This window comes from Peromyscus californicus, unplaced genomic scaffold (genome assembly GCF_007827085.1).
Source record: "Peromyscus californicus insignis strain IS unplaced genomic scaffold, ASM782708v3 Scaffold_12__1_contigs__length_115047231, whole genome shotgun sequence".
Classification (NCBI taxonomy): Eukaryota; Metazoa; Chordata; class Mammalia; order Rodentia; family Cricetidae; genus Peromyscus; species Peromyscus californicus.
In genome coordinates this window covers 19,175,328-19,319,506 of record NW_026294413.1, presented here as the reverse complement: position 1 = coordinate 19,319,506, position 144,179 = coordinate 19,175,328, and the positions used below count along the sequence as shown (strand labels likewise).

Sequence of the window (144,179 nt, the reverse complement as noted above, 5' to 3'; positions counted from 1 at the left end):
CATGGTTCATTGCAGAAAACTTAATCACTTTAAATGTCATATGCAGCAGATCTCAAAGAGGTTAAAGAATCAATATTTGTTATGTACATCCAGAGTACAAAAATTTAATTCCTAGTTACCTGGTAGAGACTCAAACCTGAAATCATGTACAGGAACCTAGATGAAGCCTTTTTCTAGAATTAGATAATACTCTATATGACCATTAAAATCATGACAAAAAGTTTAAAATATGTATTAATCTTATAAATTTTGAGATAATATTCATACCTTATGAAAAAGTTTTAAAGAGTCAAAATAAAACCAAAGGATTATGAAATTAGTGGTAATAGAATAGTCCCTACTTTCAGTTTTTCTTCTGTCTCATATCATGTGGCTCTTCTGACATGAGAGAAAGATTTTGGATTTTACTTTAACAAGTATGCTTGGGTTTGAAGAAGGAGAGGGTCACACTCCAACTTCAAAGCCAGCTTTAATTTTCAGTTGGACTGGGCCTTCAGAAGACCATTTGCATTATGTGTCTGTAGAAACAGTAGAAACAAACATTTAGGAAGATTTATGAAATTTTATCCTGTTGGAGGCCAATTTACTCTTTTTCTTGGGACATGTTTTCTGAATGATTTGTCCTTTTTCTTCACTTGCCTCATTTGTCCAGTGGTCTTCAGATTCCTTAGCTGGATGCCTTCATTTCCTGAAAAGACAACCCTAATTTTGGGGAGGTTCCATTTTGGCAAGTTATATATGATCAAATGAAAAGCATTTGTGAGTCATGTAAGTTAGTTTAGATTGAATGGCCACACTGTTTGATGAACTATCAACTCTTCTAATTAAGGGGCCTCTCTTCAATTCGAACCTTTATTAATTTTGATTTATGATTTCTCCTGGAATTTTTGTTTTATTTTCTAAAGCTTTTCTATCATCTAGAGCAGTATGCTTTCTTACAATAGGCATTAGGTTTTTTAATTGCACTGGAAAGGAGTTTCCTCCACGGCGATAGGAAACAACTGAACCGAATTTGACATGGGGGCCGTGAGAGGTCCCCCAAGGCATTTCCTAATGGCAAAGGGTTACCTTGTCTGTCCCTTGCTGATCCACATTCATTTGTCCAATGCCTGCCTTTGCCGCACCTTCTGCATAATCCAGAAGGGAGGGGAATTCTGTTTAGATTATTTTTAGAAAAAAATATTGTTTCTAGGAACACCTTGTTTACAATTTCTTTTTAGGTGACCTTGTTTACTGTAATTGAAACACTTGACATTTAGATTTTTCTTCAAACCTCTGGAAATCATCTGTCCTATCCAAGTATCATCATGGTTATGAGATTCAGTATTGACTGTATCTTGGATCCATTCCTCTAAGGGTGCTGATCTTGCCTTTAACGGCCTAATTATCCTTTTGCACTGTGCATTAACATTTTCAAAGGTCAGAGATTCAGTTATTACTTGTCTAGCTTCTGAATTTGGTATCATTCTATTTACTCTTGAAGTCAATCTTTGTAAGAAATCAGTGAAGGTATTTTTGAGGCCCTGCAAAACTTTAGCAAATGACTCAGTTTTCTTTCCTACATTTTCAATTCTGTCCCAAGCATTCAAGGCTGCTGCATGGCATAAAGCCACAGTGTGGTCATCATATAGAGATTGCCTTTGTATATTAGCATAATCTCCCTCTCCAAGAAGTTGGTCTTGGGAGATTTCCATACCTCTAGCCCTACTTCATTGTTCAATGGTCTTAGCCTCATTTTTCCACCTCACTGTAACTGAGAACCAGGCTCCAAGACTGCTGTAACCAAGTCTCTCCAGTAGTGAGGGATAATTCTGTTACAAGCTGACCACAAGTTTAACACTTGCTTCACAGTAGGTGAATAAATGCCATATGAGACTATCACTTCCTTGAATCTTTTCAGATCTAATATTTGCACAGGTGTCCATTTAGCTCTTACACAGCCTTGGGGATATCTATCATTTAGTTACTGTAAGGTAAGGTGACTGGATAAATTAAGGCTGGCTGTTTGAAAACTTAAGGCTGATCCTCTCTAACCTTATAATGCAATGCTGAGATTGGTTCTTCTTTAAATTCCTTTGCCTGGGTCTGAATATCTCTATGATGTGTTTAAAGAAGTTTTTCTAAAACTTTTATCTTGGCATTCATGTTAACCAACTATTTTAATGATAAAACAAAAATGATCAAATAGATAATGTTTATAATTAACATTACATAAATTCCAACTAAATTAATCATCCTCTCATCTAATTTTTCCATTTTCAAACTGTGCATTGTGTAATCATACAGAGACCTAACTCTATCCATCATAATAGTGTTTCCCATTTTTTAATGTGGGGAAAAAAGCTCTCTCTTTTAACTAATTCCTTCCTTTAAGAACTCCCAATTGTCTCACCAAATCTGTCGATGATGATGATGATGAAGATGTGAAGCTGACTGCTTCTGTGTAGAACAGGAGAAGCCTGAGCAGGTTTTCAAGGCAGCTACTTAGTTTGGTAACAGCCCAAGGAGGAGGTTCAGGGAGAGCCCATAACCCACTGGGAGAAGAGAAGCCAAGGAGCCAGCCGTCTGCCTGGGGGAATGTTCAAAAGTGGCTAAGTCCTGTGCGTTTGGAGTCCAAACGCCTACGGACTTTGCCGCAGAAAGGCCGCAACAGAAAAATCCCCAAAGAAAGGAAAACCAAGTGAGCCCAGCTGCATGCAGCTCTGGCCGGTGCAGGTGGCTGCAAAGCCACAGACAAGTGGCTTTTTTGTAAATTCGTGCCCCAAAGGTTGAGTGCCAGATGTAGTGCAAATTTTAATTGGTCTTAATAAAAACCCGGAGTCAGATACCAGGGTAAAAGCTGAAAGATCAGAGAAGCAGAGCAGCCAGGCACTAGAAAGACTTCTTACCTCTAGGAATCCTCAGACTGAAAGGGCCAAGCTCTTGTTTCCACCCTGCCTTATCACTTCCTCTTTATGCTCAGCCATATCACTTCCTATTTCCTCCTCCCAAGCACTGCGATTAAAGGTGTATGCCACCACTGCCTGGCCTCAGTGACTAGCTTCACTCTCTGATCTCTAGGTAAGCTTTTTGTGTTAGAGTATAAACAAAGTATCACCACACAATGCAGTGGGAGTCTTCAGTATTTTCAACAGCAGTGCAGTACGAGCCTTCAGTGTGCTCAACAGGGGTAACTTAGTCATTAGACACTAAAATCCAAGAAAACCATTCCATTTGCTTGTATAAAAGCAAAACAAAGCAAAAGTCCCAAGAGCTTTTAGGTTCAGAAAATTGTTTTGATATATGACGTTAATTTCCATGTCTTTTTATCAATATAGTTTTGTGGTATGATCCTACATGCTTTTAAACTTACACATGTATGCATAGATAGAGAAAAGTCAAAGTAGTCAGAGCCTGGGGAGACACTAATTCAGCTGATCAGTAGGCCCTGAAGTTGGTAGAAGGGAGGTAGCAGGAGGAAGACTTGGCTTTAACAGTATGGGAAAGTGGAAGAAAATGCTAATGAATGTAAGAAGTTACATGACAATATAATACTTTCTTCTGACAGTCTAGAGCCCATAGGCTTATGGGAGGCTTGGTAGCAAAGGTGGGGGGCTGTCTCTACAACACAGTAATGAGTTGGAGGTGATGGTCTCATTTCACCAAGAGGGACAGCCAGCTCACCAGACTTTTTGCCTTTTATCCTTGTAATTGATACAGATGATAATCCAAGTATGCTATGGATAGCTATTAAAGTCAACCACTGGTAGAGAGTTAATTTTGATACTGGCTGCTTTGAAATGTAAGCATGTCATCTGAAAGCGTTCTTAAAATAATTTTGAAATGTGTAATAACGTATTTGTGATTTGCAAACTGGCTCCATGTCCATGATTACTTCCAGGTTCTTTAAATGATCCAGATCAGTGGTGATCCTTGCATACTGCAGTTGAGCTTCGAGGACTGGAATAGACATTTTCAAGTGAGGCTTTTAAAATGTTTCCCAGGGTCATGATCCCATCATCCTTCAGCCAATTCCACCAAGGACAACTCTCTCTCTCTCTCTCTCTCTCTCTCTCTCTCTCTCTCTCTCTCTCTCTCTGTCTTCTTACTTTTAAAAAATAATAATAGAGGCTTGGAGATGGCTCAGTGAATAAGAATGTTTGCTATACAAACAAATGAGGACCTGTGTTCAAATCACAATACCCCAATATAAAGCCAGGCCTAGGTGCATGTGCCTGTAACCTAAGCACAGAGGTGTGAGGAAGAGTGTAGACATGGCTTTTCAGGGTCTTGCTGGCTACCAGCCTAGTTCACAGTTTAGTGACATATCCTGTCTCCAGAGAATAAGATGGAGAATGATAGGATAGGGCATTTGATGTGTTCTTGGGGCCTCACCATGTGTGTACAACTATGTACTCACACACATGTGAGCAGACAACATGTGTGTGTGCATGCGCACGCACACACACACACACACACACACACACACACACACACACACTAATTAAAAAGAAAAAACTTAAGAAAGGCAAGAACCTCTGTATATTTGCCTACCCTAGTAGGCACTGATAGTAATATACATGCCTCATTTATTTGAGTTGCATTTGATAAAACCCAAATTTTCTTCAAACCATGAAAGCTTATTTACATTTTACTTAATGAAAGCAGGAACTCAGTTTAAGATATGTATTACATCCAACAAGCAAGCCTTTTTCTAAACACTTACTATAGTGCCAGACCCTCATAATTTAGGAGAGACATAAGGAAGAGAATCAATGCCATAATTATTGCTATAGTGACCTTTGATAGGAAATGGACCCTTGGCCGCAAAGCTTGGTTTGAATGTTGAGACTTCTGACCTCACACCTACACTGACAAGTTGTGAAGAGACTCATTACTTCCATAATCTAGACCTTGGAGGTAAAAGGAACAGGCTTCTCAGGAAGGTTTGAAATATGTTAATCAGGCATGGAGAGCACCTGGAGTTTGCACTGTGGTTACAGAGTAACGTTCCTGTAAGTGGACTCTGGAGTACACTGAATTTGGTCAAAAGAAGAAACATCTAGGCATTCTTATCAGCTTGTCTTGATCCATGGCAGAAGGGACAAGGAAAGACTGAGTTTTAATAGCTCAGTTATTGTGCACACGCTGCCTAAACATACTCACAAGAAAATAAAAGGGAAGCCAGTGAGTGCTCTGTGAGATTTGCAAAATGTGCTTGTCAACTGGTGCATGGAAAGGTTCTTGAACTATTGCTCATCTCAAGGGGGTTGGAAGTTTTCTTGGAGAAAAAGGCCCCTCATGAGGCCCAGGAAAGGGCATTTAAGTTAACAGGTATGTGACAGAGTGTGTAGTACCTAAGTAGACCCTCATGGTAGGGAATGTATATGGTGCAGGCAGCAGGGGACTTTGGGGTGTGATGTCAGAACTTTGCTGTGAGTGTGAAGGAGAATCGTTGCTGATTATTTAGATTTACATTTCAGAAGGTGACAATTCAGAATGATACCCAAAGTTTAATGAGAAAGAAAACAAGCAAGCCCCTGAAAAGTGATGGCTTTGTTTAGTTAACGTCTTGCTAACTACAATTTTAGGGTTAAACTTTAAAGCAATAATTTATTTTCAGTAGTATTTTAATGTGTTTCTAAGGGTGTGTACTAATAGCCAGGGAAGGACACAGGACAGGAAAGGAGAGAGAAAATGGTGTGTGTAGTTAGAGTTTTCCTGCCTGGCCCACAGTCAGGACAAATCTCTGTCACCCACAAGTCCCACAGCCGCTCAGACCCGACCAAGTAAACACAGAGACTTATATTGCTTACAAACTGTATGGCCGTGGCAGGCTTCTTGCTTACTGTTCTTACAGCTTAAAATTAATCCATTTCTATAAATCTATACCTTGCCACATGGCTTGTGGCTTACCAGCATCTTCACATGCTGTTTCTCATCATGGCGGCTGGCAGTGTCGCTCTGACTCAGCCTTCCACTTCCCAGCTTTATTCTCCTCCTTGTCCCGCCTATACTTCCTGCCTGGCCAATGGCCAATCAGTGATTTATTTATTGACCAATCAGCAACACACTTGACATTCAGACCATCCCACAGCTGTGTGTGTGTGTGTGTGTGTGTGTGTGTGTGTGTGTGTGTGTGTGTGTGAGAGAGAGAGAGAGAGAGAGAGAGAGAGAGAGAGAGAGAGAGAGAGAGAGAGAGAGAGAGAGAGAGAGAGAGAGAGAGCGAGAGCGAGCTGGAAAATCAGGAGGTGGAAAATCAGGAAGAACACAAACAAAAGGTCTGAGTGTTTGAAGTATTTGTTACCCTTCTCATAGAATTTCTGAGCCAAGAACCTAAAGCTCCCAGAGTAAATATCCTCCTTGGGTGGAGCAGGGAGGGATTTGGTGTGGAGTTAAAATCAGGGAAGCAGCACAGAGCAGTAGGGGTACAGGGGGACCACAGGAAGTCCTGCTCTCTTTGGGGAGGAAGAGACATAGACTTAGTCTAAGTTGTTAAGAATTGTTCAGTTTAGCAAGGACAGACAAAATACATAACCATAATGTACAGAGAGTGTCATGGAAAGAGAACTGACATTCTCAAGAGAGGCTGGCCCCAAAGGGAAGCTGAGGAAAGCCAAGCCCTCCCCTGCCAGTCATGCTGGACTCCCTTTCTCTTACTCTGACGTGAGAACTAAGAACTCAACACTTGAGAAAAGGAGACCAGCACTAATCAGATATTTGTAATCTGTAGCCACTCTTTCCTAACCAGGTTCCTCGGCAGCTTGCTCAGTCAGGGGGCTTTGTCTGTTCCTCCACCATTGCAGGTAGCTCTCCTGGAAGTCCCAGTGTGACATTGGAATCAGCTGCCATCCAACCATGGCCTCGGCTGCTGGAGGCAAGAGAAAAGATCGATAGAAGTTGGAACTGGTCTGCTGAGCAAAGGCTCCTTTCTCAAAGCGGGAGGTTAGAGTCGGGGGAGGGGGATTTGATTAAAGGGAGCAAACCTTCCGTGACCAAGGCAACCAGAAGGCCCCCAGAAGCCTGTGGGAGTTTGAGGGAAGAGACATGAAGAAGTCCTGTAGATTTGTTACATCAAGATGTTAATGTTTTTAATCAAGGTTCCTAGGTGACCCTTACGCAATTAACTCACGGTCCAGTTATCCTATTATGTATCTTCAGCTGATTCTCTTTGTGGCTTTTCCCCTCTTTCCCTGACTAGCACTTCTAAATTTGAGAAGTGTTTATGAGCCGCTACATTCAGCATTAATTTAATCCAAGTGCTTAATTCATTTCTTTCTCTTTTGTAGCTGATTGAAAAAAAGAAGGGAGGCAGCTATTTCAATCAAGGTTTTATCCTCTCTAGAGAAAGGGGATAATTTAAATATGTGGGGCACAGTATTTCTAAAACCTGGGCAAATAGCCTAATAAAATAATTCTGAGCATATGAATGCATTCACGTTTCGTTCCCCTTGCCAGGTGCAGCCCGTGGGAGCTGCTGAATAGCTTCTTGGATCAGTGTTCATTCAAGTGATGATAGGAAAATGATTATGAAGGCACCATTTTAGGAAATTAGAATTTCAAGAGCATAATTCTGAATATAGCTCTTAATAATTTTCAGAACCATAGCCAGAATTGTACAAACTTAAAAGTGAAGTAAATGCATTTTAATTAACCACACAGGTCAATATCAGACAATCTTTGCATTGAACATAGAAGTAGAGAGGAAATTGATAAGAAAGTATTTAATAGTGAGGCACTAACTACAGATTAAAGGACTCATTTTAAGATTCACCTTGCTGTTTAACATTGTTCTTATATTGTGGTCTCATGCTCTCAGCTAATACTAGTCAGAAAGTGTGTGCTATCATAGTTCACTGGCAGATATGGCCAATAACATGTCATCAATGATTCATCCAGGAAAGCATGCTTCATTTATAGAGTGAGGGATTCTAACATGGCCAACACACATGACACTCAAGTATTCACAGAAAACTAGTAACTATTTACCAGAGAGGACTGCTGAGAGCACCAAGGTGCCCTGCCAGTTTGAATTTACAAGACCAGGACCTTCGGCCAAATTTCTACAGGCTATGTTTTTTAGAGGAGAAAAATACTCAGTCACAGTGACAGTGTGCTTAAAATGAGAAGAAATCTGTGGAAGTCTGCAGTCCTCCATCTAGCAGGTCTAGGGTGACACGGTGGTGGATGAGGGTTTCCAGATAAATTTCTTTAGATTCTCATCTTATAGCGATTTGATTTTGTCCACTACAGAACAAAATAGGAAGCAGAGATTTAAGAGTATGGAATAATAAAAATGGAAAAGTTTGATAGATAATGAAATGACATAGTTGCAATTGGCTGTCTTCTGAGTCTTCCACAGGAGCAGAAAGAGAAAGGTATCGAGAAACATTGGAATTGGTTTGTACAAAGAAGATCAGGAATTCAGACAGGGGCTGGAGAGGTGGCTCAGTGGTTAAGGGCACCTGCTAATCTTGCAGAGGTTCGGGGTGTGGTTCCCAGTACCCATATGGTGGCTCACAACCATCTGTAACCCGAGTTCCAGAGGATCTGATATCCTCTTCTGTCCCCTGTGGGCACCAGGCACACACATACTACACATACATACATGCAGACAAACACACACACACACACACACACACACACACACACACACACACACACACACAAACAAAAACAAATAAAAAAGACAAAAAAATACCCTGTCAAAAATGTACAGTCTTGGTGGAAACAGGTAAAACCATGCATGGCAAGTAGCACATAATCAGGTATACTCATTCTTGAAGCTGCCGAGGATGTAGGAATGGCTAGAACCAGGAAGCATTAAGTGAGAAATTTTCAGTGACTTACAGTCTCTAAATGGAGCGGCTCCATGGCGATATGGCAGAAGAGAAGTCCAGAGTCTCTCTAGGCTTCAGAGGGGTTAAAAACACCTTGAGGCCCACTTTCAAAGGCATGCTTTTCTGATTAAATTCACCTGTTGAGTCTAACTCTACCGGTCTAGAACTACTTACTACCGACTGTGTTCTTTTGTATTGTGTTTCTCCTCCAACTGATAGTTGTGGGATCAGAAATTTCATCAAAGCAAGCTGCCTTGTTCACCCACCTTAGTGCTTTCTGCCATGCAGAACAAGTTGACCTAAAGTGAGCCAAGTGCTAGGTCTCGGTCTCTCATGCCTAGCTCGTGCCTTTTTCTGACGTTCCCAGGACCTCCATGGAGTTATTCTCAGATCTATTTTATAATTTAGAACTTTTTTCCATAAATAACACTATTCATTTTGGAAACCAACACAACTGATTTTATCAGGCAGTTACATTATGCTAGTTAAGCTCTATTATTGTGGCCTATATCAACCCTTGTTAAGTAAGCCCTGGGCTCAAACCAAACACAAGACACAGATGCACATATATGTACACACATGTGTACACACACACACATACACACACACACACACACACACCACTTTAAAAATATTCTTTAAAGTGAGAAAGAAAACATATCTAATTTCATCATTCTTTTCTCTCTCTTCCCACTCAACACATTTTTTTAAACCTTTTTTCATTTCCTGCGGAAACAGTTCTAGACTTCAAAGCTTGCTCCTTCTTGTGCACATGCATGTCATACATTTCTAATCCAAAAGTTTCCATATTCTCAGAGGCACAAAAAGGCAGAACCAGTGCAAAGAAGCTCCAGTGTCTGGCCAAAGCTGGCCAAGACTCTTTCTCGCCATGATTCTGCTGTAACCAATGCCCTGTTGTCTTCTTGGGGCAAAGCCAAGAAGGGACAGGTTCACTTGGGATGAACCCCCAGGGTTATCAGAAAAACCCAACAGCAAAGACTCTAAATCTGACACTCGCAGTCCTTACAGAGGAGTCAAAACAGAACACAACGTGATCCTGTTCTGGAAATCTTAGCCTTGCCCAGGTCACTAGCTTGCCTGGCTGGTTTTGTGGATGCCAGTATAACATGACACAGATTTAAAGGATCTCCAGAACTGGGGCTGAGGTGTGGTGGGTTATATAAGCTAAGTAGGGTGGTGTTTGGCTTGTCAAAGGCTGATAACCAGCACGTCAGAGTTTCACTTTCTTCTTTCTAAAATGTCTGGGGACAGAATAAAATGGCTTGAAATCTTAGATTTCGGGGGGATGAAATCTATAATTCATTATGTAATCTGTTTCTTACAGTTTATAGTCTACTAGGTGTTCACCTCATCTTTGTCAAGGCTTGTGAATGGAGCAGGAAACATTTCTGCAACAATACTCCTAGAAGGGAGGGAATAGGCAAGCAGACACAAGAGCCAACAACTTGTGAATTAGTAAGCTCACTTTTAATTCTAAATTATGTAACACTACATATAAACAGCAGAAGACAAAAAGCCAAATATATTAGCAGAAAATAGTAAACATTACATTTTAGTTAGTAACAGAATCATTTATTTGAGACATAGATGCACTTGATATAAAAACATAAATGTAGGCAAAACATTCATACACATAAAATAAAATTAAAATTAGAGATTTTTGCCTAAATATAGTTGGATTTGCATTTTCCCTGGGGAATTTTACTGATTCAAAAGAATCTGGAAAGTCCTAATACAGACGGTGGCTCCAGTGAGAGTATATAATGACTAAAGTCAGAGCCTGCGCCCTCAGTGGTTATTCCCACACACCCTCCCTCAGGCAACGGGGCCGAAGTACTATAATAGGTAGGAAATGAGGGAAACACAAATTCTGGGAATTTTTCCAACCTAAAAGACTCTAGTATGCCAGTTACTACTAATGATGATAATAATGTAGGGAGTCTCATCTCCTTTTAAGATACTGTTTCTCCATTTCCCCTGCTTGCACACCTATGGGGCCTGAAGCCGACATCTCATGTCTTTCTTAGCCTCTCTCTGTCTTACTTTTTGAGACACGGTCTCTCCTTGGTCTGGACCTCACCAGTGAGACGAGGTTGGCTGAAAAGTGAGACCCAGAGATCTGCCTATCTGCCTCTGCCTCACAAATGCTGGGATTCTGGGAGCATCACCACACTCAGCATCTTTATGTTGGCTGTAGGGATCTAACACAGGGCCTCGTGTATATGTAGCAAGGACTTTACCAGTTGAGTGTAGCTGAAGTCTTCCTGTGTCCCACCCAGTCCACAGACACTCAGACCCAAGTAAACATACAGAGGCTTATATTAATTAAAACTGCTCGGCCATTAGCTCAGGCCTACCACTGACTAGCTCTTACACTTAGACTCAGCCTATTTCTGTTAATCTATATGTCGCCACGTGTTTCGTGGCTTTACCTGTATGCCATTACATGCTGCTGCTTGGACGGTGGGTTAGCATCTCCTGACTCAGCCTTTCTCTTCCCAGAATTCTCCTGGTCTGGTTATCCCACCTATATTTCTTGCCTAGCTACTAGCCAATCAGTGTTTTATTAAACCAGTGTACAAAAGCATTATTCCATAGCAACTGAGCTGTCTTCCCAAACTTAGTTTTGCCTATTGACTTAATTGATCAAACAACAACAACAACAACACCTTAGTAGTGTTGACAAAGACAAGATAAATAACTCACAAAAGGTAAATTAGGAAGCACGTAGCCTGTTACCTTCTGTGAAAGAATGTTTGTGATTCTCCCGAAAATTACTCTTTGTAACACAAGTTGGAGGAGTAGGTAGAATAATGGCCCCTGTAAGGTTTTTGCATCTTGATCCCTGTGTCCTGTGACTGCAGAAATTCACATTGCAAATGGCAGCAGTGACTTCATCTGGCCTTAATGGGCTCACTTGAAAATAAAGAGATTATTTTAGATTACCTGGGTAGACTTGATATAATCAGAAAGTATGAGTAGATACGGGAGATAGAAGAGATGTGACCTCCTGCTGTTGACTTTGAAGACAGAGGAAGGGACCATGAACCAAGGGATGTGCAGGACACCGGAAGCTGAAATGAGCTCTACCTCAGAGTGTCAGAAAAGAATATTGATACCCGAAGGTTTAGCCTGTGAAGTGAATGTCAGACATTTACCTGTGGAATGGTAGCATTTTTGTATTACTTTAAGTCATAAAGTTTGTGGTCATTTGTTTCAACAGCAGCACAATACTGGTGCTGTAAGAAGTTTCAGTAAGGGATTTCTAAGTTGATGATGATTACAATAAAGTGATTAAGAACAAACTGTCCAGAAAACAAATAATAAATAATAAAAAACAGTGGCTTTTGCCCATTCACCTTATGTGAATATTTCTATTATGGCCAATTTCAAATGACCATGAAGTGATCACTGAACTCTGAGTTAGGAAGAGATGTGCATGCTCTCTCTGGAAGGAGAACTTGCCAGCATAGCACTGGAATAAGTTTGGTAAATTGAGGGCTTAGCCCTTTAGAATTTCTTGGCACACATTAGTAGAGGCAGCTCTTTAAGTAAGAACCCTACATACCTAACTCAACATTCCAAATTCTCTTGATGGCATTTTCTCTTTGAATAATATACACTGTGGAAGCCAGTAACAAAACAGCAGTCACTGTTTCCTGTCACCCAACCTAGACTTTTTCTCATGCTGGAAAACATTGAACCTATTTGTAAATAGAATTTCCTTTTAACCTTATTGTCGATCTCCTAACAGAGAAGGAAAATGAGACCAGGAAAGATCACATGGGAGAAACTGAGCTTGGGAGAAGAGATGCGCAGAGTTTCTTCTTTTCAATACTGACAATATTCATTGTGCAGGACAAGGCACATGACGACAAGCAGCTGATTAAAGAATGATCTTTATTGATGTCTAGATCGACTGATGTCAGTACTGAGAAGTCCTCTCCTTCCACAATTAATCCAAATTGTCAATACAGTGACTTACCTTGCTCCCAAGGGACCCACTTCTGAGTGTGAGGTGTTAGTTAGAATGGGATAAACAAAATTGTCTTGTGACTACTGCTCTGTAAAATCAGTGCTCTGGACTTGTTAGAAGCTTGGGGAGTCTCTTCTGAGCTGGGTACCTCCACTGTTGGGGTCATCAATTTGAGGGGGAGGAACTTTCATCTTACTAATGAACTATATTTCCATCACTTCCTGTTTAGATCATGTATTCTGGATGACAGCTTCTCCAGGGTAAACCGTTCCTTTTGTCTGATTCTCTTTGCTCTTCCTTGCGATGGTGTCTTATACTGGGGGTTTTGGTGGCAGGGGACCCCTTATAATTCTGCAGCACAGAGTTGGGCTTCTGTGAACATAGGCCCTTGCTCTACGTGTTCTTCATAGAGCCTGTGGGGAGGAAGTTAGCATTTACGGGGACCTAGTGACATAACCTGGGCTCCATGTGACCTTTAGAAAAGAATGTGTTGGCTGCTACACCTGAGGCTTTCAGCTTCATCCATTTGCTTCCACTCTCAGGTCTCCCTTGATCTTGACACAGACTTCTTCTAGAATTCCCCCCCCCCCCCCACACACACACATTTACATGCTCTCCTTGGAGCTTACAGGATCTGTGGATGTTCCATATAGAAAAGTGGAGCTTCTAACTCTCACCAGCATCCCTTGTGGTGCTATATTCTCACATTGGCTGCATGTTGGACACAAATGAAGAGCTTCTTGGTCCCTGGAATTATACTGGAGGAACTGAGTCTGGAGCTCGATCAGTCTATGGGCTCCAAGATGTTACGCGCAGTAGGTTCAAGAAACTAGTTCTGCTGCTATTGCAGGGTACTTCTTCCTTGTAAACTTCACTGCCCTTAAGGAGGTAGCTCCCTGTGGCTGATTTTTACCTTTCTCATAGGCCACATCCATCTCAGTAAGGCTCAGTGGTCAGCTTTCACAGGTGGCAGAGATAGACTTTCAGCACAAAGAAAGGAACTCTTTACATGTGAAGTGGCTTTCTTTTTTCTTCAAGAATCATAGAAAAGCTGTGAAGTAGGGATTAGCTAAAACGAAAATGTATTGACTTGGGTTAAACATGTAGCTTGGGGTTGGACCTTCTGTTTACTTTGTACATTAGTTATTTTTTGTTATTGTGATAAAATACCATGACCAAAAGTGATTTGTGGAAGGAGGATTTGTTGTGGCTTACGGCTGCAGAGCGGGCGTCCACAATGGCAAAAGCAGTGTGGAAGCAGCTGTCTGGAGGAGGAAGCTGAGAGATTACATCTTCAACCACAAACGTGAAGCAGAGAGTGGGAACCGGACATGGGCCGAGACTATGGGTTCTCAAAGCCCATCCCCCGTGACAGTTTTTCCAGCAGGCATCCACCACCTAAACGTTCCATAACTTTCCCAAACAGTGCCAACAAGAAACCAAATGTTTAGCTATATGACCCTGAGGGGCACATTTCTCACTCAAATCATCACACGATGCATAAGGCCTTGGGCTCAGTCACCACCAGTGTGAAAAACCAAAGCCAAAAATAACAAAAGGCATTGACCTAATGTCTTAGCTAGTCCCATTTTTATCTGTTAAAGGCTTGTGCTGATGAAGACGTCAAATCCACTTATTTTCTGAACCGAATCATTTAAGAATTTAAAATAAGGCGGATGAGGTGGTACATGTCTATAATCTCAGCACTCTGGGGCTGAGGCAGGAAGATTGTGAGTTCTAGGCAGTAAGACCCAATCTCAAAATAAAGGCAACTACCATGACAACAAAGATAAAGAAAGAAAAAGTAATTGAATCCCGTTGAGCTTTGTGCCTAATGTGCTCCTATATTAATTTGGTGGTTTCACCGCCATTAAAGTAGTTTGATCTTAGTGAACTAGCATTCATAATTTGCTTTCAACAGCAGAGGAGCATCTTTACATTTCAGAGGCGTTTTTCTCTGTTCTGTAGTAATTTGTGTTGTGTTTGATCAGTATGTATTCCATCATTTTGTAAGTAGCCGTTTCCACATTTTCCTACTTTCCTTTTAGCATTACTCCATGTCTACACTGAGCATACATTCCATAAAATGGAGAATCCTGTGGTAGTTATTTTTTTTTCAGGTACTGTACCTCATGCCTAGTAATGACTTAGCTACTGAATGATTGCAGCAGCCTTTCAGTAAATAGGCAATGAAGAAGCAAATCTTGTTTACCTATCATGGGGGCATTGTGACTCAGCAGTGGGGCTGACTCATGACAAGTGAGTCACAGCTGACTGAAAATTTCAATTGCAAAAATGGAACATTCTCATCCAAGCTGACAATGTGAGTGATCCCTGTAAGAACTACTCAACCAATTATGATTATTAAATGAGGTTCTGGATCAATAACTTAATAAACTAAGAATGATTGAAATGGGCAAAGCATGCCCTTTTCTTACATCTGAATGGACATTTTAGCACCTGCAATCCAAGATAAAAGCTGGTATGATTCTTCTACTGTGAACAGAGACAAGTATTTGGGAACCTTCTCTTTCTTGAAATACTCCGCCACTTTGCTGTCCATGTACCTGGAATGAAGGGCTGGTAAACATAGACATAGTCTTGTAACCAGGCCATTCCAGGAACCTGCTAATGATGCTGGTTGGTATACAAAGCTAGAGAGAGACCCCCATGTTGTGTGTCGGCAAAGGAAGACGCCACCGCAGGCTCCCATCGTCCATCTCTGCCTTGCTTCCCAGAGGTCAAGGGAACCATCAAGCAGTAGACATCAACTCCACTTTGTTGTTGTGCCTGAACTACTCAACAGCAGAAGTTGAGAGAGACAAATTAGTTCCAGAGGGGAAAACTCCTCTGCAAACAAGGTGTGCCGATGACCAAGAATTAAGTGGAGGCCTTAGAATTCTACAAACGTTAGATGAATACACCCATTAAAACAGAACAGTCACGGGTACGTGATGAACAGTATTCATCTGCTATCACAGTTACCAACATTTGCATTGCTGGAATTACCACAGTGTGTGGCTCCCAGGTTCAGGCAGTTCTTCTACTAAATGATGTAAACCATTCTATTTTCCCAATCCCCTTCACTCTCAGCCCTTGCTAGCCAGAAGTCTATGCTCTACTTCTTTGAGATTGCCGTTTTCAGATTGTGTATTTAAATGGGATTGGCCTCTATTTGTCTTTCTGTGTCTGGCTCATTTCAGCTGATATAATGTCCTTCAAATTCACCTGTTTTTACAAATGACAGAATCTCCTGCTTTTGAAAGGATAAGTGGTATTCCACTGTGTATAGACGCCACACTGTCTTCATGTGTTCTTCCATGGATGGCCACTTAGGTTGATTCCTCATCTTAGCTACTATGAACAGTGAGTGAAACAAGCAGCATGAGTACAGACACCATTTGGATACCCTGATATCAATTCCACTGGATATAGACTCAGGATGGGATCTTTAGATCTATGCTCTTAAAAAAGTACTTATTTCATTTTATTTTGTGGATGTGAGTGTTTTGCCTGCATGCATGTGTGCTTGTAGAGGTCAGAGGAGGGCATCAGATTCCTTGAAACTGGAATTACAGGTGGTTGTGAGCTGCCTTGTGGGTGCTGGGCACTGAACAGAAGTCCCTTGTGAAGAGCAGCAAGTGCTCTTAACCACAGAGCCATCTCTCTGGCTCCATCTTCACTGGTCTACATGTGTTAATTAATACCCATGTACTGTAGGAAAGCAATCTAAGCAGCGGGGGAAAGGAAAGGCTAGCCTACGCATTTCCGAAGAGTGTCATCATCAACAGTTTGCTTTACATACTTGTTTGTCAACATTACATTATGCTGTTTGCTATTTTAAATTTAAATTTTAATTTCTAATTGACCAAATCTTGATCCATTATACCCTGGGCCAGGGACTGGCATCGAACCTGAGACTCAGCCGTAACTCACTTTCAAGAGAGCAATGTTCCGTCTTCAGAGTGTCTTCAACATTACCGAAACAGACTCAAGAGCTAATGGCTGTTGTCTTAAAAACAGCATCAGCAAATTTGTTTCAATAGGAACATCTCTGGCTTGCAGCCTTCAGGCTAGGAGCACGGTGTTTGGAAAAACTGACTAATTCACAATCTAGAACAGTTTTCCATCAACCTGTGCGACTCTAACAACCTTTGGCCCTTCTGTGACATTGGTAACTTACCTGTTATAAAGATGGAGGTCTTGCCGGGCGGTGGTGGCACATGCCTTTAATCCCAGCACTTGGGAGGCAGAGCCAGGCGGATCTCTGTGAGTTAGAGGCCAGCCTGGGCTACCAAGTGAGTTCCAGGAAAGGCGCAAAGCTACACAGAGAAACCCTGTCTTGAAAAACCAAAAAAAAAAAAATAAATAAAAGATGGAGGTCTTTACCAAGTATGACGTATTTATGTCTCAGAGTGGGCTGATTTTTATGGAGGCTAAATTGAGAATTTACAAAACGATTATTTAAAATATTCTTAGTACACTGTAATATTACAAACAAACTGTTGCCACTTACTGGAAGTGGAAGAGATTTCAATAATTGATTGGGGCACAGGGCATCCACGTACTTTGTGTACAAGGAGGATTCGAACATATCCATAGGGAAAAACAGAAGTTAATAAAAAGAGAATTTAAAAGTACAAACTTTTTTCAGGTCACCTTTTACCCAGAACATTAACATTATGCTTTATTCTAACCTATTCCATGAAGTACTGAGTAACCTCTATCTATCTGGCAAAATATTCTTGCACTATACTGGGGCTTAGTTTGGGCTAACTGTGTGAACTCTATGTTGAGGCCACTGTATTGATTTAAGTAAGCTAAATGATTCATCTGGCAATTCAGAATCTCTCTTCATAGTTCATTAGTTACAACCACAGGAATTGTCAGTTAACAGAGAATATATTTTAGTACTACCATCTTGGAAGCAGGTTTAGATTATTTTTGATAAGAAAATTGGGAATTTGTGGATCAGGATACTCATCGTCTAGCATAATGGACCCCATAACTTGTATAACTAGAAATCAACGATTATATAGAAAGTGAAAAGCAACACACAAAATGACTAGTGTTCTGCCTAAATGTTCTGACTTTTATTAGAAAGAGTGTCTATTGGACAACGCAAACTTTAGTTGAAAAACCTTCTGTTATGTTTTTTCACTACAAAATACTTAATCGCACGTGATTCCTGAGTTCTCATATGTACATGTACATATGTGTTAAGTCACTGCATTGCAACACTAAATGTCTCTGAAGAATGAGGAACTAATGAGGAGTAGGGCCAAATTCTGGAATGAATTATTCATGGAAAGTGACATCTGCAGAGCTCGACGTCTAATAAAAACACAGGGCAAATAAGTAAATGTTTCCTTTTCGTACAGACATTGAAGTTTTTGTATGAGACAGCTGTTATTACATTACCTGACTCGAAATGACTACTAGAAAGTGAAGAATAAAAGTTGCATTTTACTTTTTATGGTCATAAAGTTAAGCGATCTAATTTAATGTGCTCATTTAAATAAAAGACATTTTAATAGTCCTATAACCCAGGAGTCTGCTCATTAATGGAGAGTTCTGCAGAAATGGGGTACACTTCTGTTTATCTTTGCTGTCAGGATGCTTGGAGCTTTGTGAGAACAATTCCAAATGACCACAGTTATATGTGTTGAGTGTAAAACAAGCTTACTGGACCCCTCAAAGCCTAAGGTGATTTTTCACTTGGACATTCTCTTCTGTTATTTCTCAATGGAACTCAGCATTTTCCAAGTTGTTTGAGAAGAAGAATCCTCTATTTTTCTTCAATATTGCAAAAAAAAGATAATGTACATTTTAAAACTCCTTAAATTGAAAGGCACTGTTGTACCATCTGTGCAAATAAACACATAAGAAGACGTGAAGTCATTTGCTGTAAATAAAAACCATTTTATGTTTTTAAACCTGGGATTAGCTATGTTTTAACTGTAAGAAATTGAAAGTTAGACTTTTACTATATTTAAATAGCAAAAAAAAAGTGATCCAAAGTCATAAGAGAATTTCTTTTTTTAAATTTATTTATTTATTTATTGTTTTTTGAGACGGGGCTTCTCTGTGTAACAGTCATGGCTGTCCTGGAACTCATTTTGTAGATCAAGCTGGCCTCGAACTCACAGAGATCCACCTACCTCTGCCTCCCAAGTGCTGGGATTAAAGACGTGCACCACCACAGCCCATCAAGAATTTCTGTAAAGCTAAGTGTAGACATTTTAAAACACACAGACCTTGACTTGCTGGCTTTTGAAAGTTGAGAAGAGCTTGAAGAAACACACAGGTTCTTCTCCAATGCCCAGATGCTGCCATGTTTAGCTCTCACTTGACAATGGTAAACAGGTTGTGAAAGTTACCCTACCTGTTGGCAAGGGCACCAATATGCTTTGAGAGTTTGAAATAGTCAAGGCAGAACTGCCTATCGGAAGGGGCAATTAGACACAGGAATGAAGTAGAATGAGTTTTCTATTATTTATTTACTTATTAATTATTATTATTGTGTGTGTGTGTGTGTGTGTGTGTGTGTGTGTGTGTGTGTGTGTGCCATGTGTGGGAATACGTGTGCCATGTGTGTGAATACGTGTGCCATGGCACTGTATAAAGAGGTTAGAGAATAACTTTGTGGAGTCGGTTTTCTCCTTTAACCTTCACGTGCGATCCAGGCATCAAATTCAGGTCAGCACTTATTTATTTACTTACTTCAGCCCACTTGAGCCATTATTCCGACTTTTAAAAGGGAACTTCATCGATTTCCTTCATCAGACAGTTGTTGAATGGCTGTAAAATAGAAGACACAGTTTTTTGTTTTGTTGTGTTGTGTTGTTTTGTTTTTGGTGCTATAGAAGGTCAGGCTAAGTATTTCACTATGTAGCTACTACTCACCTGCAGTTAAATATACACTTTAATGAATTAAAACCCATAAACTGAAATATTCAGTTTCTCAGTCACACTGGCCATGTTTCAAGTGTTCAGTGTAACTAGTAACTACCCCATTGGACTTGGCACTGAAAGCTATTTAAAGATCAGCCTAGTATATTCTCTGTGGCCATGGCAGTCAAGGATGTGGTCCTGAAGCCTTTCGTGCTGTGCTGTAGTTCGGGGGATGATGAATGAACAATTTGAGAGCCTCAGAGAGGACCCCCAAATAAGCTCAGAGAGTACAAGATGGAATCACACAGGATGCTTGGGACAGAGTGACAGGGAGAAGTGGCATGTTGGGTCAAGACAGGTGTTTTTGTCCCAACAATGAAAAGAGACTAATTGATAATGTATAACTGAAGACAGAATGAGAACTTCTCCTCACAAAGGTAGGCATGAATCTGGGCTGAGGAAGGAAGGCAAGGAGACTAAGGTGATGACTTGGGAACACTGAGTGCCGAAGTTATTGGAATTCTGTGCACTGCTCAAAGGCAGAGTTAGAACTTTTTTTTTCTTCTAAAGGAATTGGTAAACCATGAGGATTTTTAAGTAGGAAATGTGATCCAAATGTTATTTTGGGAAGATATATCTGGCAGAAGCGTGCTGACTGGATTGGGTGGAGAGAGAACAAGTTGATAGACCATATTAAAGTGTGTTGAAAATAGACCATATGTGCAATTGTAAGAGTCTCAACTTACTTTGGACATAAGCAGTTGTCAATTTTGAAAAAAAATGAGATTATCTTATAGTAGGATTATTAGAACCTCAGGTCCCCACAGGATCCTAAATGCCTGATTTCTTTGCCTCTTTCATTATCCCAAAAATCTGAAGGATGCCAGTTGCCCACACGTGGAAGCAGAGCCAAAGGAAGGGCTCTGGGATAAGGAAATGAGAACTGTGGAAAAATAAGCAACTAGAAAGAATCAGTCTAAAGAGAAGAAACAGAATCCACAGACTTCAGAGTGGAAGTCACCTGGGAGACATTGGGAGGTGGAGGCACTCATTGGAATGGCCTCTGCCCCTGGTGCTAATCCTCCTGACAGAGGTGTGCCAGAGCCAGAGTGTGTAGGCTCAGGAGATGATGAGATTCTGCTCTGCGATGCTGCCTTCGTGTAGGACTATTTCCACCACAGAAACTGGCAAATATGGACAGCCAATTTAACGATGGTTTGGCTTAAAAATTTGTCTCACTTAATCATGGTATGGAAGTGATACTTATTTGGTAGAGGTTGTAACTTGGGTTTTAATCTTCTCTTGGGCAAGTGATGTGCTATTTGATAGTCTTTGCTGATGCTGGGCAGTGGCATCTAGCCATAACTTGCAGTCAGCCTTGGGATCAGAAGGGAACTAACTAACAGTGTGCAGTATTGTTGAGCTTAGATGATGTGCAACAAACACATTGTCCATCCACTGCATTTTCAACTTAGGGTGGGTTGTCAGACTTAACTCTTTTGAAAATTGAGGAGCATTACTGTACATCAGGACTGCTTCTCCTCACATCTATGCCCACAGAGTGGTGTCAATATCTTGCCCTCAGAAACTACAGAAACATAGATTCATCTTACTGCTTTTTGAAAAGACAAAACTAGAAAGTAATGACCCTATGATGTATGCACAGTCATGCCAGGATCAGACAGACCAATTCTTCCAAACTGGAGCTTATAATTCTTGGTGTGCATATGGACAGACAGTGTTTGCATGCTACCTGTGCCTTAAGCTACACACATTAATGCTTGTGTATACTAAGTATTTTTGGATTAATTCTTCCATTCTTGCTCTGCCATGGAGTTCAAGTCACCCAAGAGACGGGTGATTCCCTCTTCCTGAATTTCTCCTACAGATTTCATGTAGCCTGACCTGTGATTTATGGACAGGAAAGTTGTCTTCATAGTTGCATTCTTACTAATTGAAGTGGATAGTATGTCTGCCTTTAAGTTCAGACAATAGAAGCCTTCCTGCATCTTAGGTTCCTCCATCACTGTCTACTCTTCCTCCTGCAACAATCCTGAGCAGCTACTGTGAGAACCACTGTCATGACCAGCTACCACTGGCTGAATGTTTGAAACATACCTGGTAGTATTCTGAGGACTTTCCATGATCTTATTTGATCTACCACCAAATATGATCTACCACTTATGGTTAGAAGCTATCATGATCCGTTCCTCAGATGAAGAAATGATATCAGAGAAATTAAGAAACATACCCAGTCATTTAAGGAATTAAAATTGATGTCAATGTAGCTGAAGTTTTCCTGGTCCTGCCCGGGTCCCATGGTCCCAAGGCCCTGCAGTCGCACAGACCCAAGTAAATACACAGAGACTTATATTACTTATAAACTGTTTTGCTGTGGCAGGCTTCTTGTTATCTAGTTCTTATATCTTAAATTAACCCATTTCTATTAATCTGTAAGTTGCCACATGGCTTGTGGCTTACAGATACTTTTACATCTCGTTTGCTCTGTGTCTGGCTGGTGACTTCTGACTCAGCCTTCCTCTTTCCAGAATTCTCCTCTCTGCTTGTCCTGACTATACTTCCTGCCTGGCTACTGGTCAATTGGCATTTTATTTATCAACCATTCAGAGCAACACATTCACAACATACAGAACATATCCACAGCATGTCAATTGAAATGATCAACCTTACAATGCCAACCTGTAACCATTAACTCAGGTTGTTAGTCTCTCCTAGAATAACAAAGGCTCCCAGGGCTTTGTAAGTAAAATTTGGCAGCCCTTGAGGCTATCAGTGATGAGAAATGAAACTTTTTCATCATTTCCCTAGCTGAGTGTTTTTGGTACTACATTTTTGAGTGATGGAGAGAATAAAGGCCAAGGTTCATATATATACACAGAGCACTGCTTATAGATTGCTTCGGACCCCTGAAACCACAGCCATTGAATGAATTTTTAGTAAAATGCCACCTGAGAATCCCCAGGTTGAATCAGAGTCCCAAGATTGAGACAAATCTATGACCAATTTTTCCCAAGTCTTTCATAATTAAAAGCTCTGATGCTAAACAAAGAAGCAAGCAAACCTCAACCCAAACAACAGTAAAATATCAAATCATTTGGGAATTTCTAAGTTTAGCAAGTAGTAAAATAATTATTTGAGACATAACCTAGCAATATGGTGGGTGGGGAAAATATTCATTTTATGGCTATCTTGTGTACTATACTGTGGGTAAATGGCTGTGAGGTCAAAACGGCTCAAAGCATGTACCAAGGACTGAAAGACCGCAGTAAGTGAAGACCGTGGAACTGATGCCATCCCAAGAGCTGGGTGTGGAACACGGTAAAGAAATCTGTTGTTATAATGTCATGTTTGTATATATTCACACTTAGGCTTGGACATGCATCTATTATAGTAACACGGTAAAATAACCAGAGGGGATGGAAATTCCTGCCTAGACTTGGGTTTTTAGACATGCTTCCTTTATTCTCAACACCCATCACGTGAGAAACGGCAGCTCGAGCATAGACTTGGCAGGCAGAGCCTGTTCGTGTTTCCTTAAACACTCTTCCTTTCTCTGCAGTAGTACCTATTTTGAGTGAACTAAGTAGCCTACACTTGCTGCCCAGACTTCCGAAGGGCATTGAAGCCTTGTTTGGAGCACATAATTTATGCTCTGCTGAAAAATAGCTGAGACTGTAATGGTGCCCAGAGAATCTACACTCTCTGCAGACCAGGGTCCCATTAATATGCAGTATTTCATTGACAATCTTTTCTAAGTAGGTTTGAGAGGACAATGCCTTGTTTGAATAATAATATGGCACATTTTACTATTCAAAGTGCTTTACCGTAAATCACCCATCTCATTTCATTTTTTTTTTTAAATAATGAGGGAGATAAGACCGGGATTATTATCTGTGGGGACTCTTGGAAGCCCAGAAAAGTCACGTAAGTCACAAGGCAGGCTCTCAACAGAGCAGCGATTACCAACTTCGACTCTCCGTTCCCAGCTCCTTTGAGTCTTTTAAAAAGAATGTGCAGACAACAGTGTCACAGGCTGAATACTGAATTTCCAAGCACAGCCTCTGCCTCTTCCATTCTCATAGCTTGCTTTTAGCATCATTTTAGACTTGTGGCCATGTAGGGAATTATAAACAAAAGCTTATAATTCAACTTATTCTCTTAGTAATTTTTAAAATCCAAGCAGAAAAGTACTTGAACTACTTCTTTTTTTCTTAAAGTATGTTGTTTGCTTGCTTGCTTATTCATTCATAGACAGGATCTTATCATGTAGCCCAGGCTGGACTGGAACTTACTGTATGCACAGGCTGGCCTCGATCTTATAATTCTGTGTGTCAGCCTCCAAAGTGCTGGAAATACAGATGTACACCTGTACATTTGGTTAGTAGATTGATTTTGAGGCTCTCTTTTAGTAATTTTACCATAAAATTTCTTTGAATATATACATACTAGTATCATAATATATAATGGTGCCATGTGTGTATGCATTTGTGTATATGCTAGAGGTTTAACAGGGTCTTCTGCTTTAATGTCCATTGCTGGAATAGATGCCATGACCAAAAACAACTTGGGAGAGAAAAGGGTTTATTCCAGCTTACAGGTCACAGTCCATCGTCAAAGGAAGCTGAGGTAGAAGCCCGATGCAGGAACTAGGAGGCAGGACCTGAAGCAGAGACCGTGTAGAAATGCTGCTGACTGGCACTGGCTTGTTGTTCCCCAGCCTGAAGATGGGATTGCCCACTGTGGACTGGACATGCCTACGTCAATCAGCAGTCATGGGGATGCCCCAAGAGACATTCTCACAGGCCAATCTGATGGATGCAATTCTTCAGTTGAGATTCTGTCTTCCCAGGTGTGTCAAGTTGACAACCAAGATTAGCCACCACACTGGGAATTACTATTTTCTTCTATTAAACAAACAAACAAACAAACAAAAACACCTACAAATACTTCTGCTCTGCTCAAAATCCTTTTATTCTCCACATTAACATATATTCATCAACCTTTACATTTTTACCTTGCTCCTATATTGCAAATGAAAATGTATACAATGTACATATACTCTCACACTTGTGCTTATGCATACTAGAGATATAGTTTTGGTCACTGCTTGTAAATATGAGATTATATCATAAGACTTTTCTGAAACTTAGTTAACTGCTCGTGAAAATACTTTAATCATATCACATAGCCTAGTTATATTTTGTGGCCTGTAGTGGCTGATTGAAATTCCATACTAAGGAAAAACATTACGCAAATAACCATTTGCTAATCAACAAACATTTATTTGTTCTAGATCTTGTTTTTCTTTTTATTTTTACCAATTGAAAAATTTCTACATGAAATATATTCAAACAATGTGGCACAAAATATCCTCATATAACTTTATTTTTATTCATGTAGGAGAGAGTATTTTCATTTTAGTGGATCTGACACATTGCCCTCTAAAAGAGATAGCAATGCTTCATATCTTTGTCAATGTTTTATTTGAGTCCCTACTTTATTTTATTCAAGCTGTACTCTTTCCTTTTATCCAGGTTAATACTAGTGTTCTAATTTCTATTTCCTTTCCAGTTTCAGGGCAATCTGATAAGGCAATCATGATTTTGCCTGTAATCCCTCAGTTCCTACTGCTGACCAAATTATGATTCTTTGGACACAATTGCTAGTCATTTGGACTTCTGTGTTTGTTTAGAGACTAGATGTCGTTACATAGACTCAGCTTCCTGACTACTAGGATTACAACTCTGCACCACCAGGTTAGGCTTAGCCATTTGGATTCATTCTTCTGTGAACTTACACAACCACCCCATGTCTCTAAGTCAGGGGTTCTCCCCACCCTGCTCTTCTTCCTTCCCTCTCTTCCTCTTTGTGTGTCATTATTTTTTAACGCTCTATTACTTCCTTGCCCAATGGTTTTCCTCTTCGGAATTAATACTTTGGCTCTATATGTTGTCTTTGTGTTGTTGTTGAGTGGTGCAGTAATCCATGAGTCACTGTGAGTGATTAATCCACCCTTTTCCAATGAATGAAATTATTACCTTGTTTCATATATACTGGAATTCTGTCATTTAAACACATGGTGTTTCCTTGAAAAACAATTTTTGAATCTGAGAGAAAATAAATCAATTAATTTTCTAGTGTGACAATTGCCAGACAACTTGCCAAGTAACTTCAAAGGGCTGCTTTCAAAATCTAAATGCTATTTTAAATGAAAGGGATTTGTGCCAATTATTTACATTTTAGAGAGAAAGAGGAAGACATTGCAGCGCAAAAACAGGAAGTGTGGAGTGCTGTGGGATGGTCTGTATGTTAAATGTGTTGCTCTGATTGGTTAATAAGTAAAACACTGATTGGCCAGTAGCCAGGCAGGAAGGATAGGCGGGACTAACAGAGAGGAGAATTCTGGGAAGTGGAAGGCTGAGGCAGAGAGACGCTGCCAGCCACCGCCATGAGAAGATGTTAAGATACCGGTAAGCCATGAGCCACATGGCAACGTATAGATTTATAGAAATGGGTTAATTTAAGATGTAAGAACTAGAGAGCTAGAAGCCTGAGCCATTAGGCCAAACAGTTTAAATAATATAAGCATCTGTGTGTTTATTTTATAAGTGGGCTGCAGGACTGCTGGGGTTTGGCGGGAGCTGGAGAGAAACTCTCCAGCTACAGTGGAGTTCACATTACAGATAGGTCAAAGGTGTGTGAGTCTGATAGCTAAGTCGCTGGGCATGTGTGTAACCAAATGTAACATGATGGCTGTGGCCACATTAATAATGTCAGCAAAACAAAAGCATGTAAGCCTGCTCCCCGGTATTTACACTGTTGGTATTTGTTCTGTGTGGATGCATCCACAGCCTCCTCCCCAAAAAGCACCTATACCATCCTAGACTTATGATCGTTTTAACTCTAGTATGTGAAAGGTAGGTAGCAGCTCTAAAATTGCTTCCATGGTAATAGTAGATTCACAGATACAAGAGAATCAAAATACATCTTTGTCAGCAAAGAATTTGACGAAGTTTTGTCATAACCTTGCATCTGGAAGAGCCAGGCCAGGCCAGGTTCAAGATAACTGGAGGTCAAAGCCCATATCCTAAAGCAACTAGTTAATTAAGTGAAGTTCTGGATTTTGAAGCACTGGATTCTTTCTTTGGCCATCAGTTTAATATTTCATCAGAGCCTTGGGTGGTAATGGTGAGGAAAGAGTTCTCACGGTTCTAGAGAGTGCAAACACTGGGGCCAAGTTCATGACAGGTAGACGGCACAAGGTGCAAAACCACCTCGATAGATTATAAGCTGCTGGTGAAATTTGCCTAGAAGTTTAGGAACTCTCATTCTTTATATTGGTTCAAAGAAAATAAATCATGTAAACATTACATTTGAACAAGAGCAATATGACAAAGGAATTTATGCTTTTGTGGTGTGTTTTTCCATCACAAATGAGCTGTATATCCTGGCCAGAAGTACTTAGGCAGATATGGATATGGTACCAGAGACTATACGTTTATACATAGTTTTTGTTCCAAATCACTTTATAACAGTTCACATCAGTGCTAACTATATCTCAGGCACTACTGGAACGTTCCAGAAGGAAGGAAGAAAGAAGATGCCATATCTGACATGAGGAAACTTCGAGTTGATGGGGAAGACAAACTCAGAAAACATACCATGTTGAGATGTTCATGAAGGTGGGGGTGCTGGGTATGTGTGCTTATGCACCGCGCATAAAGCCCCGAGTTCAAAGCTGAGTGTTACGGTGCATGTCTGTAGTCCCAGAACTCAGGAGATCAAGGCAGAAGAATCAGAAGTTCAAGGTCATCGCAGACTACACAGGGAGTTCAAGGGCAGATATATGAGAACCTATCCCCAAACAAATAAATAATAAAAACAGTAAAAGAAGGCTCTGAAATACGTCAATGGATTTTCATCTTCCTTTACAGTACCTTCCCCTGCAAGGTGTTTCTTGTTGCCTTTGGACTTAGACATGTAAGAGTCCACCCTGCTCTGGGGTCTAAGGCCACAAGTTTCTGACTAATAGTAACCAAGCTGCAAGCGGTTCCTAACAAGCACAGTAAGGGTTATTTAAGCAAAATCTGCTTACTTACTATGAGTTTGGTTTATTTGATGGTAATTAGCACAGATCTATAATAGAAAGAGCCAGGCTACCTCAGATACTATGTTCTTATTCCTCCAGGAAGGAGACAAAACAAAGAGGTGAGCAATGGCAACATGTTTTCTTTTTTGTGGAAACAGTAGCTCAGACAAATCTCCCTCCTGTCATCTGCTTTACTCTCTGTTAGAAGGCAAAGCTTGTTCATTTGGGCTTGGGAATAAGCGCCCCAATATTGATGAGGCCTCTCCTGTGCTCACCTTTGCTTAGTGCGTTTTGGGTCTTTTTTTTAAAAAAATAACTTATTTATTTTTAGTACATTGGTATTTTGCCTGCAGGTATGTCTGTGTGAGGGTGTCAGATCTTAGAGTGACGCACAGTTGTGAGCTGCCGTGTCGGTGCTGGAGATTGAACCTGGGTCCTCTGGAAGAGCAGTCAGTGCTCTTGACCACTGAGCCATCTCTCCAGCCCCATTTTATATGACCCCAAACTGTTTTTCACATTTTCTAAAAAACACCAAACCTGAAAAAAAATTTCAGGGGTGAAGGGACACCAAATAGTTAAACTCTTTCATATTTTCCCTTCCTCTGGAATCTCACAATCCATGTTATTGTACTAGAGGGATATCTCTCTGTTTAAGAAACCGTGGTCTGTAATTATAAGAACAAAGCACCTTTCATATAAAACACTTATGAACATCACTGGATACTTTGAAAATATTACTTTAGACAATGTAATGTATACATCTTGACAGATATTCATAACATAAGTGCTCGGAAGTTTGCTTGTGGTATTAAGTATTTAGTTTTATTTCACTGCCACTGTTATTATTATTGATTCAGGGCCTCACTATATAGCTCTGGCTGCTCTGGAACACCCTATGTAGACCAGGCTAGCCTTGAACTCACGGAGATGCAGCGGCCTTTGTCTCCTGTCTTTATTATTATTTTTGAAAGGTTTATTTTTATTTTATGAGGCTATTTGTGCCCATGTGCATGTATGCTATATGTACGCAAGTACCTTCAGAGGCCAGAGGAAGACATCAGATCTTAAGAGCTGTAGTCTTCCTGAACTGGGTGCTGTGGTCTGAAGTTAATTCCTCTGAAAAGCAGCTAGCGATCTTAGCTGCTGAGCCATCATCTCTCCAGCCCCTAGTTTTCTTTCTCTTAAAAGCTTGACATCACTGCATTGACAACCTGTGTCTTACCAGAGGAAAAGGTACATAGTGGAGAAAAGGACCTCAAAATATGGAATGAGAAGAAGTGCATTTACACATGCGCACGCGCGCACAGGAGCGCATGCACGTGTTGCGAGAAACTGGATGAGATGTGTGAACACACGCAGTTTTTTCTTCTCAGCATTTAGGTTCATTAAGTAAATAAATGTCAGTGTTCATAGGATTTAAAGTAACAGATGATATACATACTTTCCAGATTCACGCCACGTGTCCAGTGCAATGTCACTTTAAAGTGGTCGGCATCACTTCAGAAGGACTGCCTGTGCAGCAGCTAACATATGTAGCCTCAGTTTTATCATTAAATGGGAGCAGAGAGGTTGGGAACTTGCCCAAGGCCTCCGAAGAAGCAAGAGAGGGGACCAGGGACCAACTTTCTAGTCTCCATTTGTAGAAGAGCCCACTAAACCATGCTTCATGTCGTGGAAACTTAAAATATTTGATATGGTCCCTTCGCCTTGTAAAGGCTTTCTCTGCAAGCCTGATCAACTGTCCCTTTCTTCTACTGCCTTTCCCAGTGGCTGCACCCTCGGCACGCGTGTGGCAGCAGCGCGTGTTCTCTCTGCTCAGCTTAGAGTTCCTGCCTTGCTTGCTTTGGCTCACGCTGAACACAGCAGTCTTCTCTACCTGCAGCCCGCCTCGCTGACCTCCAGCTCAGTGAACTTTTCATTTACATGCACAGTCAAATTAAATTTGCCTGGCCTTTGAAAACTTACATCTGTTGAGTGTATAATTTGTATTGCCATTTGTTCCACAGATGTGTAACAAGACAAATACCTGTCCAGGCTTACACAGGATTCAGAAATGCTTACGTTAATCATGCTGGTGGAAAGAGGTTAAGGGCTATACAATAAATCAGTCTCCGAATGGTTTCACTTGGAAGGGCCTGGGAGAACAGGGTTATTTTTATCCTAGGATGCTTTTAATTTGAATCAAAAATGCTTTACCACATGTTCTGCCACAAGTTCAAAAGGATTGGTAACAAACATTTAATCTTTTTCTTCTCGGATTGGCGCTAAGCCCTCATCAAAAAGCAAACGCAGTCAGGCAGCTTATCTCCGCTGAGCTGCTTCCCTTAATGTGTTCCTGATTATCGTCGTATATATTGCTCACTGTGGCCGATTGAACAATATGGCAGTGATTTCTTTACAGGCCTCCCTGCTCTTTGAACTGTGAGTACAGAGGGCTAGAACAGAACCAGATCAATGGGATTTGAGTGCTGGCAAATCAAGCCAGATGCGATCTTTAGAGAATACATTTCCAGCTGTTTCCCAGAAAAAGACTTCAACAGATGCTGGGGACCTTATCATTCTCGTCACCATCGCCATCCCCAACATCTCCACTAACTGCACTCTCAAGTCTCTGCAAACTGTGCATCTGTTCTCACTGCTTCCTAATCATTAATCGCCATAGGGCCTCTCCAACGCTTGAGATGGTGACTGGGAAACATGGATAAGCCCATGACTGGTGATGTGAGAAAGGAAACGTAACCATAGTATATTGACACTATATGTTTATCCGTGCTCCATGATGTGTGGCTGAAAGCAATAGCCCAAATTTATTTTCAAGGTAGCAGATGCTCACATTTCCATGTGTTTGTAAGGGGGAGAAAACATAATCCTCATTTTGGGGAAAAATGGTGCTTATTGTTTCGTGGCTATGTCTTTGTATCCTCCACATGACTATCACCAGGTCATGTAGCATCCAAGGGCTTGCCTTACAGGAAGACTGGTGCCCTAACTGAAGAGAGTAAACTTAATAAATCCCAAAGATGCTGCGGCCTTGAAGAGACTCAGTCTAGGATATAATACGTGATTTATGAATAATTATTACTTTGGTTAATTTAAGAACCATTTGGATGATGGGGTTGATGAATGGTGGAGGGAATCACAGGGTTTTCTGCTTCAGTGTTAGCTCTCTGTGTGCATCAATCGACACCTCCTCTAGAAGCTACGAGTCTCTACTCGCTTGCTCTAGCATCCTAAATCCTAGCCTCCCTTATAGAACTTTCTCTAAGTGTCTCCGGTCCACAAGGTTAAGGTATTACAAGTCCACATATAAGGAACTTGAGGGGATCCAGGATTAGTCAACTTGAATTCAGCATAGTCTGTTGCCGTCTAAATCAGGTTGGTCAGATAAAATGCAAGAAGAGGTTCCGAGGGGAGGTCAAAGTCCAGAGTATGGAAGTGTTTGGCGACTGCGGAACGGTTAATCCAGGGACAAAACGGGAAGTTTACTTAGAATCAGTGACAACATAGAAAGAAGGTTGGAGGAGGAGCTGGGGGACCGCTCAGGAGACACAATGGTGAGACTTCGCTCACAGCTAGCTCAAAACACTTGCTCATTTTTTTCTTTTTTTTTAGTTAATTTTTTTCTTCTTAGTTTGTAAATTCCTCAAAGATAAGAACCACCAGAGGCCTTTTGATCCTCACTTCACCCTTAATGTCTCTAACTTGAAAAAAAAAACAGCTAAATAAATATTTTATCGTAAACAAATACTTGATCATAAAACTTTGCATAGTAGGTGCTTAGGGCGTATTTCAAATACTACAGTTCCAGTTTTGACTATTCTTACCTGAAAAACTCTTCTAGGCATTTCAACCTCTGGTTTTTTTGTTTGTTTGCTTGTTTTGAGGGTCTCTCACTATGTAGCTCTAACTGCCCTTGAACTTACTACTTACTATGTAGACCAGGCCCACCCACATCGACCTCACAGAGCTCTGCCTCTGCCTCCTGCGTGCTGGGATTAGAAGCATGCCCCACCAAGATGGAGTAGCCCTAGTTCTGACAAGGAACAAAACAAAACTGAACTCTCCTTTGGGGACTGATGGTCATTGTTCATCACTCTTCTGTAACACACTTTCAGAGTAGTTTTGCAGAACAGACTGAGCACACGCGAGTTGTGAACCATGGATGTTTAGTTTAATTTAGCTAGTTAAAGTCAAAGTTTTAGTGACTGCACAACTTTACACGAGAACAAAGGAAAATAATGTATCTTAATCTGGCATATATTAGTATATAGATAATAACTGAATGTATTTAAAAATCACAAAACATACCTTGAGACTCCTTTTCCTCAGATCACACACATAGTAAATCTGTTTGGAGGTGTGATCTCAGCATTTTTGGTTGAGTACCCTTATCAGTTAAAAAGTTCTCAAGCATGTATTCCTAGTACATGTGTATTTATTACTAAACTGAACATATACAACTCTAACAATTTGTTTTCATATTTAACTTTTTCTGTGCTTTAGAGAAAGATATCTTTCAGTTGGAATTAAAATGGCCTTTGTTCATAAGCTGGTGGTTTCTCTTGCTCCTCTCTTGGGTGTGCACCCTGTTTTGGAACAGCTGCGGCTCTTAGGAAGTATCTGCAAAGTCTTGCCTCTGATTATTGCCAGCTATGAATTTTCTCTCTTCTTGAAGACACAAGCACAGCATAAAAGCACACAGAGGCTGCCCTTGGCTGGGCAGGGAAAGTTCCAGAGCCCTGCCTGTGCAAGGGAAGAGGTGAGATCACCACGGAGAAGTATGGGTTTTCAGGCCTCTGGAGTGGCTCTTCCTAGCCAATATTTTAGTAAGTGGAGTAGAGGCACCTCTGCAGTAGGGTTAAGAAAATCATGGACTTCTGAGGACTGTCAGAAGCTGCCATGACCCTACTCAAGCTGGTCCTTTGCAAAACTCAGAAGCGAAACTAATATTCACTATGGGTCTATTACAGGGCTTGCCTGTTCAGGGGCCCTAAGTTGTTGAGCCGATACGCATTTGGAGCTGTGTGGACAGCGCTGAATGGTTACCTCTGGGGGAAGCATAGGTAATGTGAGCAGAGATAGGTAGGTAGTGCTGTGACTCTGTACATTTTAGTTGAGTGGGTGAATGCAGAGATGGAGGTTGCGTATTCTGTTTCTGTTATTGAATGCATTCTCTTAACATATAGAGAAAAGTAGTAGATATTATTCTGAAAATACTGTAAGGAATTTAGAAGTCTTTGAATATGATTCACTAGAATGATTTCACAAATCAGTTTATATTTGGGTCTAGGGAAACTTACATTGTCCTGGAAAGAGTTATTGGAATAAAGACTGACTCACTATAGCTAGCTGTTAAGAATTAATCTTTTCTCTTTCAAGTCTGACTTTGGAAGGATGGACAGTCTGTGCTAAACAAAATGTTTAACTTCCTCTTAGGAGGGCATACCAGGTCTTATAGCTTGTATAAACACTCTATTTTATGCCAGGAGAGTCGTCACAGTTCTGCAAAAGCCTCTGTTATCATTTTGATGGAAAACAAATAAATCCTAATTTAATTCAACAATTACACATCGATCCTCTGAATTGTACCCTACATAATACAGAACATGCACTTTATAGAAAATTTGGAGCGCACTAAGATGTGCAATAAATCATCTGCAGTTTTATGAAAAGGGAAGCCAGGCACGTTAATGGAGTTTGTTTTTATAAACATGAAGTGTTTGGGCATGTTTGATTTTTCAGTTGGGCTGCTCAGCCAAGCTTAGTTAACACCTTGTAAAAAGTGAGTTGCTTCTTATTTCCTTAATGGAAACCAGCAAGAGTTAGAGCGGAGATCCTGGTATCAGCTGGAGGCCTCGTGCTGCCCTCCTTAAACCACAGGTTGGATCTAGGATGCAAATCCATCTGGGTACTTGAGACCAGAAAGTGTGTTTCTCCAGGGAATTTCAACTCTCTCCCCATCAATCTCAGACAAGTAAACTATCTAAAAGCAGATCTTTGTTCCAGAAATGCTAGGCTGGAAGAAAGGTTCTATTGATAAGCATTTATATCTCAATCATTCCTTGCAACCCAGAGCAGGATCATCATTTTTACAATCCATTTGGCCTTCAGAACATGCCATGTTTCTGCATCTGTGTAGATATCACTTTTCTTAGTAATAGAATGTTAACTTAAGAATGTGATAAAGCAGGAAGCACGCTGGAGCTTTTTACTTGTTCTGTGGCCTTAACAAGCCACAGCTGTATCAGCAGCTGGGCACTGAAGGAGCCTGGTCCTAGCCTCTCCCAGCATCCTTTTCAACTAGATCAAAAGGAAATAGGCCAGGCAGAAGGCTTTATCATCAAAGCCTTTAGAAATCTGTGGGAACCAATATTTCCATTTAGATTGCTTTAGCCTCATCAGACTAGAGGTTTTTCTAGTGGGAATGAGGCTGTTAAATTAACTAATTTAAAAAGCTTTTTCATCCTCACCAATTTATCCTCACGAATTTATCGAAGAAGGGGAATATGGTGTCACAAAATTGTTCCCTCTCTTCAAAATGCCCTACTCAGTTGTCAGTTTATTCTTTTACCAATTATTTTAAAGGTTGAGTTAATTACTACTAATGATTGCTTAGAAGGCATATCCACTGAAAGTAGCTTAACATGCATTTAATAAACCGCACATGTCTGTGGTTTCAAAGGCAGGTCACACTAGAAACAGCTACATGAGGGAATAAATATTTGTGGGGAGTGGAGAAGCCCTGAGTGAGTAAGGCCTGGAAAGAACAAGTGCTTGTGGCATGGGCGGGCCTGTGTCAAGGACTCCAAAGCCTCTGACCCTTGGGAAAATGGTGGCTCCCTCCCCAGGCTAGGCTCAGGAAACTGGTGAAGACTTCCTCTCCTAATGCAAATGGTGATAGTATGTACAGGAAACGTCCACCATAGCTTTCTCCCCGAACCCTGAGTATTTACAGCCTAAAGACTGCTCCCCTACAGAGGCTGCTCCTACCAAGCTTGGCTAAACCTGTCTCCTTGATCCAGCTCTACGCCATAAACCCTTCTCCTTGCCTGTATTTAATAACCCTACCTCCATGTTCAACTGTACATAAAAACATGCAGAGCTTCTGGGGTGCTGTGGTTTTTCCATCAGAGAGCCCCATCAACTCATCTCTAGATGTTGGTGTGTCTGTGAGTCTGTCTGTGTTTGTCTCTTTTCCATTCCTTCACTGTCCCAGTCAGAACAAGTCCGTGGGGGCAAGCAAGGACATGACAAACATTATGCGAATATTATTTTCTAGAATGAACTAAAATGAAAATGGTTTCATTGGTTTGATAGGACCGTTTGCCCCTCCTTATGGTTAAATTCAACTCATGGCTGCTTTATGGACTCACTGATGCCATAGAAAAATGTTGAGAAATACTGTGTGTGTGTGTGTGTGTGTGTGTGTGTGTGTGTGTGTGTGTGTGTGTGTTTTAACCTGCATGGCATCCATGGCCATCTCAGTCTTTTTTTTACACATACTAATTTCATTACAGTCTGTAATGAATGACTATGTGAGGTATTCTGGAAGAGTACCTATATAGATTCATATTCAGCTTCTCATGGGCACTCTAGGGTTATCTGGATTTCTGCAGTTCTCACAATAACTGACATTTTCAGCTCTGTTAATTTCATGCTGTTAACTAATTTGACACACAACTTTTAGATTTATCTCCTGTCAGTGATTTCAATCATTGTTTCCCCATTTAAAAGTCTCCTATGATTTTTCCAGGCATAGTCAATCAACTCCAAAATTCTTACTAATATCAAGGGCCTTCTTCTATAGTGGTTCTAAACTATTGACTCTGCCTTTGTCTTCCTAGTTAAAAAAAACAACTTTTATTTTCTGTCTCTCATGAAATTTAAAGGCAGTCATTAAGAGTAAAAAACAAATTTTACAACACTTGATTTGGGGATGATATCTTGAGGAGAAAACCAAAAAACAAAGTCAACAAAAGAAGAGAAATGTCAAATCACCAATATTTAAAAAAAAAAAAACTTTTTGCATTGAAAGACTCTCTCAAAAGCATGAAGATGGGATAATATATATATTATAATATATATACATCAGATACCTAATAGTGAATCAATACCAAACAACATGAAGAACTATAAGCAGAAAACAACCCAAGTAAAGAAATCCAAACAATACCATTAAAATGTGGACAAAGAACTTGAATAGACATTTCCCCAAAGATGTTATATATAAGAAAATTAGGTATAGTATCATTGAATAAGGGAAATAGAAATCAAAACCACTGAATATCAGTCCATATTCATTAGAATAGCTTCCGTAATAACACAAAGCAGAACCATAAAAATATGCATGTTAGTGTGGGCATTGTTCATGGGAGTGTAAAACGGTGCAGTCATGAGGAGAAACACAGGAGACTTTTCTCTAGAAATTAAACCTAGCATTACCATGTAACTCAGCAAGTGTACTTGTATATCTCAAAGAACTGACAACACAGACTTTAAAAGGTATTTCAACGCCCATGTTCATCACAGCATTCATAACTGCAAAGGGCTAGGAACAACCCCAATGTCTGGAAAACTAAAAACAAATGAAATGTACATATGTACACAATGGACTATTATTCAACTTTAAAATGGAAATGAACTCCAGTGTACTAGAACGTGGGTGAAACTTGAGAACATTATTCCAAGTAAAATAAGCCAATCACAAAAGAGAAATACTGTATGATGTTACTTATGGGAGGGTCCTAGACCCTTTAGATACCAAATTCAGTGATAGAATGTAGAATGCATTTGCCAAAGTTGGGATGGAGATAATGAACTACTACGTTTTAACGGATGCAGTGATTTATGTTTGTCTGATGAAAAAGTTCTGGAGATAGGTAATGATAGTGGTTGTATAACAATATGAACATGCTTTGTGTCATTAAACTGTGTACTAAAATGTCTAAGAAGGCAAATTTCTGTTGGATGCATTTTTCTACAACTTTTAACAATAAAAAATACACAAAAATAATAATATGCAAAAAGTAACATAACACTAAATACTCAAATCTTGAATTTCAAATATCTTTTCTAACAAAAGGAATCAAGGCTATCTGGAGAAACAAATGTTTCTAGGCTGAGAGAGGTAAAGACCAGGTGAGCCTGAGCATCCCCAGTGCCAACAAGGAACGAGAAACACTCAAGAGGAGCAGGTAGGGCAAACAGAACAACCCCAAGCAAAGAGATGTGTCGGAGGGACTCACGTGTCAACTGAAAGGTCAAAGACAGATGCGTTTCTCAAAATACCTGCCTGTTGTCTTCATGGTTATCAAGGTCATCGCAAACAAGACAAGAAGTTTTAATAGACTGCAGGAGATGTGGTGGGTCAGTACAGCACTGTATTCTGGGTGGGAGTAGGGAACGAAAGAGCTGGGAGAGCTGATGAAGCCAGAGTTAAACCTGGAGCTTGTTTAATGGTATGTGTCAAGGGGAGTTTCTGAGTTTTAACGAATGAATCATGGTTATAAAACAAAACCAAAAATGTATAATTAGGAGAAACCGAGGGGAAGATATTCAGGAACTCTCTGGACTGCTCAGCTTCTCTAGAAACATCAAACTATTTCAACTTTACTTCATTTAATAAAAGTAATTCTTGCTTTAGTATAATAAATTATAATTACTTCACACTAATAGCTAACCGGATATTTATAAATACTGAAAACATGTCTTTTAAAAAATCTAGGAAGTAGTGAAATAATGAGGAAAGTCAACAATATTGAGTAATTATGACATAGTCTAGTACATAGTAAGTGTTCAATAAATAATTGTTCTCAGCTAGCATGTCTTTTTACAAAACTAAAGTTATATTTATCTATTTATGTGTGTGTGTGTTGGGAGTGCATCTGAGTGGGAGTTGATTCTCTCCTTCTACTGTGTGGTACCTGAGGATCAAACTCAAGTCAGGGTTGAGAGTAAATGCTTTTATTCACTGAGCCAGCTTAGCAGCCTTCACTAACATTCTTGTAGAAGTACCTCATAGTCCTTCAGGATGAAACAAAACTGAAGGCTGAGAAGTAGTATTTCTACTATTAGGGATTATTTCTACTATGCATTATTTGCAAATAACATACTAATGACTATACTTGATTAAAAGCAAATCATAACTTTTAAAAATGCAGTTACGTAACAACACAAATAAATTTATTGATTTATTAATTTTCCTATGTACCAACAATAACAATCTGCAAAAATACATTAGAAAAAGAAATTAGTAATAGAACCAAGCAACTTTAGCTTTCTAGAAATAATATAAATGGACTAAAAATAGAGAAATGGAAAAAGCTATTTATGGTTTATGTATACAAGGTACTACTATACAGCACTTATAACTGCATTTTCAAGAGAATTTTAATATTGTTAGGTGACTGGTGCTATAAAGTTAAGTGAAAACTCAGAATTATATCATTATACTAATTATAGAGCGAGTAGTTGCCACCAGAAGGGAAATTATGCAAATACAAAGCCCTAAAATTGATTGGCTTGAAAATTAGACAAAATGGTTGAAAAATAAAAATTTCTCAGTAGAGGAAGGAGACGAATACATTGTATTAAAAAAGGAATCTGGGTTTTCACATATTCAGTGAGAGTTTTTGAAGCGGACTGATGTGAGTTCATGTGGAACCAGCAGCCTTCGTCACTGGCTTCTTCTTCTTTTCTTTTTCTTTTTTTCTTTTTTTTTGGTGAATTCTAGGTGGTCTCAGCAGAGAGAAATGCGGAAGTGAAGTTTGAGACGCACACTGAACACAAAGGAGACAGCAAATTCTCAGCGGAGTGAAAACATCAGGAGGAGGTGACATCACAGGGAGACATGGAAACTTGGAAGTTACCAAATCCCCGTCAAAGCTAAGACGCGTCACTTGTGAATACCAGGACAGAAGAGATGTGGTAAGACCCTTTCAACAATTTCCCCTTGACCTGATTTTGATAATTTAATGCAGAAATATAAGCACCCTTAGTTTAGCATATTTTAATGCTTTTCTATTTTTGAAAGTTATGAACTACTTCAGTTCCACATTGAAAAGAGTACAGAATAATGCAGAATACTGTTGAATGACGCCCAAGTTGGTACAGTCACTTTAGAAAGCGGTTTGGCATTGTTTAATTCAGTCAAGGCTGTCACCTCCTCTTCCTCCTTAAATTTTCATTCCCAGTTACTTTTTCTTCTAATACAGTTGAACTTACATTGGATAGTCCCACTTTCCTAATGAAAATCTCCCTTTCTTTAATTATTCTTTCAATGGATATATCAGGGAAAGAAAAAAAGAAAAAGAAAATGCCAGAGTGATGCAAAATGAAGTCACATGATGTTTCAAATACTTTAAAGCAACTTGGGCTGCCAGCTTTTGAGATGCTGGTTGAGATGTTGGTTTTATGTCAATGGGTTGCTTATTCTTTATCGGGCAGTGGTTACTACAGGGAGCATCACATGACTGTGCCATTGATTACAGAGATGGAAAAGACAGAGCTGCAGTGTCTCTCTGGTGATAGTGACAAAATATCATGACAAACCCTGGCCTCGTCCTTCAGGCTTTGTACCGTACTCCAAAGATCACAACATAGCCACATTAAGTCACAGCTATTTTAACTTTGGTTTATCTATTTACTGTGTGTTACATGTTCACATTTATGTGCACATGTGTGAAGGTGCATGTGGAGGTCAGAGGTGAACATCAGGTGATTCCTCAACTGTTCTCCAACTTACTTTTCATGACAGAGTCTCTCACAGAACCTGAAACTCATCTGTCCAACTAGGTTGACCAGCCAATGAGTCTCAAGGATCCTCCTGTCTTTGCCTCTGTTGGGATTATGAGAGCACACAGCTATGGGCAGCTTTTTATGCAGGTGCAGGAAATACTTGATGTCTGAGGGAGTCAGAAGAAGGCATTGGATCTCCTGAAACTGAAGTTATGGATATGTGTACTGAGAACTGAACTTGGGTCTGTAGTAAGAGCAGCAGGTGCTCTTAACTGCTGAGCCTTCTCTTTCAGCACCATTTTGTAGTTTTATATATATAATATATAAAATATATATTTTATATATTTTATATATTATATATATATAAATATATATATAAATATATATAATTATATATATATTATATATATAAAAATATATTATATATATAAAAGGTTAGACAGCCCAGTGGTGGTGGCGCACGCCTTTAATCCCAGGACTCGAAAGGGAGAGCCAGGCGGATCTCTGTGAGTTCGAGGCCAGCCTGGTCTAAAGAGCGAGATCCAGGACAGGCACCAAAACAACACAGAGGAACCCTGTCTTGAGGGGGAAAAAAAAAGGGTTCGATACATAGTAATTGTACATAACACGATACTTTGAAATAATAGTCATTGTGGAATCTAGATAATTAACCATTGCCTTACTTTACATAATTGTATTTTTTTTTTGTGGCGAGAGCCCTTTTTGCATTTTTCATGACTATAATACATTGTTATAAATTACAGTCACCTAGTTATGTAATAGACCTCTTAAATTCATCCTGTCTTTCTCCTTGCAATCACATCATCTTTGAACAACTTTTCCTGCCTTCTGCTGACCAACGCTCTCCCCTCTACCTCTAGGGCTGACATATTAAGTTGTATGCTAGGGATCAAGAAGCAAGCACTGGCGCAATGATGACCTTTCAAAGAAAAAGTGTTTGTACTGTGGGTGAAACTCATCAAAAGTTCACTGCACAATTTTGTCTCTCTTCAATTTCTCTCTGAACACAAATGGAAATCTGTTGGGACACGCATTCAATAATAAAATCCTCTTTCACCTAGACATTACACTTGAGGCTGCGCCTTCCAAGTGCACAGTGTAGCCTGACCCCCACTCCCAAAGGCGGGGCTCTACCTTAAGTCATTGCATCAGCTAAAGTAAATGTTCCTATTTCCTCCCCCTCCGCTGGGCTCTTTAGTTCTGTTTAGCTTCTTCATAAATATACACTTTGTACAGCTAAGAGTGAGAGAATGCCAGTGTGGCCAGAAAGAGTGAAGAGTTCACAGGCTGAAGACAGAGGGAGTTACATGAAACTATTAAGCTCAATTAACAAGTGAAAAATGAACTAACTTGTTCCAGAGTGATTTTTAATTCTGTCAAATAAAGAGGAACCAGACTGCAGGGTAAACTCTTATTTATTAGTTTTGGTTAATGAGTTTTTCCATAAGCAGAATTTCTTCAATTTTATTGAATCAATAAAGTCACCATTTGGAAATCTGGTCTTTCCCAGCAGAGCAGTACTTTAATGAAGCATACAGCAAACACCCGAGTGCTGTAAAGTGACTCTGTGGCGGTGAACCAGTCTACGGGGTCTATTGCTGGCCTGGCTGACAGGGCTGCAGAAATATTTCCTTTAAATTTAATCTCCAGCTCAGGAAATCACACTGAGAGCTGACCAATGGGGTGGGATGACATGAAGAAGCATTGGCGTAGGGAAGGAGACAATTCATTGAGTAAAGAGACAGCTTTCACAACTGGAGAAAATCATCACACTGAGGCTTAATATCCAGAATGTATGAAGCTCCTAAACTACTGGAAAAATCAAACAAGAAGTGAATTAATGAAAGGCACAAACACTTCTCAAAAGACAAAGTACAAATAGCCAATAAATATAAAATAATGGTGGACACCATTAGCCATCAGGGAAATGCAAATGGAAAATATATTGAAGTGTGGTCTCACCCCAGTCAGAAAAGCCTGACAAAAAGAAAACCAATAGACAAATGCTGGTAATCACGGAGGGAAGGGGGAACACTTCCACATTGCTGATGGGGTTATAAACTAGACTAGTCCTGTGGAAATTAGTATGGGGGTTCCTCAAATAAATAAAAGTTAGAGATAACACATGACTACGCTAGACCACTTCTGGGTACATATTCAGGCGACTCTAAATAAGCACAGCCCAGAAGTCCTTGCACATGATGTTCATGGAAGCCATAACAGCCAAGTTCAGAATCAACCCCGCTGCCTGTCGGCAGATGAACAGAACAAGACAACGTGGTTGAACATCAACAGTGGAGTTTTAATCAGCTGGGAGGAACATTGAAATTATTCTGTTTTCTGGAAAATAGATTCAACTGTAAAGCAAATTAAGAAAGCAAGCAAGACTTGGGCAAATATTGCATATTGTCTCGCACTTGTGGATCTGAGATTAAAAAACTAATACGTAAAGCAATCCCTCCCCTCTCTCACTATCCTTAGGACAAGAAAGAGAAGAGAGACAGAGAAAAAAGGTGACATATGGGAGGGGAGTAAAGGTGAGGTATGTAGCACAAAATAGGATATATTTGAAAGAAAACTATCTTTATGAAGCTAACATTATGTACAACGACTACATCTCTGTAGACGAAATTCTAAAAGCTCTTATTAATAAAAAACCCAGGAGCTAAGTGTTGGGGTGAATGCTAAAAGATCAGAGAAGCAGAACAAGCCACAGCTAACCTCACCTCGCCATCTCCTCATCAGATCCTGTTTCCTCAGACTGAAAGCCTCTGAGTCCTCATCTGAGTGGATCTCAACTGAACTGCTGCTAAAAGTTTAAAAGGTTAAAAGCCTCTAGTTCCTGGTTTTCGTGCCTTATATACCTTTCTGCTTCCTGCCGTCACTTCATGGGATTAAAGGCTTGTGTCTTTCCCAAGCAAAGACATGAGATAATCAAGTGGTGGGATTAAAGGTGTGTGCCACCACACCTGGCTGTTCCTAGTGTGGCCTTGAACTCACAGAGATCCAGACAGATCTCTGCCTCCCAAGTGATAGGATTAAAGGCATGTGCTACCGTTGCCTAACCTCTGTGTTTAATATAGTGGTTATTCTGTTTTCTGACCCTAGATAAGTTTATTATGGTGCACAATATTTTGGGGGACACAATGTCACCACGTGTCTCAACAATACATTTACCTTCACTCTGAAAATCACGTGAATTTGTTTTTATTTTCAGGGTGATATATTTTTCTTATATGTGTTACCAATGAACAATCATAAGAATTCTTATAAGGGAGTGATGTCCTTTAGAAAATAGCAACGAATCCTTTCTCCAGTCCTGCCTGGCTTGTCTGTGGCTAGGTTTTCATAGTACGGCTATCTCCACTGTGTCATGGTTAAAAGTCACATCTTCCCCTGAGGAGTCTCTTGTCCACACCCACCTCTGTTTATAAGCGAGTCCAAGGCAAACTTACCAGAGGAGCAGACTTCCTTTTCTCCGAGGCAAACGTGGCACCATGATGTGTTTGCAGATAATCAGTCAATACTTCTTTATTTCTAAAGTCAGTGGTGGTAAAGGAATTTCCTTCACTGTGGCCCCAAGTCCAGAAATTTTTGTTTACATTGTATTTTTTTTAACAGAGAAAGGAAGAGAAATAATAACTTGGAGACGGTTGGCTCACTCTGAGGAGACTGCCTAGGTTGGTCTCTATATCTGACCTCTGTCCATAGTCTGAAGATGGAACAACAGCAGCATATTGGGATCAAAAGAAATTAGTTTCCAGTCTTATTTCATGGGCCATGCATATATTTAGTTATCAACAGATAGCGTTGGCCGAACTCACTCCAGCCACAAGCCAAACATATCAAGAAACAAACACGTACTCCCCCTATGCCCCTCCAACTATTTCCACAGTTCTGCCTCCGAAGTGGAAATCCCAGGAGGGGATTCAGGTTTTGTAGGGTCTGGAGCATATAAAGTATAAAACACTTTTTCAAAATATTTATTTATTTGGTGGGTATGTGAGCGCATGCTATTCATGGGTGTGGAGGCCAGCAGGTGGTCGATAGCTCACAGGAGTTGCTTCTCTCCTTCGACCATGTGGGTTCTGAGGACAGGAGTCAGGTTGTTAGCCACAGTGGCAAACACCTTTGTGCGCTGAGCCATCTCACTGGCCTGACAAAACACCGAAAGAAAAATTTTCCTAATGATTGAAGGGTAACCACAGAGCAATGTGGCTGTTCTTTTCCTTACACTACGCGAGATAGCTATGTGTGACAGTGTTCGTCCAATCTGGTAAACCTAAGGGATTTGTGAGGGACCTTATGAGTGCAGCCAGGCTCGGCTGCATGGAGCTACCACTGCCTGATGGGTCAGGGCTCTCATCTTTCTCATCCTCTTTTTCCTACTGACGGGCAATTACTATGGAAGCTTATGTACCATGTATTATGTTACGCCTTCATTGGAGAGCGTCGACTGGACTGCTGGGTTCTAACCCTAGCCTCACTAACACTATCTGGGGAACCCTTAAAGGTACACAAGTGCCTCTCTGTTACTCAGCTCCCCCTGTTCCCTTCAGGTCTGGCCCCGGCAAGATGATTAGGGAGCTCTATGGTTATTGCACTCCACTGACACTTTTTTATGTCCCACTGCAAGTGTGCTACAGGGAAAGCAGCTGTTTAGCAGGATCCTTGTCCTTGTACTTGTATTTTTTTTCTGAAAAGAATTACCTTCCATTTCATGTTACAACACATACTCATTTAATTCATTTAAAGCAACTTTGCCTTTTAGAGTCTTCTACCAACATTTTCCGTTGTCCCTTTTCTTTCTTTTTTTAAATGTGAGAGTGAAAAAATAAAGACTGAAAAACATCATCCTTTTTATTGGAAAGGAAAGAGCAATATCCACAAACCGGATATTAGTTTCTGATGGGTCTATGCCCTTCTTTCCATGAGTAACAGTTTAATGTTTTTGCTCAGCATAAGGGAGAAATGTGTCTAGAGCCATTTTTTCCCTCTCTCCATCTCTTAATACCAATGCTTGTATCATGGTCAGTTTTAAATTTTGCTTTATAAATTGATCGTTTCTTCTTGAAATTCCTTCCCAAGACTCAGAGCAGTGTACAACAAAATTTTGAAGGGGAGAAGATCAGGGGGAAATGGTAAGCTATTTAGATTTTTAGAAGACAAGCTCAGGTTTGTTTATTTGTTTGGTGTTGGTTTTTACTTCCTTTTTTTGTTTGTTTTTTTGTGACAGAGTTTCTCTGTTCTGGAATTCACTCTGTAGGTCAGGCTGGCTTCAAACTCGAGATCTTTCTGTCTCTGCCTTATGAGTTCTGAGATTTAAAGGCATGTGCCACCACTGTCCAGGTGGACAAGCTCAGTTTGAAGATAGCCTTAAGTGGTAGAAAATACTGTGACATACAAATACAACCCCAGTATTTGCTGACACACATACAATCTCATTACTTGCTGGATGAACTTTAAAAAAATAATAACAATGAGAATCACTAGACTCTGCAGAGACAGTTCACGAGAATGTCTCGCTGATTGCTTGCAATGTTGTTGGGTGGACTCTGGAACTAGAACACAATGGCATCGATAGGTCAAGAAGCTTAATATGTGAGGTTTGAGCATCCGTAGGGTGTGATGTAGACAACAACTGTCTCCAGTTTTGCCTTTGGAATATTCAGGTAAAAGTCAAGTCCATAAAATGGAGACATAGCAGGTATGAAAATAAGCCTCTGAAAATAATTCCTGTCATACTAAAAAATAAACCATTAATTACAAGTTTAAAGTTTTCTTTTTTTTTTGGCAAGTGCACTTGAGAGCTCTCTTTCTGTGTATGACATTTCCTGCCCTTAACATTTCATTGGCTTTATATCATCAAGGAAACACATTCAATTTGTCCTATAATTACCTAATATTAAAGAACCAGTCATGTATATACATTGTGCTTTTATGATTTTTCTCTCACAGAACGGACAGATCCACTATCATCATGAGTACTTCATTTTTAAAGTTACCTATATGGCTTATTTTTTTTAAATGCTCATTTATTTGTGTGTGAAAGCGTGTCTACACGTCCTGGCCGAGGTTTGCTTGTGGAGGTCGGAGGATACCTGGGAGGAATTTGTTTTCTCCTACTGTGTGGGTCCCGGAGGTCAAGCTCAGGCTTGGTGGCCAGCACCCTTATCCTCCATCTCACTGGTTCCCATTTGTTTTCATGCTGTTCGAGTTGCCTTAAAACGCCATGCTTGCTACTTTACCTATAGTATGAAGAACCCTCAAACTAAGAATACAATTATCTATCGCATCCACTTTTTTGTTTTCTATGTTGATTTCATGCCTTATAGGCTCTGCTTAGTTTTCTGAAGTTGATTTTTGATTTGTGAGCAAAGTTTTAAAAAGCTAAAAAGGGTGAAATTGGTTCAATGTTTCCAGCACAACGCAACGTTTCTTTTGTGGGTTTATTTCCCTGCTGCATTAATTTGTGGTTACTCACCTTCTCCTCAGAGATCTCCGGGGAACCCCAAACCTGATTCTCCATGATCTGACATGAACCCAAACATTTCTCCCAATAAATTACATCTCATGTGTAATAAAACAAAATCAGCTTCCTCGGGGTGGGGAAGAATGCTCCCGGCCTCCATTGGCTGTATTTTGGGGTTTTGTTCACACACATCCTGCGGATGCGGATCTGCAGCCTATGCGGGTCCGGGAGGAGGAATGTTGAGTTCCCTCACTGGTCCAAACAATGCCGGAATGTTTTTCCCCTGTCCATTCACTTAAACAATGTGCCATTCTGTACCTCATAAGCACTTAATTTATTCCAACTCTTTGGCCTGACCTGTAATCCCCCTCTCCTTACCCATCTGACCCATCTGTGTTTCATTTCCCACTCATCAGCATCCAAAGAGCTGGGCCCGGGCCCTGTTTGGAACCATTAGCCAGAGATTGGCACTCTTCCCTCTTCCTGCGCCACATCCTCTGCTGGAAAAAAAAAAAAAAATGACCATCAGATCAGAGAACAGAACCTGCTTTGTGCCCTGTACCGGGGATCTGGAAGCATTTTCAATCATTTGCACTCTATACCCACTCAAACGCATTAATGTGATCAACATTGGGTCTGTTGTGGGCATTTTTTCCAGCAAATAGCTTGCTAACATTCCAGGCATGTACTTCCCCGAAAACAAGACTGAGACAGGGCCCTGAATATTCAATTGGAAAATCACCAAGAGCAGAAGCTTAGTTTGGCACGGCCGGTGTTGATTCTTAATAAGTGACTTCCTAAAGCTGAGGCATGGGGCTTACAGCGTCAATGACTTGTTTGAAAAATATTTTGTAGGTGCCTCATACCACTCTATTTCCTGTGGTATGCGTCATAGTGTGAGCTATTCCAAGCCAGCCTGGTTAAGCACACTAACTTTTTCCCCCCCAAGATTGTGGTGTTTGACTAAAAATGTCTTTATACAAGATGAGCTCACAGCTATTAGTGCTGATGTAGTTTTAACTGCTTGGATACCAACTGCAGCTGCTTGAAAATGTGCTGAAAAGGGTAAACCTGAGCGAAAACATCTCTCACCCTGTCGAACATGGCGGGACGCAGTCCGGCAGCCGCGTTTCTTCAGGGGAAAGCGGTTCAGTTAGGCACAATGCATACCTTTCACTTTCATTAGAAAGACTTACTGTTCTTAATATATTACCGAAGTCAAGGTGCTGAAGACATCTGGAACACCGGAATAAAATTAACCCTTTCACAGCTTCAGGTTTTTTTTTTTTTTTTTAACGCTTGCCAAGGAGGAAAGGTAAATTCAGAAAACAAACAGATTTGTCTCAATTACATTTCCGAAAGGGTAACAAAAGGAAACCTGAAGACCTGAGAGGCTGTCCGTGGCATTAAAGTGTATGTGAGCAGGACTTGCGTGAGGATCAAATAGGACCCAGTATGTAAGAGCCTTTTGACAAGCGTTTCTAATTCTAGACATGGGGGAGAGAGTGTCACCACTGAGTGTCATGGGCGAGCCTCACAAGCATCCAGCACTTCCGAACGCTGCAGCTCTCCACAGAACTCATGACGTAGACGTTGTCATTTGTGTTTCACAAGGAAGGAAGGAGACTCTCAGGGAGAATTCAGTAAATTTCATAAAGCAGTGTCCCCGATTTATTTATTACAAAGGCAGGGCCCCAACGTAGGTCAGTGTGAGTAATTCCCGGGTGCTTTATCCGCCACCTTGCCGCCCAGAGATAAAAGTAATCTCATGTCTGTTATAGCTGCCATTGTCTACTTTTTGTTTAAAGGATCCATGTTTGCCCCAGTGTCCTGAGCTGGAAGAGGAGATGAATATAAATCTGTGTGAGTCATGTCCTTTCCTGCTTTTCTCCAGTGAATACGGTACAGGCGGCGTCTAGTTTGGGGCCAGTACCCAGTGGGTGTTCAGTGGCTATTAACTGATTAGACATTGTCTATGCCATCTCTGAATGATTTGTGTCTCTACAATAGGACCTTTTATAACAGAGAAGAGAGGGATTGATACCCTGGACACTGCCTGGGCTGTGTTTGCCTCTTGGGGCAAATAATTTTCGTTGGTGCCAGGAGCAGCTCCGACGTGTCTGCTCTGCCCTTATGTGGCCTGGGGCTTTGAGCTTGGGAGAAAAGCCCCAGCCTGGTCTTGGATGAAGCAAAAATGTACCAAAGGGGACCCAGGGGAGCTATGGAGTTTGTTAGAAGAGGTGACCACATGAGGGTCTGCCTGTTGATGATTGTCAAGGCAAGAGCGTGCATGTAGGTGATGGAAGATTCTCTGAGGCAACACACTACCAAACCAATACACTGCCCAGCACTAGAAGGGGGAGGGGGAACTTCTGCCCCACTACAGCTTGGGGAGGTAACCAGTAAGTCTGTACCATGAATTGGAAAAGGGAGTTTTTGTGTTGGCTTTTTCCTCTTGGTTTAGAGTTTTGGGTCTTGGGTCTGTCAGCTTGCAGGCTATATAGTAACACATGGTGACTGTCAACTGTGAGTTGGTCCTGTTTTTTTTTTTTTTTTTTTTTTTTTTTGTATTTTTTGGTTTTTCGAGACAGGGTTTCTCTGTGAAACAGTTCTGGCTGTCCTGGAACTCACTCTGTAGACCAGGCTGGCCTCGAACTCACAGAGATTCACCTGCCTCTGCCTCCCGAGTGCTGGGATTAAAGGTGTGTGCCACCATCACCGAGGTGAGTTGGTCCTTTTTGCCTTGATGTGCAGTATGCTATCTGAAGTAGGTCCCTTGCTTCTTGATCAAGATTGGGACACCAAGTCAGTTTCCTTAAAAAGACAAACAAACCAAAGCAGACATTTATTTATTTTATTTTATGTGTGTGAGTGGTCTCCCTGCAGGAACGTCTGTTTACCATGTGCAGATCTGGTGCCTAGGGAGCTCAGAAGAGAGTGTCAGAGCCCCTGGAACTGGAGTCACAGAGGGTTGTGAACCATCATATGTGTGTTGGGAACCCAAACTGGGTCCTCTCTGCTCTTACCCACTGAGGCACCTCTCGAACCTGTGGTTTCCTTTTAGAGTACAGTTTTTAGGAAATACAAACTTCAAAAAATTATTTTGTATAGTTTAATAGCATTAGCAGAGACATTGGTTCAGAATACCTAGCCTTGAGATTGGTTTTGTGCTAAGTTGTGAGCAGCTCATATTTTCTACTTGAGACACTTTTAAGTTTCTTTTAAGGGAGTGGAAATCACTTATTATTCTGACTGGGAGATTTGCCACCACAGGATTGTCACATTTGGTGACAAGCCACATGAATATGTCACTAACCTAAGAAAACGTTGGCAGGTTTACTTATTTTTCTTCATTTCTTTCATTCTTGTAGTTAAACTCTACTTTGGAACCATTTAACAAGAAGGTAACATTAGGAAAAGAAAATAGACTTCTTTTCCCCCTAAGGAGAACAGATGACCTGGGCGCTCGTGAGCTGATGCTCCGTTCAGGCCATTTGTCACCTCAGTGAGAACTAATCTTTTACATGTTTCTGTGTTGTTGTTATAGTTCCTCCAAGTGGCTTCGCACCTTCTCGGAACAGAGACTGCCACCCTTTGCAAGGCAGAGGGAAGGATACATGTAAGAAAATGTCGGAAGACAGAAAATGAGTGATCCGACACGGTGTTTCCATCAGTTTGGAAATACTGGCTAAGATTAGCAGCTGAAGCCTAAATGCGTGATGTTCACCCGAGTCTGAGTTTTCACCCAGGCAGCTCCACAGCCAGGCTTCACGTTTACCATAGACTGAAGTCTACATCCACTGTCAGTCTTAAGTAGGGACTGTGTTTGAGAGAACGTACTAGAATGCTGGGGTTTTCTCTAAAGATTACACGTAGCCCTTCAAGTAAAGCTGCATGAGTCTCATTCCTGAGGCCGTGCACACAAAGTTTCAGGAAACAGCAGGTCTTAATTAGCCCTCTCATTTATAGTTTCACCTGAAAAAATACATTTAAAAAAATCATATATATTTGGCTGTCGAAATTTTTCAAGTCAATAAATTCTTGCTAATTAATCACATTAACGGTACTCCTTAAAAGTTGAAACAGAATCAGAAAACAAACCAAAATCCCCATAAATATCCTACATAAAGGCCTATTCACAGATCCTTTTTCAGTTTTGAAGACTTTTACAAGTGTTTTTCCCTTCCTGCCCGGACGATCTCACGTGTGCACGCGCACGCGCTCGCACACACACACACACACACCTATTATGTCACTCTCCATAGCTGTCATTATCTGTACAGGAAGGTAGTTCTGGTGGCAGATTTTGATACTTGGGGATAACATCATTGTAGGTACCTTTGAGCCTGGAGTTTTTACTTGTCACGACTTTGAGATAAGAACTCAGAAACTCTCCGCAGCGGCAGAGTCTCAGAGTTGTCTCAGAGTCTCCTCCTCAGAAAGTTAGTGTGGTAGGGAAGACAGGGTGGTCAGCTGGGAAAACAGAAGCTGAGGGAGTGATGGGCTTCCTCTTGTTCATTCAGAATTGCTGTCTTCCAAAGGACCCTAATTATTGGTATAAATTTGCCCCTCTAATATCCTGCTTGAGGCTTTGATCTGTAACAGCACACAATGTCCCAAAGCAGGATTATTTAAATCCGCTTTAGAAACAAAAACAAACAGATCCAAATTCCTACCTCTCTCCATGGTGTGTGTCCTGAGACTAGTGCTACCAATGGTCATTAAAACAGCTTCTAGGGGCCTAAGAGATTGGGTCACAAGTACAAGCTGCTCTTGCAAAGGATGTAAGTACAGTACCCAGCATCCGGGTTCTGCAGCTTACAGCCCTGTGTTACTCCAGCTCCAGGTAGAACTGCCTCAGTCTGCATTTTCCCCACCCCATACACATAAAAAAAAAAAAAAAAAGAAAGAAAGAAAAGAAAAGAAAAGAAAATAGCTTTCCAAACTTATAAACCATAGTCTCTCAATTTTTTCTTGTTCATATTTATCAGGATGTTGTATTTGAGTCCATGTGCTGTAATTTAAAATTCTGAGCTGGAGTTTCCCCACTCACCATGACAATCTGAGACTGTTTGGAATCTGAAGCTGGAGTCTGAACCAGAACTTCAGACTGGTGCATTGCTCTTCCTCACCAGAGGAACTTCTTGGAGTAGATGGCAATGAACACTGGAACCCACAACTCATCGACACACAGAGAAAAAGAGACTTCGGAATACTCATCCTTAAATGGGATGTTTGAGTCACAGCCCTCAGTTCAGGGCTCAAGTATCTACCTAGGGAAGGAGGCAGAGAGATTGTAAGAAGTGATAGATGACTTCAAAGACACAATGTTTTCCCGACATACAGGGCAGAAGCACATATGAACTCAGATTGTGGTAGCATGCCCAAGGCCTGCACAAACTCAAATTCCAGCATGGAGGAGGGGAGGGGGACAGGATATCCCATTTCCCACTGAGGAGCTTTTGAAATTTTATAGTTCCTGAGAGGGACAGTCCGTTTTCTTCGATGGAATGGCCACTCCTGTGAGTAGTCATCCAACACAACCTGGATTCCACAGGTTTGGTTTTGTGTTCATGGGGGTGGGGAGCAGGACAAGGAAGAGAGAAAGAGAGCACATGAAGTTAGGTGAGTAAGGAGGCAGGAGGGGTTATATGTGGAGTTGGGGAGGAGAATGAATATGATCAAAGTGTATAAATTCTCAAATGTAGTTGTAATTTTCTATCCCGCCAGCCATCTTCCAAATAACCACATGTACTTCTTATTAATTATAAAAGCTCAGTTGATAGCTTAGGCTTGTTTCTAAATAGCTTTTATAGCTTAAAGTAATCCATTTCTATTCATTTACTTTCAGTCTCATGGCTTTATTACCTCTTTCTCATTTTGTGTGTCCAACTTGTTCCACATCTGGAGGGCTTCTCCCCATACCTCCTGGAGGCTCCATCCTCCTTCATCCCTGCACTCTTTCCCTGTCTGCAAGTCCTGCCTAACCTCTTCCTGCCTAGCTATTGACCATTTAGCTCTTTATTATACCAGTGAGAGCAACACATATTCACAGAGTACAGAAAGATTATTTCACAACACTCAAAGAATAAAAAAATACTTTAAGAAACCTTAGCTTATTTTTCTCGGTGATAGGTAACCATTTTTACTATAAGATTTCTGAATGTGGGTCATTTTTTAAAAGGAAAATGAATCAGTTAACCTCAGTTATTTGTTCTGACAAACAACCAGTTTTGTATGGCTGAACCAGAGTAACAACAGCTTCAGGAATGCTTTGTTTGTCTGTTTTGCAGTGTGGAGGAGCAAACCCAGGACCTTGTGAAGGCTCAGCAAACAGTCTACTACTGAGTCATATCTGAAGCCCCTGTTTTCTTCTGACAGAGCCTTACTTTGTAATTCAGGCTAGCCTTGAACTTCCTATGTACTCTGTGCTGAACTGGCAACCTTCCTGTCTCTACCTACTGAGTGCTGGGATTCTAATTGTGACTAGCTCGAGTAATTAGATTTTCATTTTTATTGTTATCAAGATGGCCTAACTAATTTTACATCTCTGTAGGGGAAAATGTCTATAAAAATTTCAGTTCAGCTGGAACCCTTTCCTCCAACTACTAATAGTTGATTGTGACAGAAATATAGCTTTTTATAAAATCCTCATGTGGAAATTTTAGGATTAAAGATTTCAATTTGATTTTATAGTATATGGGAAAGAAAAAAGAACTGTATTCAATTACAAACACTAGTCTTTGAGTGTCTTTCAGGAAGTTGACTCTTCATTGATGGATTGATGGAGTTTTGGTTTCCTTTGCTTTTTTTTTTTTTTTTTTTTTTTGGTTTTTCGAGACAGGGTTTCTCTGTGTAGCTTTGCGCCTTTCCTGGAACTCACTTTGGAGACCAGGCTGGCCTTGAACTCACAGAGATCCGCCTGGCTCTGCCTCCCGAGTGCTGGGATTAAAGGCGTGTGCCACCACCGCCCGGCTTTCCTTTGCTTTTTTGCCTCCTTGCTTTCCTAGTGTGACAGTCTGTGCACTACAATGCCATCCATTTAAGGTATAGTGAATTAAAACGTTTCCTCACCTGGTCCCAGCTAAACCTCTGTTTAATATGGGTAAATCATTACAATTAAGTGTACCAGGATTTTTCTTTTTTCTTTTTTCTTTTTTGGACCACCAACCAGCTCCTAAATCATGACATGGAGACTTCTTATTAGTTATATTAGTTATGAATGCTCAGCCTAGCTTAGGCTCATTTCTGGCTAGCTCTTTTAATTTAAATTGACCCGTTTCCCCTCATCTACCTTTTGCCTCGGGACTTTTTACTTTTCTTTCCTTCTGTACATCTTACTTTCACTGCTTCTCATGTCTGTCTGGCTGGTGGCTGCCCGACTTCTTACCCCAGGAATGTCTCTTTCTCACTTGTTTTCTCCTCCTTCTTCACTCCTTCTTTCTGAGCCTAGATTTCTACTCCTATTTATTCTCATTGCCTGCTGGCCCCGCCTCGCCCTCTTTTGCCTAGCTATTGACCATTCAGCTTTTTATTAGATCAATCTGGTGCTTTAGGCAGGGAAGGTGAAACAAATGCAGCACATCCTTACATAATTAAACAAATGCAGCATAAACAAATGTAACACATCTTTACACAGTTAAAGTAATATTCTGCAGCATAAACAAATGTAACATATCTTTGCCCAGTTAAATTAATATTCCACAACAATTAAGTTTCTTCAACTTAAAAATTCAGAAATTCAATTATTTATTCACTCAGCCATCTTTCAGTGAGTGTCAACCACAGGCAAAAACATTGTACTGTGTGCTGTCAAATACCAAGATGTGCAGTAATCATTGACTCTTGGCAGTCTTAGAGCATTGTGTGAACAGACTTGTAGGAGACTGGAATGGAGCTGAGACTTACAAACATATTTCCCTTTACTCATCAGTAGGTGTGCTACAACTGTTTAGCACATAGAGGGTATCAAGAGAGAAAGCCAGCACCGTGGGGAGCAGTTCATAGCAGTTCCAAGTAGGGAACTGAGAAAGAGGTTTGGAGAGACGGCTCAGTGGCTCAAAGCAATGGATGTTCTTCTAGAGGGAACATACCTGTCTGGTGGCTCACCACTATCTGTAATGCTGATTTGTAGGATCCCATACCTCTTCTTGCCTCTGTGGACACTGCACTCAAGTGCTACACATTTGTATATGCAACAAAATATCCACACCCATAAAAGGCAATAAAAATTTAAAAAATATATGAAAGAGGGAAAAGAGAGAAGTGGGAAAGGTCTTTTGCTCTCCCCCATCTTACTGTAGATGACATGGAAGAATTAAGCAATGAGGTGGAGTTGAGATGCAGAGTGTGAACTCCTGGATTCTGGCTAGACTGAGAGAACCCAGTGGGACATCAGCTATTCAGTGTCCCAAGGAGATGGAGAAAGGATAGAGACCAACACAGGGACAGGTGAAGTGAGTTTCCTTCAGCTGACGGCTAGTCGGAAGAGAGACGGGGAGGCGGATTGATTTAATTCCAGGAGAATGACTTTGATGTGTGAGTAGACAAGCTCCTTCTTGTACTAGCCTCATTTAGGAAACTGGGACTCAGGTGAGACAGTCTGGTGGGGAGTTTCTTGCTCAAGGTGGATTCCTTGCTCAAGAAGGCTGAATTAACCTAAGAAATTAAAAAAAAAAAAAAAAAACTGAAAGAAACTGGGTCACTCTGAATTGCTAGGTTCAGTGTTTATCTGCCTTTAAATTTATAATCATGGCAGTTAAGAACAAAACAAAGTTTGATGTGGATTATGGGCACATTTTTCCAATATATATTATATAAGGTACAGATGCATCCCATTTATGGTAATACAAAATAGATTTTTATGATCTATTCCAGTCTTTTACTCTCCCAATCACCATTTTATTATTTCATTTTATGTAAGAGGATATGAGAGTATGCTGGGGTAAGCATTGCATCCCTCAACTTTATAGGTGAGAAATCTGAAGTTTAGTGAGGTTGGGTTGCACCTCTTCAACTAGAAAATGAAGATAATAGTGCTGGGCTGAAATCTCTTGGGCTTTTAAAATTCTATGTGTTTATTTATTTGTTTATTTATTCATTCATTCATTTATTAATTTTTGAGGTTCAAATAATAATAGGAAAATTCTGTGGAAATTTGACTTACTGTGTGTCTAATAGCATTGAAAAGCAGATGAAGCCAGATGCTGCCAGGAATGCCACCAAAGTCAGGAAGAGGTAAGCTAGACTATCAGTTGCAGATCTGTGCTCGCTCTACCAATTAAGAATATCCTTAAAAATGTTTTGATATGTCCAGCTCACACATGAAATGGACTCTCAGAGGCCTTTTGTTAACTGGCTGTCAGGATCTGTGTCTGCGTCCTAGGAATAGGTTTCGTTGTTGTTGAGTCAATACAAAGACTACTGATGCTAACTGTTCTATTGAAGCTATTTCTTCTGCACTCATGCAAAGGACCTTAAATGTGGTAGAAGTTATTCAACATTTTTTCCAGAAGTTCAAATTTATACTTTTCAGCTATCTTAAATATTATGAATGACTAAATTATTGTACACATCTAAAGAACATAATTTAATCTATACCCACGTTTCTGTAGAATTGTAGAAATAATGTTGCTAAATTAATCATAATATTTGGATCCCTGGTGAAGGTCAAGACCTGCTGTGGGATGTTCTGTATGGCAAATGTGTTGCTAATTAGTCAATAAATAAAACACTGATTGGCCATTGGCTAGGCAGGAAGTGTAGGCGGGACAAGGAGGAGAATAAAGCTGGGAAGTGGAAGGCTGGGTCAGAGAGACACTGCCAGCCACCACGATGACAAACAGCATGTGAAGATGCCGGTAAGCCACGAGCCATGTGGCAAGGTATAGATTAATGGAAATGGATTAATTTAAGCTGTAAGAACAGTTAGCAAGAAGCCTGCCACGGCCATACAGTTTGTAACCAATATAAGTCTCTGTGTTTACTTGGTTGGGTCTGAGGGGCTGTGGGACTGGCAGGTAATAGAGATTTGTCCTGACTATGGGCCAGGCAGGAAAACTTAAGCTACAAAGACCAGCTTTGGGCACTTCTGCCTTGGTTTAAGCCACTCAAGGAACAAGGGATGAAGTATCCTCCTTCTTTCTGCCAACATGGCTCTGAGTCTGGTCACCTCTGACTTTTGATAGTTGATTTTAGATCCCTTTTATGTTGTTAAAAGCATGTTAGTTATAGGACCTTCTCTTACTTTCTTGAATGAGGTCTTTGAATATTTTTTTCTCTGTAAGGAAGTTCTTCCTAGAGTTTTGTAGTGATTGGTGCTTTCATCTCAAAAGGCCTTCTTTAATAACTCCATTTGAAAGCAGCCTGGTTTTATTCTTTATTTTAGTGCATTCTTTATATTTGATGTTATACTTTGTAATTATTTGAGAATAATAACTATAAATAATACTATATTTAGAACTTCCAATGGGTTTAAATTGGTCTAACCACTTTAGGAAACTGAAATCCAGTACACCCTTTAACATTGAGCAGGAAGATGGCCTTTATCCTAGAAATCCCAATTTGTATGTGTAGAGCTTACAGAAACTTGCACAGAACCCCAAAGGGACACACGTAAGAATATTCCTCTGGTTTAGTAACATATGTTGTGATACCAGAACTCAGAAGGTTGAGGCAGGAAGACCAGGAGTTTATAACCAGCCATGGCTACATAGCAAGTCTGAGGCCAATCTACGGTACACAGAGCCTGTCTCAAAGAAACACACACACACACACACACACACACACACACACACACACACACACATACACACACACACACACACACACACACACACACACACACACACACGACCCAACAAAACAAAGCAAGAAAAAGTAAGGATTTAGCCTTATAATGTTTAGAATAGCTAAACTATTTGATATGTATCACTTTCAGCAATTCATAAGACTCTTTCAAACTTTTTATTATTTTTTTCTTGAACTTATGTATTATTAGAGAACAGGTGTTGTTTTTGAGACAGGGTTTACTGTATAGCCTTTTCTGGCCTGAAAATTGCTATGTAGACCAGGCTGGCCCACATAGATCTACCTACCTCTGCCTCCTGAGTGCATGCACCACCACACCCAGCTGAGAAAAGTTTGCATGGCACATATTTTTAGAGGAATATTGGCATTTGCTTTATAGCTTGGCATGTGTCCAATTTTCAGAAACAATCAATGTGTTTGTCTTAGTGTTTTTATTGCTGTGAAGAGACACCATGACTACGGCAACTCTTATAAGGAAAACATTTAACTAAGAGTGGCAGCTTACAGTTTCAGAGGTTCAGTCCATCATAATCATGATAGGGAGTATGGTGGTGTGTAGGCAGATGTGGTACTGGAGCTGAGAGTCCTACATCTTATAGGCAACAGGAAGTCAACTGAGACACTGGGCAGTATCCTGAACATAGGAAATCTCAAGGCCTGCTCCCATAGTGACACACTTTCTCCAACAAGGCCATACCCATTCCAACAAAGCTCCAAAACATACCTCCTAACAGTGCCACTCTCCATGACTTTATGGGGGTCAATTACATTAAAACCAACACAGTGTTCTAGATTTTTCTTTTTAACATCTGGAGTTCTCTATGCATCAATTAGATCAATTTTACATTTTTTACATATTTAATATGTTACACTTTGTTGTGGGATAATGCTCTTGTACAGTTTAATAAAATGCTGATTGGCCAGTAGCCAGGCAGGAATTATAGGCAGGGCGAGCAGACGAGGAGAATTCTGGGAAGAGGAAGGACTAATCAGGAGTCACCAGCCAGACACAGAGGAAGCAAGATGACAAGGCAGAACTGAGAAAAGATTTCGAACCACGTGGCTAAATAAAGATAAGAATTAGGGATAAATTTAAGTGTAAGAGCTAGTCAGTAATAAGCCTGAACTGACAGCCAAGCAGTTATAATTAACATAAGCTTCTGAGTGATTATTTTATAAGCAGGCTGCAGGACTGTGGCGGGGCCTGGTGGGACTGGAGAAACCTTCTGACTACAATACTCGATCCATTTGGATGTGAGTCAGTATTTCCCTTCTCACTACAGGTAGATAATAACTCTGTTTGGTGGTTTTCCTCTTCCTGTTCATTCTCTGACTGAAAATGTAAATATCTAGTGTTCTAAGCAGGGAGGTCTAGCTCAGTTTTGTTGCTCACTCCCCTAGATTAATTTGATTTGGCATCCCCACCCCCAGGTTGATTTGGTTGGGCTTTGGTTTGTTATTGTGGAGTAAGCACACCTTTTTCAGCTTCTATACCTGGTGATGACAGGAGGCCCAAGTGGAGAACATGTTTCTCTTGAAAATGTTCTTTCTTGGCCAGATGCTCTTAAATTTGGCTATGCATTTATTTCTCAGCTTAGGGCTTCTCAACCATGTAACATGCACATACTTGAATCTTAGGGCTATTTGCAAGCTGACCTTGGTTACAGATCTTGGAGACTTTTCTTCTCACTCAGTGTTTTGTGGAAACAAACAACTGGAAAACAGGAACTGCAACTTTGTAGTTCTTTCTGCTTTTCAGTGGATTTTCCTAATTCACCATTTTCTTGTTGATCCAGCTCCCCAGAGTCTGAGCTCTGAGTTCCAGGTTCTGTATTTTGTTTGCAGAGGGTGGTTCACCAGCACTTCATTTTATTATCAAACTTTGACCTTCATGATTCAAAGCCTTTCTAAAACTGGACACATTGTACTGTTGGTCTTGGGCTATCTCCCTGGTTGTTGTCAGCTTGAATCCATGTGTATTTCATATATTATTTTGTTAAAAATTGCATGTACTTCTAAGGGTCTGTATTAGCATACCGATTCAGTATCAATGTGAAATATTTCATTTCATTTCTTTTTACATTGACTTGTTTATTTTGGGTGATATGTGCACACATGTGAGAGAAACAAACTGAGACAGAGAAAAATAGACACAGCAAAACAGAGAATGAGGATGCGTGCTGTAGGGTGCACACTGGAGATCAGAGGACACGTGAGAATCGGTTCTGTCTACTATACGGTTTTAGAAATTGAACCCAGGTCGCCCGACTTGATGACAAGGGCCTTTACATACTGCACCATTTTACCGGCCCCTTGATGCTAAATTAAATAAGAGAATCCATGCATATCACTTAGCTCATTGCCTGAAATATGTGCAAATCTAGAAGACTGAGTTTTAAAAATACTGACTGAAAGAAGTATTTGTCTTACTCTCGTGGTGACAAGGAGTTGTATCCATTTTTTAAAACACCTTCCTAAAACTCCCTTGCTCTGTTTTATGAGCTGAGTGCACAGTCAGCATGCACTTTTGCTCTTGATTTTTCCCTGTGTACAAGCAAACATAGCTGTAGATAAGTAAGGCGAAATAACGGGTTACAGATTTCATCTCCTGATGCCCCCTGCACTAAGGGAACCCAGAAAGGAAGAAGCTATTCGGAACAATGTAGATATTTCTTGGCCCTGTCTCTTTTCAGTCTAATTTTCTGTCCATTGAAAGCAGCTGTGCCTTTCTCCCTCTGACAATTCTGAAATCAGGGTAACCGGTTCCTCATAAAGACTTCGGGATGCGCTGGCAGGAGCTGCCTCTGCCAGTAGCTGCTGCATGTTCAATGGTGCTTGATTATGCAGGAGGTTAATAAGACCACTGTGATTATTTCCTTCTTGGTAAAACTGCCCCTTGTCTTATTACAAAACTGCTAATTATCCCAGAGACCAGAAATTCTTTAAATAAGCATGAGAGAGGCAGCATTATGTAACAAGCACAAACTCTTTCTTTTCTAAGGTGGATGACTTTAGAAAAAAAAGCTACAGCAAAGTGTAATTCTCAAACTACACGGTTATACATTTAAAATATACAGTACGTTGGTTTTGTCACAGTCACTGTTACGTGCACCACTGTGACCACAGCCAGCATTTAAACATTTTCATCACCTCAGAAGGAAGCTCTGCCCTTGGTGACCACCCCAGGCCCTGCTCTGAATGTCTCTCCCTACACTCCTGGGCAGTGTGGAGATAGCAGCACTTTCAAACTGATAGAGTTTTCGTTAAGTGAAAATTATACCTAGCAGGGTATAATTGTATTATTTGTAGGTCCTCTGGAATAAAGACTAACTGGAAAAGAACACAAACAGCTATAATGTTCATCAGTGGGAATTTACGTGTAAATTATTGTTTAACTACATAATGTATTACTATCTGGACCATTTAACAATATGAAATTCTGTACCTATGGTACGAAAGGTTTCCAAACCTTTGGAAGACAAATGGAGTATACAGTACTGTATATGGCATCTCACAATATAGGTGAATGCATTTTGAAATGGATGGAATATCCAACAAAGTTCATGGAAAGTGACTGTGCTTGTGGAGCAGAGCAGTGTCTAGGACAGGAAAGAAGGGATGTTTGTCACTGTATGCCAGATAGTGTCTTTCCATCTGTATACTCTCGTCTTTCTTTTTACATTAATCCTACTTAACAATTCACAAATTTTATGTCACTTCTTAAAGTCCAATAAGGAATATATCACTTGGTTTGTCGTATGCCATTTCCCACATAATACAACTTCTTGACATTAATATCCTGTTAGATAATCATTACTAAGTCCTTACGGGATGTTTATTGTGGGATATTTGATTACACTGTATGAAAATGTGTCCCTGTTTTACCTCACCTGCCTAAGGCACCTTCTGATTGGTTTAATAAAGAGTGGAATAGTCAATAGTGAGGCAGGAGAGGAAAGGCAAGACTTCCGGGGAGAGAGAGGAACTGGAGGTGGGGGAGAATCTGAGAGGTGGGGAAATTCATCAGCTAGGGACATGGAAGAAGGCAGACATTCAGTACAGAGGAGAGATAATGAGCTACGTGGAAGAATGTAGATTAATATAAACATAACCTGTTTATTGATGTTTTAAGAGCTAGTTGGGAACAAGCCTAAGCTAAGTCGAAACTTTCATACCTACTAAGAAGTCTCCGTATCATTATTTGGGAGCTGGTGGTCCAGAGGAAGTCTGACTACATGTTTAATCTTGACTATCAGCTTCTCCGGATTTAGAAACCCCTGGGAGATATATACCTCAGATTTTGGGTGTGTGAGGGTGTTTCCTCGGAGGCTTAAATGAGATGAGAAGACCCAGCCCAGATGTGGGCTTCCCGCCTTCTTCCATAGCCAAGGTTCCATCTGCAATAAAAAGGAGGCATGGCCTGGCCTCAGCATGCACCTCTTCTTGCTTGCTTTCTGATTGAAAGATGCAGCGCACCGGCAATTTCCTGTCCCGTCTCCCCACCTCCCAGCCGCTATGCACTGTACCCTTGAACTGTGAGCCAAGACAAGCCTTCCTTCCTGAAGCTGCCTTTGTCACATAGTAGCTGATGCTCCTTCTTATCACGACACACTTACTTGGTTTCAGAATCTCCGCTGAGGCTGCCCGCTTCACACGAGAAGAGCTTATTGCAGAACAGGGTACTCTTAGAGAGGAACACACAGCAAGGGCTTAAGCAAATCCACCTCCACTCAAGGCACTTGCTGTTTCTCTGGTTATTTAAGGGGTTGAATGAGGAAGCCTAAATTAACTGGCACCGCATTTCTGATTTATTCCAGCAGGATTTATTTATTGACCTTTCAGTCTGGAGCATTGGGAACCTGCCCCTCTAGGCAGCTTCTTAATCCTACTGTGGTTTCACACCAATGTAAGAGTTTTGCTAATGTTATATATTCCTTAAAACTAGGTAGAAAGCAACACAGGAGAAGGTCTAAAATGTCGTTTCCGTTTCAAACCAGACAAACGCTCTAACATCTGAGACCACTAAATGAAGGTACCAGCTACCTAAATACATCCTAAAATGTGACCATTTAAAATACTTCCTTAAAAATGATATTTGAGTAAAAAGAAAATTAAAGGACAAGTAAAAAAAATTCTACTTAAAAACACAAATATGTATGTAACACAACTGTCATGTTTAAAACCAAACTGAAATTAAATTGCAATGATATGTATAACATCAATAACTCAAACTATAAAGGTCTGAAAAAATATGTCCACAGCTTTCTCTTCATGAGTTCTCTCAAAATATTTCATATTCCTAAAGTTTATAAAATGGGACATGGGCTATAGCGATACGTCAGTTGTAAGGTGCTTGTCCTACCAATCTGAAGAGTTTGATCACCCAAACCTGGATGGAAGCCATGGGAGGCCTGCCTTTTTATGAATAGAAAAGGAGGAGGAGTGGATGGGAGTGACAGCTGGGAGATGCAGGGGAGGGGTTGAAGGAGGAGAGGAGAGAGGGGAAACAGCAGTCGGGATGTAAGATAGATAGATAGATAGATAGATAGATAGATAGATAGATAGATAGATAGATAGATAGATAGATAGATAGAAGCTAGGCATAGTGGCCAGTGCTTGTAATCCCAGTGTCAGGGAGGAAGAGACAAGTGGATTCCTGGAGCTCACTACCAGACCAATCTACCCTGCCTGCATAGTTCTAGGCCACTGAGAGTCTCAAAACACAAAGGTCAATAGTGCCTGAGGAATAACACCCAGGCTGTCCTCTGGCCTCCAGAGGTGCACACATGTCTATGTGCACACACATGAAGATGCACACATTGACACACAAAATAAAAATGTAAAGAATTAAAAATAAGATGCGACCACAGGGATGACAACATCTGTCAGAAAATAAGACACTCCATTTGTCCAGTTGTGGTCTCGAAAGTAAATGTGTTATGTTTGAACAATTGTAGGGCACAGCAGGGCAGTGAGTTGGTATACACTTATTTTGAAAGATACATCGAAGAGCTGTATCTAGCACTGTGTTCTTATAGAGTTTCTTTGAATAATTGGGATTATTTGTTTCTTTCCTAATTCTTTTACATGTGACATCAGGTACTAATAACAAAATTCAAAAAACTCAAGCATTCCCATGTGGTTCTGACTGAGTCTTCCTCCTGATGAAAATAATCCCAGCAAGTGTGATAAGTTCCTTTTATTAAATGTGACTCAGACTAAAGGTGAATTTAGTATACACCACTGTTTTTTCCACTAACAAATAACTCCCACTTCTGCAGGATAATAAATGAATTTCATTTCTAAAAAGAAATTTAAACTGATTGCTTCATTTCAGTTGCTAATTTACAAAAATCACGCAAGATTATGAACACAAGAAAAATGAAGGAAGCAATTTGGAATTTTCCTAGTGGATAGTTAACCGTTAACAGAAATATCTGGTTAACAAAAGACAAATTGTCGAGCTGACAAGCTAGCTCAGCGTACAATGGAGATTGCTGCCAAGCCCGACTATATACCTGAGTTCTGCTCTGCTCCATGGCGGAAGAAGAGAGTTAACTCCTGTATATTGTCCCCTAAGCAGCTGCAGAACGCTGTCTCCTTTGGATGCCATTCAAGACCACAGACAGCCCTAGGAGGGTCAGAGGTGTCATTGCCCTTCTGAGGAGACCTGCCACAAACTGAGCCCACTGTAGCCTGTGGCGGTCAGTGTTGACATCTGCTCTCAGAGGCGGGCTAAGTTGCCTTTTCCTTTGTAAAGAGAAGCTGTGTTGGAATTGGACCTAACCACAAATAGGATTTAAACTTTCAACTCTGACAAAGTATGGCTTCTCAGGTGAGACATCACATGTACAGTGACTCCCAGGAAGAAACGTCTCTTTTGTCTCTTGCTCTTATTCTTCTCCTGTTGGTATTTCCATTGTGACATGGTTCTTGGATGTTGCGGGGATTTTCCTAATGTTTTATGACCTTATTTTCTCTTTTAGTTTTAGATGTTTCTATTAACAAGTCATCAAACTCAGATTTTCCTTCCTTGGCTTTGTCAGATCAACTAGTCAGCCCACCAAACACACTCTTGTTTTTGGTTGTAGGCTTTCATTTCCAGCAACTTCTTTTCGACGTTGTGACTGGGATTTCCGTCTGTGTTTACATGGTCTTACCTGTTCTTGTGTGCTCAGTCTCTTCAAATTACCCCCACCCCCGCTTCTATATTAATAGGCTTCAGAATCTTAGTGGGAGGGTTTGTAGGGGGTCATGCTCTGGTCCTGTGATTTGTCACAGCATTTGGTGAATCTGTTCCTACTTGCTGTCAGCTGCCCTGGTGAATCTCCATCTGCCTCACCCTGAAATGAGACGGGATGACTGGAGGGGCTGGAGTTGGGTATTTCCTCTATTTCACATGGAAGGCTCCAGTCTCCTGGAGGTGCATGTTTCCCTTCTCCCAATTTTGCCACTTGGAAACCCCCAACAAATTAGAAAGATAGCTTCTCTTGAGGCCAGACCTGGTTAACAACAGACCCTAGAGAGTTTCAAAATGGTCACCTACCCATCCATCTCTTGATGGAAGGACCAAGAGGTCTTCTCTGGTATTCACTGTGAGGACCTGCCAGAGTGACTGTGGGTCAATTGCTCAAGGCTGTGAAGGTCCCCCATAGCAAGTTCTCCTGGGTCAACCCTTAGACCTGTCTACACACAGCCTCTAGAACTTCTTCAGTTACCACTCAAGTTGTCATAGTCTTGTACTGATTCTGTGGAGATTTTTGCTCATAGGTTTCTTTCCTGGTAGGTCAGGATTCTCTGTATTTGTCTACCTTTCTCTCCAACTGTGGGAGGGTGAGAGGCAGCAGTGTGCCTGTGGTCTCACTTCTCTGAATCTAAGAACATTGCAGATTTTTAGCCGGGAAATGGGGGCGGGGGTCGGCTTTTATTAGCTCCCAACAGAAAGGCAATTCCTCGGCTCTTGCACGTGTGCGTGCATACACACACACACACACACACACACACATACACACACACACACACCCCAGATAATTAGAAATCATTTAGCTCCCTTAATATGACCATGTTGCTTGTAGACTCTGTGAAAGCCCATCAGATTTACCTTCTGCTCTTTGGCAGTAGAGAAATTCGAATTTCCTTGAAACCCAAATCCTGAATCATTCAGGGACATTTTTTGCTCCTATTGTCTGATATATCTGTTTGTCACTTTATTCCACAAACTAAAAGCATCAAATCCTGATTTTGCCTGTGAGACAGCAGAGGTTTCACCGAGAAACATGACTCTGCCTTGACTGTCCTTTCCAATAAACAATTGCTCACTGTGGGCCTGGAGTCCCCACCCAAGGTCAGTGACTAATTTACATTTTCAAAAATAACCCAAGCAAGCACAGGATATTTGTGCAATGAGATAGAACAATAAAGCCCACTTCTAACTAAGTTATGTCTTCTGTAGTTACTATGGCATACAATAGAACTTAGTAAAGAGAGTAAGACCGTATCACCCCAAGCGATAATAGGTTCTACCCAGTGTTGAACTTCGGCACTAGCTCCTATTTTTATTTTCTTTGCTGTAGGTTGTCACAGTGCTGACTTTCTTGAGGAATCACTTATTCACCAAATACATACTGATACATTTCAAGTGTCTTCCTCATGAGACATAGAGGCTGTGATCAACATTGATTTTACTGGATTTCAATGTCCACCAATGAATTTCTGGATAAAACCCTATTGAGTTTTATCCTTCTACTTCAAAACTATTTGATAATCAGTGTTCAACATTTACTAAACATGAGTATTTCATACTTAATTGCTTCACAGCATCAGAGAGCAATTTAGAATGATGCTTGGCTGAGACGGCAACTCAGGATGGCTGATGCCTGGTGGGCTAGATGCTCACCTCCTCTATCCATCCCCCATGGTGCCTGGTGGGCTGGATGCTCACCTCCTCTATCCATCCCCCGTGGTACCTGGTAGGCTGGATGCTCACCTCCTCTGTCCATCCCCCGTAGCAAATTCTGAAATGCCTTCTAGATCTACTTCTCTAGGAGACTTTCCCTGTGAATAACAAGTCCTCTCTGGCCCACAAGTCTCTGCAAATGTCACAGTAGAGTTTACCCGGGCACATGCTGTACTATCTATCTGACTGGGCCAATATAAGAACAGGAGCTATATTTATCATCCATCTTTGAGCAAGCTGAGCCTCTCCATTCTGTAATAGAAACCATTTACTATCTTAGAAGGCTTTCACAGTTGGGAAGATATTGGTTTTATGAATGCTTTATGTGTTACATGTGTTCCAAATGCTACTCTAAGTATCCTCAACAATACCATGTGGGTCTACTTTTGGCTTTTCTCTAGCTGAAGCATAGCAGGTAATCTGTAAGTAGTTATACTTTCTAGAATGGGAAGAAAACAAATGTTAATACTTTGATAGGCGATTTCTTAAGACATTTTCTCTTTATCATCACTTAAAAGGACTACCAATTCACTTGCACTTTGTTCCTATCGAGTAGAAGTTTAAACTAAATGGTTTAATCTATGATATAACTTCAAACAACAATGTGCACACAATTGTTAGCTCCTGGAGGGCAAGGAAGGCACAAGTTTATCTTGCATTACAGAGTACATTAAACAATACGTGAATTATAGTTGTTTCTAAATGTATTCTTTTATGACAGGGCTGAATCATGGGGCTGTGGGGCTGATGTGAGCAAGCAGTGTCTCCACAGTTCAGAGAGCAAAATGCAGAGTTGGGCAGGGATGCTTGTGATATCATTGAACATTCTCTAACCCATGCTCTTTTCCTTGCATCTCTTTTTTTGTGGTTGGATCAATCCAGCAAAGAGAAAGTGGGTAGTGCTCTCTGGTACACTTGCCTTGGCAGTAGATCCAATGCCAATGTATCTACAGGTCTGAAAGCCAGACAGACTAGAGGTAGTCTTCTAGTTACTAAGGATGTGGACAGGAAAAATGAGATGTAAATTCCCAAGGAAACACACTGAGGTGAATTCAGGAAAATTCCCCTTTTCCTAAAGAGCCATTTGAAGGATTTTTAATTGAATCATTTAGACAATTGCCTAAATGTGTTCTGCCTTTGTGGACAGCTTCTGAGACTTTGCTTTTGTATGACTCTGAGTGGTCAGGTCAGCAAACCCCGTGGAGGACTCTGACACCTGACTGACAGTCATTCTTCCCACCCTCAGTCCTAACTTCATTCTGGGTGACTACGTCTGACAACTTGCTTTACCTTCAAGACCTCCAGCATCCAGGCACTCATCCTGTCTGTGGTCATACCTGCTGCTTTGTGAAACCTAGATTGAGCCGTGTTTCAAATGACTTAGAGTCCTTATGTATATGCTTCCTCTTCTCTTCATGAGTGTGTGTGTCTATTAAGCTTTGTGTTTGCTAAACATGAGCTTTAGCTATTTAAATAATAGAGTATGATGATTGCTTAAAATGAAGTATGAAGGATGTTTAAAATAATCCTAATTTTGAAAACTCTGAATATACTTTGGAATACTTATTTATTGTCCCTGAATCTCAAAGAGTAACATATTAAGAATTTGAAAACACTGAGAAATTTGTACTTCTTTTACTGTGTAATAATTTTAATATGTATCACCATTGCTGAGTAAATGTCCTTTTTAAAAAAGTTTATGAGCTATATAAAGTGCAGAAAATGTAACCAATGGTTCTTTTTAAAAAAATGGTATGTAGGATTTCCTCCAACTAGGAGTAGCGAAAAGACAGTACAATAACAGGCTCTGATGACAACCTACAGTAGGACCCAATAAAAAATATACAATTTAGATCTCGAGGCTGGAGCTATTGCTCAGTGGTTAAGATCAATTGCTACCCTTGCAGAAGACTCAGGTTCCGTTCCCAGCATCCATGTGATGATGGCTCACAATCATCTGTAGCTCTAGCTCCAAGGGACGCAATACCCTCTTCTGTCCTATGCAGGCACTGTACACACATCATACATTGCATACAGGCAAAACAGTTACACAGATAAAACAAAAATAAATAAATAAGTGTAAATAATTCATATCTCCCAATTGACTAACAGCTCCTCGTGAAATCAAATGTGGAAACTGACCATTTAAGGACAGGAAAGTGTGTTATAATTAGAAAGATCATTCAAAGACTTCTATGGAGTACACTATACATGTTTTAAACCACTGTCTGTGGCCAGTGTCACAGCAGTAATGGCATATCTTGAGTCTCCTACCTCATCTCTAGCATCCTCATACCACACAGCATTGGTATCACGCCCAGTCCTTCTCCTTTCCTTTAAGCTTCCTGGCTGTCTTTAGGATTTTTCTTGACTTTCATCTATCCTATGCCCCTTGCAAGGCTCCTTCCCTCTCCCCTCAGTCTCACTAGTCAGGTCTTAACTTGCTCTCAGTGTTTAACCCAAATCCTCTTCTTATGAGAAACTTGTCCCATGGCCCGAAAGAACACAGTTCTCATGTTGAGTTTGCTTGGCATGATTATCGGTCTTTCCTGAGACCCTATAGTTTCTGTGGCAGCAATAAAAAGTCTGTCTTGTTTTTGTGCTCAGTGATAGGGCTTGGCACATTGTGTTGCTGAGCAAATGTTTGTTTGTTGAATGATCCTCGTTTCTATGTATCCAAGGCTTATGCAGCTGTGTAAAACCAAGACATTGATATTCTCATCCTCGAAGTCAATTTCCCCCCTTTTGGTTTTGATTTCTGTAATGAGTAAAATCAGTGTTAATACCAATTGTATCTGCTGCTGTGTCATGGTCCTCAATCACAAACAGCAGTGATGTTTTATGTATACAGGCATAGTTATCTGAGTAGCTTTTCTGTAGTACTTTTACAACCACTACTCCATATGGACCAAAAATGTGTGTGTGCATATATACATACATACATATATATATATATATATATATACACAAATATACATACGTATTTATATGTTTACATGCATTTATAGGTATGTTGCCCCAGTTCAGTTTTTGTGCTATAACACAAACACCTGAGACTGGATATATTACAAAGAATGGAAAGTTATGCCACAAGATCACAGTACTAGCACATTTAATGTCTGGTGAGGGCTGCTATCTTCTTCCAAGACAGACACATGTTGCTTCCTCACCTGTTGGGAGCAATGAATGTTTTGTCTTCATATGAAAGGCAGAGGGCACAAAAGGCTTACATCCTTTATAGGGATACCAATCCCTTTAATAAGGGAGGAAATAACCTGCTAAAATCCTTCTTAAATATTTCACATTAGAGTATAACAACTGCATAATTTTTGAGGGACATCTACATTCAAATTATAGTATACGAATATACCTGTACTTTACATACAGCTTTATTTTAACTCAATATTGTATATTTATAGCACAGGGAAAATATATAAATTTTGTGATTAATTAAACTATTAGCTAAACTAAAAATAACTTTTTAAGTGAAAAGAGCCCTAATTTAGAACCTATAAAAGATTTGGTTCAATTCCGTTAAATCATAAAAGAGTTCTTATTTTTAAAATCATAATGCACAATATTCTTTACATTCCTCTAACTAGAAGAAAGCCCATGCTTAATTATGAGGAATAAAGTATATTTTACCTAACTTAAAGCTTGTGTTGTGGCTCACAAAATTATAGCCAGAGTGGTGGCACTTTGAAGTACTCTGAATTAAAGGGCCTAGAATGCCTCAGAGCAAAGTTCTTTTCTGACCCTCTTTACCCAGCACCTTTCCCCTTCCCTCCCTGAAGCAGATCACAGAATCCAGAATTACCCTACATTAGCTCATAGAAATGAAAATCTCTCTTCCCCAAAGCAAGCCATAAAACCTAGAAGTATTATTTAGCCTTCCCTCACCTTCCTGGTAGAAACCTGCTGTGGGATGTCTTTCTGCATGCTGTGAATAAGTGTTGTTCTGATTGGTTGATAAATAAAACTGCATTGGCCTATGGCAGGGCAGGATGGATTCAGGCAGGAAAATCCAAGAGAGATAATGGGAGGAGAAAGAGGAGTGGGGCAGATGCCTCCAGGAGAAGCAAGATGTAAAGTACTGGTAAGCCACAAGCCACGTGACAAGGTATAGATTTATAGCAATGGGTTAATTTAAGATATAAGAGCTAGCTAGCAAGAAGCCTGTCACGGGCATAGTTTGAAAATAATATAAGCCTCTGTGTGTTTATTTGGGTCTGAGCAGTTGTAGGACTGGGCAGGACACAGGAAAACTTCCAACTACAGAAACTCTTGGACCTATCTTTTCTGATAGTAAGTTATGAGAGCCATGTTCCAGAGCAATCTTGCCCCATACCTAGAAGGAAGAAATGCATGTGGTTTGAATGTAAAAGTTTCCCCAAGGGCTCTAATGCTGATGTTTTGGAAGGTTGTGGCATTTGTAGGAGGTGAAGCCTCACTAGAGGAAGTTTGATTTGCTTTCACTTACTGTTCACTCTCTGCTTTCTGAGTGAGGGTGTAAAATGACTGGCCAGCTTCCTGCTCCTACCCCACTATAATGTGCGGTATCCTAATGGAACTGTTAAGTCCAAATAAGCCCCTTCTCATGTAAGCTGCCATTGTCAGTGTATTTAATCTCAGCAGTGAAAAAGTAACCAAGAATGTCCAACAGAAGTGCCGAGGAATCTGTATCACCAGGCCTCAGCGAGTGTCCTTACACAACTTGTTACTCTCATATGGTGCATTTTGTCTCAAGGAGTTATATTTCTACATGACTGTTCACTCTTCATCAACCCTAAGCAGCAGAGTAGCATATCCAAGACAGCATGGAAAGATTCTTGACTCTGCCCTAATCCACTAGCACTCAAGCAATAGTCATCTTATCTATTATAGGTCTTAACTAACAGTGACTCTTGGCTGGGGTAACTATTTTGTCTCATTAGTATGAACATGCATTCAAACTCAGCATAATGAAACCTCAACTGAGGATTACTCTGAAAGGCACAGTGAAATTTTTATTTATTCAGTTGGTGATTTTTGAATTTACTACACATCAGAGATAGTCTAAGTTTTTGAAAGTCAGTAAAAAAAAAGTGCCTACAACATGTATAGCATTCATCTCTGCACAACATTCCTCTGTGTATTTTACACATGGATCAACTTTTCTTTGGGAGATGTGAAGAAAGAGTCTATTAACTACAAAATGCACCAATTAACCAAAGAAATGATCCCAGCCAAGTCTAGCATGGGGAACCAGTGAGTTTACTGAGGCAGAGGTTACTTAGCAAATGTGACTCAAAAGCAATTGCATCACCAAATTCCCACCCCACTTGGGTGATGAGTCATGAAAGTTACATCATTGTAGTCCTACCCTCAGTCAACCTTCCATCTTTACAAACTCTAATACTTCCAAAGACCAAGTGTAGCTGAGAGACAGTAGGGGAGGGGCCACAGAGGAATCTTAGATAGGGGTAGGGTTACCCTCCCCCATGCCTTCTATAAGGGATTATCAAAACTTCACTGCTGTTACCATAGACATAGCTATCACTGTAATTTTTCTTTCTTTTACTGTTGTTTTTTATTTATTACTTTATTGCCATGACTGTGCAGCCACAGTATTCTGTGGCCTGTCACAGTTGCCTCTGGTCCCACGACAGGGGTTGTCCTGTTAAGCCTGGGGAAATATAAACACGTGTCTACTGCTGTAAATCCATTTTACCAATTAGAGAAGTTGAAGCATAGAATGATACCACGGCTTTTCCAAGGTCACACAAGTAGTTAAATGGTAGATCTGTTAAGAAGTTGGACCAAGAGGGGAGACGCATGACGCAAGAGCCGAGGTGTAAAGCGGGATGTGAGGGATGCGGTGGCAATGTGGGTAGAGAGTAACAGAAAGGACAAGCAGTGCCCATTTCAAAGAATGAAGTGTCATGGGAGAGTTCTTGGGAGAACAGAGAGGAACTAGACAGAAGAAGGTTCTGGCGTCCAACGTGGTGGCAAGAGTTTCCACCTAAAACCTGAGAAAAGATTCTAAAATGGAGCTAAAAACAGTTCCTAATTATCTCTCTCAAATGAGCAGCAGCTGCCAGTTTGAGCTACTTGTGGGTTCCTGGCGTGTGCCCTCGACCTGCAGTATGGCGGGAATGAGGCCTTTGCAAGTGACACTTTGAGCTGCATGGTGGATTTAGACTTTGCTGGTGCAGAGCAAAAGGGGAGGTTTCTGGGCTGCATGCTGCTTGGATAAAGGCATGGACCCGCGATGGTTCCCAGAGCTGGCGGTAAGCATACCGCCGCCATGTTGGGAAGCTGAGGTGGGCAGAGCCAGCAGCCACAGCTGCTGCAGTTTACAGCAATAGATTCACAATAAGACAGATTCAGATGTAATAGTTTACAATATGTGTAAAATATACGTAGGCTTAAAAGAGACAAAAAAGGTGATATATGGTGATATATACAGTTATATAAACAAATACATAGTTTTAAAAAAATAAAGTCTTTAAAGAGACAGTAAAATTAATATAAAAAAACAAGCCACATAAAGATAAATATTACACAGAGAATCTAGATTATGTTGTCTTTGGGATTTTTAACTGCAAAAAAACATTTGATTATAAAAGCTGTTGAGTTATGCCAAAATGTATATTTTAAAGGTACCTTGACTTCAAAATTTGGATATAAGGATATGTTACTTTAGAAAGGAGATTCTGCTTTTGTTCCCACAGAAAGTCAGAGGCTATGGATTTGTTCCAGATTAAGATACATCAGGTTTGACCAGCCAAGACCCCCTGAAAGGTGACACCAAGGCCCAGATGATCCAACATCCAGAATGGTTTCAAGGCAACTGGCTCAGACGATACAGCCTCACAGACTACTCCATGATCCTAAAATTTTCTTTGTTTACCCAGAAGATACAGCGCCCCCCTCCAGCAGGAAGTAGTAAGAGAAGCTATGCCCAAATTCCCAAATATACCAAGCTGACTTTGGAGATGTGTAAAGGTTAAAACCTTCCTTTTTTTAAAAAAAAGGGGGGAAGTGCTGTGGGATGGTCTGTATGTCAAATGTGTTGCTGATTGGTCAATAAATAAATCACTGATTGGCCCGTGGCCAGGCAGGAAGTGTAGGCGGGACAAGGAGGAGAATAAAGCTGGGAAGTGGAAGACTGAGTCAGAGAGACACTGCCAGCCGCCATGATGAGAAACAGCATGTGAAGATGCCGGTAAGCCACGAGCCATGTGGCAAGGCATAGATTAATGGAAATGGATTAATTTAAACTGTAAGAACAGTTAGCAAGAAGCCTGCCACGGCCATACAGTTTGTAACCAATATAAGTCTCTGTGTTTACTTGGTCGGGTCTGAGAGGCTGTGGGATTGGCAGGTGAGAGAGTTTGTCCTGACTGTGGGCCAGGCAGGAAAACTTTAGCTACAAGGTTCCACGGGAGGGAAGGAACATAAGGTAAATCCCCAAATTGACACAGACGTGGGACTCAGGAAATGGCTTGGTTGGGAAAGTTCCTGCCGTGCAAGCATGAGAACTTGAGTTTGGATCTCTGGTACCCACTAAAAAGCAGGTGATAATGCACCTTTTTAACCTCTGTGCCTCCGGTTCAGGGGGTGGGTGGGGCAACAGGTGAATCCTTGGAGCTCATTGGCCATTCAACCTACTCAGGTCAGCGAGCTCCATGCTCAGTTAGAGATCCTGTCTCAAAAAAAAAAAAAAAAAAAAAAAAAAAAAAAAAAAGATGAAGACAGATTGAGGAATACATCCATCATCAAACTCTGGTCTGCACATACATGTTCACACACCCACAGGAGTACACACATACACTACCACATATGCACAAGTAAAAGAATAAAGAGGAGGCAGGCTCAGAGAAAGTGTAAAAATGAATAATGAGGCCAGGTGGTGGTGGCGCACGCCTTTAATCCCAGCACTTGGGAGGCAGAGCCAGGCGAATCTCTGTGAGTTCAAGGCCAGCCTGGTCTACAGAGTGAGATCCAGGAGAGGCACCAAAACTACACAGAGAAACCCTGTCTTGAAAAACCAAAAAAAAAAAAAGAGAGAGAGAGAGAAGTGGCTATGGAGGTGAGAAATGGTGGAGACTACCATTCAAGTACACCATTCAGGGGGTGGGAATTCATTAGAGAAAAACCAACTTTGTTTTTAGTATAAGAATAGCTCAGTAAGTGTTGCATATTGATTTTAAGCAGTTGGTTTTAAAATTAAGTAAGACCCTGGATTTGAATCTTTGTCTTACCTGATTTTCAGCAGTAGACAAGTCCCTCCTGTAGGCTGCAATGCCTTGTCTGTTAAACAGATTGGGAAATACAGCTCTGAGTGGGATGCTAGGACAAGGTGGAGTTGTGCTTAGAAGGAACCTGGAATATGGGGATGCCCATATTATATATGGCAAATTGGAGAAAAAAGGAAGAAAAGACAATGTGTTGAGATTTTTTTCAGCAATTCAGCAGTGACAGTGATGGTCTAAAGCATTGTTTCTCATGGGATAGAGTACAGCCAACTTTAATTCTTTCGGGTAAGTTTGGCAGTGCTCGAGGGTCCTTTTGGTCACATGTGGGAGTGGATGGTAGTGGCATTGCATGGTATACAGAAATGCTGTGAAATACTCTGTAATATGTAGAACATCTTCACGGGGAAAGGAATTTGCCCAGTCCAGAACATCATCAGTGTCAGTGTTGCCCAAACATGGTCTTAGCATAGGAGTAGGGATGGGATAAAGTGGACAGACTGTAACAATGTCAACAAAGCAAAAGATCTTGGTAACCAACTTAATGTAGAAGGTACCATAGTTATAGGAATGTGGTCAGAGTTACTTATTCTGACAGCCATGGAAGCACTCTGCAGGCAGATAGTACCAGAAATTACTATGGAGTGAATAAATGAATGAGTATGGAAGTGAATAAATGAATGTTTAGTGAGTGCACAACATTCACACTTGTCTAACATTCCATATATTTAATATAGCTCATTGAATCTTCACAGTATAAGGAAACAACTCTGGTCCCCATATTATATAATCCAATAAAACATGGAAGGATTCTATGATTTGTCCAAAGTCACACAACTATTTGTGATTGTAGATCCCAGGATCAAGAAGGGAGATCCTTAAATGCTGTACGGTAAGGATTGAGGGCAGCCACAGAAGCAGCATAGTCTTGGTGGGAAGACGGCCATTTCAGTCACAGACTTGAGATGTTTAAAGCAATTATTTAATAGCACATGTAGGTCAAAGGTTCAGTGTTTTGATGCCTCAATTGTTGAATCTACCAAATGGATTAAAAAAAAAATTAAACGGAAGCCTTCATTGAAAATAGTCCTTGAAAACAACACTAGATTTTTATAAAATACAACCAAGAATTAGTGCAAGTTGTTATTATAGCTAGAGAAAGCTACACTTTTGTGTTTATTAAATTTTCTGGGGAGACCACATTTTAAAACTTTCAATTATGTGGTCTTAGGGTGCTAAATATTTCCTCTCATCATTCTTTCTTGCCTAACCTCACTCTGTTGGCTCTGAAGTGAAATACAAAAACCTACTCATACCATGTAAGCCCCTGATGCTGTGGTTGCTCTTACCACTGGTTATGTGTCTGCTCTTCATGTAAAACCTTCTCCAAAGCCATTCTGGCTCTAAGGGCCCATTTGACACAGACTCTTTTTTAATTAGCTCATACTAATTGTATAAAGTAGTAGGTTCAGTTATGGTATTTCGAACTTGCCTATAATGTACTTTGAATATTTACCCCCACATTACTTTCTTGTCTCCTTCCTTACAATGACTCTTAGAACCAGAGCAGAGCCGTTGGTCCATAGAGATCTCTTTGCATGTATTCCGGGGTCCCTGTCAAGAGCCTTGTTGAATGATTTCTACATTGTTGGTGCAGGCAAGAAATTCTGCTGCTACAGAAACCTTGAGTCTGTTCTCACTGCTCTGGTCATTACAATGTGCTCCGTGCGCGACGCTATTATAGAGTAAACAGAGTGCTTTGTAAGTTGCTTGTTACCCGCCCCCTCACACACACCCGAGCCATCCAGTCATGTCAACTGTAACTTGTTACTAAAACCCTTTAGGGAAACTCCACCAGAGCTTGTTTCGGGATATTTTCGCTCTTCTCTGTCATGCTGAGGAGCGAAGCTGTGCATCCCGAGTCTTCCGACCTGAGGATGTGTTCTTTCAGGTGAAGGACCTGCTCCTGAATGGGCTTGACCCCTCCTTGCTTCTCAGTACGGTTAATATCAGTGGGTTTTGTGGGTTTAGGTTCCTCAGTGACCTCAGTTCCATGAGTTCCCCTTATCATACTTTCCAGAAGCTCTCAGAGTCCTTTCCCCCCCGCTTGAAAAACAGCCCATAGTGTCTAATGATTAAACTTTTACCACATAAACATTTCCCAGAACAAACAGATCACTAAGTCCAGGCAAACTATCTAGGCCTCCAGCTGCTGAGCAAATTGCCCTCCCAGAATCGGAGAGAACGGAGAAAGAAGGTTGCCGTGGGAGCTGGAGGGTCTGCCTGGTAGGTATTTGGACAGTCTTCAAAACAGTGATCTCCACCACCACTGTCCAAGCTGCATCACTGCCAGGCCCTCAAGAAATGTGTCCAGGGACTGCAATTTGGAGTCTCGAGGCAAACAGGGCATTTGATACTGCAGTCAGGTCAAAGGTAGTACCCAGAATATGCCCACCCTGTCATTTCCTAGGTAACAAGTACACACACACGTGTGTGAATGTGTGTTGTGTATACCTGTTCACATATGTATGGGTGCACATGTGTGTGCAGGTGCACCTGTGTGCCTATGTATGTAGTGGGCTTAGACTGATGCTGAGCATCTTCCTGATGACTCTCCACCTTAGATATTGAAGCAGAGTCTCTCAGCGTTCCTGGAGCTCGCCATTTCAGCTAGCCTGGCTAGCCAGCTTACTCAAGGATCCCCTTCTCTGCTTCCTGTCCACTGGGAGTCCTGGCAGGCTGCCAGGCCAGCCAGCTTCTGTTTGGGTTTGGAGAATCTGAATTCTGGTCCTTCTAATACCTGAGCCACAAGTGTTTTATCCTCTAAGCGGTAGCCCCTAGATAACTTTTCGGTCACGTTTTATTTTCACACTGACTCGTTCTAGAGCTTTGTTCTTGCGCCTTCTGTGTCTACCGACTCTTAGTTCCCTAGAAGTAGCTGTTCAAAACACAGTCATAAAACTATTGTGCACTTTCTTCTCCACCGTCTCCGATACGCTCCTTCAGGGCACTAAATCTTGACTATGAGAGACCAAGAGTGCAATAAGTGTGTTTCAAGGGACCTGATATTGGAGCAAAAGCTCACTACCCAAAATTGGTTTTGGTCAGACTTTTAAATCCTAAATTCATGCCAAAATATCATATAATAAGCTGTAAACATGTATCATTTTCATGGTTTTCTGTGTCAGCTAAAAAATAAATTAAAATGTGAGGCTGGGAGATGGCTCAGAGGGTAACAGTGTTTGTTGTACAAGCCTGGGGACTTGAGTTTGAATCCCTAGCACCCACACAAAATGCCAGGCATAGCCCCACAGGCCTGTGGCACCAGGGCCACAGAGTGTGGAAATACTCAGAAGCTCCCAGGGCAGCCAAAGCAGCTGACTTCTCTTTTAGTAAGAGACCCTTTTCTAAGACAATGAAGTAGAAAGTGATTGTGTAAGACATCAGATGTCTTTCTCTGGCTTTGGCTTGCATGCCCATGGGTACACCTGCACTCCTGTGTGCATCCAACACACACACACACACACACACACACACACACACACACACACACACACACACACACACACATTAATTAATTAAAATTTTCAAAATTTTTTTGGGATAGAAACAGTGCTCAGCAGAAGGGAACTTACCTAGTGCATGTAAGGCCTTGAGTACAATCACCAGCACCTATAGAATGCAATTTAAAAGAATTCTAAATAGCAAAAGACGATAAAAGAACCCTGAGTGCATCTTGCCATTTCTTTCTTGTTGTTATTATTGCTTTTGAGAGAGGGTCTTGCTGTGTAGTTCTGGCTGTCCTCAAACTCACTCTGAAGACCAAGCTGGCCTTGAACTCACAGTGATCTACCTGCCTGTCCATTCCAAGTGCTGGGATTAAAGGTAAGTGTCACTATGCCTAGCTCATCTCTTGACAGTTTTGCTTCCCCGAACCATGGAGCCATCAGGTACAGGACTGTGAGACAAAGGCAGCTGTCAACGCATTCTGTTAGTGAGCGCTCGCCACAGCCCCGGAAAACACACTAGGGCGGGAAGGGACAGAGACTAAAGGGGCTTCGGAAGCAGCACGTTGGAGCTGGGATTCCTGGAGGCTGTGGGCACGCTCACAGAGAAGGACGTCAGCCATGGTTGAAGACAGTCTTAAAAACCTAGCAAAGGAACATTTTACCCATTTGTCAAGCCTGGGAGCTGGGACACCTCATTTGCATGCACTTTTTGTTCATTTATAAGCAACTGAAATGATGAAAAAAAATTCCTTGTGATGTCTTACTAAAACTATCAGGGGAACCCGTATGAAACTGCTCCCAAGGACCACAGGTTGATTTGTTTTATTTTTTCATTTACTGTCCCCCCCCTCCCCGCGCACACACACCATTGGAAGAAATTAATGAAAATAATCAGTTGGTTTAACAAAGAAAACAAAATCCTATCATGATGCTTGTAAAATAGATGTTCAGTGTGACTGGATGATATGTGTCTCTCATGGATTCATCTGGCTGTAAAGCTTGGGAGGCCTCAGCATACCGTCCCCGTCCCCCCAACCCCAACCCTGGCCCCTGCCATGAGCCTGTAAATTCCTAAAATATTAAGAAAAATAGAATTGTAGAAGACAAGTTCTTGAATGAAATCTCTCACAGAATGTGAAAATCTCCTCTGGCTATAAGGTGACCATGTTGCTAGGAAGCATGGTGTGCCTTGGTTTACTCAGAAAATGCCATCAACAGCTTTAGTATGTGTGGTGGTTTGAATAAGAATAGCCCCCATAGGCTCATATATTTGAATATTTAGTCATCAGGGAGTGGCACTACTTGAGAGGAGTGGTTGGAGTAGGTATGGCCTTGTTGGAGGAAGTGTGTCATGGCAGGTAGGCTTGGGGTTTCAAAAGCCCAAACCAGCCCTGGTGTCTCTCTCTTCCTGCTGCCTGTGGATCTGGTTGTAGAACTCTCTGCTACTTCTCTAGCACATACATGTCTGCCTCCATACTGCCATGCTCCCTGCCATGATGACAAGGGACTACACCTCTGAAACTGTAAGCAAGCCCCAATAAAATGCTTTCTTTTATAAGAGTTGCCACGGTCATGATGTCTCTTCACAGTAATAGAATGCTAAGATACTGTGGGAACCTGGCAAAGAAACTGATTACTAACAGGAAAGAGTTGGTTCTATACTGCAATAAAGTGATGGTTACGTAATTTGTTAAGATTACTCAGAACATTGGCATCCTTTTGCTCAGCCTTACTGTTAGTGCTGTATTAAATATATTCTTTTGAGAAGGCGGAGATTCTCCTAAGAGTAACATGATCTCTCATTTTGTGTCATTCTCTTCTTTATCGCTAAATTCTCCTGATGTCACTTGGGAAAATGATTTGAGTACCTTCTGGGGCCTGCCATGCTACCGTCTTTGTACTGGACTTTGATGAGAAGGAATTTGTCCAGATTCTGAACCCCCAAATTCAGGATGAGGAATCTCCATTGGTTCCCACTGTGGTATCGGTAGAAGGAGCATTTCAGTCCATCACGTGATTGGTTAGCAAAGACTTTGACTCTGAATGCCCATGAAATGCCAAATGTGTTGACCCAGGCTAGACCACATGAGAACTTTCAGATTTCTATGTAGCATCCCTTTTGCACTCTACCTGACATTGGTACTAATCCAAGCAGCTTGCTTTATCTCTTTTTCCTGAGGACCAGGCATTAATTAAGGCTTCACTTCGACCCTTGGTTCATCTCAATACAACTTCTCTCCACCTCATAAAAACACCTGGAAAGTGTTTCTCTTGATCTAGGACAAAGTTGGAGGTGAACAAGCTATGACCTCAAAACTCCAACAATCTCTCAAGTTTTGCATCTGTAGCCAGGAGCCTCTGGATCTAAGGCAAATGACTAAGCACAATGTCCCTATTGATGAGTATTGGGGCTAGCTTTTGCAGTGCTAGGAGTCAGGTGAAGAATGATTGGACAGTGGATTGTTCAAGCCTTCTCTTCTCTCCATTGGACACTTCGACTCTACTGGCATCTTTTGGATCTGCCTCAGAGACGTGACCTAATCACATAAGCCACATGAGCGATATTGCCAAAAATTAATCTAGAAGTCATCCAAGTGGCATATCAGTAGGGGAAAAGATTAGAATCCTGACAATCAAGGCCATTACAATGTTATGGATGACAAGCCAGGGAGACTGGCACTAGGAGAGAAAGCTGGTTAAAAGAACAACAGTGCAGAAATGATTCTCAGAATGTGTTGAAAGATGTCCAAGTAAGTTTACAGAAATTTTATTTTCTGAGTTTCTGAAATGGCATGGAAGACACATAAGGAAATTATGGAGGCAGGCACTAAGGCCTTTCAATCCAAAATTGAAAGGATTCCAAAGCATAAAACCTCTTTGACTGTGTATGGGGTTCCACCCTGACCATTTCATCTGTATTAGTTATCCTTGTTGCTGTAGCCAAAACCCCTGGCAGAAGTAACGTAAAGGGGGAAGGCTTACGCTGGCTCACGGCTGAGGGGGATACAGTCATTATGACGCCTGGGACAGTTCCAACCCTGGAATTGGGAGGTTGGAGAAAGTCACCTTGTGAGGACAGACATGAAACAGAGAAGGAACTGGCTTTAACCTTCAAAGACTCACACAAATGCCTCATTAGCCAGGCCTCCCCAGTGCCACTAGCAGGGGGCCGTGTATTCAGACATATAAGCCCATGGGGAACTAGAGTGTGATCCCAACTTGAAAATACCATTAGGAAGAAATTGCTAAATATTAGTACTCCTGACCTACCAAACACAGAGCTTAGTGTCACAACACATTGTAGATGGTCACTGTCCCTTCAGGAAGATGGAGCTCACTGTTGCTGCTCATTATTCCTAGACAGTGTAGTCTCACATGACACTCACTCACTAGAGGGTCAAAATGCGAACCCCAAAGTCTGGTTTCTATTGAAAGTGGACTGCTTTTGCATCATTGTAAAATCAACAAATCCCAAGTCCAGATGTTTTCCATAGAGGACAATCTGTAGAGTGAAAGGTGATAATAAGATGTAGACCAAATCAAAGTATAAGGATGTTGCTGATGCCTCTTCCTCTTCTCTCCGACTAGGTCAGTGATTAATTCTACAATATCCCCCCCCCATTCTGCACACATTTGGACGAAGTCCCTCCTGTAACATCCTGTCCCTAACTCATTCCCAGGCTTCCCCTCTTCTGCCTGCAGCAGTGGCTCCCTCTTACTGGTTTTCACCATCACATGGTGGTTCCCTGGCCCAGAAAAGCCAGGAATTGTTGGCAGAACTCCTCTGACTTCCTTATTATTTCACAGGATGGACTGCCAAAGACAAAATATAAAAATCCCTTCTGAGAGTTCATTACCAGCCACATTTTCTCATATCCAGTTTCCTTCTTCTCTTCCAAGAATCCTAAATAGGAGTAGATATTGATTTTGGAAATATGTCCCACAAATAGTAAGAGATAGCAAAGCCTACTCTGAACTGTGATGTTTAAATCTACATCTTGTTTTGTTCAGATAAAACAAAACTATGTGCTTTGTCAGGGTTAAGGGGACCTAACAGAAGAACGTTCTGTATTTAGCAGTAAAAATAAAAAAAATAAAAAAAAATCTTCTTACCACTTTTTTTCTGTGCTTGGAGTGAATACAGTATCTAGGGTCCTGCTTTTGCAAGCCCTTCTACAGGTTAGAAGAATCAAGAAGGAAAAATTCACCTGCAATTTTGATACACAACTTGACAGGACATGGGCTTCAACTCACGAATATTCTGAAAGACTTGTCTCCTGGAAAATGTCCATGTAGATAAAGTACTTAGGCAAGACAGGGCAGCATGGCAGCGTTGAAACCAGTTCTTACACTTTTTGTGTGCTGCTGCTCTTTGGTTCTTTGTGTTAAATATTCGGAATAGTTTCAATCTCTTTATTAACTGGTGAAATTAAAGCAGGCTAGATTGTGTGTGTGTGTGTGTGTGTGTGTGTGTGTGTGTGTGTGTGTATTATTTCTGATTGGTCAAGTTTGAAAGTTTACTGGACAATAGTAGTAATAATAATAATAAGTCACATCCACAATGCTTTCTTTCTGAGCAGCCTAGGGAACACAAGGCTGGCAACAGAAACGAGAATATACTCAGAACCTCACAGTCTCGCATTAGCAGGCTATCATTTTCAGATGCAAAGGCACAGTTAGACTCAGTACCTAGATACTGTCTCCTAGTTAGTCTCATATGAAGAGCATATCACACCCCAAAGAGTTCACATGGCCCTTCCCTGTGCTCACAGAGAGCACAGCTGACGGTGTGGTTTTCATGGTCAGTGAGTGTGAAAGCAAAGCCTGGTTGTTGTGTTCAGGCTCTGCCTGGTGACAGGGCAGTCACTCACGCCAGAGGTCCTTGCTCTTGGTTTAATGCTCTGCTCTCCCTGACCAAAGAAATTCAAAATCACTCTTGAGCAAGGACTCTGGAACCCTGCATTTTCAGTTTGCACAAGCTGTTACCAATCCTGCCTGCTGAACCGAGTCACTTTTGCTAGTAATGGCATGGCATCTCCTGTGCCCACCTTCTGTTTTCGTTGTTTGTTTTGTTTTAAATAGCAGTCAACTCATTTTTGGTTTACTTATGGAACCGAATATGTCGTGCTTTCCAGGTAGCAGGGTTTTTTTTTTTTTTTTCAACAATTCTTTTCATTGTTTGAATTGAGACAAGTTTTCACTCTGTAGCCCAGGTTAGTCTGGCACTGTATAAAGCAGGCTAGGTTTCAGCCCACTGTGATCCCCCTGCCTCAGCCTTCCTGGTGCAGGAATGTCAGGCATACACTATCACGCCCAGCTGTTTACTTTATTTACATAATTGAAATTATGTCATGCACAATTTAATTAATGATGCTAACTGTAGGCAACAATAGAGACAGAGTTCTAGTCTCACTTGTGCAGTGAGTGTCGGGTCTGCGGTTCTCGGAGTGAGAGATTGTTTCAGGCACTTGTGTGGTGTTTTCAGTCTCCAGTCCTTGCTGGATTCCTCCTTAGGCCAAGTCTCCTTGGGTTAGTTCTATCAAAGCTGGGCTTCAGAAAGGCCTGACTGGGGGAGAGTGAAGCCAGATGTTCACAGACATTTGGATTAACTTTCCCCGTTTAAGCCACTTTCCAAATCTAAGACTGATTCTGTGGAGCAGACAAAATTCTTTGCCCCCTAACGCATCAAAACTGGATTAGGAATTACAATCAAATAACTGTTTCTTGCACTTCTGTGGAGGGGTTCCATGTCGTTCAAAGGTTAATATTATACATTTTTCACACCGTAAGTTTTCTGATAACTGACTGGGATTGTTTTAACCATGTGTTGATTTTCCCAAATTGAAGTAGTTATGCTGTGTGTGTCTGTGAGCGTGTGTGTCTGTGAGCGTGTGTGTGAGTGTGTGTGTGTGTGTGTGTGTGTGTGTGTGTGTGTGTGGTGTGACTAGAGACTGAACCCAAGGCTCTGTTCATGTGGACCAGAGCTCTACCATTGAGCCCCAACCATATCCTCTAGCAACCACTTTTGTGAAGTTTGATATTTTGTTTAAAACCTTGACTTCTAAATTTTAAAGCTTGGAAGGGGCTAGCATTAACTGCACAGCTTTCTTTGAATGAATGAAGTAGTGAGGTGTGATCCAATGTTCATTTAGTATTACTTTTTCTCTTTATAACATCCAGTTCACATGGACTTGGGGTTGTAGAGGAGGAAGAAAAAGAAAATACTATTCCCACCAGCAGTGATGACATCTTTATTACAAGTGTTTTACATATGTGGCTGTTTCTGAAACATTGTATTCAATTAATTTATTGTCTGTTTGAGTCTGTCTTATCCCACTTAACATAATAGTCTCTAGTTCATTTATTTCCTGAAAATGACACAATTTTGTTTTTTCTTTATAGCTGCAAAAAACTCCACTTTGTATTTATACTATTTTTTTAAGGGAATCATATGTTGACAGACATCTAGACTAATTCCCTGTTTTGACTATTGTGAATACTATCATAATAAATATGAATGTTTGGACACTGCAGATGTATGTAGCCATACTTTAAAAACAGTTCTTACTTGTTACACAGCAAACTTCTTCTTGCTGTTGAAAGCATTCTGACTGCTGTTGATGGGTCTACACATCATTTCTCCCCTGGATGGGTAATCCTCAAGAAATTACATCACTTCAATGTTAGTCTGGGGAGCGGGTCAGTCACAGATGATGTAGTCATCATACCCAAATCAATGAGTTACAATGTGGTCGCAGGGCGTGGATCTGTTTATGACTATTTCTCTGCCGCCAAGCCTGATGGTCTGAGTTCAGTTCCCCAAACGCACAGGGAGGAAGAAGACGGACTCCTACAAAGCTTTCCTCTGACCTCTGATCCACACATGCAACAGGATAAATAAATAATTCATTTAATTCATTAACCAGAAGATAAGACCTCTGCTGCAGATGTTTTATGAACTCACTAAGAAGTAATGTGCTCATATTTTTTCTTTCTGTCTTCACTATTGTAACACCAGTCTATTAAATTATGTTAAATGGCCCTTTCTTCATTAACTTTCACATCCTGGCTCCTCTTTAGGAGGCCATAAGTGCATTTCCCAACTCCCCATCTTTTTGTTTTTTTTAACTCAGGTAATTCTAAAGTGTGCTGAACACCAAGGGCTGGCTGTTGTGAAAGAAAATACCACAAAAACGTCTTGCAGTCTGAAGGGAGCAAGAGAAGTGAGCTGTCCTAACAGTTCGTCTTGGAACAGTGAGAGGATTTATGTTCTGGCTGTGTAAGCTGAAACTGCAGGAGACAGGACTTGCTCCACAGGTCCCTCAGGAAAGCCGTGCCGTGCGCTCCTAGCCACACCAAGCAGCTTTGGGTCCTTCTTCAGGAACGAAGATCAGAGTCACTGTCTCACTAATTCTAGAGGTTTGGCTCTGTGTTCCACCTATTTCCTTCTCCTCCTCCTCCTCTTCCATCCAGTTGTAGCTGTGAAAGAGAGGACTGGGGGATCACTGTGCACTCAGGACTCACTGGGTTTGGTTAGCTGGAAAAGGCAAGTAAACTGAGGACAAGCAGGACATAAAGAGCAGCCTTCACTGCTTCACTAACAACACCGTTTTGGTCTCTAAAATGATTGTTATTGATCTAACATCTATTTGAAACAGACCTCGCAGAGGGTACATCAGTTACTTCACAGCCCCCGAGTTTCTGCCCCTAGCTAAGCCGATCACCAAACTGGTGATGTGAGCAGCTGAGGCACATGCATTACCAGAATGGAGAGACGAGAGAAAACACTACTAGAAAAACATAGGTCAGCTATACATTGCCTTGTTGGAGTGTTTTTGGAAGGGAAACGGTGTTTTAGGAAGGTCACAGGCAGTGATGACAGTGTGAAGAATGAGTCAGGGGAACTGGTGAATAAATGGCACCTGACCAGGATGTGGTTAGAGCAAGAGCAACAAGAAGGGGCTGGCTGCTGTCTTTCATTACCTCCCTGTCCCTTTCCCACATCTGCACATGAAATGAAACAGGAAGAGTTGGGATTTAGATAGGAGAATTTCAGCATGCATTTTGCCAGTGAGTTGTGCTTCATGCACAGATGGTGCCCCTCAAGTGTCTATCCATGTCTATAATCTATGTCTATAATCCCCTAAAGTAAGATAGCCAGTAACAATTCTAGCTCCATATTCTTTTCTTATGCCTGCATGAATAGTGGCGCATTTCCTCATTTGTGAAATAAGGTAATTAAGTTGGGTAGCCTTCGAGGTCCTGACAGCTTCGATGGCTTGAGGCTCTGCTTTGCAGAAAGCAGAGGTTTTGTGATTTCTTATCCAGTTTAAATATTGAGTGACATCTATACAGTGTGCGGTGATTTTGTAGGAAATTTCTGAACCTTCCTGTATTCTACTTATGCTAGAAACTCCCAGATGCTTAAAATCCGACTCCATTTTCTCCAAGTGGGTTGCTATCACCTTCGAGCCTTTTGGTTGGTCATGTGGTACTTGGCATTATTTTAGTGCCAGCCAAGTCAAGAGGAAGAGGGTTCTTGTAATTCAGTTCATTAAGCCAGTTCAGTTACAAGCAGGGTGGGCTTTGTTGAATTAAAGTGATGCTTACTGATGGTCAAGTCACACAGCACAGTGTTACCTGCTTCCCTGGGCCAGGTCATTAACCCTGCTCCAGTCTCAGGTTAACAATTATTGATGTTGATTGCTTTGAAGTTGATCAGTCTATCCAAAGCCAAAGCAACACTCTTGGGAGCAGAAATATCATGCATATCAAGCATCATTAACATATCTGCCCAGAGTAAATGAGTAGCTTGGTACAGTGAAAAGGAACTTGTACTAAAGTGTTCTTAGGATTTTATCATTTATTTGCTAGGAATCCTTAAGGAAGTCGGTAACCTCAATTATCTAATTAATCTTAATGCTATTTGTGAGCATTTGTCATATGAGAGGTACCTCTTTAAAGGTTTCTCTGTCATTTTAAGTGTTTTTCATTTATTAGCTCATCAAATTCCTAGAACAGGATCATTGTCAAAACTTTTTGGAGACTCGAAACTATGTAACGCAACCCTCATAGTCCCCATCCTTCGCCTTAATTATTAGAGTTAAGAATGGTACTCATGTTGTCAACAAGCATCCTCAAGGTCAAAGAGCCTCCTTGCTCCTTCCATGTGAAGGGATGGAAGGGAAAAAGTTATGATATTGATAATTTTGTATCTACCACAATTTGGGAACAGAAAATGGACTTTTAGTGGTTTGTGGTGGGCAAGTGTTGACAGTGATAATTCTCTGACCTAACATTGTGGTCATTTCTCCTGAAAGAAAAATCAGTTTTCATTTGTGAGGTCAGAAGTGTACGTTGTTGGTATTTGCTCACAACTAAGCAAAAAACAAAATTTTCCCTCTAAGAATTATCTTCTAATTAAAATATAGGCAAATTATATCCAATGTATAATATAAGTATGTATCATTCAATTCCTATAATTTGATCGGATAAAAAGTAGAAAGAAAAACAAGAAATTCTCACAGAAGACTTTACTCCAGAAATTATATCCTGCGATCAAAATCAAAATGGACTTTCCAACTAGAAAGGGAATTCAGGTCATGCATGTGAGCCAGCGTTTTTGCACAAGCACATACATGGTTAGAACACACATGAGAAGCAAAGTCTTTCTGGTGCTCTGTTTACCAGAAAGTCCTTTCAGCAGTTTCTGTAAATCCTCACCTTGTTGCCAACCACTGATTTGAGGTTCAAAAGCAACCAGAGAATAGAGCTATTATTTCTGTGACTTTTCATTAGTTCTGGGCCTATGGGGACTGAACATCTTTCTTCCCAGAAGCTCAGGGGCATTGTTTACTGAGCCGCTATGCTAATTTGTACTTTGGAGCAAGGCTTGAGCTGGGACATGTTGCAGAAGTGATGCAAATGGATTGGGTAGAAGCTACGGCAACCAGACGCTGGAGTTGGAGGTGGCTAAGCATGATTTAATGATTACTCTGTTTACATTGAATTCTGATGATAATTCACTATGTGTGACTTCTTCACGTAGAAGTCCTAAAGACACATCAAATTCAACAGGTCACATAAGAATTCATTAGCACTCCCCCCACCCCCCACAAACTTGCTATTCTTTTGATATTTAATACCTTGATCTTTCAAAATAATATTTTTTTACTCTTTGAAAGTTCTATACATTTAAACAAATGTATATTGATCATACCACCTACCACCACCTCCCTCTTAAGCCCCCAGCATCCCCACCCTCCACACCTTCATTAATTATTCACTATCCATGTAGAAGAAATCCAAGCTAGAAAGCACTCCACTCCTCTTGATTCTTCCTTTCGGCCGGTGTTTATACTCAATGAACGTCTCCTGACCATCCCTTCCACCTCTAAAATGTCTTTGGATCTGCTCGTTCCTGCAACCGCTATCCTCATTTTCTCTCTCCTGGATCTTTGTCAGAGCCTAATGGGTCTGCCCGTCTCCAGGGCAACCACTTTCTATTCCACCCACTCATCTGTGCCAGGGTGTGCTTTCTGAATAGCAAATCTGATCTTGTCACTCACACAATTAAAATCCTCCAGTGGATCCCAGCCACTTACAGCGTGGAAATTTAGGCTCCTGAGCTCAGCCTACAAAGACTGTTTTTAATTTGGCTTCTGCACCGTCCACCTGCAACTCAAGCCATCCTCTCCTATTTTTTCGGTTTGGCGTCATGTCATGTGCTCTGGAGCTTCCACGGCTTTGCATCTCCTCCATCCCACAGGCACCTACTCATTCCTTCTAGAAGGAATTCTAGGGACACCTGTTCAGAGCTGCTCAGGTTCCTAGTCCCCTCTGCGCCTAGTCTCAGTAACAACCTCACACGCAACCTTGTTTTTGGATGTATTTCCCCCAGCTTTCTTTGAGTTCATTTGAGCACAGTGTTTGTATCCTCAACTTCTAGCCAAGCGCCTGGCAGAGGAGAGGAACCCACTACATGTTTGCTGAATATGAATGAATACGGAGGCAGCTGGTTTCAGTAGCAGCAGAGCCACCCTGGGCATGCAACTTAAAGTCCTTTGAGACTTTGTCCTCATTTGCAAAATCAGGGACAAAACAAGCGCTATCTTCCTGTGCTGTTGTAAGAATTAAAGAAGACACTGGCGTGCTCTGTAAACTGATGTGCTGGTGTAAGAAAGTGTAGTTATTGTGACTCAATACACAACAAATATTTATTTTTTAGAAGGTATTGTGTTGTGTGTGTGTGTGTATGTGTATGCGTGTGTTTATGTGAGTTTGTCTAGGTATGTGCATATGAATGCAAGAGCTCTCAGAGGTCAAAAGAGGTCTTTAGAGGCCCTGGAGCTATAGTTCCAGGTGGTTGTGAGCAGCCAGACTTGGGTGCTAGCAACCAAACCAGGGTCTACCAGAAGAGTAGCAAGTGTTTGTAACTGCAGAGCCGTTTCTCCAGTGCCCCCCCAACATATTTTAAACCTTATTTATAGATACACATAACAAACAAGGATACTTCACAAAACAGAATTGTAATCTGCCTTGCCTCTATCGGTCTCCTGGTAAATTTATCTGGCAAGGTCTGGCCTAGCATCTATGCAAGCTGCTTCTGTCCCGGAGCAAGCAGAGCTTAGCAGGCCCCAGTCTGGCTCTACATGCACTTGAGAGTGCTGGTTTCTCTTATAGATGGCACTGGTCCATTTTTCATATTTATCTTTTCTACATTAGTTTGTCATATCCTCGGGGTTTGTTCTCTTTGCCATCCTACAAAGCGAGTCAGATTTCCAGATCAAACTGAGGACAAAGTAGACAGACTATTCAAATACTAACAGTTCTCCAGACTGCCCTGCTTCTGGTTGAAGGATGGTCCATGAGGTCACCCCTGCGCTCCTGAATCCTTCTTTGAGTTTCCCTTGATGGCCACTTGATTTTTGCATGGGGCTCCAGAGTGTGCTGGAGATCCCCCAGGTCACTGCCATCCCTGACATTTACTTCGGAGTGCTGTGGACACAGCATTCTTGGTTTCTCAGCATCAAGTGTGTGAGACCGGTACGAGCATCCCCACTACTCAGGTGCATCCCACCTAGATAAAAACCCAAGGCTTCCCTGGACCTCCTCCCTTCCTTTGTCCTGAGCTGCTGGCCTCTCTCTCTCTTCCTACTCAAAGTCCTGGACCAGCCATGCTTTTACAGGATGGTTAGTTGTCCCTGGTGATTTGCTCAGTGTTTTGCCCTGTGCTGTGTACAGTACGTGGAGCAAATCACGTTTCCTTGTATGAAATCCTCAAGGCATTATTATCAGTGTCCCTCTTTGAAGGGTGAAAGACTTAGAGAAGCATGACTTGGAGACATGTCAAAAGGCTTGAGTCTGCTCATGACCAGGATGAGATTCTGCCCCTGAAGCACCCAGATGCTCTCTCTTCTCCCATCTGCACCTTCGCCTTCCTCTGAGGCCTTTACCCTCCCGCCAGTGACATGTTGCTGTGTCTACCTCTCTTTGACTCATGAATTGCCTACCTGTACACCATGGTAAATCACAATCACTTCCATTGTGTGACCTCCAGCTGCCTCCGTCTTTATATTTCTCTCGGTCCCATGTCAGGTTTCCTTCAGCCTTTGAAATGGAGCAGAAGGCAAAAACCAGTGACTCCTTCTTCTGTGTATTCCTAAATTCTATCACAGGCTAACCTTGGCCAAACCTATCAGACAAATATGTTAATGGGCTTTTCTGACATAAAAAGCAGGAAGGAAGGAATGAGTATAACACTTTTACCTTTCCAGTGTGTCTGAGTCGGGGTCTCAGGAAGCTGAGGCTGGTCTCCAGCTCCTGATGCTTAGCTTCTGACTTCCTCCTCCTGAATTCCGAGACTCCCACACCTAGTGCATGAGGTGTTGGGTGTTGAACACGGGGGCTTTGTACTTGCTGTAGCTGCACTCCTGCTCCCCTTTTTCTGCATGCATGGAACTGAAGCCAGGGCCTCACACATGCTAGGCAAAACACTCAACCATGGAGCTACATCCCCAGCCCAAAACTCTAAAGACCATGAATTAGGAACTATCATTTATTTCATACAGAAGTTTTAGTATGTTAATTTATAATCTATTAAAAGAAATTCCCCAAACCAACTACTAGATAGTCATGTTAGTTTTGGTTGAATTAAGGCAATATATTTATTCATAAATGTCAAAAATTGTTTAATTTCTGTTTTGTTTTTTATTATAACAGGATTTCTCTGTTTGTCCTGCTTGTCCTGAAACTCTCTCTGTAGACCAGGTTGGCTAGGAATTCAGAGATATGCCTGCCTCTGCTTCCTGAGTGCTGAGATTAAAGGCATATGCCACCACTGCTCAACTAGAAAACTAATTTTCAAAGGTAGAAAAAGAACACAAGTTTGAGACCAATCTGCTCCCCATAGCAAGTTCCAGACCAGCCAATGGCTTCGAAGTGGAAGCTTGTCTCAAACAAACAACATAAGCCAGGCCGTGGTGGTGCATACCTTTAGTCCCTGCACTCCGGAGGCAGACAAATCTCTGAGTTCAAGGCCAGTCTGGTCTACAGAGCAAGTTCCAGGACATCCAGGGCTACACAGAGAAACTCTGTCTCAAAAAACAAACAAAGTGGCTGAAGAGATCCTTCTCTAACATCTAGCAAGATAAGTGGTAGGACTAGAAAAGATCATACTGAGGGAGGTAACCCAGACCCAGAAAGTCAAACGTCATATATTCTGTCTCATCTGAGTTTCCTAGCTCCTAATCTTCAGATATAAGTGTAGTCCCTGCCTTTCGTCACAGGGACTTCTCTTTGCAATGGGCAGAGAACATCAGAAAATCACAGCATCACAGCGGATCAATTTTCAGACCTGTGGAGACCAGCTCCAGCGGATTCACCTACAACCGACTCCTGCCCCTAAGTCTCAGGAATCATTTCAGAAGAGGGAAGAAAGATTGCAGGAGCTGGAGGAACAAGAAGTCTGCTGTGAGATTATGTCTCGTAGACATGTCAGATGCTACATCCATGAAGTCTCATGAGCATGGCTGCCTGAACATGACCTGTACAAGGATAACAACAGGCATGCTGATGTGGATGGTGGGAATCTCATAAGGCCTCAACCCTACCAAAGAATTACTGGCAACCAGGAATGTTAAAAGCAGGAGAGATTGTTTTCCCCAAGAAGAGCACACCCCTTGGCTATCCAATACCAAATGGCCAAATGGTCAGCCCTGAAAACGCATACATGCAAATAACATTATATATAATTAGTAGGTTGTATTTATGTATTTAGGAATACACACACACACACACACACACACACACACACACACACACACACACCAAAGCCACCAAATGAAAAAAAGAGGCCATGAGCTTGAAAGAAGGGTAGGAGATGGGGATGATATATGGGAGAATTTGAAGGGAGTGAGGGGAAGGGGGAAATGATATAATTATATCATAATCTTAAAAAATAAAAGGTAATTTTCAAAACAGGTAGAAAAACAACACTAGCCCCCATAAAAACATCTCATTGTGTTCTCTTTTCAATTAATTAACTTGAAGGTTTTACTACCGTTGGGAACAATCATATTCTTGTAGTTGCTCTCCATGCATTTCTGTGAGACAGACAAGAACAGGCAAGTACACACTGCTTTCTGGAATAAGGTGGACCTGGGTCCAAGTCTCACACCAAACTTGCCGTTCATGGCTTTCCTTACCATCAAATCTCATGGATCTACTTGAGAAAATTGTAATTAGATAGACGGGAAAGCAAAGTTAATTTGAAATCAAACATTTAACTTGCTTGTTCCTGAGCATGTTTTATTTATGTAGAGTAACTTAAAACAGTAATTTTACTCCTCAGACTCACAACATGGCACAGGAAGACAACAAATAAATGTTCTGTATGAGTCAAAAGAGATATTGTTATAAAATATACCCTCTAGACCTTTGAACTGAAACCTATACATTTCTGTCTGTGTGTGGTTGTGCATTTTCTTAATCCTCAGAACAAGTGAACATGTATTGATCTAACAGAATAACAGAGCTCTGTTTAGCAGTTCAGCTCACTCCTTCTCTAAGGACCCTTCCAGTTCACCTGAACAAAGATTAACAGTGAGGAGACTCAAGGTAGCCTTGTTTGGTACGGCATGGCCCTGGTAGCTCACGTATTTGAAAACTCATTAGCTGCTGGTACAGTTTTGAGAGGCTGTGGAGCTTTGGGAGTGTGTGGCCTCGTGAGCAGAAGCAACTCTATACGCCACTGGATCCAGTCTAGTTCTCTTTCCAGGTCAGCTACCGAGAAGTGATCATTTGCCTGGTACTCCCACCGACACAGACTAAGACCATACCCAGACTCAGCCATTTCTCCCTCCGTGTCTCCACCATGGCGGGTGGAGTCCTCTGAGACTCAGCCTAACCCAATCCCCTTTCCTGGTAAGTTGTTTCTACCAGGTATTCTGTCAGAGTGTCAACAAATAAAAATAAAAAACAAGTTAATATACAAGAAGAAAGTCTGAATAATAAGAACAAACTCATCCAGGTGGGGTAGCATACACGTGTAATCCCAGCACTGAAGAAGTTAACTCAGGAGGATTGTCAGTTCAAGGACAGTTTGGACTACATAGAAAGTATTAGGCCAGCCAAGGCTACCTAGAAAGACCCTGCCTCACAAACAAAAATAAAAATAAATAAATAAATAAAGCAAAACAAAACAAAAAGAGCAACAACAACTTAAAAGGAGAATTGGCACAGCAATAAACATTAACAGAAGCTTTAGTCTCTAGAGTAAATGAACTGTAGGTTTCTATTATCTATGAGAGAGAGGCAGAGAGAGGGAGAGAGAGAGAGAGAGAGAGAGAGAGAGAGAGAGAGAGAGAGAGAGAGAGAGAGAATAGGGAAACAAGTAGGCTAATTTCAGATCTTCACCTCTCTCTCCATTTCTCCAAGTCCAATCCCCCAGTTTCATGCCCAGCTCTATAACAGACCACCTGGTGTGAACACCCTTTCCTCTCTGCTCCCATGTTTAGTAGATCACACAGATCTTTCCCTACAACCTTCCTTCCATGCACTTATCTCTTTATGCCAGTCCCCAATTCCAGCAGGCATTCTCTGGGAGCCGCATAGGCTACTCCAGCTAGGAAAACAGGCAGCCTAACTGCAGATCTGCCTCCTTACCTCCAAATCTAATCCCACCCCTAACTCTTAGCGAACCACCTGCTGCGGTTTCCCCCTCCTCTCTGCCTCCCCTGGAAGATCACACAGACCTTCTCTTCCAACCTTCCCCCCCACTCATCCTCTTATCCCAGCCCCCAATTCCAACAGGAATTTTCTGGGAACCTCTGGCCAAGCCTGAGAGGGAGGAAAGTAGGCCAGCTAAGCAGGCAGGCCAGCTTCAGATCCACACTCCACATCCTCTCCTCCATACCCAGTTCCTCAGTCTCATTCCCAGCTCTGTAGCTGACTGTCTGTTGTGGCCTCTTCTCACTCCAAGAATCCAAATAGATCCATACTTCTCACCCTGCACAAAACTCAAATTCAAATGGATCGAAGATCTGAACATAAAACTAGGTGCACTGAACCCATCGGAAAGAAAGTGGGGAATAGCTTTGAACTCATTGGCACAGGAAAAGACTTTCTGAACAGAACACTGTTAGCATAGGCACTAAGATTTACAATTAATAAATGGGACCTCATGAAACTGAAAAGCTTCTACATGGCAAAGGACACCATCATTCGGACAAATGGCAGTCTACAGAGTGGGAAAAGATATTTATCAACTCCACATCTGATAGAGGGCCAATATAAAAATATATTTAAAACTAAAAGAACTAGATATCAAAATAACAACAAAGAACACAATTTTGAAAATGGGGTACAGTTCTAAACAGAGAATTCTGAAAAAACAAAACTCAAGTGGCTGAGAAACACTTAAAGAAATGTTCAACATCCTTAGTCATCAGGAGATGGGTATCAATTTACCTCAAGATCCAGCTATACCACTCTTGGACATATATGCAAAGGATGGATCATCTTACCACAGACACACTTGCTCAACCATGCCCATTGTTTCTCTATTCATGATAGCCAGAAATTGGAAACAATCTACATGCCCCTCAACAGATGAATTCATAAAGAAGATGTGGCACATTTACACAATAGAATGCTGCTCAGCTGTTAAAAAAAAGAAAACATGAAAGTCACAGGAAAACGGATGGAACTAGAAAAAAAATCATTGTAAGTGAGGTATTCCAGACCCAGAAAGTCAAGTATGGTATGTATTCACTTGTATGTAGATATTTGTTAAGTCAATGATAACTAAGCTACAGTCCACAGACCCACAGATGTTAGGTACAGAGTAAGGGACTAGGGGAGGAAGATAAATCTCTCCAGGAAAGGGAAATATATAGTTATGAATGGATGGGGGTAGAGGGGACTGGAATGGGAGGATCAAGTGGAGAATATTGTCAGACTTTCTTTTTGGGACCACCAGCTCCCAAATAACAACATGGAGACTTTTTACTAAATATGAAAGCTTGGCCTTAGCTTAGGCTTACTCAGAACTATCTCCTATAACTTAATCCATTTTTATTAATCTATGGTCTGCCATGTGGCTCTTTACCTTTCCTCCATAATGTATGTCTGCCTCCCTCCACAGCTCACTGATGAAATCTGCCTCTCTTCAGAGTTCCTATCTTTGCTTGGAAGTCCCACCTAACCTCCCCTGCCTAGCTATTGGCCATCCAGCTCTTTATTAAACCAATCAGGTGCCTTAGGCAGGCAAGGTAAAACAGCAAGACATCTTTACACAGTTTGCTCAAATATCCTGCAACAGGGGAGGGGTAGGAGAGAGGAGGATGAAGAAAGGAGTATGGAGAGAAACAAATAAAATTAAGGGCATTTGAGGGGTAGTATGGAAACATAATAGATGTCTCCTAAAACATATACAAATATAAAGACAATCTAAATGAAATTGCCAAATAATGGGGGAGACAGAGTCCCAACTGGCCGTCACTTTTTACCAAATGAAGCTTCTATTACCAGGACTGGATAACATCCTATTGAGCTGTCGGCCAAAGGGGTCCCATGGGAATCACCAAACAATCCAGGCTTCTGCCAAGACAATAGGTTGCTAAAGACAACACCAACACAACTCTTTTGAACATGGAGAGGGTGATCTGGTGCCTACATTGAACCTTCACCCCTATGTTCTAGTATCTTTGGTACAGGAAGGTACTTTTCAGACTACCAAAAAGGAAATGTAGATAGCAATCTAGCCACTAAACCTTTGTTCTACAATCTGTCCTGCCAGCAAAATATGCCATGGCAATGGTGGCACAAAGCTTATGGGAGTAAACAACCAATGTCTGATTTGACTTAAGGACTACTCCATGAGATGGAACCCATACTGGATACTGCTTGTGTGATCGACAGCCAGAGACTAGCTAGCCAAGGGACCTAGGGTAAAGCAAAATACTACTAGTCTTAAAAAAAAAAAAGTAACAATAAAGTGACTGTTAATGATATTCTGCTATATTATAGATCAGTGCCTTATTCAGTCATCATCAACAGAGGTTCCTCCGGCAGCAGATGAGAACAGATGTAAAGACCTACAGTCAGACATTATGCAGAGAGCAGACCTTGAAACATTCAGCTCTAAATGGGATGTCTCCATCAACTTCCTTCCCCTCAGGAATCAGGGAACTCCTCAGAAGGGGAGGTAAAAAGAGCACAAGAGCCAGTCAGTGGTGATGGAGGACATCAAGAAAACAAGGCTTTCTAAAGAAACAAGATCATCATATACACAAACTCCCAGGGACTGAGGCGGCATACATAGAGCCTGCACAGGTCTGCACCAAATGGGGCCTGCACAGGTCTGCACCAAATGGGGCCTGCACAGGTCCGTACCAAATGGGGCCTGCACAGGTCTGCACCAAATGGGGCCTGCACAGGTCTGCACCAAATGGAACCTGCACAGGTCCATACCAAATGGGGCCTGCACAGGTCTGCACCAAATGGGGCCTGCACAGGTCCGTACCAAATGGGGCCTGCACAGGTCTGCACCAAATGGGGCCTGCACAGGTCTGCACCAAATGGGGCCTGCACAGGTCCGTACCAAATGGGGCCTGCACAGGTCTGCACCAAATGGGGCCTGCACAGGTCCATACCAAATGGGGCCTGCACAGGTCTGCACCAAATGGGGCCTGCACAGGTCTGCACCAAATGGGGCCTGCACAGGTCCATACCAAATGGGGCCTGCACAGGTCTGCACCAAATGGGGCCTGCACAGGTCTGCACCAAATGGGGCCTGCACAGGTCTGCACCAAATGGGGCCTGCACAGGTCTGCACCAAATGGGGCCTGCACAGGTCTGCACCAAATGGGGCCTGCACAGGTCTGCACCAAATGGGGCCTGCACAGGTCTGCACCAAATGGGGCCTGCACAGGTCTGCACCAAATGGGGCCTGCACAGGTCTGCACCAAATGGGGCCTGCACAGGTCTGCACCAAATGGGGCCTGCACAGGTCTGCACCAAATGGGGCCTGCACAGGTCTGCACCAAATGGGGCCTGCACAGGTCTGCACCAAATGGGGCCTGCACAGGTCCGTACCAAATGGGGCCTGCACAGGTCCGCACCAAATGGGGCCTGCACAGGTCTGCACCAAATGGGGCCTGCACAGGTCTGCACCAAATGGGGCCTGCACAGGTCTGCACCAAATGGGGCCTGCACAGGTCTGCACCAAATGGGGCCTGCACAGGTCCGTACCAAATGGAACCTGCACAGGTCTGCACCAAATGGAACCTGCACAGCTCTGCACCAAATGAGGCCTGCACAGGTCTGCACCAAATGGGACCATAGAGCCGAAAGGAGAAGGTGATACATGCGCCCATCCCTAATCCAGAAGCAATCTCTAATTGATAACCACTTACAACTGAAAATTTAGTTTCTTCCAAAGGAATCTCACTGGGGAAACAAACTACTCTTAGAGGTAGACCACATTGGCCAACAGAAAATGAACTCAATGACCTCTCTGGAGGTTCCTTATCTTACAATGTCAGGGCCTTTCCCCATTTTTTTCTTTTTAAATTTTTCATTCATTCATTCATTCATTCATTTATTTATTTATTTATTTATTTATTTATTTATTTATTTATGTGTGTATTTTCTTCTCTCTCTCTCTCTCTCTCTCTCTCTCTCTCTCTCTCTCTCTCTCTCTCTCTCTCTCTCTCTCTCTCTCTTTAACCTTGCAGCTCCTTTGAGTATATATTATGGCTTCCAGTTTAGTTAGTGTTTTTATGGGATTTCTGAGTGTGCAAACAAGTGGGTCTCTGATTCTTGTGCCTTCTCTTGGGCTTTTTCTTTCTGTTTGTTGTTTTGTCATTTTCTGGTGTGTTGTTTTTGCTTTGTTTTATTATTATCCCTTAGAAACCTGCTCGTTTTCTAATGAGAGACAGAAAGAGGGTATACACAGGTGGGGGGCAGGTATAGGCCCCTGGAGGCTGCATGGATAGCCAGGCTCTTCCCCGGAGGATCTCCAACTGCCAGGTTCCACCCAGAGAGCACTCTAACTGCTCCAACTGACCCAGATCCCTTCAGAGCAAACAGCCCAAGCTCTGGACTTGAAATTCCACCAATCCTCACCCTGGAAAGTTCCACCCCTCCACCCCCTCAAATCCTATCTAAACCCCATCTTCTGCTCAGTGCTCTGATGCTTCTTGCCTGAGCAGAGGCAGCCACCCTCCTAGGTTCTTCCCTCCCAATGAGTCTCATGTGAGGTTTGCTGTGCAGGATGACTTTGTGGAATGCCTTGGCTCCCCACAGTCAGGATACCTTTCCCCTCAGAACTGAAACACAGGGAGAAACTGGGAGGAATAGAGGTGAGGAACCATAACCAGGATATATTATGTAAAAAGAAATCTATTTTCAATAAAAGAAAAAACTGATTTAATATTATCCATCAAGTATACTATGATAATCCTATACTTCATTTCACTTAAAGTCTACATTGGCATTGACTATATGTATCTATATGAGCTGAATAATCTTCAGTGTGTATTATAACTGATCTTATTGAACTGATTGTATATGATCAAGTAGTTAAATTCAAACAGTGATTTAAAAAATAATTCCCACCCTCATGTCAACTAGTAATTGTGAATTGACTTGAAATCTAATTATTAAAACAAGTCTTTTAATGATCTATTTCATTTTTAAAGATGTGTATATGTGTGTGCCTGTGTGTGGAATGTACATGTGAGTGTAGATGTCCATTGAAGTGAGAAGAGGGCATAGATCCTCTGAAGCTGGATTAGAAGGCATTTGTTAGTGTCCACTGTAGATGGTGGAGCCAAACAGTTCACTGAAAGAGCAACATGTGCTCTTAACTACTGAACTATCCTTCCAGCCCTAAAATAAGGTTTCATGGGGGTCAGTGTACCAGAGAAAATTAAACAAGTGAATTAAAATTACTTTGTTTCTTTTAGAGGTATAATTTTGTAAATATTGCCTTAAGTTCACACAAAGCCATCTGTCTGCTCTACCAAACACCACTGGAAGGTGCGTTATTCTTCCATTTGTTCATTGAAAAAGTAACTTCATACACCTACTTAAAATCACACTATTAAATCCTAGAGATATTAACTGCAGAGCAATAAGCATGATTTATCAGCCATAAGGACAAGAATGAGGCCATTTCAGTAATTTTATATATTCCTTCTAACCTCATAAATAATGGAGAATGTAGAAAATTTGATATTTAAAAACACAAAGTACACTGAAAGTCCCTATTAATATTTGTGGTTTTATTGATTTCTTTGTTTGTTTGGGTTTTGTTTTTGTTTTTGTTTTTCGAGATAGGGTTTCTCTGTATAGTTTTGGTGCCTGTCCTGGATCTCACTCTGTAGAACAGGCTGGCCTCGAACTCACAGAGATCTGCCTGGCTCTACCTCCTGGGTGCTGGGATTAAAGGTGTGTGCCACCGCCGCCACCTGGCTAGTAATTGTGTTCTTGATAAGATTAGTCTCTCATGTGTCTATAGATCGCATGTAAACCACTCACTGATGAAGTCCGCCCCCTGCTCCTTCACCCTCCTTTTCTGACTCTTGTGTTCTTTCACCCATTTATGTCACATGATCCCCTGAGGTTTCTGCTGTCATGCTACAGTTAGCTCAGTCCAGTCCTACTGCTTTCTATGCTGCTGATGCTCTTCTTTCTGGGTAAACACGCTTTAGTTTCCTCAGTCACCTGTGTAAAGTAGAATAATGCCTGTCCACCAAAGATGCCCATATTCCAGTACCCAGCCTGTCACTATTACAAAGTAAGGGGAAATTGAAGATTTGGGTGACATTCAAGTTGCTAATCACCTGATCTTAAAACAGGGAGAGTATCCGGGGTTATCCTGAAGGGCCAAATGTATTAAAGGGTCATTAAATGGAAAAGAAAATAAAAATGAACCTGAGTAATACAATGGAAGGACTTGATCCACCACTATTGACTTAGAAGAGATGGCAGTCAAAGAGAAATGGCCGGCCTCCAGAAAAGTCAAAGTTACACCAGAGCGTTCAGTAGAAGGATTGCCCTGCCAGCATCCTGGCTTTAGCTCCCAAAGATCAGACTTTGGATCTATAGGGCATGAAATAATAAATATGTGCTTCTTACAGCCATTAGTTGGAATTTGTTTTGGCATCCATCTAAGTAAATGTTGGTATCCCTGTGATGGCTACCCTCTGTCTTCCACACTCTCCTAGAGAACTCGGATGTTTGATTTAAAGTTTTGCTGATTGTCTCTCCCTAGGCAAGAGGTCATGTCTCCTTTTCCACCCTCACTGCCTTTTCAAAGGATTGGGCATAATCCCATGTTGAAATATTTAGCCTATGATGACACACCAGTTTCACTTTTCCATCTTGAATACAGATTTTTCAGGCCACTATGAAGTATGCTAAGTGCAGAACTCACCATCTCACAACCTGAAATCACTACTAAAAAAAAAACCCAAAAACCTTTGTCCCAGTCAGTCAGGCATGATGTCTCCATGTTAAGGTTTTTAGAAGTCTCATGACACTTTTGTAAAATCTAATTCCCTCATTCTCCATCTTTAGTAGATCTGGACCACTAACATTGAACAGTGACCTTGCTCATTCCCATAGAAAGCTGGGGCTTTGGGAAAATCAGACATGTAACCAGATTCCTGGTTTGGTGCATCATCTGCTATTCTGTCATAGGTGAGGAGTTTCTGGAACATCCTAAAACCAAGAAATGCTGAGCATTGTCCCATATGCTTTCCTGACTCAGATCCAGCATTGCCAGTATGTATACTAACAAGGAAGTACAGATCAGATGGCCCCTGGAATCCTCAGGTACCTAGGGTTGCTTAGGTACCATTGCAGAGGGGTACCAATGTGATGATCTTCCCAATGATTCTCTATACTAGACTTTTTTTCATTGTCCAGGGCTCCTGCCATATTGGTTTCTCAGGGTCTTGAATGTGAAAGCACAGTAAAGCTGGGTTTAGGTCATCTTCACAGTGGAAGTAGAACTTGGTAAATGAAAAGAGACAGAGTCCTAGAAATTCATGAGAACTGAACTATGCAGTGGAAACAGAATTTCATCCAGAATGTGGACAATTTCAAGTCATCATTTGCTGTGTGTGGAGAGTATGAAGTAATCCAAGTAGCTAGAATTCTAAGGAAGACCTTAAGATATCCAAACGACACCAAGATCATTTGCCACTAAAGCAATTATGTCACAAAACTTAGAATAGGCTGGTAAACATAACCTTCTGTTATTGAAAGAATTTACTCATTTACTCATTTTTAGCCCTGGAGATTGTTCTGTGGGGGGAACTCTGAAATAATATCTCAGAAATCTGATATAGAAGAAAAATGAAAATTTAAAATATAGTCTCCCAAATGGCTTTAAACTATTATGGAATAGTATTTTTGTACACTGTGAAGATATGTCACTCTGATTGGTTTAATAAAAAGCTGAGTGGCCAATAGCTAGGCAGAATTCCCAGACATGGAGCATGCAGGGAAGAAGAAAGGAGGAGATGCCAGGGGCTGCAGAGCAGCAGGATGGGCACTATGGAGATGAGGTAATAAAGCCATGAGGCAGAAAGTAAATTAATAGAAATGGCTTAATTTAAGTTATAAGAGCTAGTTAGAAAGAAGCCTAAGCCATTCGCTGAACTTTTATAATTAACAATAAGTTTCCATGTTGTGATTTGGGAGTGGACAGAGAGAGACTCACTCACTACATTTAATTAAAGTCATTTACATTTACATTGTAAAATAGCTCTTTGATTTTTATTTTGCTTGTTTAAGCTTTGAGTTATCTGCTTAATGATTGTTTCTTGCTTGTGTTATTTGTAATGGTTAAAAGTACTGCCTAAATATTCATCAACAGTGGTGCACTGAATGACTTCTTATAGGAGCCTGGCCAGTGTGTATATTGAATCTCATGTTTGAAACAGGGTACAATATGCTCTTTGCCAGTCTGTACATCTGTAAGTTTCTATGTCATTTGTATTTGTTAATAAAATGTCATCTGTTATTCACCTCACAGAATTATTGATGATTTAAATTTAAACTTGCCACAGAACACAGCACACACTAAGCCCTCACTCATTAAAGTCTATTACCCTCTCCCACTTTTGCTTATTTTAAAAAATGGATGAGAAACTATTGCAGGGAAAACAGAGCACACAGAACAGCATGATCATACTCATTTGAAGACAAATGCTATTAACATCTTATGGAATATTTTCTGTATGCCTTTAAATTATTAAAAATATGTAGTCATGTGCAATATTATGAATGTAGCATTTTCATAGTTTTGATTTTTTTCATAAAATGAGGTAATGCCATGTGTGTTTCATTATAACATCCTGTAATTAATTTAAACAACCATTTGCTAGACACTTATTTTTCTCCAAGTTTTTGTTAGTTGGAAGTGAAAAATACCCCCCCACACACACAAAAAAAACCAAGCAAACAAACAAACAAAAACAAACTTGGATTAAAGAGGGACCGTGGTTATAAATATGGACAAAAATACTAAAGATGGGTAAGGAGTATCAACTGCATATTTGCTGATGCCTCAGCAAGTCTATGGGCTTACTGCTGAAACCGCCTTACATGTGGACCCGACTTCCTTTGCTTAAAATGATTTTGGAATTACTTTATTCAACTAGATTGTTTCTGGCCAAGTTATATGCTGCTAGGTTGGATGGGGCAACATGGTGACACACAGGAAGAATTGACTCGACAGCTTGAAGGCTGTGGCTGTAACACTAAGAGAATGAGGATGAGGAGCCTGGAGAGCCTTGGTGCTGTGGTAGAAAAGGGCCCCTAGTTTTAGACCTTGGAAGAGTTCCTGGTGCAATGAAATCACCTTTGGATGAGGGAAGGGCTGTGAGGTAGGTAAGAAGTGCCAGCAAAGCAGGCAGGATCCTTCCTGGACGTGGTTAAGCATGAGTATGTAGGACAGAAATAATGAGTAGTCATTCAAAATGAATGGGGTGCTCTCTGACCTACAGGAACTCCCCACTGTGGGTCAAATCTATTATATTAAAAAGCTCCCAAGACATGTTGCCCACATTAATATTCTGAAAATAAAAGGGGGGAAATAGATGAGCTGCTGCTGTATTTATGAACTGGGATGACTGCAAGAGGGCAAGTTTAGCTCCTCATAGCTGCCGTGAAGCTCTTGAGCACTGTGACAGGTCCGAGAGGCATTTCACAGGGGAGCTGCCATGTCTGGCATGGCTCAATCCTGCTGCCACCCCTGCCGAGTCCTCGGGGGACTATGTAGAACATTTGTCTACAGACTTGCTGTGTGCTCATGCAAAATTAACTTTATTTCTATTCCTGTAAAGACATATATTTGGAAAATGTCTTGTATTTTCTAAAAACTTACCTCTCTGATGGCATGTCTGGTTGACTGGCATTTAGGCCGCAGTGGCACAAGAAAATTGCCAGCAATTGGTGCCATGAATACACACGCCTACCTGATTCATCCACTGGGCTCAGCTTGGTACCAATGCTTTTTGTTTTCTGTTCATTAAAATTCCTATCAGGGCACAAAATGCTGAACATCACTGAAAACAAAACAAACAATGCAACCAACCTCCCCAAAATCTCCCAAAAAGCTTAAGGCACTGAGACAGCAAAGCTGTCTGATGAAGAAGCAGAGCAAGCCGTTTATATATTGCTCTTTCTTCCTTCTTAAAAACCTTGTAGAGTTTTTAAGCTTGAGATTTTGTGATGTAAAACCAAGAGTTTTGTTTCTTCTGTTCCTTCTCTGCTGCACAAAGAAAAACTAAAAAGTGGAAAGAATAACAGAATTCTTTCATACTCTTTCTATGTGTTCAAAGTAATAGAAAAGATTAGTTTTGCTTCCAATCAAGTATTTTGTTTCTTAAAGTGTTGCTTTTCTGTATAGAAGTTGGCGAAGCATAGAAGGGTTAAAATAGGTATCTCAATAAATACAGTGAGCCTGCATCTAGCAAATGTTACACAAATATGCAAATATTTTGGTTTTTATTTTCAAAAACTGCACATGCAAATTGATTCCAATTTCAGGAAATACAATTATATCTTAAGGAAAAACCGTGAACTATGCTGAGACAGGGTTGTCATTTGATATATGCGATTGGCTTTTATTTTATTCTTTATTGGATGCATATGGACCCACTGGTTTTAGTTTTTCTTGCGGTAGGGAAAGAGGTAGAGATTGAATAGGTTACATACACTGCATTATTTTTAACAGACATTGTGCTACATTAGAGCAAGAATCATTTTCAGTAAATGTAGCAGAGGCTTCTGGTTGTCTCCACAGGGCTCGATCTCATTTTCTTCTATGATAACAGAGAGTTTGATTTGGGGTTTGGCACAGTGCCACCAGCTCAAGACCACATTTCCCAAACTCCCTTGCAAGGTGTGGTCTTGCAACAAGCTCTCCACATGTGCACTCGGCTTCCAGCACACATGTTTCTCCTCCCCCTTTTCTGCAGCTCAGCATTAAGCATGGTGACTGCCTATTGTCCTGAACTGTGTGAACTAGAAAGCATTCTGCTGATGGAAACACAGAAATCCAGAGACAATTCACATCCTAGTTGACAGGTAATGAGTATGCCATTCCATAATTACCTTAGTTCAGATTTCCATGCAAAAAGAAATGAGAATTCATCATGTCTATGCTTTAGTTACATAGAAATATATCAGAAGAAGACAAATCAAAGCTCTATGAATAAGGTATTTGGTGCCTAGAAGTGGGGATATTGGTCATGATAAACCCCTGAAACATGGGTCCTGATGATTCAGGTAATATAATGCCCAGATGTAAAACTTTTCGGTATTCTGTGCAAAATGTATATTGACACTGTTACCATGATGTCAGGGCAGAATACGTACTCCGATTACTGATAAAGAAATTTCGGGAATGAATCAACATTTTGTCTTCTGTTGGTTACTTTTTTATATTTTAGATGAATCTACAAAAGGAATGAACTCAAGCAATCAGCTTGGTACCTGAGTGTGCTTGCAACAAAAGTTGGCAAGAATCTGCCCATCTTAGAGCAGTAAGTCATGTACTGCCCACCTGCACCTAAGTGGTGCACATAATGTACCACACAGCATTTTACTATTTTGTGGATTTAAAGAAACTCAATTCTCAAGCAAAACAATGAAGTACATACTATTTTAGTTACATTTTACATGAGGACCAGAAAAATGAAGGAAGTTGTCAATTGCCTAGCTAATACATGGCATGTCTGGCTTGAGCTAGACAATCTGGTTCTAGAGTACATATTCCTATCTTCTAGTAAAAAGTTGGTGATGGAATTACAATAGTTGGTGTTATGGAAGTATACCCCAGAGTGAGGAACTGAAAGTGAAAATTGCAAAGTCCAAATTCATAGATAATAAACAAGTGTCTTTCCCAAATACCTTAGTTTTAGCATTGTCTGCTGTAATACATAAGCCAGTGTGGTAAAGATGGGAATTGTGTCCCCATCTGTGTGTGTCAAATGGCCTTGAAAAGGCCCATCTAAAGCAGGAGAGAATGGAGAAAGAGTCCAGAGCCTATAACTAAAAGCCTCCAGTTTTAAAACATGTGGTACTTCGAGACTTTTGTCTATGGTTACGGACACACAGGATGGCCTAGAAACAAATAAAGTGGGAGCCTACCAGGTCCTTGAAGAAACTATGTTTCTAACAAACTAAATCCTATCAAATCCCTAAATTATCCTGATGACTTCAAGTCATTGCTGGCAAAAGGAGGGTGGTTTGGGCAGAAAAGAACGTGGTTTTAAATGCTTCAGAGGCGCTGTGAAAGGTAAGGAACAGGAAGGATCTTTGGAAGCACACCAGGGTACCTGAAGCACTCACTCCCCGCAATAGGGATTTGTCATTATTTCTGTCCGACAAGATACAGGTTTCGAGAGAGTGCCACTTCTCAGGGAAACTCTGTTTAGATCACCTTATTCTTTGGTATTTGGGGACAGATAACTGAAGCACAAAGAGTCTTCCTTGTACTATTTACAGATGATGGTCCAACAACTAAGAGATCTGAGACTCATGTTTTAGATGTTTTGCTCTTGAGGCAGGACAGAGTAGCAGGGGTTTATGAAGAAATATGTGTGCAGATATTTAGGTGGTCAAAATGACAGAAGGTAACAGACCTTGCTAGTGGCCCTAAAATGCATTTTCTCCCTTTCTTCTAAACAAAACTGAGATAATGATTAAAAAAAAAAAAGACTAGTTTCCAGTGTAACCCACAGCTAAATATGGCCATGTAATTGACCTCTGACTGATGGGATGCTAACAAGGGTTTATATGGGTCAAGGATCCATTGCAGTAAGTCTTTCCATGTCCCTCCTCTCCCCAGTATTCAGGTTAGTCCTAGAACCCATGAGTATCACTTTATATGAAACACAAGAACTTCACAGGTGGAATTAAATAAAGCATTTTTAGAAAAAGGGTTGTATTGCATTATTCAGAGTGCCTATCCTTGCCTATTTTCTTCTATTCTGATAGAATACCACAACTGGGTAAATTATAACAATAGAAGTTCATGTGGATTGCAGTTCCAAAGATTGGGAATTCCAAGAATATGACTTTACTTAGGTCTTTCATGAGAAATCATCCCATGCTGGAAGACAGAGAAGCAAGCAAGTATTCTAGGCATATGCCCACTCTCACATAACTCACCTTCTTTCAAGATAATGAATGTGATCCCCTCATGAGGGTGGTGCCTCTGTAACTGAACCATTTCTTAAGTCATTTCCTAGTTTTAGTGTTGTCTCAATAACATTTAAATTTCACCATGAGTTTGGAGAGGACATTCACACATAGAAGACCCTAAATATAACCACATGTGTTCTTACAAGAAGGAGCCTTAGCACAGACAAAAGAGCAATGCAGCTAGAGAATGTGTCTGCTTAGTTAGGAAGGCTCATAGCATCAACAACTACAAGGGTTATGAGCTAATTTTCTCCAGAAGCTTTAGGGGAGGGCACTATTCTTGCCTTAGCTCCAGCAGAACTGATGGCAGATTTTTAGTCTCTTGAAGTATGAAAAAATAAATCACTGTTTCTTTAACCCGGCGTGTTGGTGGCATTTGTCACAGCAGCTCTAGGAAACAGCATCATGGGAAAGATAGGGGGAAGGGAAACTTGATGAAGTCACCAGATGACCCTGGAGGCGCCTTCACAGCCCTGAACTTCCTTCAAGCTTTTCAGTGTGAGAACATGATAAGTTGCTGGTTTCTCTCAGTCACAAAGATTTGCAGTTTCTGTTGTAAGTAGCCAAACCTAAGAACAACCAGGAATTATGTCATTTAACCCTCTGTCTCCAAGCCAAAATATAGCTAAGTCATACAGAACAAATAGATGTCTACCTGAGTAATAAAATGTAGTATCACTTTTTCCATACCGTCATAGGAAGTAGGTAGGTGGGGAGAGCTTTTCATCTCAGCTTGGCGACCCTCGCTTGTTTCCATGACTGGACTCCAGATACATGGAAATAATATTTTTACTGCAAAAGGATTTATAAGTCAGAGAAATGTTTTCAGTGGTGTGAAAATAAGCACGTTACTATTCATTACATGTTTTATAGAAAATAGAAATTCAGAGAGTTCTTGAATACATTGAAAAGTAATTGAACATCATTCAGTCTTTGACTGATACCTTTTTTTTGTTGGTTGAGGATTATCTCATTGTCAATTGTCTATTCTGTTTATTTGCGTGGGATTTGCTTTTATTTCAGACCCAAGGTTCACCATCTGGAGCAAGTTATGTAACCTCTCTAGGTTTCTGTGTGCCCATCAGCGAAGCAAGGCTTCTTCCTAGTTTCCCCGTCAGTGTGATGAGGTTACATAGTTTGTCTGCCACAGGCTAAGGGTTCAATCACTGGAAATTAATATTAGCTACAGCCATTCAGATGAGACAGGTGATCAAACAAAAGAACCAAGATAGATGAATTTGTAGCCAGCAGATGACAGTTTAAAAAGTCAGGTGTAAGTTTTACAGTCCTCTATATCTACCCAAGGCCAACAGGCCTTTAACATATTTGCTATATACTATATTCATCTAACGTATTTTTTTGTTTGTTTTGAGACAGGGTTTCTCTGTGTAGCTTTGTGCCTTTCCTGGATCTTGCTCTGTAGACCAGGCTGGCCTCGAACTCACAAAGATCCACCTACCTCTGCCTCCCGCGTGCTGAGATTAAAGGCACGCGCCACCACCACCCGGCTACATCTAACGTATTTTATAAAGATATTTTCTTTTTGAATTTCCAGTCAACATGGAAAGTTGATTTCTTTCTTTTTTTTTTAATTTATTTTAATTTATTTTGCAATACAATTCAGTTCTACATATCAGCCACAGATTCCCTTGTTCTCCCCCCTCCCGTCCCCCTCACCTTCCCCCCAACCCCCCCCCCCCCCATTCCCATCTCCTCCAGGGCAAAGCCTTCCCCACAGACTGAGGTCAACCTGGTAGACTCAGTCCAGGTAGGTCTAGTCCCCTCCTCCCAGGCCGAGCCAAACAATCCTGCATAGGCCCCAGGTTTCAAACAGCCAACTCATGCAATGAGCACAAGATCTGGTCCCACTGCCTGGATGCCTCCCAAACAGATCAAGCCAATCAACTGTCTCACCCATTCGGAGGGCCTGATCCAGTGGGGACCCCTCAGCCATTGATTCATAGTTCATGTGTTTCCATTCATTTGGCTATTTGTCCCTGTGCTTTATCCAACCTTGGTCTCAACAATTCTCGCTCATATAAACCCTCCTCATTCTCGCTAATTGGACTCCCAGAGATCCACCCGGGGCCTAGTCATGGATCTCTGCATCCAGATCCCTCAGTAGTTGGATGAGGTTTCTAGCACAACAATTAGTGTGTTTGGCCATCCCATCACCAGAGTAGGTCAGTTCGGGCTGTCTCTCGACCATTGCCAGCAGTCTGTTGTGTGGGTATCTTTGTGGATTTCTGTGGGCCTCTCTAGCACTTTGCTTCTTCCTATACTCATGTGGTCTTCATTTACCATGGTCTCCTATTCCTTGTTCTCCCTCTCTGTTGTTGATCCAGCTGGGATCTCCCGCTCCCCCAAGCTCTCTTTCCCTCAACCCTCGCCTTTCATTACCCCCACTCATGTCCAGGCTGTTCATGTAGATCTCATTCCATTTCTCTGTCATTGGGCGATCCCTGTGTCGGAAAGTTGATTTCTATGAGGTTTCAACCATCATGTATTTGTTTTGGAGGGAACTAATTGAATGAATAATTGGAAGCTGAAGACAGACAAGGACATTGGCGTGGAAGGGGAGCAACAAGAGGGTTTTAGAAATGGAGCTTTGAGCGAGATGGAGAAGCAACTGCTTAGCAAGGAGGCAAACTGACGCATGTGTGAAGGGGACTGCAGCATGGACTCCATAGCCTTCATCCAGGGCTGGCCTTAAGAGACTCCTGTTCAGGCAGCTGCAGGGTTCCAAAAGTGTTTTTCCCATCTCACACACTGGTATTTTGCAGACCTGGTACTGCGATTAGATTCAGGTGAATGTCAACAACTCAGTCAGAAGTTCAGAAAGACATTTAAATAGATCAAAGAAGGAGAATGTAGGAGAGAAAACTTTGTAACTGAGATTTTGTTGCTTGCTAGTTATTATGCATTTGTGTTAACATCACGTCTCATTTAAGCCACACACAATGACTCTTATCATACTCTTCTGTATTATAAGAGGAATATGAAATAAATGACTCATCCAATATCAAATAATTATCATTTACATATTAAGTATTCTAATTAATGTATATGTTATATTAAATTCTGTATGCCTTCCATTATATCATGCAACAATAAACTGTTCTAGCCACTGTTCTTCCTTCCTGAAGTATTTTTTATTTTTATAGGTAAAGGATGATATTTGCATCCTATTTGATAAGTTTTCAGAAATATGAAACATTCAGAAATATGTACATTGTAGGGTGTATCTCTGGCCTCTACCATGATACCAGTCACACTTCTAGCTGTGATTACAGAAAATTGTCCTTGGAGCTTATCAAATAGCCTAGAAGAAGTAACTCTTTGAGAAGAACTATTGCTTTTAAAGGCATAAGGTTTTGGAGACCAGAAATTTTTGAATGGATGACTTGGACAAAGAACTAGCCAAAAGATACTTAGGCCAAGAGTTATACTTTAAATATATTTGCTATTTGACACACAGAAAAATGAGGTAGAAATATTAGGATACATAAATACTCTAATGTTGGAAGTGTCTTAATGTTAACAGAGTTTTAGATTTGTATTTTTTAATGGGGTAATTATTTTCTCTTTGAAGGTATAGCTCTCACATTCCTAAGGGAAATTTCACTATTGATGCAAATTAATAGGTGGAAAGTAATGAGTATCAAATAAGCTTCAGAAGCATGTGTATTAAAGTGGTACATGATTAGCCGTTTTACATTGATTCTTCTCAAAGATCAGATTTTCCCCAGTATATGCTAATCAGAGAACGCCATGTAGAACATAATATTATTGAGCATACACACAAACACCAAATACAAATGGGCATGTGTAGTATCAACTCTAAAATGTTTCTTGAAGAACAGAAAAAGCAGTAAGTTGCGAATGATTCAATTTCTGAGACATCCTGGGTCTCTGAACTTTAGGGAAAAGGAGTCACTTGCCTTGTATTTTTCCATGACTGAACTATGATCAGTCAAATAGAAGTGTCAGAGGCTGTTGACAGAACAAGAATAATGAGCATACATTTATGGTCTTTGTCAATAGCCCAGGAGATCAATTGCCCTCTTGACCAAGACCAAGTATTTCCTTCATTGAGTGAACTTTGAGAAAAGAGGTTTCCAACCACAATTTATATCCAGGTGTTGTGCTGGCCTTTTTGACACTTTCTCAATTGCCTTTCTCCAGGCAAAGGAAATTTGAAAGTCTACAAAGATCAATAAACTTGCTTTCTTCCAGTTAATGTTTACTAAGCAATGAACTGACAGATGTGTTCACTCTAGTGGCCAGTAAACAGTTGGGAAATGATGGGGCAGGTATTTAGGATGTTTGTCAGTCGACACTTAACTGCTCCATTTGTAGATTAGTCACGTAAGCAATAACTTAAGCCATTGGTTGCTGAGCATGTTTCTTTTATTTGAATATGATGATCTGTTGTATCTGTAATGGTGTGTTAATGCTGGGTAACACTTAGTAAAATAAATGGTTGATTGCTTTACTCTGGCATTATTTTTTTTTTCAAACACAGTACTGATTGATGTCAGAGCCCCAAAGTGGATATTTGAATCTGTGAGTTATTTTGTGTTTAACAATTGGTTTTCTTAGACCAACTAAACTGTTTTATGTATTCAGAATTTATTTTATTTCACTTAATTCTCAAAAATTCATCCTCACATTTTCATAAATAAATGTAGATATCTGAATTGAAAAACTAACAAAATTAAATTCTTCAGGAAATATATATTTAAGAAAATGTTTTATTTACAAATATGATAAAATATTTCCCATTAAGACATTTCTAAATTCAAATTAAAACAAAAAAGCAGGTTGTACATTTTTGCTTATCAAATTGACAGAGATAAAAAAATCTTAAGATACACTATACTGGAGATGGGTTATTACTCCCAGGAGAGAGAACTGCTAAAGATTCATGGGCAAATAATATGACAATATGAAGAAAGCGTCTTTCAAATGTCCAGGTTTGAAAAAGATAATTCTAAGTCTGGGAATTTATCCAAAGAAAATCATCCTATGCACAGAAAGGTTTTGTATCAAAGGTGTTCATTGTCATATTATATAGAACAGAAGGGAAGGGAGGAAACAGTGTTGACCAATAAAAACAAAATTTAAATATTTATGGGTCTATTCACTCTAGGATTGTACATGTGGGATTTCAATATGCTAATAATTAGAACAATGGAAATTACCTTGTGTTATATTTATTAAGAAAAATATCATACAAATTTTATAAATTATGCACTCAAATAGTATAAAATAATGATTAGAAAAAGGCTAAACTATGGGAATGTAGTGTTTACTGTCTTTCTATAGTAAGAAGATGAGTGATTTTAAGTCAAACTTTCTGAAAATTGTTCACTTGCCTTTATTCTTCTGTACTGGAAATAAAAGAGTTTTATTTCTAAAGATGTGCATACTTAAGAACAGTTAGTCTATAGCACTAATCTTCATGTGTCTAGCTTTTAGACGAGTAACACTTTTCTTTCAAATGTGAAACTTCACAATGTCTGTGACATGACTACAGCAGCAAATTGTAAGCACACCACTTTCCAGGTAATCAAACTTTACCTGTCTTTGTTAAAAAGTAACCAGCCACTAGAGTTGTGGTAAGTTTGTCTTGTAGCTGATTCCTATTTTTACATTGGTCAGTTTAGTTTCCAGGATGTGCGATATCCAGTGTTATCTGTCAGAGTCTCATGCTCCAAAATAATCAACAAGTAATTTTCATTGCTAGTTTTTGCTTCTTTTCTTATGTGCTTCCTAGCATTCCCACCTTTTAGCTAGAATTTCAAGAAGCTTTCATTCCTGTTTGGTAAACAAAAAAGGAACATTATACCACAAACCTTCTTCTTTGCCTGTCCAGCAGGATAATAGTGCTAGGTGGTCATTATGAGAGGCCCCAGACATACTGTCACCTAGTTGCCTCTAGTCTCCAGAAATCATACAATCACTGGATTATGGACTTATGTATGTGCATTAACAGGGGTTGGGGGAACATCTTGGATATCAGTAAAAATGGAAGGTAGAAAATATGAAGAGGCTAGTATACATCAGAAAGAGAGGGAGGATTCATATCTACACTATTTTGAGAACTGCAAAAATTAAACTAAAAATTCATGGAATCAATAAACATTTTGATGAAAATCAAGAAACAGATGAATGAACTGAATAGACAGTTCTCAGTCAATAATGAAAAAAAAAGGCTTAATATCCATAGTCATCAGGAAAATGCTAATTAAAACTGCTTTGAGATTTCAATCTCATACCCATCAGAAAGGTTATCATCAAGGAAACAGAGGACAAATGCTGGCAAGGGTGTGGGAAAAGAGGAACCCTTACACATAGCTGGCAGGAATACCAGCAGTTGTGGCTCCTACATAAGTCAGAATGGAGGTTCCACAAAAAAATAAATAAATAATGACCCAACTATAACATTCCTTGGGATAAATCCAAAGGACCCTAAGTCAAGGTACCAAAGAGATGCTTTGTCTATCCATGTTTATTGCTGCACTCTTCACAATAGCTAGGAAATGGAGTCAGCATAGATGTCCACCAATAGATGAATGGGTAAAGAAAATGTGCTATGTATGCAGCAGAACATTTTAGTCATAAAGAAAAATGGAATCGTGACATTTTCAGGAAAATAGATAGAAAGCGAAATCATTGTGCTAAGAGAAATAAGCCAAACACAGAAAGACAAACAAAACACCTTTCCCCCTCATATGTAGAATCTAGATTTAGAAGTGTATGCATGTTGGTGTGTGGGACACACAACCATGAAAGGGAAGGAAGAAGTCTTAACAGAGTGGCAAGTGTGTAGAGGAAGAGTAGTGGGATCCTGTGACATGAAAACACAGAAGGGGGTGGTATGAATAGGGCCAACAAGAAACAGGTAGAAGGCATTAGGGAGGACCATGAGGGAATAGGATTAATAAAAATAAGTCATAATGATGTGTGTATTAAAATGACGAAACAAAACCCATCACTTTTTATGCTAACATAAAATTAATTATAAAAATATTAAATACATTTAATTTTTTTATTTTACAAACCTTATAATTAAAAACTCACAAATAAAAAACATCACACACCAAAATTAACCAGACCCAAAGTCTACATCTCTGTGAACTATCCCATTTGAATAATCATTCTGGAGTTGGGCAGCTTCACATTAGATTATGCACTTTCCTTTTTATGTGGATTTAACATAATACTTAACTCCAAAAACTAGTAACTCTAAAGTAATACTCAATGTCTGGGTCCCCTTGCTAAGTACACTAACTTCTAACTTGTTAAATATACGAACGTTTGGGGTATGCCGAAGAAGAAAAGGAGGACGAGGAAGACAAGGCAGGGGCGACTTCAGAGTTGTATGCGAGCTACTTTTGTAGACTATATTTCACACAATTGAAGGTAGCCAAATGCTTTTTAGTGTTGGAAATAATTATTCTAGTCTTAATACTTGAACACAAACTTGTTTTTCTATTTTTCCTCAGACACATTAGCTCTTTTTCCTCAAATCCCGTTGAAAGTTTGGGTTTTCTTTCCTCTTTTTTCTACAGCAGGCCTTGCATGGCTGGTTTCCATGCGCCATAAGCTGGGGACTGAGGAGGCAGCAGATATCCAGAGATCTCCTTCTTGTCACAACTCCCATAGGATAGTCTTTGTAGACAAGGCTCTTCTATTTCCTAGGTATGACTTCTTTAAAACTCTTCAACTTGTAAGTAGTCAGATTCATGTGTTTCTTTGAGCAACACCTGTTGCAGGTGTTTGGCATTTTTCACATGTACACACACACACACACACACACACACACACACACACACACACACACTACAAGCAAACTTTTATCTTCTACCCTATAATCCAAGTTCACAAGCGCGTTCCTCAGTTATAAAATAAATCTCCACATGGATTTATTTGTTGGCAGTTTGCAGCTGTATCAAACCTTCTTTGATCAGCATTCTGAGAATGTCCAGAGAAGGAATCTGTAATTGTCATCCTGGATTTGTGAAAGAGCATGCCTGCCAGCCCATCCATGTATTTCATTTCCATATTTATGTTCCAGAATCCGCTATCTATTTTCCAAATTCTAAACTTACTCTTTCATGCCCGGGCAATGTTCCCAGTAAATTATTTATTATGTTGCCCTCCTAGAGTGTTTGCAGAGTATTTTCTTATCTTTACCCCATTTGTCTCATTTTTTGTGGCTGGGTGGATTCTACTGATAGATAAGGAAAGCAATGTGATTTAAAGGATGTTAATCGCTTCCTTGCAAAAACATCTCCCTTACTAGCATGATACTAGGCTTGTGTTTGAATTAGTCTGTCAAACTCCTGAGCTCTGGTCTATTTCCTCAACTCCTACTCTAGGCTTTCAGCTCCTTGCAGGTTGTTGGCTGGCCAGTAAGTGTGCATTTACTCCAGGTTAGTGCATCTTAAAGTGATTCACCATCACCCGACCACCTGGTTAAAACGGATTTCTGGGTCACCCCGGTCGTTCTGATCCACTAGGTCTTGAATAGAGTCAGAGCATTGACATTCCATCAAGCTCACAGGCTATTAGAATCTGTAGACCTGGCAGTGAGAGTCATCATCAATTACTGTCTTAGTTATTTTTCTATTGCTGTGGCAAAACACTATAACTGAATAAATTTGTAAATGAAAATGTTTAATTGGGCTTACAGTTTCAAAGTGTTTGAGCCCATGATAGTAGAGCAAAGGCATGGAGGCAGAAACAGCTGAGGGTTCACATCTTGATCCACAAACAGGAAGCAGAGAGCATACTGGGAATGGCTTAAATCTTGAAACTTCAAAGTCCACCCCAGTGACACATCTCCCCTAAGAAGATTGCACCTTCCAATCCTTCACAAACCGTTCCACCACGTGGGGACTAAGTAGTCAAAATAGGAGCCTATGGGGGCCATTCTCATTCAAATCACCACATTTTACTCCCTGTTCCCATAGGCTTGTGGTCTCACCATAATGCAAAATGCACTTAGTCCAACCTCAAAGGTCTTCATAGTCTTTCACAGTCTCCACACTGTTTTAAAACTGTGTGCAGACACATGTGTCTGTGTCTATATGTATTTCTTATACTTTTTCCTTCAGCTTTTCTTCTTCTACTACTTTTTTTGTCCTATTCTGGTTTGTTTGGTTTTAGTTTATCTATTATATTATGGTTATGATTGATTATGGTTATTTTGAGATGCATGCTTGTATTGAGAGGGGAGAGAGAGAGAGAGAGAGAGAGAGAGAGAGAGAGAGAGAGAGAGAGAGAGAGAAGGTATATATTTAGGTGGGTGGGGAAGTGGGAAGGATCTGGGAGGAGTTGGGAGAGGGGAAACTGTAATGAGAATATATGTATAAAAAATCTACTTTCAATAAAAAAGGAAAAAAGTCCAAAGTTCAAAATATTTTCTGAAATTCAGTGCAATCTCTTAACTGTAACACCTTATAACAATAAAAAATCAAATTGCATACTTCCAACCTAAAACACTAGTAGAGAATACACACTATCATTTCAGAACGGAGAAATTGGGGCACAGTGAGGAAATACTGGATCAAAGCAAAATTGAAACCCAGCAGGGAAAACTATAAATCCTGTCATTCCATGCCTGATGTTCCCCAGTTGGTGGAACTATTTGGGAAGGACTGGGAGGTGTGACCTAGTTAGAGGAGGTACAACACTGGAGCTTTGGGGCTTCAGAAGACTTGGGCCACTTCCAATGTGCTCTCTGCTCGCTGTTTGTGGCTCCAAATGTCAGCTATCAGTTGGTTTTGCCACCATACCTTTGCTCCACCACCATTGACTCTAACCCTCTGAAACTGTAAGTGCAATTAAGCACTTACTTTTTTAAGTTTCCTTGGTCACAGCATTAGACAAGTAACTGACACAGAAATTGGTACTGGGAGTGGTGCTATTGCTGTGCCAAGCCTGACCATGATGTCTCTTTGAGGAATGTGGAAGATTTAGGGACTTTGAGATAGGAAAGCAGTTGAACACCGTAAGCAGGGCTTAATGAGCTATCCTAATAGAAACATGGAAGACACTCATGCTGAAAGAAATGGAGACTGCAGAGAGGCAGCTCAAGGGGTTTTTGAGGAGAACAGTATTAGCATCTGGGTCAGAGAACCATTCCCTTCAAGTATATTATGTCTTTACTCTTCAACCATCAGGTAAGTAGCAGTCAACTTGTCTCTGAACATGACTGTTTCCATCACTACTGTTGAATGAGTAAGAATCAGGCATTAAGTCACCTGCCTCACTGATGAGGAGCAAGACTCAGAGGAGTTAGCTCACCTGCTCCTGTTGGTTCCACCCATGTTGACATTTAAAGCCACAGTGCCAAATTCCTATTCTCTGGCTTCTGCTTGGACTAGACACCCGCAGTGCATTATTAGTCAGCCTGCTACAGCTGAACACAGTCATGCTTAAACAAACCACAACCTTCTGTCCCCTGTCCCGGAATTATATGCGGCTTAGCCTTGCTTGACTCATTCTTGGAAAGCATCTAAGAGGAAAGTATGTGAAACACACCAGTCCAATGAGGAACCCTCCATCACCCCAGACACAAATGGTCAACAGGGTGTTCTAGGAATATTTCTCTCCAGAAGAAAAGTGAGGACTCTGGAGGGGGAGATGGCTGACTCAGTACTGGGCTTGCTATGCGGCGTGAGGCACTGTGTTCAATCCTCAACATCCTTGTAAAACAAAACAACAACAACAAAATGGGCACAGTGACATGTGCTTTCAATTCCAGGATTGGGGAGGTGGAGACAGGTAGGTCTCTGAAACTCGTTGGCCAGACAGCCTATTTGCTTGGCGAATGTGGTGATTTGGATGAGGAACGTCCCCCATAGGCTCATGTACTTGAATCCTTAGTTTCCAGTTGGTGTTGCTGTTTGGAGAGGTTTAGGAAGTGTGGCCTTATTGGAGGAAGTATGCCACTCTGGCTGGGCTTTGAGAATTCAGAAACTTGGTCACTTTTGTTCTCTCTCTCTCTCTCTCTCTCTCTCTCTCTCTCTCTCTCTCTCTCTCTCTCTGCTTCATGCTCTCAGATTGCTACTCCAGCTGTGTGCCTGCCACCTGCAGCCAAGCCTCCCCGCCATGATGGACTCAATCCTCTGAAGCTGGGAATCCAAAAATAAAACCTCTTCCTTCTGTATAGCAGCAGAAAAGTATCTAAAACAGCAAGCTTTTGTGCCACTGAGACGCTATCTCAATCATCAAGGTGGAAGGTCACTGACACACAGCACCCAAAGTTGACTTCTGGCCTCCATAAAACTGCACACACACACACACACACACACACACACACACACACACACACACACACACACACACAGACATGCACAGAGCAAGAATTTGAGGCTGACCTTGGCATTTACACATCTACATGTATATATATCATATAATAATAATAATAATAGTAATAATTTTAAAAAGAAAGAACACTTACCAGGCAGGATCCAAACACTGGTGGAAGACTGTTAATTACCCTTCAAGATTCCCATAAACTGTTACATCTTCTGTTATGACGTTCCTCATCTTAAACCTCTTCCCTGATGTGGAATGCCTTAACTCATTGCACTATTTTATAGATTTGTATCTACGCATCTATGTTCCTCCTAAATCTGGGTTCCACAAAGACAAGAACTATGTCTCAGTTGCCTTTCTTCTGTGAAGTGCCCAGTACATCACCTGCTCCAAAGCGCTTATTTTGGGAAGTAGGTAGTCTGGGCCTTGAGGGAGACATTGGTTGGAGTGCACAAAGATTGCTCTGCCTGGATGAGGAGGTGGGTTTTGACCTGTAGGAAGAAATGAAGTAAGTCTGTGGAGAGGCCTCATGGTGGGACTGTGTTAAGAAATTCATGTGGTTTTATACAGTGTCAGGATCTTCTGGAAGAGCTGAAGCAGACACGTGGTATGATCAAGCATTATTCGCACACTTTATTGCCATAACTGGAGAATTCTGTCCACGATCAATGTCTTGCTACACATTTAATGGAAAAATTCCCTGGAGCTGTATGTCTTGCAGGCCTGAGAGTTGGGCTTCTGCTGTTTGAGATACAGAGCCACTGAGCACAGCAGTACATCAGTTTAGATTCAGGTAGGCAATGGAATTCATCACAAATGTAGACAGTCATTAAACGCGTTTTATCAGAAGTGTTCAAAGGAGGCTTATTTAAAATGCATTTTTTTCAATTAGTTATTTTCTTCCAGTTTCCACTGTGGTTTGTTTGTCGTTTGTTCATTTGTTTGTTTGCTAGTTTAGAAAGTTCTTACACAGGCCAGGCTGGCCTCAAACGCAGTATGCAATCCAGAATGACCTTGAATTTGTGATCCTCCTAGCCTCAACTTCTTGAGTACTGGGATTTCAGGCATGTCAGCACACTGGATTTTATGTTTTGCTGGATTCTGACCAAAAGTAATATGGGCAGTTTGAGTATGATCAACTTGTAACATTCATGTTTATTCCCCAAAATAAGCATATGCAAGAAATATATGACATAAGCAATGTTAATTCAAGTAATAAAAGGAATATTTTGTTGCCAAAATATATTTTGCAATCTGAAAGTATTCTCTAGAACTCAAAGACGAACAAAGTTTCTGAAATTAGCCAACATTTCAAGAAAGAAGTTAACTAGCCAGGAAATCAAAGTTTTGGAATATTTGTCATAGGGTCCTTTTTTGCAATGTTGAATAGAAAATCTTATCCTCTTTGGTTTGAAGAATCTGTGTCCTTCAACCTTGCATCAGATGGTTTTAGTTTATGGAGTGTATGTGTTCCTGGAAAGTTTCACATTTAGTATTTTTAATACTATCTTTTAAATGTTTTAAAATGTATGTTGGACTTTGGAAATAAAATCACCAATAAATTCCTTATGACAGGAACAATTCTCTGAGTCACATGTGTTACAGACTCAGCATTACTGGAGTTTGATTTTTGTGGAGTGGGATATAATGGTCACAGAACTGGACTTTGTTTTTCTTAACATTAAAAACAAGGTTACAAGATGCTGTTCTCAAATACCATATGTCTTCCTTTCAATTGTTAAGAGTGATTTCTAAAGATCTAACACAAGAGCAGATGATCCACACTGGCTGGATTTGGGGGTAATTGGATTTTCTTTTCTCTTCACAAAAATTATGCATGCATGGAAAGATCGGTAAGAATGAACGTCAACCCATGCCTACTAATTACCATCAGCTAGTGCCTGGCTTTTGAAATCTTATTTAAGAAGAAAAAAATGAAATAAAACCACAGGCTTGGCTGATAGAAAACTGTATAATGTTTAAGCAATGATGGGGGAAGCCGAGTCTTAAAGCAGGCTAGACTTTGGACCAAACCCAGCCAATGTTTCTCATCCGTGTTTATTTTGTTACTTGACATGATTCAACTCATTAAGGATTTCAAAGGTCCAAGGGAAAGTACTTTTACTTTGCCAAGGCATCCTTAGTTAGAATTCCATTATCTCCCATGATCCGAGACAGGGATTTCCTCCTACTCAGTTCTGAGTAATTATGTGTAAGCAAACCCTTGGTGTTCTCCTGGAGTGACTGTGTGGAGCTGATGGTTCACCATGAATCATTCATGTGGTAGAATCTTCAATGAGATGGCATGGGAGACTGACGTTGATTTGCAGTGTTTAGATGAAGAATGACTTTCCCATTCTTTTTATTTGCTTCATCAGACTTGGTGCTTATCCCTGTAAACCATACCCTCTCCTAAAATGATTACAAGGAAAGAAGAGAAACAAGCATATTCAATTAAGCCTTCCTGCTCTAGCAAGTCTAATTTAGAATGTGCCTTAGGAAATACTGCTTCTTCTTTACAAAAATTGGGAATGGCTTTTCTTGATATGTGCCTCTCCCTCTTCTCTTCTCCCTCTCCCCACCTCTAGCTTCTTTTTTCTTTCCAACCTTCTTCTTCCCTCCCCACCTCCTCTCCTTCCACTTACCTCTCTACCTCTCTCCTTTTTGTGTTTGACTTCTGCCCTAAACAGCGAGACAAAACGACTATAAATTAGAAGGAAGTCACTGCCAATATTTGCAACCTGCTAGTTTAGCTCCTTTTGTATTAAAGGAGAGGCCTGAGGGGAAACTCCCATTACTCTTGCCTTGCTTTCTCCTTCCTCACTGTCTGATTCTTCTAAGTCCCAAGTTCCTGGATCACAGGAAGACCTCTTTAGTATAGATACGATTTGTGATGCTTTCCCATCCTTCCTAATAATTTAAGAAACAGCAAGCCAACATTTCAATCTCATCTCAAGCCAAAAGCAAGTGCAGGGGATGACATCCAAAAGACTTTTTCTCCTCTCAATTCCTCCTTCACCCAGGCAAGTTATTTCTAGGCAGATAGCTCAGTCTCTGTTATGTCTTACGGTCCACACCGAAGGCCATGCAACTAGTGTGGTAGCCTACTTACCATCCCATCTCATACGTGCTGCTTTCAAAAACTGGGATTTATTCTCCAGTTTATCAGTCATTCTAGGGTTATCTCTTCATTCGCCGTGATCAGATTTCTTAGTCTCCAGAACTGTAATGAATTATTTCTATTGTTTAACCCACCTAGTCAATTGTGTTTGTTATAGCAGCTAATTAAAATACTCCAATGGTTCCCACTGAATCAAAGCCAATGATATTCTAGAATATCCAAGGTTGATATTTCTCTACTGGCATTTGATACCTCTCCTGTCATTTATCTTGTTTGAGATATTTGTCTTTCTTCTCTTCAGACATCCTCCACTTCTTCTTCTGAAGGTTTTCATACTTGGTGTTTGTGTTGCTTGGAATGACTTTCTGTGAACCTTCTCAAAGTCAAACAGAGTTCATTTTTCCAGTGCTAACTCAAATGATTCCATGTCGGAGATGCCTTCTGATGGGAAGTAGCTTCTAGTCGTTTTCCGTCTCATTCATCAATGTTTTGTCGCTCTCTGGACTTACCGTGTTTAGTTACTTGTTTTCTGCTTTCCCTCTCACACTCTTTACCAGAGCAGTGGCTTCCCGAGGAAACAGATGTTTTCTTTTTACTATCCTTTTCTCCAGCACTTAGAATAGGACTTGGCAAATAAATACTTCTTGAATGAATGAAGGGAAACAAAAGTGAGAGTTGCTGGAATTAAGTGAATGAAATGAGAAAACTAATAGCACATTTTTTTTGCAGAACAAATTGGTGGCATGAAGAAAAATAAAGGGAAAGGTGAGATGGAAGAAGATTCTGTGGTAAGCTTTAATAGGTTTTGACCATGTACCTTTTGCAAATGCTCTGTTATTTGTCATGGAATTTCAGAGTGGCCCAGGGACACTGTGAAGCTTCTTGAACAGCCTCTCCTCGTGGCTCAGGTGCATGAATTCATACCAGTGCATGAATTTCTAGAGACTGACTTGTGTCAGCTTTCTCTTCCAAGAGAGCCCATGTCATCTGGCTTCCATCTGTCACATACACTTTTGACTCTTCATCATTACATCAAACTCTCTCTTGAGATGCTCAGAATCTGGAGAGCCTAGTTGGTGCTGTGCTAGCCTCAATAATTTTTAGATTAAGTAAATTTTTTTTTTTTTTTTTTAGTTTTTCGAGACAGGGTTCCTCTGTGTAGCTTTGCGCCTTTCCTGGATCTCGCTCTGTAGACCAGGCCGGCCTCGAACTCACAGAGATCCACCTGCCTCTGCCTCCCGAGTGCTGGGATTAAAGGCGTGCGCCACCACTGCCCATCGAGATTAAGTAAAGTTTTGCAGGAAAAATTATGAAGCAAAAATTTGTCCTAATCATCTATCCTCTTGTAGATGGTAGATGGAGGGACCCATCTTTAGCACTAGCAAGGGTACGTGAAGAAGGCACAAATTCCAGGCCAGTGTGGCCTTCACAGTGAGAATTGTCTCAAAAGCAAAACAAATTTAAAAAATAAACCAAAAGAATCTCAGATAGCCTGTCAGGGAACTACTTCAAATATAGTGACATTATTAAGGGCTTGACTTAGTCACACTTACACGAGCATTATTTAAATTGTTCCGAATTCACATGTGCCTATAGCTTCCAGACAGAAATAAATTATTGTCAAACTCTGTGGATACAGGGCCTTTAAAATAGACCCATGTGCCAAGTAAAATTTTTCTGTTGGATTAGTCCAAAGGATAAGGAAATGTACTGGACCGGTTCCTCTTGAGGACATCAAATACACAGCCTGTGGGACTCCTGGAAGTCATCCAACCTCAACCTGCTACATTGCCCTGAAATAGAGACACACTTTTCCAATGCTCCTATGAAAAGTTTACCTTAGAAATATTTTAGCTGAGTTTTCCCAAGGAATTGAAATCATCGTGTCCTGAGAAATCTGCCACGTACCAGGTCTGTGACGAGTGCACCAAAAACTCTAACCATCTTTCTCCAGAAGCTTCTGAATGTGCAGAACTGAATGTGGAGTCCCGGTACCTGTACACAGGAGAAGTAAATCTGCAGAACTGTGGCATCCCCGTGCCTGTGCACAGGAGTAAAGAGTTTTCTCTATTTCCTTGCCTATCAGCAGTCTCATCACAAGATCTTTCTGTCGTGGCTGAAGTCTTTCTACCAGACTCAGGCTGTTCTCTGCAGCGACATGAGTCTAAATGGGGTTGGTTTACATCGTGCTAGTGAAGTGTCTCTCTATTCACAGCCTTCTCTCCTCACATCTGATGCCTTGAGTGCTTTCATTCCAATTTGCTTTTAAAAGGAGGGAGAATGGGTATTTGTTGAAAACTATAGAACAGCTTTAGAGGTTTAAAATCATGGAGTAGTGGAATTATTGATACTAGAGAAAATGTCAGGAACTAATAAGACAACAGACAAAAACTGAGCTGGATCAGTGGTGTGTGGATGTAGGAGCCAGTTGCCACAGTGATGGGGGATGGAGTGGGCAGTAACAGTGAAGGGAGTGAAGGTTTTCTGCCTGCGCTTTTCTTGTATTTGTGAAGTGTGGGTTGCTGTGAGTGGTTGTACCGAGGAAAGGGAGTCAGTGGAGAGAAAAACGGTTTTTAAATGATCCTTACAATCCAGTTGGAATCATGAAAGCAGTTTTATTAAGCCAGATAGACATGCCAGCCTCCAGCTACAGGAAGGATTTAAAGAGAGATGGCTTTGGTTACTGGAAACTGGTGTTTGCACTGGACATTCTTAGTATTTGAACTGGGTTATGGAGGGACAAATGCATCTGAACTTTGGGACAACTTACGGATGTTGATTCCTCTCCTCAAGGCCATTTCATCTGTATTATAAGAAAACTGTTAGAATTTTTTTAATGCATTAAGAGAGTTTCCCTTTAAGTTCCTTAAATATTCTAAGAATATTATTCAACCCCAGAAGAAGTCCTCAGTTAATCTCTTTGCACCATCAGACTCAGATCTGCCATAGTCCACATTTAGTTATTTTCCGAAAGTGGTTTAGGTGTAGATCTTGCCAGGGAAGCATACTTTACTATTCTTTCCTTGTGTGAATAGAACCTTCGCTAATAAAATGGTTTTTTGTTCCCTTCACAGAGTCAAACAGGCTGGGGTGAACCCATCTGATTTACCAAACAGATTTCATTTCAGGGTTACGTTGGCCAGGGTCATTAATTCAGATCAGCTAAGAGTTCTGAAAATGACTCCACCCCAGGTAAACGAAACATCCTTCCTAAAATCAAGGGAGCTCAGCTTTGAAAGGCTTGCTTCTCTAACTTCTCTCTCCCTTCTCTCCTTGCCAGATTGTCTGAGAGTGAGCTGTGCTTCGGGATGGCCACCAGGGATAGCTCCAGCTCATTAGCTTGCAGGAAGTGCTTCCAGCTCAGAAGCATCACGCTTCTCTCCATATCCCTGTGGAGGGTGCGCTCGAGGTTTGAGCGTGGGGTGGAAATGGAGGCGTTTCCGTGCTATTTTGGTTTATTCTGCTGACTGGCTGCTCAGCTGTTCATGAGTCACCCTAACCTCAAAATCTGTCATTAGAACAGAAATAATGACACCTATTTTATGTGCCTGTCTGAATTGCATGAAGCATTATTCAGATTTCTGAAATCCATGTGAGAATGAGTCAAGGTTAGATATGAGGAAAAATTTAATGTAATTGCTATTAAGTTATGATTCGTGTTTATCTTTTAAACTTTGAGAATTCTCTGTAGTGAGAAGTTAAGAATGAAAAGAGATCCTAGAGTGAAATTTGATGTTCATTTGACAAAACGGTTCAAGAATATGTATAAATATACAAATCTATATTAAGTACCTTAGAACTTTTTCACTCCTTTTTTAGAGATAGGTCACCGTGTTTTATTCTCATGACACTTAATTCTGAAAGGACAGTCAGATGAGCTGCATCCAGTTTTCTTCAGATCCAGTCTTTGTTTTGTTTTCCAAGACATGTAACCATACACCCAGGTTAACACAGCAAGGCCTCTGTGAGCTCCAGCACAGCCATGATCTAAGAAGCTGCCATTCTGTCAGTGGATGTGACAGTCAGGAGAGGTTCAGTAAGGTGAGGTTTTAGCTGGATTTAGTAAGAGGATGGTAGAACATTCCAGGCCTCTGCAGAGACTAAAAATGCCTGGGCCATTCTCCTTTTGCTTTAATATAGGGTCTCACTGTGTAACCCTTGAATTCATGGCAATTCTCCTGCCTCAGCTTCAGAACTTATTTACTCAAATATTCCACTTAATGACAAGTTCTTGAATAGTCTGATGCTGAGTTAGATACTAGGGATGCTACTGTGACAGAAAACACTTGCCAAAGGAGACCACATATTGAAAGAAGATGCTAATGGAATATGGGAATAGTGTAACTATCTTGATCTTTAGGAGCTTTTCACTCAAATGTCACACATAGATGGTTCCTAAGGTAGCCATTAGGACCTTCAATGAAAAAGAATTCAGCTTAATAGGGAGGAAAAAGTTCACCTTTATCTTAAATATGTTTTTTTCCCCTGCAGCTTGTCTTGCCTTATCTTAATTGGTCTTTTTAATTTAATTTGTGGGTTTAATTTATTGTGGTTTCTATTCATTTATATTTAGAAAGAAAATCATTATAGGACATGGCTTTGTCTCAGGAAACCATTTTTGTCTACAGCTGATATATTCATTTACAAATTGAGGCTGTTAGCTTTATAGAATATATACTGTGTGTTTTGCTAGGTGATTATATACAAATGTCTAAATAATAACTCATCCATCATTTAACTTTTTAATTTCAGTATCCACCTAGCTTACATAAGCAGGTTTGTGTGTGTGTAGCATGCATACATAGAGTATATGCATGTATTCTTTACCGCATTGAGTTCCTTATTCAGATTGTTGCATGGTGGACCTTTCTACGGGGTGCATTTCACAGGATCTCTGCTTGTTTCTTCCTGCTCCACCCATTCACAGTTTCTGTCACACTAAGCTTTATTACTGCTTCTTACAAGTTCACTTCTGCAGTCAGAACAGTCTTTGTGACAAGCCCTTACAAATGACAAAAAATGAAATGGAATCCAATACTTGTCCATCATTTTCCCATCCAAGGTCCAAGAGAGGATACTCTCAAGAACTGGCCTTCCTCTGTGTAGAGAGGGCTCAGGTATACAGCTCCTCCCATCCTCCACTAGAAGACATGGAAGAGCAGCACTGAGTCTCTGCGCAGCAATGTCCCAGCTCTGTCTCTTGAGTTCCCAACTCACAGCCTTGGTCCATGATTTGGATGAGAACATGTATCCCAGACCTTGCTCCCCTAAACACAGCTGCCTGGTCACTGGCCTCCATCTCCTAACTTTGTCACATGCAGCAACAGTCTTTTCTCTTGGTACTGTATTTCGTCTTCCAGAGATGCATTCAAAGAAAAGTAGAATTCTGATTACTATTATCTCAAATGTTCAGCTTATTAAGGAGAAATAAACAAAAATAATTTTTTATTCTAACTAGATCGTGTGTACCCGTATGCAAAGTTTTGATTTATGTCATGGTGTCAGTTAAAATCTAGAAGGCATGCCATCTCAATCTTAAATTCATTTAGTAGAATGTTTTGCTTTCTTTGGAAAAGTGGTTCATGATGACAATTTATACAAAGTCCACATACACATTTTAATATTCTATTGTCATCCCTCAAAGAAAGATGATGATAAACAATTTAGACATATGCATAGAAATTGATATAAATTAGTTTCTAAAATTCAGATAACTACTATTTCGAATTCAGATGATTTTCATACTCTTCTGAACATTTTTTCTCACTATAGCTTCTTTGTCCTCATCAGATGAAACAATTCTTGCTAAAAGCATCAACACCACTCCTAACCTATCATTTTTCAACTCTCCATTTAAATCTCATCAAGGGGTTAAACCAAATTATAGAGGCTGGAAACAATCCTTTTGTAATTGGAATACAATAAAAGAACAATACAAAAAATACAATAAAAGCAGCTCAGATTAATCAGGATCAAATTAACCTTGCATAGTCTTGTTCTGACATAACATCTAGGCTTCTGACCTATCCCCATGATCAAGTGTCCTCTTTCATTACCAGTTACTGGACACTGGATGTAGCTAGTCATCCTTGAGTGTTTCCCTGGATAAACTACTCACCCCTTTCATTCATTCCTTTTTCTCCAGATCCTTCTCCTATTCTTTTAAACATTGGTGTCCAAGTAACTCACTCTTCATTAGGCCAATGGTTGTTTCTTTCCATGTAGTCAGACAGCCTGCTATGAGGTGACATCTACCTAAACATCTGCCTCTCATCCTATTTCGTTTTCAATATCATCACATTCTCTTTGGCTCTCTTGAGATACTGCCTCTTCCCTCCTTTAGGACCTCCTTATCCATTGACAATGTTATTTTAGCTCATAGGATATTCTCAAATGTCTTCAGCATTCTCCTAACATTTACATACTACTGAGAATAAACCCAAAGAGTACTCAAAAGTACATTTAAAAACAAAATAAAACCATGCAATTAACATGCGCTCAGATCATCTATTTATGATGGAAAAAATAACTTTAAAAAATAGGTGCAATGGTGGAATGTTTAAATAAAGAATCCTAAATCATTTTGTAGACTTTAATGCAATCATTAAAATTGTGTTTTTAAAAAAGAAAGATCTATAGTTAGTGAAAACATGTCTACACTCATATATATATATATATATATATATATATATATATATATATATATATTTTGTTTGTTTGTTTGTTTGTTTGTTTTTTTGTTTTTCGAGACAGGATTTCTCTGTGTAGCTTTGCGCCTTTCCTGGAACTCACTTGGTAGCCCAGGCTGGCCTCGAACTCACAGAGATCCGCCTGGCTCTGCCTCCCGAGTGCTGGGATTAAAGGCGTGTGCCACCACCGCCCGGCCCTATATATTTTTAAACAAGTATTTACTGCCTAGCATGTAATAGTAACCTTCATTTTGCTTGTTGAGCTTAATTAAAGAAGCCAAGAACAAAAAAGAAAAGAAAGTAATTAAAATGTGCATGGGTGACAGTCACAAAGAGAGCCAAAGACTTTACTTCGGTTTCTGAGTCTTCTCTGAGGATTAATGTTACAGACAACCTCTACCACGCTCTCCTATTCACTTGCCTTTCAGTTCATGCCTTGACATCATCTCATCAGAGGTGGACCTTCTTCTAACCAGCAGCCTATGGCCTGGGTGATGACATGTCACTGTCATAATTAAATTACAAAGCATGTAGACTTCCTCCTCACAGGCAGATTTCTTCCTTCTCGGCCCCATGCTTTGATGTCGAGTGTCCATGCACTCTCTAAATACCTGCAGGTAAACTGAGGGCAGATGCTAGTCACCAGCTGTTGAGGACTAAAGCACTTAAGCCCAACAAGCCATGAGGAAACCAACATTGCTTAGAAGTACAGTGAGCTTTGAAATGGGTCTTTCCCTTGCCAGATGACACTGCGTTATTTGATTAGAGCTTTGTGGAAAAGCATCAAATAGAAGAGCAAACTAAACTGTGCTTGGATTCCTGACCCTCAGAAACCATGAGATAATAAAAGTGCTATTAGTGTTTGACATAGAATGTTACGCTACAACAACCAACTAACCCATGAAGGCTTGTTTTATATCATAAAAGGGGTCAAATAAAATCAATTTGAAATGCTAAAGGATTTTGTAAACATATCCTGAAATTTGACTGTTAAAATCTAATCCCCTGCCCTAAAAAAGAGAGCAAAGGAAAGAATGCAGGTGTCTTCACTGGCCGGGACAGATTATTTGCACAAGCTTACAGAAGTATAATGTCATGAGTACTTCGGTATTTAAGATTTCATCCTTCTGCTATCCCAGAATGTAGAATGATCTGCACAGTACAATGTTCATCCTTGGATTAACAACCTGTCATACTCATACCTGGGAGAGGTCTTCACCCCCTCCTAGAGCTTTGCTCATAGGAAAAGTGGAAAAAAGATACAGGTCACTAAGGATCTCTTCCTCCGTCAGTAAGAGATGACTGGAGGAACAAGCTCTGATCCTGACCTGTGGTTTTATGGAAGAGTGTGTGCACTGGAGCCTTTCAGACAGAGTGGTGACTCTCCCCCTGCTACCTATGGAGTCTTACACATGGAATTGACTGGAGGCTAGATTTTGGGGCGCCCCAGACTATGATGGAGTGAGTAAAGAACTGCTCATCCTTAACCATTGAGTCCTCCTCTAAGTACCTTACCAGGAGAGAAGTAAGTAAAGTTGAGGAAGAGGGTAAAAATTGCATCCAAGCAGGTAATATATGATTTTCTACATTAGAGTTTTCCAAGGCTAAGTATATTGAATTTTAGTACTGAATGTGTACATGTATACGGCTGAATCAGACTGGGGCTCCTAGGGGTGGAGAAGGACTCTTCACGCTGAGGATGGAGAAAGGCTCAGAGAAGTGGTTGTGTAGATTCAGGCAAGGAAAAGTAGGAGGCTCTTCTTGTGTGTTGATTCCTCAGGTTCTCTTTCTGACCCATGGTTCCACTTCATCTAAGTGTCTCTATCCTGCCAGATGTTGATGCCTGTCCTTGAAGCTGAGTCCACTTGGTAGTGAAGAATACAGTCACATTCATACTGCCATTTGACTACAGTTCTTAAAGTACAGCCACATGACCCTTTTGTAAAGAGAGAATAAGCTAATGTATCTTTTTATGAAGACACAATTTCAGTTCTGGGAGGCACAATGTGTCCTAATACATAAGACAGATGGGGTACAACACACACATTATTAGTGAGCCTTCCTGAGTCACCAACATTTAGAATGCTTCATCAGTTGTCACCATGAAAAAAAATGCATCACCCTGTGAGAGCATATGAAGGTCATGTAGTCAGAGATTAATAATCAGACAGTCAGAACCCAGTCATGGATTAAAACCAAATGCCATAGACACAAGCTCATTGTTACATGCATTTGCTTATAAATAACATGTTTATGCTTTACTAAATTAGTTCTGTATTAGTCAGCACAGACTACCATAATAAAGCCTCATAGATAAGGCAGTTTAAAGAGAAAACACATTTCTCATAGTTCTGGAGATGGGAACTACTAGGTGAGGTGCTAGCGTGGTTGAATTCCAGTGAGGGCTCTCTGACTTGCCCTGGGTAGCCTACCCACTGTGCCCTCCTGTGGCATAGAGAGAACGGGAGAGAGTAAAGCATATGTGTGAAAGAGCTCTCTGTTTTGTGTGTGTGTGTGTGTGTGTGTGTGTGTGTGTGTATGTGAACATATGTACACATGTATGGAGAGCCCAGAAGTTGACATCAGGTGTCTTCCTCAGCTGTTTTCCACCTTGGTTTTTTTTTGAGACAAGTTTTCTCACTGGACTTGGGGGTCACTGGTTCCCTTACAGTGGTTGACCCATAGCTCTAGTAATCTACCTGTCTCTTCTCAAGAGATAAGGGATGAGCCACAACCCCCACCATCTGGATCTTGCAATCACAGGTCTGTACCACCACATCTGGCTTTTTACATGGATGTGGGACTATGAAATCAGGTTCTCATATTTTCATGACAAGTACTTGACTAAATGAGTCATCTTCCAGCTCTGTGATTTGGTTTCAAAAAATTGTAATCTCATCGTGAAGTCCTTCATGATCTCACATAGTCATCGTTACTTCTTCAAGTTCCTGTCTCTGACTCTCTGCGTGCTGGGATTTGAGGATTCTACTTCACATTCCTGTCTCTGACTCTCTGCGTGCTGGGATTTGGGATTCTACTCATGAATTTTTGAAGGACACAGATGCTCCTTCATAGCACACTCATTGCCTTATAATTCTACTTTTTCACATTAAACTCTACTTTTCTACAGAGCAATGCTCAAGCCATTCCTTATGGGGTATCTTCTGTCTGCCGGGGAATTTTGGCCTGCAATGTCAGTTTCTGGTGATTATAATTGCATTCAAACCTTTAGCTTATAGGGCCATGGCAGCACCAAAAGAAAAAAATGAGTCATGCTTTACCATAACGCCTTTAAAAACACATTCTATTTTTACATAATTGTGATAACCAGTGTTGCAACACAGACTAGAAGATGGATTCAGCTGCCATTTTAAGGCTGATAAAATGTTGCTTTCACACAGCAAGGTCAAACTGTTAAGCGCTGCCACTGATTACAAATCCCAGTTACCTTATTCACGAAAACTTAGGCCAAGTGGCCGGAAATAAGGTCATTCTACGCTGCCACCTTCACTACTTTCTCCTTTTCTCTGAACAAGTCTCACTATGATGGGAAGAATGGCGCCCTTTCCTTGGCAGCTTTGCCGAGCTTGGTGGAAGCAGGGTTTTTAATCACACTCTCTTTTTCTTGCTTGCGCTTCTGACTTCTCTAAGTCGGCAAGAGGATTTTAAGTTCATCTCTGATATAGCATCGCTCTTTAACCTTGGACAGTTTAAAAGTCTCTACCAGGGCCTTGCTGGGTGTTTTATTGCTTCATTCCTTTATTCTCATGTCAAGGACAAGTTGACTTGAGCCAAAAACTAAAATTAGAGCAGAGGCCTTACTCTATTTCCAGATCCGCTAAACCAATTAATACAATTTAATTAGAACTTATTCTCTTTCTCTTCTGCAGAAGGGTCTCGGGTGCAGCTGTTGTGACTAGATTTTCAGTACGCAGCTCCAACTTCATTTAACCCTTACTGGGGCATTTTAAAAGTTAGGCACACAGCATGTGACCCTGCTGTCTTGACCTTAAATTTCCTATGTGATTCTCTCCAGTAAATTACCACTTTGAACTCTGTGTTTTCTTCTCTTTGAAAGAGGAAAGTTGATTTGTTTCTTTTTGTCTGAGGAAGCAGTTCTTTGGAGGTACATGTACAGTAAACTATGTTGGTGCGTCTCATTTCATTTGAACAGATATGAGTATTTCTATTATCACCCGAAATGTCCTCTAATTGTGTCAAAACATGCACTTCTACCTTTCAGGTATTTTAAGTAAAGATTCATAACAGAGATGTTTGCTTTTTCCAACTGTGATGTTTGCCCTGGGCATCCCTGTGAGTTACACACACAGTATTGGCAAAGTAATCCTGGAAGTTGTACATTTACACATGTGCAATACATATCCACACACATTTTACATAGCAAAATAATTGTGTAAATTATATATACACTATTCCCAAAGTCACACCCAGAATAATCCAGTGAGAAAGCTTCCCTCTCCTCTTGATCTCTGCTGTACTTTGGCTTCCTAAAGGCTTCCTTCCATTTAGCTTGCTGTGGCTGTGGCAACAGAGTTCACGAGGCTGCTTTAATCTACACAGCTATGGTTTCCTTCGCTGCACTCATCCTTTCTTCCTGGCCCTTCCCGGGTTTTTGAAGTCCTGACTGAAACAAGAGGGCTGGAGGAATTGCTCTAGTTGACCTCAGAGCTGTGCAATCTGCAAGCGACAGAAACTCTCAGAAAGTGACCCCAGCAGCACGGGCTGCAGTGGAGAGACAGGCGGGTGTGGCTGATGCGGGAGCCGAGGGAACCCCACGAGTGTCTCCTGTCCCTGTTTCTCCCTTGCCAGGCCAGCTACCAGACAACTCTAGAAATGCCATTCACCATGTTCCAGGCCAGACATGATGAAAGGCAAGAGAAAAGAGCACATCTCACACCAGAAGAGTCTGAGCCGTTTCTGAAGTTTTTTCCAGGGAGTCCTGGCTAGTGATTTCAGCACACCTTGTTTAGATCCAGCTGTGTACAAGAGGACTCTTGGGTGTTGAAGAGTTTTTTTTTTCTTGACATCATTTTTCATTTAAGTGAAAGTGATGTTCCTAGAGTTTAAACATTTGCAAAACATATTTGTTAGGCAACTAGCCATTACCTGCTATACCTTCTCCCTCAACCTACATGATATCCATGCACACATTCAGTTTACTATTTTACTCCTTAGCAAATACTGTAAAGCACATGAGACATTTTGCTTTGTCGTGGTGAATGAGGGTAATGCTAGTGTCATTTAGCGTCTAGGGCCTAGTAATGTTGATGGTCCTTTGACATACAGAATTCCAGGATAACAAATCACTGTCTCTTTTAGAATGTCAACACTGGCTCCCACTGAAAAACATGTCAAATCAAGGAACACCACTTATCACCAGAAAGGAGATTGTGTCCTAAACTCCTCTCCATTCCTATTCTAGGCCAGATAATGAGTTTCTAGAATAGTATATCTTTTTTTTGGTGATGTTTTACTCTTCAATAATCTAGTTATTTGCTTTCAAAATGCTCAGTGTTCAATCGTGGTGTGGGAGCAGCATTAGCAGCAGTAACAAATTGATTTGGAAAAAGATGAAGTCAGTGACTGCCAAACCTTATCAGATTCTGCTGGGGTTGTCTTTCTGTATGCTGTGAATGTGTTGCTCTGATTGATTGATAAATAAAATGCTGATTGGCCAGTAGCCAGGCAGGAAGTATAGTATAGGCGGGATAAGCAGAGAGGAGAATTCTGGGAAGTGGAAGGCTGAGTCAGGAGACACTGCCAGCCGCCACCATGAGAAGTAAGATGTAAAGATACTGATAAGGCACGAGCCACGTGGCAACTTATAGATTAATAGAATGGGTTAACTTAAGATAATAAGAACTAGATAGCAAGAAGCCTACCATGGCCATACAGTTTATATGTAACATAAGCTTCTGTGTGTTTACTTGGGTCTGAGCAGCTGCAGGCCCAAGTGGGACTGGAGAAAACTCCAGCTACAAGATCCTGCTGGTAAGAGTAACAAAATTTTCCGTTGAACAACAAGGTATCTAGGATGGAGATCTTGGAGATCTCCAGTCCACTCATTCTCTACTACTCCACCACAACTGAATAACAAGGTAGAGTACATCTTCAAGGCAGCATGTGATTTAAGTTCCAAGGATTGCTTTGGGAGTTGAATAGTTACTGGCAAATGTTATTTTGTCCTGTGATTTATTTTTTTCTGGGCAAACTATATGAGTCTTTCAAAAGTTATCAAGCTTCTGGGCTCTTTGTGTCAGCTGCCTTTTGAGTAATAATAGCCAATGGTTCTTTGTGGACTAAGTATTATATATTAAAGCATTTCACTTATTTACTTCTATGAAATAATCATTTTGTTAACCTCCTTGTAATCAGTGTCTTAAGATAATTAGAAATAAATAAGATGGTAGAATAAACATTTAATGTGGAGTTTTTCTCCAAGATTGCTACCTGCATCTGGCAGGATCATTTTGCAGGCTTATTGGAAAAGGCCAAATAACAGGGTAACACTGCCTCTTGTAAACTCTCCATTGTTTAGGACAGATTAGCTGTCCTAAAAAATACTGTTAACCTGTTAAACCCCACAAGGTTAAACTATGTGAGAGTCTGTCAATACTGATATAGCAATCCTGAGCAAAAATAACAATACTGCATGTTTCATAATACCCAACTTTAAATTATAGTACAGAGCCATCGTGACAAAGTAGCATTGGATTGGTACAAAACCAGACAGGTCAATCAATGTAATAGACTATAAGGAACAGAAATTAATCTCCACAGCTACAGCTACTTAATTTTTGACAAAGTTGTCAAAAGCATACAGTAAAGAAAAGACAACCTCTTCCACAAAGGATGCTAGGAAAACTGTATATATCCACATGTAGAAATTAGGGCCTTACCTCTCGCTCTGCATAAAAATCAAGTGGAGCACTGACTTCAACACAAGGGCAAAACTTGGAGAGAAACACATGAGGAAAAAACTTCAAAATACAGGGATAGACAAGAACTCTGATGAAGGTCCCAAACAGCACAGGAAATAACCCCAAGACAATCCCATTGACAAGTGGGATCACACTGATTTAAAACGTGTGTTCTCAAAATAAGGGGAGCGATCCGCAAAGAAAACAGACAATAGAATGGGAGGGAACTTTCACTAGCTGTACTTCAAACAGAAGAGTTAATATTTAGAAAATATAAAGAGCTGCCAAATTTAAACAAACATACACTCATGAAACCTGCCAATCATTAATCAGTGTAATGAATTGAATGTTCAGTTCTCAAAAGAAGAAACAGAAATGAACCTGTAAGTATTTTTAAAGTGTTTGACATCTTTAGCCTCAAAGAAACGCCAACTGGAACCACTCTGAGATTTCAGCTCACCCCAGTCAGAATGACTGCCCAAGAAAACAAACGCTGGTGAGGACGCGGGAAAGAGGAAACTTTATTCATTGCTGGTGGAAATGGAAACCGTACAGGCACCATGGAAGCCAGAACGGAGGCTTCACAGAACACTGAAAACAGAACTACTGTAGGACTCAGTTATATCACCCTTGAATATACCCAAAGGACTCAGTACTCCTACAGAGATACTTGCATGTTAGTGTTTACTGTTGCACTGTCCATAAGCGCTGAGGAATGAAACGTCCTTCTACAAAGGGGTGATATAAATACATGTGAATATCTGTATATGTATATAGGTATGTGTGTTTCTAATGCATGGATATTTACAGATGCATATCATGTATAGATATATGGAAATGCCATGATTAAATAAATATATGGATAGATATATGTAGACACACATCATATATGGATGCATATGGGTATATATAACATATGGATACATTTGAAAATGCCATAATTAAATGCATTATTTTATAAGCTAATTTAAAAAATAAAAATAATTATTGCCTTATGTATAAAAAAAAGGTTGTTCTATCTCTATTTTCATTACTAAGTAGATAACTTCTGAGATACTGTTAGTCATTTTGGTTTTAATTTTCTTAATTGTAAAATGAGTATAGAAAGATGTAAATCAAATCACACACACACGCGCACACACACACATACACACACATACCTGCTTCAATACCTGTCTTTCACAATTGATCTTTTTCTGGAAGATGAGTATAATCCAGTGTAAATTCCAACTTGTCTGGTACAGTCTTGACGTATGCCTCGACTAGAGACACTTCGGGCCTAGTTTCTTCATTTCTTTGGATTCTAAGCCCCTGAAGTGCATCTGAATATCCCGTGGTACAGGAGTCTGAACAAAGAACCTTTTAATGTAACATTCTGCATTTCCTTTCAGAAAACCCTTCAAATGTTCTTTGCCACACCATTGCTTCTAGTTATAATGTTTTGTAGTATCTCAGCTTCCAGCTGCGTTTCTCAATCCTTTCTTCAATACCTTCATCTCTTACTTCATCCTGTTTTTATTCCTGCTTTTCTTTTAGACCCAGAAAATCGGCTCTTCATTTATTTTACAACAGATCATCCTGATTACGTCCCTACCTTCCCCTGATATTGTAAAGGATATTATAAATATGCTTTTTAAAATAAGAGTATACTCTATCTGAAGATTTCAACATAAACCTTTCGGTTGAACTTCCCTTTTGAGAATCTCCCAGTATAGATATTTATAAAATTATTGTGATGATTGTCTGATACAACAGATGTAAAAGTGACTGCAGTGTCATACATATTTAATAAAATTTTATTTCTTTTTGCTAACTGTAAAGGTGCACAGTATGTCATTATTTCTAAAATAATAAAACATGACATGATTAATTAAAAAATATGAGCAACTAACAAATTTTGCAGTTTATACTTAATCGTTAGAACTGAGAAGGCTTTCTAGAATAATCTAAAGTTAATAGAATCTCTAAGAATTTTCTTAACAAACTCAGTGAATTTTTAATATGAATATCACTTTTGTTACACATCTTCATGGATCTATATGAATTCACTTATTCCATATGCTGTGTCAAGGTATGTGGAATTTATCATAAGTTCTCATTAACTCTGCCCCTTCCTTTTAGAGTATTTAATTCAATTTTCAGTTACATATTCACCCATGGAATTATTCAGCTACTAGCTTCCACTTGCTGGACTGGACTATCATTCGAACAGAAGGCGAGCCTTTCTTTCCCTTGGCTCCAGTCACTGAGTACAGATGCCCTCGTAGAGCCCATGCCCTAAAACCCTGGTGGGCAATTCCATCCTTTCACAGCGTTAGTAGTCGGCAACGTGCTTTTGCCATTGAACACAACCCGAATCCAGGGGAAACATTCTGGTCTTTTGTAATTTATGTGCCTGGTTTACAAATGTCTCCTCCCATTACTCCCCCAATGTGGGTTCTCAACTCCTACAGTAAAATGATCTTCCTAAACAATGTTTACATTTTCTATTTATTCCCCTTCTGGGCTCAAGTGAATGTCCCTACCCTCTTTTATGTAGGACCTCCAGCCTATCTTGTGGGAAGGTGGAAGTTTCTCCTGTTCCCTCAATTTTCAGCACATATTCCTGTTAGAATGAGTTTACTGCGTGTTGGGGACAGAAAGAGGGCTCAGTGGTTAAGAACGCTTGTTGATTTTTCAGTGCACCTGGGTTTGGTTCCTAGCACCCACATGGTCATGCACAACCATCTGTAACTCCTGTTCCAGGGAATCTGGTGCCTTTTTCTGACCTGCAAGGCACCAGACATGCACATGGTGCATGTACATACATGTAGACAAACGCTCATGCACATAAATAAGTAAATCTAAAGAAAATAATATTTGCTGCATCTTGCTGCATGCTTCAATTGCAAGAACTTCATTCTCTTTATAGACTTTAGTCTATAAACCAATGACTGTTACTTTTGGAACATTTCAACAAATGTTTTTTAAATAATGAATAAATAAGGGAGTGAAGAAAAGTTGAAACTCACTAATACTACTTCAGTTACTTGATTCCAATGTAAATATGTGTCTGCACACACACACACATACACATACATACACATACATACACATACACACACATACACATACATGCACATACACACGCACATACACATACATGCACACACACATACACCCCTAATTTTGCTCTTTTCCAAAATTCAAGATATTTTTATGAAGGTTGAAATCACAGAGAATCTATTCCCTCTGATTTAAATATTTGCTTGTTCATTAAATTTCTTTAGATAATATTCTAAAATTATATGGGGTTTATTATATGGGGTTTATTATTATATGATGGTGGTTTAGCCAGAGTGGGAATTTAGCAACATGAAACAATTATTAAACAATCATTTGGTTTCAGAATAGAAGCAATAAGAAAAATGTATTCCAGAGATATACATCTTTACAATATGGTGTCACACAACAAACTTGTTCCCAAAGTGTCTTTTGTAAGACTTATGTGTATCTATTGATTTAATCTCTTTATCTCTCTTAATTTTTTATAAACCATGATATTATACTCCAAATTTGACTTTGCTTTATTTGATCTGTCCCCAAAATGTCACATCGAATATAGAGGGGATAGGTATTACAAAGTTGACAATGGCCAGGTGGTGGTGGCGCACGCCTTTAGTCCCAGCACTCGGGAGGCAGAGGCAGGTGGATCTCTGTGAGTTCAAGGCCAGCCTGGTCTACAGAGTGAGTTCCAGGACAGGCTCCAGGTTTCTCCACTGAGAAACCCTGTCTCGAAAAACAAAACAAAACAAAAAACCAACAAAAACAACAACAAAAAAAAAAAAAAACCAAAGTTGACAGTGGATGATGGGATGGAAAAGAGCTGCCAATCAGGATTCAAATATACATTAGAGACTCTCGAGGCCCTTACAGATACGGCGTATTCACATGCTTGCAGCCTCTTCTACACTCAGCTAAGTTACTGCTAATTAGCTTGATTTAGAAACACCACTTCTGCTCCCTGAGCTGGCGGGGAGGGGCATGACAGTCACAGAATATCACTTATCTGTTTCTAATTAAATGAGTCACTACCCAAGAGAGGTTGACATGCTCGCCAATGGCTTGGTAAGGTGACTCATAAAGCTGAGCGAGGCCTGAACTCAGCTTCGGCAGTGGAGCTGGAAATTGTTCTCCGGTAACCACCATCAGAGGGAAGTCCATGAGTCACCATATAAAACCAATCTGAAAGTGAACCACCATGTCAGGTGTGCCTTTGAGTGCCTAAATAGAGGAAAAATTACCCGCCCTTTTATGTATTTATATTCCCTTTTATCTCATCTTGACCAATGAAGGGATTTTTTTTTTTAATTTCTAAATGTGTTACTCTTGCTAAAGTCAATGTTTGGTTTTCCATTGTTATTTTCTTTATTAAAATAAAGATTCAATAGAGTAAAAATGGCAAAGAAACCATGTCACAGTAATAGGAGCCACGAGGAAAATGTAAAGCTTAAATAAATTGAACTTTAGGGTAGAAAAAGCTTGGCTACATCCAGTGAGGTTAGGTGGGGGAGGGAATAGTTAACACTTCTTCAGCAGTTGTACTGAGAACACTAAAATGCTTTTGTGATGGGAGAGTATCAACACTTTAATCTATCTTACACTGATAAAAAGAAAAACACGTAGCAAGGAGGAGGCTAGGGCAGGTTCTGATGGAGCCACAGGCAGCAGAAACAGAACGTTCTTTGTTTGGAGAATATTGCACCTGCATTAAATTTACTGCTGACATCTCTTCGCAGAAATTTGATTTTTCTCTGCTCTCCCCCCACCTTTTATTGTTTTCAGCACGGAAGAATGCAAGGCATGCCGCTGGTCCTTCTGGTGGCTGTGGTGTTTCTGTCTGCCACTGTGAAAAGGAGCGGGGCTTCCTCCCCGCCCTTGCCGTCAGCCCGTCATCTGGGCAATGCACCTGCACGGTAACACTATACTCTACCTTGCCGAGCCTCATACTTCTGTGACACACTCAAGAGATCAATTTCCTGTGGATCTGGGCCGTGGAGACAGGGCTCTGTTCTGACAAGGAAGGGTGCTTTCAAATAACGCTGATGACTGAGGACGGCTCAAACAGACCCAGACCCTTCAGAAAGGCTGTTATACCAACATTGGTGGTTGGGCAGGCACTTTCGGGAGAGAACCATCCATACGTTCAGTATCTGCAGTGAGTCAACTCTGGTGTGGTCAAAAACAAACAAACAACTCCAACCGTCTCCCAATGAAGATAATCAGAGCGTAGTAGATAGGACATCGTGTGAGTTCTTCCCCCCGAATCATTCTACCCACTATGTATATATTATTATTGAAGATGTGTTTAGTGAATATTTCAGGGTTTCGAAGCTCTCTTGGAAGCATCAGAAAGGCCGAGTTTATCCCCCTTCTGTGCCTTGTGCTTACTTACCTCTGTCGTTGCACCAATAATTCTGCTGGGCATTTACATCTTTATCAAGCCGTCTCTGAGTTTCCTAAGTCAGAACTGGCCTGCATTCCCTGGACCCCAGTGCCCAACAGGACAGTGCCATCTCAGCAGCCCACTACTAAATTCATTGAGTGAATGAATAAACAAACCATCAGTCAAATGAGACACCTGCTGCAGGGCCCTGAAGGTACATCTTTTAATAATTAATTTTTATTGTTTGGAATTATAATTGCATCAAGTTTCTCCTCTCTCATTTCCTCTTCCAATCCCTCAATCCCTCCCATGAACCCCTCTTCCTTTCTCTCAAATTATGACTTCCTTCTCTGATTATTTGAACACACACACACACACACACAGACAGGCACACACACACACACACACACACACACACACACTGCAGAGGTGATATATATATATATATATATATATACATATACATATACATAAATACAACATGCTCAGTCTGTATAATATTACCTGTATGTATCTGATCTCAGGGCTGACCACTTAGTATTGGATAACTAATTAGGGATCACTTCCCTAGGAAAAACAATTCCTCCATTCTTATTTTAAAAAATTAATTTATGTATTTCATGTATATTGCCTATACGTATGTCTGTATGAAGGTGTCAGATCCCCTGAAACTGGAGCTACAGGCGGTTATGAACTGCTCTGTGGGTGCCGGGAATTGAACTCAGGTCCTTTGGAAGAGCACCCAGTGCTCTTAACCGCTGAGCCATCTCCAGCCCCACTGCCGCTCTTGAAATGACTGTGTCAGTTCACCTTTCTCTTCAAACTCAGGAGTTCACTTTGAATTGGAAAAGAGGAGAAAGATGAGGATGGAGAGAAGCACAGGATGGTGTAGCTTGTGCCTTTAGAGTCAGATCAGTGGGTTCCAGACATGGTGCTGAGACCAGTGCGCTGTGTTATGGAGAATTTCATGTCTGAGAAGCATCCTTCTTACATTAAAATAAGAAATTAGTGTGAAAGTCTCAGAAAAGCTTGTTCCCAACACCACCACCAAAAAAAAAAAAAAAAAAAAAAGGAAAAGAAGTTTAAAAGCAATTAGAAGTTAGTCATTGAGGGCTTAGCAGAAGCTTTGACTCCACCTTAACAAAGACATTTTCTTATATTAAAAAATTTAAAGATGTCCAAATATCACAGACACCAGATGAGGAAGCCTTAAGTGAGAGGACATGCCTTATACCATCTCTCTTACTATCCGGTCAGATGACCCCAGGCAGGGCCTGGCTTACACTGTCATTTGCTTTCTGAATACCTACGAAGCTCTCTGTGGCTGCAAATGCACTGGAGGTTAATTTAGTCTCTCTGAGAAGCAGAATTAAGATGAAAGCCTTTTGTCTTTTCTTAGACTCAAGGACATTGTTCTTCCTTCCTTCCTTCCTTCCTTCCTTCCTTCCTTCCTTCCTTCCTTCCTTCCTTCCTTCCTTCCTTTCTTTCTTTCTTTCTTCCTTTCTTTCTTTCTTTCTTCCTTTCCTTTTTAATTCTGCCATTTAACCTTTAAGCTGAGCATTCCCTGGGGTCATGTCAAGCATCCTCTGTGCGCTTGGCGACAGTCACCCAGTTGACCATGGCTGAGAGACTGAATTTCTGCACTCCATGACTGCTTCCAAGCAGCACCTGATCTGTGAGATGTAAGCTCAGCATTGGCTCACACATGAGCTGCCTCTCTGTTGCAAATATCCCACATTTCTACACTGGCTCACACATGAGCTGTCTCTGTTGTGAATATCGCACATTTCTTCCTCTTTTTTTCCCTTCCTACTATATTCGCTTCTTAAGAATTGAAAGAGAATCTAATATTTAATCCTAAAATATGTTTTTATGTGGCATTTCATGGAATCCTTATAGGTGTTACTCTGTTTGTGTCTCTCTGTATCTCCTCTCTGTCTCTGTCGTGTGTGTGTGTGTGTGTGTGTGCTCGCCCATGCATGTGTGTCTGTCTGTCTGTCTGTCTGTCTATAAGGTTGCTTGAGAGCTTTCATATTATACAGTCTAAACATGCTCACTGAAGTCTTGGAAGCTCACAACTTTTGCCGGACTTTGTTTCTAATTTCCCAATATCTTTGGCTTGAATGACCCTGCACATCCTCTATATGTAAGAATAGACTCAGGCCCCTCTGCCAGCTGACCTTCCCATTGAAAGGGCAGGATCTTCCTCTGCCACCTTGAGCCTGACTGCCTTTCTACCAGCTCATCTTAGTTTGGCACACAGACCCTTGGCTCAAACTTACAAGACTATCTGAGACCTCACTGCACCTTGCTAAGAAGTCTTAAGGAGTAGAGACTTCTGGTCCAGTTAATTCCACTGTGTAATGCCTTTCATTTGTAATGTCCTTACAACACATTTTTAATAAAAACTGGTCTTAAGGATGGAAAGGGGACCTTTTAACTGACCGTTGACTATGGCTTTTCTAAGACTCCACAGAGCAAGTCTTCTCTGTTGGGAACCTCTGTCTAGATGTGGTCCTTCAAACTTGTTCTTGTGATGTGTTCCATATATCTTGATTGTATTATAGAATTTCGCTAATCTCTTCCATGTCCTCCTGTGGTTGATATATTGTGCACCCCAATAAACTTATCTGAGGGTCAGAGACAGAACAGCCACTATATTAAACATAGGTTTAGGCAGTGGTAGCACATGCCTTTAATCCTAGCATTCCAGAGGCAGAGATCTGTCTGGATCTCTGTGAGTTCAAAGCCACACTGGAAACAACCAGGCATGGTGACACACACCTTTAATCCCATGAAGTGATGGCAGGAAGCAGAAAGGTATATAAGGCATGAGGACCAGGAACTAGAGTCTTGTTAAGCTTTTAGGCTTTTAGCAGCAGTTCAGCTGAGATCCATTTGGATGAGGACTCAAAAGCTTCCAGTTTGAGGAAACAAGATCAACTGAGAAGTTGGTGAGGTGAGGTTGGCTGGCTTGCTCTGTTTCTCTGATCATTCAGTGCTCATCCCAATACCTGGCTCCAGGTTTGTTTTTATTAATAAGGCCTTTTAAGATTCATGCTACATCCTCCCTTATAAATGTGTCTCCTCCAGTCCATTCTAAAACATCTACTAAGGACCATCTCTTCCTGAAACCTGGAAGAAGGAAGGCCATTTTGTGTCTTTGTGTTAGCCCAGAGTCTGCCTCTGACTCACCACTTTCTCTCTCAGCATAAAAATTCCCTGGAATGTTTTTCACTGAACTTCTCTCATCTCTTCAAGGTAGAGTCTTTTGGGGGGTTGGAGGGGCATCACCTTGTCTTTGAACTCCTGAAAGCATGACTGACCAGTATACATTTCGTATACAGTATGTATTAGTCAATTCACCTGAGCTCAGTTGAACCCCCTCTACTGACAAACCCGAGAGGAGACAGTATCCTTTTTGATCACCTGGCATTCTCGTCTTGGTCTACTCCACACGAGAACTTACACAGTACTGTGACACAGAACTATCAGGAACGAAGCAGCGCATACCAGAGTCAGTGCACTGTGCTGAACATTTCCTGATAGATCTTCTCAAGCACATGATCAAAATGCAGCTTTGTCCACCTGGAAGATAGTTTTTCCTATGAGGCAAAGGTATTTACATATTGGGGCACACTGTCAACAACCTATCTATTCTAGAATAAAGTTATATGTTACATTCATAGAGCCAAAAAGCCTACATGTCTTTAAAAAACAAAAAAAACATGGATTTACTTTCAAGCATAAATGTAAAAATTCACCTCGATAGAAGCAAAATCCTGTTTTGCCCTGTAAGTTAGATTTTTCTATTTCTACCTTTGGTCAGATTTTACATCATTTTGATCATTTAATCTTTGCCAAAATACATAGCAGTGTA

The 144,179-nt window shown here is 40.7% G+C and overlaps 1 long non-coding RNA gene across 2 annotated transcripts; it reads right to left on the bottom strand.

Moving 5' to 3' along the window:
• Positions 1 to 40,974: 40,974 nt before the first annotated feature.
• LOC128107066 (uncharacterized) lies at positions 40,975 to 103,543 on the bottom strand. Of its 2 annotated transcripts, none has more exons than XR_008216943.1 (8): positions 103,464 to 103,543; positions 90,073 to 90,169; positions 77,687 to 77,723; positions 74,061 to 74,109; positions 73,386 to 73,501; positions 51,103 to 51,322; positions 47,142 to 50,024; positions 40,975 to 46,549 (listed from the first exon to the last, which is right to left on the bottom strand). It is a non-coding gene; the product is annotated as an uncharacterized LOC128107066 (long non-coding RNA). The 2 variants fall into 2 exon arrangements; XR_008216944.1 differs by lacking the exon at positions 103,464 to 103,543 and adding an exon at positions 90,329 to 96,441.
• Between the last annotated feature and the right edge of the window lie 40,636 nt (positions 103,544 to 144,179).